Source organism: Peromyscus leucopus, chromosome 1 (assembly GCF_004664715.2).
Source record: "Peromyscus leucopus breed LL Stock chromosome 1, UCI_PerLeu_2.1, whole genome shotgun sequence".
Lineage (NCBI taxonomy): Eukaryota > Metazoa > Chordata > Mammalia > Rodentia > Cricetidae > Peromyscus > Peromyscus leucopus.
Window position 1 is genome coordinate 51,743,770 of NC_051063.1, and position 142,837 is coordinate 51,886,606.

Genomic DNA, 142,837 nt, shown 5'->3' on the forward strand with positions numbered 1-142,837 from the left:
GCGACAGCTCCGCCCCGCCTCCCTCCGCGCTTTCCCTCCACCGTTTCTCCCCGCGCCCTGCTGTCCGCCCAGCCGGCCCACGGCTCCCCTGCAGCATGCCTGGCCCGCCAGGTCGCCCCCGGAATTCCTCTGCGTGGCGTGGGATTTGTGCAGGGGAGCCGGAGCGGCCCTATGGCCAGGTGGCTTAGGATCTGGAGACAGAAGGAGTGGAGAAAGAGAGGTGCTTGGAGGCACAGCTGGTCTCAGTCTGCTCTGCCCCTGTTCCTGAAGAAAAAGACTGGAAGGAACCAGAGAAACATGTAGACCCTCTCCCTGGTGTCGCTTAGTCTTCTGGCCATCTCCATCTTCTGTGCATTTTTTGTATTGTTTGCAAGAAACTTCTCTTTTGTGATCACACACACACACACACACACACACACACACACACACACACACTAACGTACCTGCAGGCATAGTCCAGTCACGGTCACCCACCCTCCAGCAGTGTACCCTGTTCACAGCCACAGAGAAGTCTGTGATCTCTAGCTCCAGGTTTCATACTTGCTCCGAGCCAGAACCTTCCAGGAGGCAATGCTACCTTGGGCCTTCCTCAGCTTTTTCTCTGCTCACCTGGACCCTGATTTGTGGTCCCTGATTTGGACCCTTACTGTCGGCTTCACTGAAGGGGATTTGATGTGGAAGGAACAGCCTAGGAGAAATTGCTGGATCTCCTCTTCAGCTCACTCAAGGAGAAGCCTTTATGGGGTCCCTTCTGAGGATGGGCCAAAGCTCCAGCAACACTTACCCAAACCTACCTCTGCTCTTACTTCTGTCCCACTGCCCCTGTGCTTTGTGTCCTGGCCTGGGACCAGATGTTCCAGGAGTGTGTTTTCCCATCTCTACTGTGTCTCTCCCTCACTGACATTCCTTTGAATCTTTACTGTTGCTTTTTGTGGGTCCGGTAATCCTTCTCATCTTGCCTCCTCCCAGCAGCACAGATCCTCGATGAGTGAACTGTGACGGCTTGTGAATTTGGGTGGGTCTCTCATGCTGAGACAGATAATGCACCAGTGACGTGGGTGAGGGCAGAGGCACCCTTGTTGGAGCTGAGGCAGAAAGATCACATTTTGAGCCAGATTGGGCTATACAGTGAGTTGAAGGCCAACATGGATGACATGATAAGACCCAGTCCCAAGAAAAGGAAAGGAAGCTGAAGAGAGGGCTCACTGGTTAAGAGCACTGGTTGCCTACTGGGTGGTGGTGGTGGTGGTTGCGGCGGTGGCAGCGCACGCCTTTAATCCCAGCACTCCAGAGTCAGAGGCAGGCTGATCTCTGTGAGTTCGAGCCAACCTGGTCTACAGAGAGAGTGCCAGAACAGCCAAGGCTACACAGAGAAACCTGTTTTGAGAAGAAAGAAGGGGAAAAAAAGCAATGATTGTTCTTCCAAAGAGCCTGGGATTGATTTTCAGCACCCACATGGAGGATAACAACCATCTGACCTCCAGTCCCAAGGGAACTGATGCCCTCTTCTGGCTTCCCTGGTCATTAAGCATATATATGGTGCAAAGACACACACGAAGGAAAAGCACCCATATACACACAAAATAATAAGAATAAATTTCTGAAAAGAATGCTAGCTTTGGTAGCACATATGCTAAATTTAGAGTTGTCTTCTAAGTACTCCACTATGATCCTTTACTAAATTACTCTTCTACGGTTTCTTTATTTTATGTGTATGACGGTTTGGCCTTCATGTATGTCCCATCTCCACCATTCTCTTCCATGGCCTTTGGTCTTGAACAGTTTTCCAGGAAGCCCTCAGTCTACCTAGTTTTACTGCTACCTAGCTGGTAGTTTTGAAAAAAAAAAATCCACTCATCCCTCTGGCCTGGAATTCTCCAATTGTGTGTGTGGTAGAATGGAGCTGAAATCGGCGGAAGTCTGAGGATACCCACCACCTCCTCCATTCTGGGCTCTAATCCCTCGTGAGAGAAGGGTGGGAGCATCTTACCCAGCTGACCCAACCCCCACAGAGGGGTTGGGACTCAAAGAGTACTTGGAAATGTTGTGAATTAATTGCCACCAGACCTAGGCCGCTGCTCATCTCTGTAAACAAACATTTTAATATGCTGTAATTAATTACATCTGCCACAGCGACCCTCCTCTCATTCATCCTTCTTCAGCTTTTCTTCTGCGTACCCTAGACCACCTTCTCCTCCCACTGAAAACCTGGCAGGACCCCTCCTGCCCCTCTCCCTGCCTTCTCAACCCCCACCACTGCATGCAGGTGCCGGCATCTGCCACGCCTCTGCCGCTTTTTGTTCCTCTCCTGTCTCTCTAAGGCCCTTCTGTCTTTCTCAAAGTCCTTTGTCTCTGATCCTGTTGGCCTGGATTTTCTTCCTCAACCAAGTTTGATGTTAAGAACACATCCTGTAGGGAGGAGGAAATGAGACCAGAGGATCTACCCAGGTGCCTAAACACACTCTTTAGTGAGCTAGGACCAGGCTAATTTACAAGGATTATCGCGAAACGGGGGAAGGAACCCCGATGCAGCGGCTGTCTTCCTCCCTCTCTTGTCCCCCTCCCTGTCTCCACAGCAGCTCGGTGTGAGAAACACAGTGGGGAGAGAATTGCCCAGGTGAGCCCACCTGCCTATGCCACAATTGCTTTCCCTTCAAACACAGAAGGACCGCGGCAGGATGATGCCCGTTAGGGCAGACAGTTTAGTACCACGCTGGCCGCAAGGCTGCTCGGGATAGAGTGTTATCCTTTTTCTGGGTTCACCTTGACCTGCGACGACTGTGGGCCCGGGGCGGGAAAATGATCGCCCTGAGCAGAGGTGGAAACCTTAGACGAAAACGAGGAGAGTCACAAGCCCAGATCGCCAGGAAGGACTGGAAGAGGGCTGGCCGCCAGAGGGGTTGTTGGCCAGCTAGGCCGCGCTGGGGGAGCTGGGAGCTGGGTGGGCGGGGTAGGGCGGGCGCCACCAGGCGTGGCGCAGGGAACAGAGCAGAATGAAATGCAGATGCAAAACGTGCTCGTAAGAGTTTCCTCTCTCTCCCCATCTGCCAAAGCCGAGATTTTAATCTTTAATCCATGAGCAATCAGCGAGCAGCGGCGAATGGCACATTACAGATGTTTTACTGTCGCGGGCGTTCGCAGCCTCCGTGCTCCGCACAGGCGCGACGCGCGGGCGCCCCTGCCCCTCCCCCTCCCCTCCTTCCTCCCTCCCCAGATCCCACTTAACAATATCCCCCCTCACCTGCACTCTTCAGGCTGGTTAATAAAGGTAGAGCAGGGAAGCAGGGCCTTTTAACCCTTTCCTACAAGAACTGGGACTGTCTGTGGGGCTACGCGGGTGGCACAGGGGCGGGCCGCAGAAGGGACCGGGTACCATTTATGCCTGGCCAGTGTGGATTTTCTAGGTTGAGGGGCATGAAGCCAAGGACACTGATAGCAAAATCTTTCCATTTCCCACACCCTTCCAGAACCCAGCATCCCGGGCCCGCTGGCGGCTCCTGCTATTAGCGCTCCAGATGTTCCGTTGAGCTGAGGCTCTGCTTTCCAGATGTTGGGCACCTCTGTTCTCACGTGTGGGACCACCATCCCTTCTGCATGATGAAGGAGAATGCTGTAACGGTCAGATTTGGGAGTCGCTAGGTAATTCTGACAAAGAGGAGTCTTTGAAGAGCTGCTGGTTAAAAATCTCGCTTGGGAGGGGGGGGGGTCCACTCTCTACAATGGAGCTGTGTGTGTGTGTGTGTGTGTGTGTGTGTGTCTGTCTGTCTGTCTGTCTGTCTTGTCAAGCATAGGTAGGAAGATAGGACCCCCAGGAATGTGACTATGGAGCTGCTATCAAGGCCAAAGGATAAATGATGTACCCCTAGAAATCCCTGGCAGTGATTCTAGTTTGTAGAGACGTACGATTTTTAAGTATTTGTCGCATTTTCTAGTCTGCAGGCCCCACGAGGTCAAGAACTATTTGCACCAATCATCTTCCCAGAGTCTAGCATAGGCCTGGTGCCTAGTAGATACTCAGCAAACACTTTGAAAAGTGAACTCCTGTAGGGCCTGGGTCATGTTTTCTTGGGCATTACAGATGAAGTCAGTTCATGTACCTCAGAACAAAAGCATCCACAGTCAATCTCCCTCCACCAAGACTACAGTGAACGGCATCCTTTCTACCTCGGGCAGCAGCTTGTTTCCCTGCATCTTCGATGGCTCCTTCCCTTTGGACAGGAACCGAGGACAAGGATGGCTCAGACGCTAACAGTTGCTGAGTTTGCAGAGGACCTGGGTTCAATTCTCAGCACCTACACGGTGATGCACAACCACACATAACTCCAGTCTCAAGGAATCCAATGCCCTCTTCTGACCTCCTCGGGCACCAGGCACTCATGTAGTACACATACACATAAAAAATAAAATTAATAAACACAATTTGAAGAAGGAGGAGGGGGAGGGGGAGGTCTCTGATACGACCCTGGAGTTCCACTGGCCAATGTCTTTCCCTAGGCCTCCCTGACCTCAACTCTTGGACACCCTCCCAACCCCACCCCAGAGGTCTTCTTCCCGTTGCTGTGCCCACAGACACCAGAATTTTCTCCTATGGTTCCCACGGGAGGGGTTCAGTTGTACACCATGCTGGCCCAGTCCCCCAGAGTTTCACTTCAAAGGCCACGGTCCCATCTTTTCCCTGGAACTTCCTACCTCCACCCCAAATGTGGGTCTTTTGGGGAGGCATGTGCAGAGAGCAGGGATGAGGAAACGCTGAAAACTAGCCAGAAAAGGGGGGAGGGGGAGGAGTGAGATCTAGGACTAAAAATAAATAGAGAGTGGGAGGGGGCGGGCAGCTAATGGAGGGGGGTGAGACAAGAGGCAGATCTAGACATTTGGGGAAGCGGAGGTTGGCCCAGGCGGAGAGGCCCACACAGATGGACACCCACAGTTAGAGGATGCAGGAGAGCGGGGTGCCGGAGGCTGGGGCCGGGCTCGGGAGCCGGGGACCCGGGGGCGCCCTGGCCGGCCGGCCGAGGTGGCTGCGAGCCCGGGCTGCCCCAGCCGCCGGCCGCCGTCTGTCGCAGGCCTCCCCGGGCCTAGGCCGCGGGGCCCACAGGCGGCCCCGAGAGGCGGCGGCGGTGCGAGGGAAGCCGGGGCGAGAGGCAGCGTAGCCGCGTGTGTGTTTTTATTATTATTATTTCTGATTAAAGAGGAATTCATCTCGTATCTGCCTCCTGCCAGGGGCCGAGGCGCCGCCATTGGGGTTAACGGTGCGGAAGAATACAAAAAAATTTCATTGAGGAGGATTATAAAAGTTACTAGCTGGAACATTAACAGAAGAGTAACTTGTAAAAAATGCAATATTACAATATTCACAAGGACGGCAGAGCGTGGTAAAGCTATAAAATTCAACATTAAAATCTTCCACAGCCTAGATAACCTAGTTAACAAACATGGTATTGGAACTACTTTTCTATGGGGGATGAGGGATACGGTGCCGGGGGCTGATCACACCTCGGCTGAGGGCGGGGTGGGGGCGGGGCGGCCCTGGGCTAGCCCCGCCTCTCTCCTGCCTCGGCCTCCTCCCCCGGAAAATGGGCATGAACAGAACTTCCAGGTGGGCAACGTCTGAGGGAAGAGCCTCCAAACCTCACACGAGTTTGCACAATTGTGAGGTTATTTCTTATGTGAGATAGTGAGTGAAGCGGAGAATTCAGTATGGATTTAGAATCCTTACATAGGATGTACACCTCTCTACAACTGCAGGAAGTGTGCATAAAATGTATTAAGAAAGGATTTGGTGTGCACTTCAGTGAGTGAGTGTGTGTGTGTGTGTGTGTGTGTGTGTGTGTGTGTGTGTGTGCAGTACTGTGTGCTCAGGGTCTCCATACATGATGCATATGGAGTACAAATGCATGGTATATGCACGTAAATAGGGAATTCAGGGCAAGATGTTTTGAGTGTACATTGAGTGTTTATAGCATGTATGCAAGATAAATGAGCCTCTGTGTGTAATATATGGGTGTGTGTACAGTGCGTGTGGATGAGATGTAAGTCTAGATAGTATAGGAGCATAGGTATTTACTGAGTACCTGCTGTATGCATATATGTATGCATATACAGTAAGTACATGTATTTAGTGCAGGCACGATATATTTTTCCTAGAGGCTATATGTTGCATGATTCCATGTATAGATTATGTAGGGTGCATACATCAAAGGGCATTATGTGGTTTTTAATACTATCTTAATAAGTCCAAATACTATCAAAAGTATATTTGCTGTGTATGCATGATAAGCATGCATAGACAGTACTTGAGATACAATACATGAGTGTGAGTGTGCAGGGCATGTGTTTAGAGCATGTGCATCTGAGTGTGATGTGAGTGTAAATGAGCAAAGGGGATGACTGTAGATGTAAGTGCCCAGATCTTTGGTATATATGCCTATATCTACAGTGCATAAATATTTGAGCAGATTACATATTCATGAGAAGTATATGTGCATGTATGAAAAGCACATAGACATGTGAACTGACAGAGTGTGCACTGGCAGACACAGAGCCTCTGTGTGGATCAGGCCTCCAAACATGTGGCGATTAAAAGCACACACTCAGGGGACATATTTTGAACTGTATGTGCTTTTCTGTGTCCTGAGTGTATGTATGACCTTGGGCAAACAGCCTCTTGGGATCACTCTTTGCAGAATGGGGACAGTGTCTGTTTCACGGGGTTGTCATTAGGCTTAGACAAGTTAACACTTGGTATGGTGGAAACAAGAATGGCTGGTGCCCTAAAAATGTTCAAAACATGTAAATAGGTTGCCTTCATGGCAAAAGGAATTTTCAAGATGTGATTAAGAATCTAGAGATTAGCCTGGTCTACAAACTGAGTTCCAGGGCAGCCAGGACTGTTACAGAGAGAAACCTTTTCTTGAAAAACAAAAACAAAAGGAAGAAGAGGCAGAGAAGAAGGAGAAGAAAAAGTAGGAGGAGGAGAAGGGGAAGGAGGAGGAGGGGGAGAAGGAGGAGGAAGAAGAAGAGGAGGAGTGGGGAGAAGGAGAAGCAGCAGCTAGAGCTTGAAGCTGGAGAGGTGGCTCAGCATCAGTTTCTCTTAGAGGACCTAGACTTGGTTCCCAAAACCCACATGATGGTGTGCAACTGCCTATGACTCCAGCTCCAGAGGGTCCAATGCCTCTTTTGGCCTCTTTGAGCACTGGGCACACACATGGTGCACAGACAAACAAACAAGCAAAACACTCATACACATAAAATTTAAACACAATTTAAGTATCTCGAGATGAATCAATTATTCTGGATTACCAGGCATGGTAGAACACGCCTTTAATCCCAGCACTTGGGAGGGGGGGCAGAGGCAGGTGGATCTCTGTGAGTTTGAGGCCAGCCTGGTCTACATATACAGTTCCAGGCCAGCCAGGGATATATAGTGAGACCCTGTCAATAATAATAATAATAATAATAATAAAGTAAGAATTATCATAGATTATATAGATGGGTCTCATGCCGTAAGAAAGATCCTTGAGAGGAAAACACACACGTGTCAAAGGAGAAATATGAACAAAAGCATAGGAAGAAATGATACAGCCATGACTTATGGGATGTAGGTGGCTTCCAGAAGATTCAAACAAGCAAACGAATTCTCTCTCAGAGTCTTGAGAAGTTAAGCCCCACTATCACAGTTTAAAATTCTGAACCCCCAAACGTAAGATAATGTAATCTTTAAGATGCTCACAGTTTGGGCCAGAGAAACAGCTTAACAGTCAAATGCACTTGGATCCAGTGCCATGTTCTGGTTTCCTCGAGCAGGAGGCCCACACATGGCTCACAGACAGACATACAGACAAGACACCCACACAAATAATAAAATAAAATGGGTTTTAAAGGATGGCAGCAATTGGTTATGGCAGCAAGAGGAAGTAAACATGTTCACAATGTGCTTAAAGCAGTGTCATGTGTGTTGTAAGCGCCTTATAAATGTATGTAAAATCATTCTTTGGAGGTAATGCTTGAGGCCCTAGATGTACACGCAGTTGTCAAACTTGCCTTTTTTGTCTAAGGCTGCCCTAGGCCCACTGATCTGGATCCTGCCAGAGCTTTTGTTGGGGCAACAGAAGCATGGATGTGGGAGAAGGGGTATGGAAAGTTCTTTCCAGGCCTGCCTGCTTGTTCTTCTTAGTCATGTGTGGGGTGTTGGGGTTAATGCTAAGTACCTAGAGCAGGAGAAGGTGGAGAATTTGGGGGCATTCTTCTTCATCTGGTCTTTGAGCAGGCTTGGCAGAAGGATGAAGGTATTGTGGGTGAAAATGCAGGGGAACCTGGAGCCTTTGGAGTCACTGGATAGAGACCAGTCTTTGGGCACAGAAAGTGGCATCGGACCTCAAGTCATACTCCAGCTGCCAACGGAATGAGCTCTTGCTTATAAGCCATGGTTCTCCCGTCACATCTCTGCTACTATGATGGATATCTTCCTCCTCCAGTTTGGTCCTTATTTAAGGTTTCTCCTGTAGGTCCTGGATGGCCACAAGGACTTGGAGGCATTGCTAGAGATGATGGAGTAGCTGGTTTGATTTAAACCCAATCATTTCCACTTCCTTCCATGTTAAGGTTGCATAGAAAGTTGATGAGATGGTTTAAGTCATTTAACCAGGTTCCTAACAGTGGACTTTTGGGTTAGTTCTTTTTGTTTTATTTTTTGAGATAAGGTCTCATATAGGTCAGGCTGTACATGTGTGATGTGATATATGAGTCCCTGGGATGTCATCCACAGAAGAGGAGCACTAATTCTCCCTGGGTGTTTGTTTGTTTTTTGTTTTTACAGAATGAAAGAGAATTTGCTCCACATTCTCTTCTCGTCACTAATAACCAAGGTCCTAAAGTCCAACACTCACATTTACTTAGAAGATAGAGACACCTCTCATTGCTCTCAGCCTTGGGGCAGTACAGGCATATAAGAAAGAAAGAAGTAGGGCTGGAGAGGTGGCTCAATGGTTAAGAGAACTGACTGCTTTTCCAGAGGGCCCGGGTTCAATTCCCAGCACCCACATGGCAGTTCACACCTGCCTGTAACTCCAGTTCCAAGGCATCTGACACCCTCACACAGACAGACATGCAGGCAAAACACCAATGCATAAAATAAAATAACTTCCGGAGGACCTGGGTTCAATTCTTAGCACCCACATGGCAGCTCACAACTGTCTGTAACTCCAGTTCCAGGGGATCTGACACCTCCACACCTATGCACATAAAATAACATTAAATAAATTATTAAAAAGGAAAGGAAGGAAGGAAGAAAAAAGAAAGGAAGGAAGGACAGACTCTGGCAAAGGACATGTCTAGCATGGAAGAAGTTGTGGGTTTAGTTTCCAGCACCACAAGACACGTGAACACACACACACACACACACACACACACACAAATAATAAAAAATTTAAAATGTTCAGTGTTCTCTCTGAGTGCATTGAAACAGTTCAGGAGTTAGAAAATGAAATTGAGAAGGCTCTCAATTCAGCCATTTTCTAGCCAGTGTAACTGGATAGCTTAACTAACCTCTTTGCCTCAACTTCCCTAGCTGTAAAACGTGGTAATAATGGCATCTAATCCATAAGGCTGTTTTAAGGACTAACTGTTGCCTGAAAGACTTATGGAAATGCCTGGTGCAGAACATGGTCTCAGCTGATGTTGACATTTGGCATCACCATCTCACACACACACTGGCTGGTAGGCAGGGGTAAATCAAAGCCCAACCACAGAATAGTTTCTGAGCATTGGTACAACTTCAACCCACATGAGCCTCAGTTTCTTCATCAGTATGATAAACTCACAACAACTGCTTCGGAAAAATGTCCCGTGAGGACCAGAACCTAGAAACATGTGGCCCAAAGCCATGGCTGGTCTTCAGCAGGGTTTGCTCAGTCTGCACTGTAAGGAATCATGGAGTTAGTGTGGACGTTAAAGCAGACTTCGGATATGGAGGCACACACTTAAGAGGAGGCTGAGGCAGGAGGATTGTATATTGACCAGGCTGGGCTACATAATGAGATGCTGTCTCAACAGACAAAAGCAAATCTTACAATATGCCAAAGGGCACACAGGGAAAACAAGTGATCCTTCCATCCATGCTACCCTCATGGAGGCAGTCAGTTTCTTCTGCATCAATCCAGGACTGATCTATGCAGGTCCCATGGGGATGCGCATGGATGCATGCTCTTCCTCACACATCCGTGATACTGCACACCTGTTCCATGCTTTCTTTCCTCATTTATCTTGGAGATCTTTCCATGTCTCAACGTGAAGAGACCCTTTTCTCTAGGTTAAGGCTGTATGGTATTCTGTTGGAAAGTGTTAAGTCTGTTAACTCACCCTGACAATAGACATTAGGATTGCTTTTTTTAGAAAATTGAGACAGGGTCTCATATAGCCTAAGCTTGCCTCAACTTCAGTATATGGCTTAGGATGACCTTGAACTCCTGATTCTCTGATTCTACCTCCCAAGTGCTAGGATTCCTGGCATGAACCACATTATTGGGCTTTCAATAACTTCTATGACTTTTTTTTATTATTTATTATATATACAGTGTCTTGATGGCATGTCAGAAGAGGGCACCAGATCCATTACAGATGGTTGTGAGCCACCATGTGGTTGCTGGGAATTGAACTCAGAACCTCTGGAAGAGCAGGCAGTGCTCTTAACCTCTGAGCCATCTCTCCAGCCCAGCTTCTGTTGACTTTCAATGATGTACAAACAAAATGGCCATGGCTATCCTTGCTTATCTGTCCTTTGATCATTGGTCTTTTAGGTTGCTTGTCTTTTATATTTTAAATAGCATCCAGTGCTTTTCATGTAAAAATCAGTCAGTCTGGTTGCTGTTTAAAACTTAAGCAACTTGGGCTGGTGATGTAGCTCAATGGGAGAGCACATGCCTAATTTGCATGAAATCCAGACTCTGAGCCTCTGCACCAAAGTGTCAGATAGATAGATAGATAGATGATAGATAGATAGATAGATAGATAGATAGATAGATAGACAGATAGACAGATAGATAAACCCTCAAACCATATTTTTTTAACCAGACAACTTGTCACCATCAGCTCCATTTTCTACATGGCAATAGCCTCCTTTTCCCCCCAGTGTTGGAAATTGAACCAAGACCTCATGCATTGTAGACAACAGTTCTGCCTCTGAGCTATATCTCAGCCCAGTGCATCCTGGACAGAGGAACCCTGTGCTTTTCAGAGGTCTCCCTAGGCTGCTGGTGGAGGTCCAGTGGTGATGCATGTGTGTAGCACACCCTAAGCTGGGTTCCACGCCCAGCATCACAGAGTATTAAAAGAAGACTTGTCCCCTCTCTGGCTCTCCCATAGGTCCATGTCTGTTGTCTTCTCAACTAACTCTTCCTGCACATTTGAGCCCTGGTAAGATTTATACAACAGATCCTTAAAAACAGTGTTTGGTACCAAAAAAAGTATGCAATATAGATTATGTCTCTTTTGCAAGGAGTTACTCTTCTGTCTACAGTTCTAGAATGTGTCTGTTTTAGGGACTCAGATTTTGACTGAATTATTTTCATGCATGTGTGGGTAGGTTGTATTCTTTCATTAAGTCTGTATATTTTTAACTTTATGTATGCAAATATTTTGCCTGCATATATGCAGATGTACCATATAAGTGCCTGGTGTCTTGGAAGCCAGAAGAGGGTGTCTGATGCCCTAGAACTGGATTCACAGACAGTTGTGAGCTGCTACATGTGTGCTGGGAACCAAACCTGAGTCCTCTGTAAGAGCAGCAAGAGCTTCTCACTGCTGAGCCAGCTCTGCTGTTGGGTTCTTGGAGTATTTAGGAAACTGGAGGTCCAAACAAGGAGAGGAACTTTTCAGATAGGCCCGCAGGTCTCCCAAAGCTCGGGAAGGAGGAGGAAGGAATTCCTTCACCTATATCATGTAAGATTTAACAAAATGAAGATTAACCTGCATATCAAATGTGCCAATTGAATTAATTTTAAAAATCAGCACCCTTGGAACTGGGAGGATAGCTCCATTAGTAAAGTGTTTACCATCCAAACATGAGGACCTGAATTCAGCTCAAAACCCAGGTGGTTTTGTTTGTTTGTTTGTTTGTTTGTTTGTTTTAAAGCTCGACATGATAGCATGTTCTTACAATGCCAGTGATGGGAGGTGGCAACAGGCAGATCCTTATGGCTCACTGGGCAGCCAGCCTAACCTACTTGGTAACTCTAGTCCGGTAAGAGAACCTACCTAAAACACCAAGCCCCTGGAAACAACACCTGAGCTCCTTCTCTGGCCTCCACAGGCACACAACACAAGTGCACACCACCCTCCAAGCACACAAGTGCACACACCACCCTCCAAGCATACAAGTGCACACACCCACCCTCCAAACCACAAGTGCACACCACCCTCCAAAACCACAAGTGCACACCACCCTCCAAGCACACAAGTGCACACCACCCTCCAACACAATGCACACCACCTCACCACAAGTGCACACCACCCTCCCACACCACACCTCCAAGCACACAAGTGCACACCACCCTCCAAAACACAAGTGCACACCACCCTCCAAGCACACAAGTGCACACCACCCTCCAAGCACACAAGTGCACACCACCCTCCAAGCACACAAGTGCACACCACCCTCCAAGCACACAAGTACACCCATACCTACACACTCTTCAGTTCCTCAGTCACACTCCTGCATTTCAGATGTTGTATAGCCACACATAGTGGGCACCGTGTTGAACAGCGCAGTACGGAACATCCTCCTGAGTGTGTCTCAGGAGTTCTCCAGACACACTGCTCTAGACTAGATTCGCCACAAAGGCAGGAACTCCTGTCCACCATGGAGTCGTTTCTCATGCCCTTCCCTGAGCTGGCACAGAGAGGGCACTCAATGATGCTATTGGAATGAACAACTAAGGAATAAACAAACAAATTAATGCATGAACAAGCCAACCGACGACCCACAGGACACGCAACTACAGACTCTCTTCCACAGCAGCATACTGAGGCAGCCCTTGGGAAACTGAGGACACACTAGGTCAAGTGAACAGCAGTACAATGCTGGAGACCAACTGTTCCCAGAGGAGCCAAAGGGCCACTCCCAGGACTCTGGCCTACAAAGGAAGCAGCCCTTCCTGATGGGTGAGTCAGAAGCCTGTGTTTTGAATATTGTTGCTCTCTTGTGTGTGTGTGACCTCTTCCCCTTGGAGTCTGGATAAGCCTTCCTACCTGGAGAAACCTCCTTAACCCTATGGATCAGAGCAGAGCAAGTGGGATCCAAGGGCCGAATGGGCAACTAGCTATAGGGAAACTACTCCCCCACTCACCCAAAGGAGACATGTTTCTGATACTGCTGTATCTGACCTGTGCCCACCTGAGGGGTGTCAGTGTGGAGAAGGAGGAAGGAAATATCTGACCTGTGCCCACCTGAGGGGTGTCAGTGTGGAGGAGGAGGAAGATGGGAGGAAGGATGACAAGAGGGAGAGAGAGAGGTGAGAGCCGGAGGGAAAAGCATTGTAGATCTCCACATTCTGTGTTTGCATCTTCGTGTATTTGTGCGTATTTGGAGGACTGTGTATGCAGCAGAAAGTTGGGCATGCATCGGGCAATATGTGGAGAGCTGTGTCTACATACATATGGAGACTGGGCTATGTGTGTGCCCAGAGTTCTATTTAAGCATTGTGTTTGTGTATGTGACATTATGCAGTGGGAGGCTGTGTGAGAACCTGGAGCTGGGAACGTGCAGTGAGAGAACTGTAGTAGTCTGTGCAGTGGGGTCTGTGGTGTTGTGTTTGCTGTGTACAGTGAACTGTGCCCAGCCATGCCGGCTTTCTACACGCTGGCATGGATGTGGCCCTGCTTCATTTCTTTTCATTCCCGGATGTGGGCCCCAAGTGGTCCCCGCAGTCAGCTAGTGGGAGCCCCACTTTGGAAGATCTCCACAGTCCCTGAGAGAAGTCTAAGCAAGCAATTCTAGAGGGCCCTTCTTGTTTCCTAGTTTTCCTAGGGGCATAGGAGATGAGCTGGGCTCTGACGGAGGAAGACCAGAGAGAAAAGTAAAGGTGTAGACACAGAATGAGAGGAAAAAAGAAAGTGGGGAGGGGAGAGAGAGGGCAGGCTGGCCGGGCAGACCAGTAGGCCACTGGGCCCTGGTCAGCAAGTGGAGGGGGGAGGGAGTGGGGACTGAGAGATCAAAGGCCAAGCTGAGAGATAAGGAGAGAAGAGCTGGGGGAGACTGGGGGAAATGTGGACCCCAGAGCTGGGGGAGCACAGTGGATCAAGGGCCAGCGCGGGGGCGGGGGGGAGGTAGGTGGGAGGGACTCCGGAGGGCCCAGGAGGGACTCGGCGGGGGGTGGGGGTGGGGGACCGGCGGGCGCTCGGGCGCTCCGAGGCGCGCGGCTCCCCGGGGAGACCGCAGACACTCTGCGGAGATGTTACTCCGGAGTTGGAGACGATGATAAATATGATAATTTGTATAAAATCTGAATGGGTCTTGTTTTCAGGGAGAATGCCTCGGATGATGAATGGGCCCGGCTCCCAGATAGATGGCTGATAAAAAGTGTATTGGATTGGCGAGAGCGATTTTAATTCTCATTCGGTACCTGCAGATGCCGCGCCCGCGCCCTGCCTCTCCTCACTCCTGCCCGCACTCACGGTGCGGGGCGGCCGGCGGCCCTGCTGGCCTCGGCGGCTCCAGAGGCTCCCGAAATGACTCTAATTACAGAGTTATTAATTTTAAGAGGAGGGTGAGCGGGGGGTTTATGATTATTAATAGAGCACCGGCGCTCGGCGGGAGGGGCGGCCCGCGGGTGAGCGAGGCTCTGAGTGTGCAGTCCGCTCGAGGCCCGGGGCAGCCGCCAGCCCGGCTGGCTCTGCGACGGCGGCTATCAGGCCCCCTTCTGATGCGGGCTGAAGCCTGCAGAGCCCCCCAGTGATCTCATGCACCTGTCACCCGTGTCTCCGTAGACAACGCCCGAGCAGTAGGTTCCAGGTCTGACCTGCGCAGCTGAGTAGCTGAACCCCGGGGTCCACGCCTGGGAAGTCAGCAAGTCTGCAGCAGAAGGCTCTCCTAGAGGAAGAACCCCTCCTTTCCATTTCCATCCCCAGCTCCCAGCTCCCAGAGGTGGAGGAGGGCTTGTGACCCAGAGCAGGATGCATCCTTGAAAGGCAAATGATCAAGACAATAGCATTGATGAGGTTCCTTATTGAATGCTAGGTACTGGGCAGGGTGCTTTAAGATTTCAGTTTCCCTAATCGGAAAGATGAGGCTTCCCACTTCCCAGACGAAGAAACTAAGACTCAAGAATAACTTGGTCTTAGGAGGGAAGCTGTCTACTTCAGGATCTTTAGGTCTGCTCTCCTCTCCTGCAACACACACTTTTCCTTGGCCGAGAAAGGTGAGGAGGTGGGAGGGAGATGCAAGAGAGACATTTTCAACCTCTAATTTACATCCATCCAGTCAGTCACCTTCATCCCCAGTGTCGGCTCTGAACGATTTGGCATGTTGCCCAACACCCTGTCCATCTTCCGGGAAGATTTTCAAGACTAGACTTGGAGCTGTAAAGGCAGACCCCTGAGAGGAGTACATAAATGGTTTCTGCTCCATGGTGCTTGCTCTGTGGGAACATCTATCTGTTCAACTACAGCGACTGTTTTACGGAACTCCAAGGTCATTTGGAAGAAGGTATTAAGTGTTTGTTTGCCAGGAAACGGTTAAGTTTCAAATTATATACATATTAAAAAAAAAAAAAGAGCCTTCTCCAGAAACATGGGCCCAGGATCCTCCCCCGACAACATATTTACTCCTTTCTTCCCACCTGGTTGAGGGAGCCAGGAGTGTCCCCCACAGACCTGGAGGGCTCCAGAGCTTCCTCAACTCCTGTCTTTTGTCAGGGGGTGGGGACTTCTGGCTTAAAAGGGAGCTGTGATAAAATGCTATGAACGTGGGTGTAGGTGGTGTCCTCTGGCTTCCATAAGGTCAGTTCTGTGGACAGTCACACAACCCATTGTGTGATGTGGACACAAAGGACCCTGTAGAGAGGAGTGGGGTTCTCAGCAGCCCCCCAGCCTCCAGCGGTGGTGGGGGGCTTTGGCCAGCTTCATGAGGCTCTACATGGGGCAACCCAGGTCATGCCTTGGGGTTGGGGACCAAGATCAGCCTAAGGCATAAGTTCTTAACCTGTGGGTGTCAACACTCTTGGGGTCAAATGACCCTTTCACAAAGGTCACCTAGGACCATCTGAAAACACAGATATTTACATTACAATTCATAATAGTAGCAAAATCACAGTTATAAAGTAGCAACACCAACAATTGTATGGTTGTGGGTCACAACAACCTGAGGAACGGTACTAAAGGGTCGCAGCATTAGGAAGGTTGAGAACCACTAGACTCTCAGGAGTCTTGCCTGTAGCTAGCTAGTGTTGAGGACCAGGCCTAATCAGAGGCTAAGCCCAGCTGCCATGAGGTACAAAGGGTACCTTACCTCCCCAGACTGGGCATCTTAGGCAGAAACAGGGCCTGGCTGGGGAACAAAGCCTCCCAGCCCAGAGAATACTCCTTGGAGTGTGTGTCCCAATGACGGCTGCCTGGCCCTGCAGCCTCAGAGGTATCACAGCCTCATCATAGATGGCAGCCTCGAGTTTCCAGATGCAGGTAGGCCCTGGGTGGAGAGTGGGGAGTGGTGTGAAGAAGATCTGGAACAGGAGTGGAAGAAAGCCCCCGTGTTGAGCCAGAAGAAAGACTTCCAAGGCAGTCCTCTTAGATGGGACAGAATCTCTCTTCCCTCTGACTGTCCTTTGGGGACCAGAGATGTCTAGCACAGCATAAGCACAGAACTGTAGGTTACAGAAGCAACCTCTGGCTATGGAACCTGTCTACGCCGCCTGCCCAGTGTGATAGAGGAAAAGTTACTAAGATTCTTTGTGCCTCACTTTCTTCATTTGTAAAATGAAAATAATAGTAGGTGTTGGGTTGAGGAGATGGTTCTGTGGAAAATGCCCTTGCTGCTAAAGCAGAAAGGCTAGAGTTTGTACCCCCAAATCCACATGAAAGCCAGCTGTCATGGACAGCACCTGTGATCCCAGCACTCAGGAGGTAGAGACCTGAGGCAAGCTGGCTAGGTAGCTAGGCTAGTTTAAACTGGTTAGCTCCAGGTTCGCTGAGGGACCCTGCCTCAGTAAAGCAGAGAGTAAATGAGGAAGACGTTCTATGTTAACGTCTGGTCTCTACATGTACATACACACATGCATGCACACCCACCCATCCACCCACACACACGTGCCCACACATGAAAGCATATGTGTGTGTGTGTGTGTGTGTGTGTGTGTGAAATACACACACAGAGAGACAATAATAATAGATGAAGATGAAAGGGGTCACCACATGTAAAGTACTCAGACAGTGTGGCATGCAGTGAGCCCTCGGGCATGTTAGTTGTCTTTGTTGCTTATTATCACTCCCCTTGCCTCCAGGCCTGCCCTCTGAACTGTTTCCTCAGCAGTCCTGTATTAACCATTCTTTGTGTTTCTGACACCCTGTCCCGTGCTCAGCATAAAGAAGTCAGAGGCCTGGTGTGGTGGCATATACCTATAATCCAGCTACTTGCATGCTGGACAGGAGGGTCTCCAGATTGACACCAGACTGAGCAATACATACAGTGAGACCCTATCTAAAGAGAAAGAAGGAAGGGGAGAGAGAGAGAGAGAGAGAGAGAGAGAGAGAGAGAGAGAGAGAGGAGAGAGAGAGAGAGAGAGAGAGAGAGAGAGAGAGAGAGAGAAAGAAAGAAAGAAAGAAAGAAAGAAAGAAAGAAAGAAAGAAAGAAAGAGAGAGAAGTCCGTGTCTGGAGTGAGTTGGAAAAGAAATGAGGTCCGTACCAAGGATACACGGATATTTAACTTCTGTGCTCTGGATTACAAATGTGGATATTAGATGCCTTGTTCAAGGGATTTGACCATATAGTGGGTGTGATTCTTTTTTTTTTTTTTTTTTTTTGATTTTTCGAGACAGGGTTTCTCTGTGTAGTTTTGCGCCTTTCCTGGAACTCACTTGGTAGCCCAGGCTGGCCTCGAACTCACAGAGATCTGCCTGCCTCTGCCTCCCGAGTGCTGGGATTAAAGGCGTGCGCCACCACCGCCCGGCTGGGTGTGATTCTTATCTGAGGAAGAGTTCACCTCAGGACTGCTGCCGCCGCTCTGGATGCTGCTCTCTCTGATGTTGCAGGATTAGTGACAAGCCACACCCTTCGGCAACATGCACTGTCCCGTGAGGGTTGCCTTCTAAAGGAGGGTGTGCAAGTGAGAATGATGGACGATGTTGGGAAGGAGTCAGAGTTGAGATAAAGTACCCGATGGCTGGTGAGATGGCCCATCAGGTCAAGGTGCCCGCTGCCAAGCCTGGTGACCCCAGTTCAATCCCTGAGCCCCCAGAGTGGAAGGGGAGAAGAGACCCCCACAAGTTGTCCTGTGACCTCCACATGCACTCTGTGGCGTGTGCGAGCTCCTCACGTGCACACACTAAATGAAACTTAATACAATATTTTAAATTTCCTCAAGAACTGACCTGGACCTTTACTTAGCATTAACTAAGCATCTTCCACACACACACACACAGAGAGAGAGAGAGAGAGAGAGAGAGAGAGAGAGAGAGAGAGAACAGATGAGCCTCTTGCCTCTACCTCTCCACCTAACATCTGTCTCTCCCTCAGACTGCTTGGCCTTGAGAGTTTGTCTTTTCTGGGAAAGATTGTTGACCTGGTTTCTGCTGCTCTCTCTTACCTCCCAGCCCATTACTCACACCTCCAAAAATGACCTTCCTCCCAAAATCAGACCTGTTCCTCCCTTGTGTAAACCCCCCACTGCCCCCCCGCCAAGGGCCTGCAGGGGAAAATCAAAGTTTAGGGAAAATTCTGTTGCTGGCCGTCTTCTTGCCCTGGCCTCTGCCCTTCCCCTTACATGGCTTCCTAGGTTTGTTTGTTTGTTTGTTAACAGTTCCCCAACTAGGTAGGTTGTTGACCCTCCCCATGCCTTTTCTCTTTATACACTCTAGGCCCAGGGAATAAGCACCCCATCCCTCCATTTAGGGTACATTTAGTTACCCCTCCCATTGGAGATTGAATCTCACAGACCTTGGGCAAACAACGTCTCACTGAGTTATATCCCCAGATTTCCTGGCCCCTTGTTTTTAAATTCTGGACACGGGGTCCCACTAAGTTGCCAAGGCTGGCCTTGAACTTGCTCTGTAATCCAGAGAGGCCTTAACCTTTCCATCTTCCTGCTTCAGCCTCAAGAGCCTGCAGTGACCACTCAGTAGTTAAAAACACTTACTGCTCTTGCAAGGGACCCAGGCTCAGTTTCCACGCGATCACTCACAACTGCCTGTAACTACAGTTCCTACAGCTCTGACTACTCTTCTGACCTCTGTGGGCTCTCCCATGTATGTGGTGCACACACACACACACACACACACACACACACACACACACACACACAATTATAGAGTAGCGGGATCACAGGCCTGCAGCAACAGGCTCAAGTCATCTTGTGAGGCCCTACACCCTTTACCAAGTGTTCCCTGGCACTGAATTGTGTTTCCCTGTATTCCAATCACCTTGACAACCCACACCCACCATCCACCCCAGACAGACAACTTCTCACTACATAGCCCTGGCTCCTCTGAAACTCCATATTTAGACCCGACTGACCTTAGTGAACTAACTCAGAGATCAGCCTGCCTTAGCCTCCCGTGTGCACCAACAAGCCCAGCTGAGAGGCCCCACCTTGACATGTTCAGAGTTTTTATTTGCCAACAGGTAATGTCATCCTTAAAAGGGATGGACAAGTGCGGGGGGGGGGGGGGTAACATCTGTGCCAGCGTGCAGCACCGTGCAGACCCAGGCTTACTAAGAGATAGCCTGCCTCTCGGCATTGTCCCAGCTCGGTGGTGCCTCCCTTCTGTCCTCAACTTTCAGCCCTCAGGTTTCAGCATTAGTTACACACCCGAGTCCCTGCACGTGTAGGAAGTGACTAAGTGGCCCACCGGCTTCCTGGAGGACTGTTTTTGAGGGAAGGTCAGACACAGATCTGTGGAGTGGGCTGGACCCCACCGGCCCAGAGGCTCTAAGGCTGGAAATTTTCTCCAGCATTCGTCATCCAGAGGCTGCCAGGCCAGACTAGATGACTTCCTCTCCTTACTTTGGGTCACACCGACACAGAGGTCCTTAGCAACCTTGTCTTCATTCAGGCGTCCTGGGAGTACCAAAGCTCCGGCTTGCAATGGCGAGGCCAGAAACGGGGAGGGCGCTCCCACGTCTATCCACAGAGACCTCATCGGACAGTTCCTAACATCCTTAGACCTTCCTTTTCCTCTCTCCCTTTTCCCCACTTTTCCTTCTTCTTCTCCCTTCTCTTTGCCACTACTTCCTTCTTTCAAGCTTCTTCATTCCCCCTACCCTGTGGTCTAGGCAGCCAGTGCTGGCCAAGGCACCCCAAAGCGAGGAGTATCTGCGCGGTGCCTTGCAGAAATCCCGGGTTTAGGAAATGCGCCCTCCGCTGGCGCTGGGTCGCGGTTCTCCGCTCAGCTTTTTTTTTTTTTTTTTTTTTTTTCTTTTCCTCACAGCTGTGGCCCGTCTCTCTTTCCTAGGAGCTCCAGATCCATGACAGGGAAATTCTCCCAGGGCCTGCTGAAGAGCGAAGGGTACGAGCTTCGGGGGTGCAAGGGGTCTGAGCTAAAGGTCCTCTGCTCCCACGCGGTCCCTGCCCCACGCAGGCTGGGCCAGAAGTCCCGGGCACCCAATTCAACTCCTAAAAAGAACCCTGTGTTGTTACCTACATAGGTCTCCCTCACTTACCATGGACTCAGAATGTCACTTAACACACACACACACACACACACACACACACACACGCACGCACGCACGCACACACTTCGGTGTGAGTCCAGTTCTGTGTGGGACCCGGCCAGAGCCCCCAGGGCACACACTGAGCTCCCCGCTGTGACCTCCTCTGTCAGTGGCCACGGCTCCAACCCTGACGGCCACCCGGCACACACTGACTGCCACGACCAGCCGCAAAGCATTTGCTCTTTCACTTTTCTTTATTTTCTTCCCTCTTCCTCTCCATCCTCCTAGAGCATCTTCTCTGAGTTCGTTCCTCTCTCCCCCTTCCCTCTCTTTCCCCTTCGCTTTTCTTTCTCTCTTTCTGCCTCTCTTTTATCGCCTCTCTTTATTTTCCCATTCTGCTTCAGCCTCTTCTCTCCTTCTGGGTCCCTCTCTTTCTTTGGACTTCCCTTCCTGGACCCCTGGCTGTCCCTGGACGAAGGTTGCAAGGTCTCCCCGCATTATCTCCCTGGCCCCTCCGCCCTTTTCTCACTTTTTCCTTCTCCCAGGGGCCCCCGTCTGGCGGGCTCGGGTCCGGCTCCCCCGCCGCCACGGTGATTTATTCGCCTCACTCGGCGGAATCAGGTGCTGAACCGAGCCCCGGAACGAGGGAACAGATTTCTCCCAGGAAGGGTTTGTGAACTAAACGATGCTAATTATGGGGTGCGGGACGCGCCGCCGCCGGAGGAGGGGAGAGGCGCAGGGCGGAGCTGGGCCAGCAAGGGGCAAGGCGCGGGCTGCGGGCCTCCCTGGGCGCCTCCCAGGAGCCTCCTTTGCGCCTCCTGCCCGGGCTTCACCCTTCCCTGGGAACTTTCCTGTCTGAGTTAACTATTAACCGTTGGCGAGAGGCAATTTTCTTCGGAATTTCAGCGATTTCCTTTTCGCCGTGGAAGCAGATTAACATGCAAGCGGGGAGGCGATCGGCTCGAGTCTGCCCGCCACGAGGATGCCTCTGTCGCTCCAAACTGTCCCGCCGCCGGACAGCGGAAAACTACAGCCCCGGTCCCCCACGCCTGCTTGAGCAGGGGCCGTGACCCAGCCAATGCCCGCAGAGAAGGTGGAAAAAGCCCAGCGCTTGTGCTGGAGCGAAGGTGGGGGTGGGGGTGGGGGTGGGGGGAGCTTAACCCAGACTTAGCCCGGAACCTCAGCCATCGGCACGTACAATCACACCAGGAACCCAGAAGCCGCACAGCCAGATCCCCGCCCCAAGCCTCGCTTGCTGCTGGCATGTTCGGAAGACACAGGCGAACTCTCAGGCCTGCAGACCCCCGGGACGATAACTCACTTCCCCCTCTCAGTCACTGTCCGCACCCCAGAGTCCACACGGAAGCACACCCTGCTCTGGCTTCTGACCGCTGCAAACTTTGTTAAACTCCTTACTCACCCCCCCTCTCCTGTTTTCTTGCCTGGCCTGCTTGTCCTGAAGCAGAGAAAGAGAAGGTCATTGCCCTCAAACCTAGGAGTTGGGACCCCGTCTGACTGGCACGTTAGCCTCTGGCCTCCCGCCAGGCTGCTGGACGCGGGAGCATCCCGGGCTGAGAGGCGTTGGTGACGGCTGCGGCCAGGCTTACCCAGGCCCCTGCTGCTGTTCCTAGGGCTGCCCTTGTTATCTGACTCGCCCCGGACCCTGGGCACGCTGGCCCCGTGCACAGCAATCCTCTTCCCATCCTTGGTCTTCCTAGCTTATTTTCCCCCAGCCCCAGCCTTGAGTTAGTCTTTCCCTGCCCGCCAGGTTCTCTCAGCCTCTGGCGGTTTGCTTCTGTCTCTCTCTGTCTCTCTCTCCTCTCTCTGGGTATGGATGTCTCTGTCTCTCTTGTTTGTTTCAAGGCACGGACACTGATTGCGCCTTATGAAGTTCTAACTGGTTTTGTGTCAGGAAGATCTTTCTCGCTGCTACCCAGCCTGGCGTGACGGATTAAACATCAACTAGTTAAATAAAAATTAATATCAACTGCCTCCTAACTTCTAATGTCATGTTGTTTATAACTAATGAACTGATTAGGGGATAAACACATCACGGAGACATTCAGCTTTCCTGCCTCAGCTCCATCGAAGCCTATGCCCACTCCAACGCTGCCAGTTGCCAGGCCAGGAAAAGGGGGGTTGGCTGGGGGCAGGGCAGGCTGCCTAGGCTGGGAGCCCCTGGGGCTTATTCCTCTGCCTGCCTTGATCTCTCTCTCTTTTTCTCTTTCCTCCTCTTTCCCTTCTTTTGTACATTTTTCTTCCTGTCTCCACCCCATTTCCTTCTTTTTCTCTTGTTTTCCTTCTCTCCCTCCCTCCTGTCCTTCTTGCTTTCCATTTCTTTGCAGGTCCATCCCTGTTTATTCCCTGTCCCTGATCACTTCGGAGGGTTAGCCTCCCCTCTCCTTATTCTATCTCGACTCAGACTTTCTCCTCCCCTTTCTCCTTTTTCCTCCCTGGACAGCCCAGAGTATGAGATGACCAAAGTTCTTGTAACTGGGCTTTTGCCCTGACTCAAAGCAAGACAGCCTTCCCACAAAAAAACTTAGAAACACACACACACACACACACACACACACACACACACACACACCTATTTAAGGAGAAGAAAAGGTGTTTTCTCCATTTCTCCTCTTCCATCTGAAAGGGAAGCAGGATAACAGAAAAATCCTTCTTAAAATTTGTGCTTTCCCTCTTGTCCCAGAAGCAATTATTCCAAGTTATACTACTAAATTTAATTTCAGGAAGGAAAAAAACCTGCTCTAGTGTCTTTCCTTCGGGCCTTCAGACCCCTTACCAGCCAGCCTCAGGCTGACCTGGGCAACCTCCCCTTTTCCTAAAGACACTTAAACCCAATCACCGTTGTCATGATGACAACCGTAAGGCAGAAAGGTAGGTAATCACAGACCCAGAGCTGGTGATTTTTTTCTCCCTAAGAAGCCACAACATTTAAACTTGGTTTGCCCTGGACCGCAGGGTCTGACAAGACAATAACAACAGAAAAAAGCTTTTAGAACCAATTTAGCACACGTGAAAATGTAATTCTAATGAAGAATCAATAGGCTGGCGGATCATTTTTCCTGCGACTCCTTGGAGATCCTGAAAGAAACTTTCAATCAATGGGACCAACGATGAGCAAAGGGCCCAAGAGACAGTGTGGCATAGGAGTGAGGGCCGGGGGAACAAAGGGAGAGGCTGAAGGGAGCTGAAGGCCAGGGTGCCTTTGACTGACATCATCTCTAGGTGCCTGGAGGAAGGGTAGCAGAGGGAGAAGCTAAGAAACCTCTTCCCTCTCAAGTTCCTTCAGTGATGCCTGTAAGTCCAGGGGGCCCAGCTGCCTCTCCAGGACCCATGTCTGACCCTGGCACTGCCCCAGCCCTGGATCCTGCCTGTAAGCACCAGTGGGTAGTTAGAGCTGAGTGTGTGCCTCCGCTCAAAAGTGAGTGCTTCCCGACCTGTGTGTCTGGGAGATTGGGTCTCAATTCCTGGTTTGAGTGGGAACAGGAATATTTAATGCAGGTGTGTGTGGTCTAACTTCACATTTTCTAAGTCATTTAAGCACACTTTGACTCCTAAGAAACTTGTGGAAAGGGTAGGGATTATTATCACCTTTTCAGATGCTAGGGAACAAAGACACAGAGAGCTTTGCAGGGAAGGTGTGAGTCCACAGGACAAAACCCATGTGTGCCAGTGTACACTTTTAATTCTAGCACTTGGGAGGCAGAGGCAGGGGGAATCTCAATGAGTTCAAGCTCAAGACCACTCTTGTCTACAAGGCCACCCTAGTCAAGTTCAAGGCCACCCTGAGTTCTAGGCCAGCCAGAGCTATGTAGTGAGATCTGTTGCAAACAAAACAAAAAACAAAACAAAGAAACAAACAAAACCTACCACTATCACCACTAACAACCATGTATGTGTGGTGTGGCTCACTTGATACCATGCCTGATCACCTGAGTCTGACCCCCATAGACATGGTGGGAAGAGAGTGAACCATCTCCATATATCTTGCTCTCTGACCTCCCCATGAGATTGTGTGCATATGCACACCATGTTTACACACACACACACACACACACACACACACACACACAAATACATAAGTGCAAAAAGGTGTGTGACCAGGTGACAATGAGAAACTGATTACAAGTTGTCATCTCATGTGCATGATAGTTGTGTGTAATTGTGCCTACCGACCTCCTATCCTAAACCATGGAAATATTTCTCTGTATATAACAGCAAGAAAAAAAAACAGTTTTAGATAAGGTAGTATGTATCCCTGCCTGGCCTGGAACTTGCTTCTCAACCAGGCTGGTCTCAGATTCACAGAAATCTGCCTTCCTCTGCTGCCTGAGAATTGGGATTAAAGGTGTGCACCACTGTAACCAGTGAGCTGGGTTTTTTTTTTGTTTTTTTTTTTTTTTTTTTACTTTTATGCATTTGGGTTGGAAAACCATTGTAAAATGAGAAGAAGGAAGATGAGGAGGAGAAAGAGGAGAAGAAGAGGAGGAGAAGTAGCTAATGAAGTCTAATGTCTGAAACAAGACATGTTGGTAGGCCAGGCCTGGGGCCTACACATCTAACTCAGTGGTAGAGCACCTAGGATAAGTGATTCCTGGGTTCAATCCTCAGTGCTGCTGGAAAAGAAAAGGCCAATGAGGTGATAATTTGTCCAGAAAGTCGTCTTCCTACAGGCTTGCTGTGGCTCCTTGTGCTTCTCTGACTTCCTATTTTTGGTTGGACGATCTCTCCAGGCTGAGCTCAGTAGAAGGGCTGTGGCCTCAGGAGTCAACTTCAAGTCTTTAAGTAAGAAAAGAGGGTATGGAGGACTTGAGTCAAGTTGTTCTTTTTTTTATTGTTTGTTTTGTTTTGTTTGTAGAGATGGTTTCTGTGTGTAGCCCTGGCTGTCCTGGAACTCACTCCATAGACCAGGCTGGCTTTGAACTCAGAGATCTGCCTGCCTCTGCTTCTGGAGTGCTGGGATTAAAGGCATGCGCCACCACCTGGAGTCACAACTCTTGCCTTGATCCTTTCTTTCCAGGCTCTCTCTCTCTCTCTCTCTCTCTCTCTCTCTCTCTCTCTCTCTCTCTCTCTCTCTCTCTCTGTCTGTCTCTCTGTGTGTGTGTGTGTGTGTGTGTGTGTGTGTGACAGCATCATAGACTTCTTGCACACAGGGCTTATCCAGTGTTTTCCTGGACAGCTGCTCAGGGTTAGTTATGAGAACAAGGCTCTAAAGGGGGAGTCCCAGGACAAGCAAGATAAAATGGAACAGATGAGGGAAGGGAGCACAGGGAGGGAACCCCAGTGCTCCTGAGGGGGGCATGTGTGTGCTTCTGAAGGAAGTAAGAGCAGGTGCAAAAAAAGGAAAATGGGCTATGAGAGATTTACAGAATTTGTGGCCAAAGTTGGAGAGATGTAAATTGCAGATTGAGAGGGTAGGATGTAGGACAAGAGAAAGTGGGCCTTTGATCACCGATGAAAGCACAGGTGTGGTTACCAAGGGTGTGAGTCTGAAGGCCCAAGAAACTTGCCGGGTGGGGAGGGGGAGTGGAGGGTGCTCAGAATCCTGCAGAAGATGAGAAGGGCAGAGTGGGCCCTTCCTTCCTCCTCTTGGTCAACACCTCCTCAAGGACACCGGGACATTTTCCTTTTATCCTAAGTTTTTGTTTGTTGAAAAGAAAAAAGAATCCATAGCAGATTTGTAAAGAAATCAGAGAGCAGAACCACAGTGAATGTATCAGGGATGGGGACCTTGGGGAACGATTTGTGGTCTGCAGAAGTTAGGGTGCGTTTGTGGAGACTTTAGAAGCTAAACTGGGAGTCAAAAAGTTCAAGGCAGGCGAAGGAGCCTGACAGGGCGAATACCGGAAGTCTTGGCAAAGGGGAACCGCACGAAGTTGGGGAGAAGGCAAGGGTAGGTGGACGCCTGGCCTTGCAGGCTGTAATCTGAAGGGGGGCATGTGACCGTGAAGATGAGGGGGTGGGGTAAGAGGGTGTGCGGGTGTCTAGACTCAGGGTTCGGTCTCCGGGTGCTTCTGGACAGCGAGGGTGTGGGTATCGGCTCGCCCGCGGGGCTGGGGGCCTCGGTGCGTGTGCGCGCCTGTGCGCGGCCCGGGGAGCCCGCGGCTGCACAGCCGGTGGCTGTACTCTGCGACCCGGTGTGTGAGCGCGGGCGCGATCGGAGCTCACAGCCCGCCCAGGCGGCCGGCAGCCGCGGTTATCTGAGCTGCTCCGTCGCGGGTGGCTGCTCCCGGATCTCCCGGCTGCGGCGGCCAAGGCAGGACCGACTGTGGGGCGGCGGAGGAGCCGGCCAGCCGAGACTCAGGCCAGAGCAGCGGCGAGCAGAGCATGGAACAGTGTGCGGGTCGAGCAGGTAAGACCTAGGACCCGTCGGAGCCGTCCCAGCCGAGGGTGGGAGTGAGGGAGTGGGGTAGGGGTGGGGGTGGGGGCGCTGATCAGTGGAGAAGGAGGGACTGTGTAGCTGAGAGCGGGTTCCACTCTTCTTTCCTTCCGGGGTATGGTCCACAGCTGGGACTGTGAGGGCTGGGGAAAAGAGGTTCTGTGGACGCTCCTCTTTGGGGCGTCTTAAGCCTTCCCTCCTGGTGACCTCTGAATCTTCCATTGAAAACTTTCCACCCAGGAAACGTGAGTTTTACAACTTCACTTTGCAGAACTTGGCTTTTCCTTTCCATTGAGTGCTTAGGACTTGATCGTTCTGATTTCTTCTCTTGGCATAAATATTTGACACAACTTTCCTCAAGTTGGGAACATTGGGGAGGCTTTAGTTTTCCGGTGGTGGGAATATATATGCTGTGTGCACATGCGTGTGGGTTTTGAATACTTGGTTATAAGCAGTAGTGTAGGGAGTCAAACTCCCTCCCCCCCCAATCAAGAGAGGTTCAAGGGGGGGCTAGGGGAAAGATGACAGGCGCCAGGGGGCCTGGATGGGGAGGAGATCTGAAACTGACGGCTGTTAGTGCGGCTCTTCTTTATTCCCTCCCTCCCGCTCTTCTCCAGACCTGCCAACTCAGCTGTGACTGCCCATTAGGCGTCCCGGTGTAGTGTACGGGTGGGAGGCCAAATACCCAAACTGAGACTGGTAGTGAGTGAGAGGGCTGGATCAAGTTTCCAGAGTTTTCCAAATAATTCTGTAGAGGTCAAGGCCTAACTCGGGGCCTTTTTTCTTCACTCCTCACCCTATCCAAATCTCATTTCTCTCCACCCCGCGACCCCAGCTCAAGTTCAGTTCTTTCAACTGATAGTTCAGGAGCCCCCGCCCCAACACTGCTCTTGCTCTAGCTTCTTGGCTCAGTCTTGGACTGTTTCCACTCTTCTCTAGGGCCTCTCTGAGTGTCAGCCGTGGCCTCCTGGGCTTTTAGGGCTCTGGGCAGACCCTCCACACCAGAGGTTTAAGTAGGGAGATCAATAGCAAACAGTTGTAATGATCTAATTAATTATGGCAAAATTAAAAGCGAGTATAAAATCAATCTCTGATGGTGTTGAAGATGGAATTCAATTGAGAACCCATCTGTGCACCCCCTCGACCGTATAAATATGCAGCCCAAGGACAGACCTAATGGCTGAGCCTTCCTGGGAACCTCTCTCTCCCCCTTCCTTCCTTCCCTATGCAGGGTTTCTCCAGCTCACCCTCTCTGGATCTGTTTTGCCTCTTGCCCCTGCCCTTCCTTCCCAGGTCCTTTTTGCCCAGGCTCCAACATTTCCATTCTTTCTCTTAGCAGGTGCCTCTGCCTGCCTTGCAGACCTAAGGTGCCTAGACTGGGTTCCTAGTCCCAGCAAGCAGCCAAATGCAAGCCTCCTGCTCAGCACTTGGGGGGGGGGGAGGGCAGAACATTGAGGCATCCCTGTGACCCTGTCAGGATTCTCATTCCAAGTTACACTGGGAAGAAACCAGGCTCTTCAAACTTACCCTGGGAGCAGCTGGTGGGGTGGGCAGGAGGCTCGGCTCATGGCACAGGAGCCACAGCTCAGGCTTGCTGTCGTGCCTCCTTTCCTGGAGCCAGGCTGGCACTCCAGCCAGGCACAGTTTGTACAGGGTAGGAAGAAGCTGCCAGGCAAGGCAGGAGGCAGGGAATGGTGAAGAGGAAAAATGGTGTTTCTTTCAAGGTACCCCCATGGCCGCCAAGCCCAGCCCAAGTCTTCTACCCCCCTCCTCCCCCAGCTGAATTATTTTTCTCTTTCTTTCTTCCGCTCTTCCCGATCCTCTATCCTCACTCTCTCCATCACAGGCTTGTCTCACCGTTGCACAGCTCCCTCGGTGCCCTGTGCCCCCCTGTGTCCCCCTGTGAGCCCCCTATGAGCTTTTGGATCCCAGTCTGACTGTTCAAAATGACAATGCCATAGGGAAGAGCAGGGGAGCCAGCAAGCAAATGTGCCTCTCAGCAGCAGGGGTGCAGCCGCTGCAGCCGGGTGTACGTGAGATGCGGGTTTTATCTAGATTCTTCAGCCCGATTCGGAGCAGCACCAACACACACCGGAAGGGTAAAGAAAGGATGAAGGAGCAGGAATTGGCAGCTGGGTCATGGGGATCTTGCACCCAAAGTATAAAAATGAGGGGTGTGGGCCCCCTCTGTTTCTCTGTTCGGTCCTAATCCCCAGTCAGCTTTCTGGCTCCCAGTGGATGACCCCCTGCCTCTTCCTTTGGTAGCCCTGAGTGGACTCCCACACTCCCACTGAGTTCCCAGGATTTTTGTTGTTGTTGTTTTCCCTCAGAGATCTCCCTGATCCGGTCACTGGGTCTTCAGAGCCTGGGGGAAGACCCAGACTGACACCTCCCACCCTCTTTTGCCCGGGCCTCCTCACCCCGTTATTAATTGCTGTGTTGACCTGCAAGATTGATTGGCAGTCCTGCTGGAAGAGGCTGGGAGGCCTTGGCCTCGGAGCAGCCTAGGCTGAGGGCTGAGTGAGGAGGGAGAGGCGTTGGAAATAGGTCCTGGGCCCATTTTCTCAGCCCCGCGTGGAACACAGCTGTTTGTCTAAACACCCTTCACCACCGTTCAAAACCCCTTACAGCACTCACACGTTCAGTCAACCACCCCACCAAGAGATCTCTGCCTCTAAGGAGACACACTAGAAATTCTCCGAATTGATTTAGACATCGAAAGGGGTTTTCTCTGTTCGTTAGTCAGTTTCATCAATGTATTCGTTTTCCGTGGGTCTAGAGCTCATTGCGGATCTAGGCGAACTCCTGAGTCTGAGCTCTTTCTACCTGGGATTCACTGTTCGCCGCTTTTTCTTTCTAGGGAGTGACAGAAACTTAAGAGATAATCCTGGTACAGATGAACTTTAGACTCTCAAACCAAATCATCCCCTTCCCAGCTAAAGAAGGGCACCTCAAAAAATTACGTTCAGGCCTTTTGCTTCAGCGAAGTTTGAGGGGATGGATGCTCTGAGGGCTTGTAGAGAGCGGAGGGCGGAGGCTTGCAGCACCAAATGCAGAAATTTAACACCTAGGAGGGACCCCCCTCCCTATCTCTCCCCAGCCCAGTCACCTGCAAGCTCGCACCCTTACAAGGCCCCCGGCAGCTGGCTACAACCCCTGTCCCGACCGGAGGCCACTGGTCGTCGGCCATGATCCCCGGGAGCGTCTTGGCTCTAAGCTTGGCGTGATGGAAGAGAGAGGCGTGTACAAACCTTGCTCTGTCCCCGAGAGACCCCTTTTCTCGGGCCTCTCCCATCTCAGCCAGCCCTCTGGCCCCTGTGTCCTCTCTCCCCTCCTCTCCGGTCCTTTGTTTCCAGCCACCTCGCAGCCCTTCCCCCGCCTGGGCGGCCGTGCCCCCAAAGCCTCCCTTGCCTGGCTGGCCGGTTTCGCTCTGGCTTACCAGCTCCCGGCTCAGACGCGCGCTCCGCCTGCTCCTCACATCCACACAGCTGCTGGGAGAGGAGGAAGGGAGGGCGGCGCGCGGAAGGATCCGAGACAGTAGATTTGGTGACTCCTGGCAACTCCCGGGAAACTCTGCCCGGGTGCTCCCGCCCCTCTCCAACCATTCCTCAACACCGCAGGGCCGAGAGCCCTGGTCCGCACACACTGTCCCTTCCTTTCCCGACGTATGGGCCCTGGCTAGTTAGCTACCCTTAGCTTCCCCGCATCTGGAGTTGCCCTACACTCAGTTGCCTTTCAACTACCTCTTGCTACCTCCTGTCCCCTCCCTCTGCAGTCCCTGTAGTCGCTGTGGCGGTGACGGGTGGCGCTGGGGACATCCCAGATCCGCCAGCACAGTCTCCCTCCACCACAGCCCGGTGAGCCGCGGGCTCCAGCAGGCTGGGAAGAGGGGTTAATCATTACCTCCCCATCAACATTCAGCCACCCTTGGACTCTCTCACCCAGGCTCAGAGGAGGAGGGGGCAGCTGGCCCGACGGAGACCGGCTTTGCCCTACCACTCGGCAGGCCTTCCAGGGGCAGGTCTCTTTTTCGGTGGTCTCAGCACACCTTTGGGGCGCCGCTTTCCACCTCTTCTGCCTCCCCCTGCCTCCTCTCAGACTCTGCCCCCACGTCTCCTCTCTACTCGGTCTTTGGCAAATTGACTGCAGGTTCTGGGACGACCGAGTCTTTGTTTGCAACCGGACAGAACGGGATTTCCTTCCCCAATCTCTGCCAAAGGTTTTGGCGGAGTGGCCCAAAGGGGGCCGCGCCTCGGGTCACAATTAACCCGATTGTTGGGGATGTGGGTGAGAAATTTACTGATCTAGCGGTTACAGTAGACGGGGGGGGGGGCGGGGGGGCGGCTGTTGTTGCAGGAAGTGGGAATGGAGGAGTGGCAAAAGAGAAGAGGAGAAACCTGGATGGGTGTGGTATAGTCAAAAGGGAAGGGGCGGGAGTCTGCAAAGAAGAAACACAGGAAAGAGTGTCAGGGAGGAATCCCAGGAACATTGGTGGGGTATGAGTAGGATGGAAAACACCACCTTCTGCCGGCCTACATGCCCAGATCCCTCCCTTCCCTCTCTGTGGGTGCCAGGTGTTCAGAAAGCTGGACAATTATCCCTTCATCTACTAGAGAAGTGTTTGCTTTTCAAAGTGTCCATTGGGGGACTCCATAGTGGACAAGTGTAGTTGTCCCCATTTTACAGCTGAGAAAACTGGGGTCTAGAGAAGCCTAGGGACTATGCAGGCAGAGGCAGCTTCTCCTTCCCGTAGGCTGTGTGTGTGTGTGTGTGTGTGTGTGTGTGTGTGTGTGTGAATGGTTCTTTTAGCAGCCCTCCTTGGGTGCCTGGGGTGCGGGGGTATCCACGTCTGAGCCAGGATTATCGGGGTCTCCTTGATTCTTTCCCCATCTAGTTTCCCCTCTTTGGTCATAGTTCACCACCCCTACCCCGTGGGTCTGCTGGCCATGTTTTGGCTATTTTTTCACACACACCCTCCAATAGCTCAGTGGCCCACAGGCAGCCACCTGGCTGACCCGTGCCAATATGAGGCCCCTTTGGTGGCCAAGTGGTTTGCATTGTCGCTGCTCCTCAAAGGAGCTGTGAAGGACCCGGGAGGTTGCTAGGTCCTCTTATGTAGGGAAGCAGGGTTAAAGAGAGGAGGGGCCAAGGCGGATAAAGGCTCAGCACGTGCGCGCGGCCTCTACAGGACCAACAGACTAGGCGGGCGGGGCCAGCTGGCAGTCAGGACCCCCGGGATTCTTGTGGGGTGTCCAAATATTGGGAACAAAGGCGGGAAAAGAAGAGCGAGAGCAGGAGGGAGGGAGGGAGCAAGGGAGAGAGCGAGGAAGCAGAAATTAGGGGGTCTTAGATGAAAAAAAAAAGTAGCTTTAGGGAGAATGTGCTGTGGAGTGTGAAATTGCAGCCCATGGTGCTCCATATTGTACCAGAAGCTCTTCCAAAAAAAAAAAAAAAAAAAAAAATCCTCCAATGTGACCAGAAAGCCCGCTAGGCAGGGGGAGGGGCGCGTGGGGGGGCAGCTGGCGGGAGCCGGTCAGGCGGGGCAGGAGAGGGGGCCTCGGAGCGTTCACCCACTGCCAGGGATCTGGACGCCTAGGGTCCGCCCTCCAAGGACTCACTCGGAGGGCAAGTGGGCCGGGTGTGCGACCCAGAGTGTGATTGTAAGAACTTTTTTCTTTTCTTTTTGTTAGTGGATATGGGTGAGTTCCAAACGGCATACTCTAGAAAAGACACTGAGCTACCTAGTAGCTACTCAGCCTTCGCTTTCTCCCTCTTTCGATCCTGCTTTCTTTTGCTTCGGACTAGTTTTTTTTTTCCCTCTTTCTTTCTTTTTTCTTTTCTTTTCTTTTTTTTCTGTCCCTTAATTCTAAACAGCAACCCCTCCCCAACTTTAATGCATTTAATTTGGTCTGCGCTGTGGGGAGCATTTCCTGGGGAGATACGCTTAATTTCGGAATTTCTAATCCCCTCCGTCAGAGCTCAGGCCCTAGCTCCCCTCGCTACTCCCCAGGAGGTAGAAGGAGAAAGACAGGCCCAGGCCACGGGGGAGGGGCACAGCTGGGATGCTCCGCTGCAGCCGGGCCCCACCAGGTCTCCCGGAGCACAGCCACCTTTCAGAACTGCTTGAGACCTGGTCCCCAGTCCCAGGGTCAGAGCCCTGGGAGCAGAAGGGAGGCAGCCACGTCACTCTCTTTTCTATCCCGACAGAAAGTTACTGGGCAGCAAACAAACCAAAAACCCAGCAAAAGAGTCACAAAAAGGGACTGTATTTGGCTTAGGCACAATCTGCCCAGAGACACACTGAAAGCCGAGGTATAAGTCCCATGCGGCTTGGGACACCTTTGCATAAGTATACACAAGAGGGCCTTCTTATTGCGACCACCGCCTCCCGCACACTCAACACTCAAGCGGAGCAGGCCCGCTCCAGCAGAGAACCAGCTCGACCCTAGCTGGTCGGAAAGGGAGGAGGTGGGAGTGGGCCGCCAGGCGCCAAGCGAGCATGGCAGAGATGGGAGCGGAGAAGGCAAAGGAGCTGAGATCCACAAGGAAGATTTATTGGGCAGATCAGTTGCACAGAGGCGGCTAATGAAGCAAATCCCGAGATGGGTATCACAGCAACTCCCCAAAAGTTTATTTGCCTTTAAATTTCCGCAGGGAGGCGGGCGCCTTGTTTGAAGTGTAAATGCCCCTAGGTTGGGGTGGGGGTGGACGGGCTGCTTTGAAAACACTAGAGAGAAAAGGTTCATTTAGAGGCAGACGAGGGAAAAGCAACCAACCCTGACAGGTCGGAGCCCTGGTTGTGTTTGGGGTTGGGTTGTTTTCTTTCTTTCTCTTTCCTCCCTTTCCTCTTCTTTCTTCTTTTCTTTTCCTACTCTTTCCCCTTCTGTTAGAGCCCATAGAAAAAGAAAAAGGACAGGAAAGGGGAGTCGGAGGGAGAGGCCAGCAAGGGGGGGGGGGCATCTGCAGTTCAGCCCTTCGTGCTGAAGTCCAAAGAGAAGGCTGTGCGGAGGCTGACGGAGTTTCCAAAGCAGCAGGGTGGGTTGCCTTTTGATGATCTAGATCCAGAAACTGCCTGGGAAGCCGTGGGAGAGTGATGTCCCTCCCAGGAGCAGAGGAGGAAGGTGTGCTAAGGCTTCCGAGGCTACCTGGAAATTAGACAGTTAGTAGCCCTCAATCCTAAGAGGGTGTATACAAAGGGTACTGAAGGGTACATGTGTGATGCCACTTCAAACACACTTTACAAATCGTTAGTTCTCTTTACAAAATGCACAGATCAACCCCACCCCTTGCATGTGAAAACGCTCACTGTCCATCTTCATACTTCATAGTATATGAAACAGAGGAATACACTGAGTTCTAGAAAAGCGTAACTTTCTGTGTTGATCAAGGGGTTCACAGTTCAGACTTACCAAGACGTAACTTATGTATGCCCAACATATGGAGACCCAGGCAAGGGCTCCTTCATGGGTTTCTCTCTATAGGAACCTTTGAATGCTCCCCACCTCCAATTCTGAGGTTGCCAAGGTTATGCCAGTTACTACCACCTGAGAGGTCCTGGCTCCCCTGGCCTGGGAGCTGGCTTACTCTGTTTTCTCTTTTTAGTTCCCTACACGAAGTTAGTGCGGGTTCCTGGGGTTGTGAGGCCAAAGCAAACCCGCGAGCGCCATCTGCAGGCCTTGGGAGGAAGGCATTGGCTTTCCAGGCAGGACCCCTGAGCCTACAGCCTCCTGCCCAAGGGAACCCTAGTCCTCAGCCACAGGGAAGTGTCCGGGAGAGGGGAGGCAGATGGATAGGTGTTTTGTCTTATTTTGTTTTGTTATTATTATTATTATTTTGCTTTTTACTTTCCAGCAGTTACTCTGCAATTGGATTAATCGGATCAGGAATTTCCGGGAGACAGGGCAAAGGCCCAGGTCTCAGCGGACCCTTCTCCCCAAGCAATGGGAAGCTCAGAATCCTGTGCAGCTGAGCCTGGCCTGAAACCCACTCAGAGTAAGGGCATCCTGGATTCTAGAACCAGGGTTCTAGATGCCCAGTAGGAGTCAGTCTGAGTCGGGCTGAGTCTGGTGGGTGCTTCCCCCCAATCCCAACTACTGCTGCGGCTTTTGGGCCATAGGGACAGGGGCACGAATCCACTCACTGTCCTTCCTCTGGGCTTCAGGAGCTGCAGACAATGCCGAGAGTCTCGGGTCCGCCAGGCAAAAAAAGCAGTGTTTGGCAGCTCGAGCTTCCCGGAGCCGCCCTTTCTCAGACCCAGGGAAGCCTGGGAGGAGGGAGCGAAGCGGGGAGAGAGAGAGTTAAAACATCAGCTGAAGTGCCAAGATGATTTATGAGACGAGGGAAAATATTTCATAAAGATCTCCCGGATATTCTGTACTTAACCAGTTAGGAGACAAAGGGCTTCTCTTGCCTAGTGCGTGCGAGAGGACCCAGGCGAACAAGGGAGCGAGCGCGGGTCAGGCTGCAGAGACTGGGCCAGCGGCTCGGATAGAAGCCGGGCCAGGCCGGCGTGCTGCGCCGGCTGCGCTCGCTCCGGATCCGCAGAGCTAGCGGCGGGCGGCGCTCAGCCGCGTTCACAGCCTCCTCTTCTCCCCAGCCGGGGAGAGAGAGAGCGTCTTGGTCCCGCCTTGGGCTTCTGCATCCTTTGCAGCCGACAAGCCGCTGCGCACTGTCTCCCGGCCCAATCCCCTCCCTAGCTACCCGAGGGTCCAGGAGCCAAGTTCCCTGGCTCTCCTGCCGTCCGTTGGGTCCCACCAAGGCAGGTGGGTCCTAGCCAGAGGCCTCCGGTTTGATTCTAAACCAAGCATTCTGGACTGCCCAGACTCCGGAGAGGGGGTGCGCGCCACCGTGTGTGGGACGGGAGGGGACAAACTGCTGGGCACTTTGCCCCGGAATGAGAATCAGGCGTGCGTGGATGGGAAGGTACCACAGGAGGGAAATGCGAAAGGGAAGGACCAGAGGTAGAGGGATGGAGGAAGGAAGACACAGGGAGGAGCGGAAGGGAACTCAGCGCTGAGGACAGCCGAGTTAGGACTAAGGATGCGGACCCGCGGGCGGTGGGATCTGCGGGCATTGGCCGGTGGATGGCAGGGCTGGGCGAGTTAGGACGGAGAGCCTGGCTTCGGGGCGCGGCGCGCTCCAAGGCCCTCTGTAGTTGCCTGAATATTCATTAGGCTGGCCGCTCTTTATCCTTATCTAACGTTTATCTTCTCGGCGAGTTTCGTTTCTCAGTGTAGTTTTAATCCCGGGCTCCTAGTCCTCCTCCCCCTGGCCCGCTCCTCACCCTCCCTCTTCCTTCGCCCGCTGCTCCCTCCCGTTTCCCCCTCCCCGGCCCTCCCCTCGCCGGCACCGGAGTGACAGGCGCGGGGCCCTCCTTGCCGAAGCTCGGGGCTCCGGCGCTGGCGAATCACAGAGTGGTGGAATCTATTGCCTTTGTCTGACAAGTCATCCATCTCCCGGCGCGGGGAGGAGGAGGGGGTCTGGAGGGGGCTTTGCAGCTTTTAGAGAGACACACACCGGGAGCCCAGGCTCCAGTCTCCGGCCGAGTCTTCTTGCAGCCGCAACCCACCTGGGGCCAGCACAGCGCTGCGGGCGCCGCTCGGCTCCTAGGCTGCCTCCCTCCCTCCCTGGCCCTCCGGCCGCCGCGGCGTGCGCCTGCCTTTTCCGGGGGCGGGGGCCGGCTCGCGCGCTCCCCTCCCGCGGGCGCCCGCTGGACATCCCGGGGATTGCTACTTCTCTGCCAACTTCGCCAACTCGCCGGCACTTGGCGCGGCCCGGCTCCCCTCCCGGCGCCCTCGGGCCGCCCCTGCCCTGAGCCCTCTCCGTTCAGAGCCTCTCGGGCCACCGGGTTCCAGGGGCGCTGAGTGAGCCGTCGTCCCCACCCGGCCTCTGCTCTGGCCGCAGCTGGCTCGCGAGCCATGCGCCCCCTGTGCCCCTTGGCCCAGCCCGTCGCCCGGGGGCTGCTTTACTGACTGCCCAGCCGCGTGCCCCGACGGTGGCAAGTTGCAGCCGCTGCGGTTGCAAACCCCGGCGGGCCCGGAGGAGTCCCGGCGGGGAGCGCGGCGCGGCGCCCCCCGCCCTCGCGTGCCCCGCAGCAGCCGGGCGCCCGCTCACCCTCCCTCCCCCACCGTCCCTTCCTTTTCTCCTCAAGTCCTGAAGTTGAGTTTGAGAGGCGACACGGCGGCGGCGGCCGCGCTGCTCCCGCTCCTGTGCCTCCCCATGGATATGCACTGCAAAGCAGACCCCTTCTCCGCGATGCACCGTGAGTACCGGCGCCCGGCTCCTGTCTCGGTTCCAAACCCATCTAGTCCCAGCGCGGCCCGGCCCCCTGCGCTCAGGTCTCATCCTAGAGGCCACACTGGCTTTTCCCCAGGCCCTTCCTTTTGCCTTCTGCCTGTTTCTCTAACCTAGTGTTTCTCGTGCCTTCAGTCACTCTCTTTTCTGCTTTTTACCACCCCGTGCTCATCGTTCTGTCGGCCTTTCTACCTCCCCTAGTGCTTCACCTGCTTCCTCTTTCCACCTGCTCCTCCTTACCTCGCGGGATCCATAGCCCTGGGCCCAGGTTCCAGCCTCCCACTACTCCCTAGCCTTTGCCCTGACTGGACTGGAGGATTAATTGTCAGTTTTCGGGCTCTCTCTCTCTCTCTCTCTCTCTCTCTCTCTCTCTCTCTCTCTCTCTCTCTCTCTCTCTCTCTCTCTCTCTCCTCCCTCCTCTCGTGTCTACCTTTCTCAAACTTAGAGCTGTGGCTGATCAGGAGGAGGCTCCTAGCTTGTGCAGCCTCGCTGTCAGGACGGCTGTGGAGAAGCTCCTGGGGGTGTGACCCCCTTCTGAGCCTCAGTTCCCAGCCTCTCTGGTTCCTTTCAGCCTAGTGGGGCTTGTTTGAAATATTTCCATGCTCTCTCTTTCACCCTCTCCTCTCCGCCCGCCCTCCCTTCCCTTCCAGCTAGGAACCCGAGATTGGCAGGAGAAGGTAGCCACTTTTCTTGGCTTTGCCCAGAGAGGTGATCTTTCTAAAAACAATAAGAGGTTTTGAGAAGAAGTCAAAGTCAGGAAGAATAGTAGTAGAGCCTTCCAATCCAGCTCCTGGATGCTCTGCGTTCTGGAGACTTCCTTGCCTGCCTCCAGTCTCTGTTGAGGACCATGCAGCCAGCGCCCTGGCCAGGGGGTCAGCAAGAATGGAAAAATGAGAGGGAAAGAACAAAAGAAAGACAACTGCTAAAGCTGAGGAGAAAGGGAAGAGAAATCAAAACGAGGGGAAATCAAGGAAAGAAAATTGAAAGGATGTTATTGGAGGGGAGGAGAAGAAACAGGAAAACAGGAAACGAGGAGAATGTCTTAATGAATTTTGAATTTATCTAATTCATGCTACGTCTTTAACTTGGAAAACTATTTGTCAGGTATCTTCCTTTACTTAAAAAGATAAATAATATTCTAAGTAGAAAACCCTCCCCATCTATAGATTAATAATTAAGGATAATTTGTAACTTTCCACAAGGTAACTTTTTAGACCTAGCCTCCATCTGTGCTTTAAATGTGATCCAATAAGACAGTCGTGTTTTGTTTATTTGTTTCCTAAGCACACATTCAACTTCACGGGACAATTAAAAAGAAAAAAAAAAAAAACTCCTGGAATAAAATACAGTTCCCGAAATGATTTCTAGGTAAAGGAAACCCAAGCCAGGGACTTGGGGCTGCAGCGGGTGTCTCCGGCGGCCGGGAAGCCTAGCTCTTTTTCGGAGGGAATGAAACCGAGTCTACACGCCGGTTCACCAAGGCGGCCGGCCTGTCTCAGCCCGGCTGCCACTGCCTAGCTCAATTTTTTTGAGAATTGCTTCCGGGACGCGCCAGTCAGGGCCAGTCTCAGGGAACCACTTGGAAACCAAAAAGATAGCAAAGGCAGCCGAAGGTAGCCGCAGGAAGGGAGAGGGGCACTGCGCAGGCCGGCAAGGCCGCCGAGTGGCGGGCGAGCAGCTACAGCCCGGGTCGGCGCCCTCGGCAGTAGCACATTCCGGGCCTGATTCAGCGCGGATCCTCCGCAGACCATCGGCCCTGAACTCCAGCCGTGCCGGTTTGCAATCCCCTTCCCGTATATTGGGGCAGAGGGGCCGGGCCCGGAGCCCGGTGAGGCTGAATTATTCATCTTTAATCTGCCCGCAGCTGCCGCCTTTTCATACCGGTAACGCGAGTTCTCCCGGGGCCTAAATTATTGATGGTCAGGGTTTGTAGGGAGGGGAGGGGAGAAGAGTGGTACCAAGGATGGGGAGAATATGGGGATGGGGATGTAAGTTAAGAGGTTCCGGCCTCCCGGAACCACTCGATTAGAGGCCTCTGGCCAGGGTGTTCTCCACGCTCGTGTTGATTTCCCCAGAATGAGATGGTTGCAGATGAAGGGGGCGCGAGATGTGCCCGCTTTCTCCGAAACTCGCTTGAGGCCGTGGGGCAGTGGCTGCAGGTTGCCGACCTTGTCTGGCCAGACACTGCCGCTAGAAGTCTCTGCGTTAGCGTGCTGAGTAACTGCAGCTGTAGGTTAATCGCACTAGGTGCAGGATTTCCACGCTGCTTTAGGCCGCGGAAAATGGGGCAGCCTGCAGCGGCCTCGAGCCCGGCACCCGGTGGCTTTCTTGGCTTCCAGGTTGCGAGCTCCCGCCTAGTTGGACTGGAAACCAAGGGCCCTGCTCTGACCGGTGGAACATCCGTCCTTACGGTTGGATTTCCTAGGCTGCTGCCGAGGTCTGAGCGGGGTCAGAGGGTCCCGAACTGGCTTAGACTGCAACACCGAGTGCCTCTGAGCCCTAAGCCGGCAGGTGCGGTCCCTACCATGCCACCTGGGTTGGGGGAGACTCCGGGGGTCCCCAGCCGGCTGCAGCGTGGTAGGCAAGCGAACCCCAGCAGCCTGCGTTCTTCAGCGGCTGCCCGGAAGAGCGAGACTCTTAGCCGCCTCGCGGTCTCTGAGCGCAACGGATTCCGAATCACTACCCCTTCTGCCGTTCCTTCTCCACCTAGATTTCTTTCTACCTTAGCCACTAGGGATGCAGAGGGGAAATATGGTTCAAAATACCCGAAGACAGAAAACAGAAAAGAAAGAAAGAACTTCCGATTAAAAACAAAACGGAAAAACAGGGAAAGAGGAAACCATACAATTACAATTAAAAATAGACACAAGGGGAGAGGTAGGCAGCGAAGGTGAAAAGGGGGTGCGTTTGACTTAGTCCCTCTCTACACTGAGGACTTCGCTGAGTCAAGAGGACCCCGACCCTCCAAAATCATCTAGCTCCAAGCCCTGGTGATACGCAAGCCGCACCTAGCCTGCGGCGCAGGCGGGTTCCTAGCCCGCAGCAGTACTGTCCCTGGCCCGGTGCGTCCTCTCCCTAGCTCCCTGCTTTCATCCCTACTGATATCATTCCCCATTGTCGTTTATTTCCCCTCTCCATTTTTCGCCTCTCCTCTCTCCCCTGGCTCCTCTGCTCTTCCTGCACTTTCTCCTTGGCAGCGCACTAGTCTGAGGGGGGCGGGTTCTTCCCCAGTCCAGCTTCTCAGTTCCTACAGCTAGCCTGGGGTTCTGATGTCTAATCCTCCTCTACCCTGCACGCCCACCTAGCCGCCTTTCTCCCCGAGTCCCCCGCCCCGGGATATGCCCCTTAGCCCTGCCTGCTCCCTTCGCACGTGCCGGGCCTCGGACCCTGACTAATGGCCGGTCCCTGCTGTGTGTGGGGTGTTGTGTTTTTTTCTTGTCTCTCCCCAGCAGGGCACGGGGGTGTGAACCAGCTCGGGGGGGTGTTTGTGAACGGCCGGCCCCTACCCGACGTGGTGCGGCAGCGCATCGTGGAGCTGGCCCACCAGGGTGTGAGGCCCTGTGACATCTCCCGGCAGCTGCGGGTCAGCCATGGCTGTGTCAGCAAAATCCTGGGCAGGTGAGGGCTGGGTGCTGCCTCCCTTCCCAGCTGAGGCTTTAGTTAAAAGTTGAGATGCCGGGCAGGAAAGGAAGGTCCGGACTTGAAGGGATTTAAAAGACTGGCTGCCCCTTTTTGGAGGCGGGCATTCAAGTGATGGCTAGGCCTTGGAGTGAGGATGGAGCAGAGTCTACCCAGCGTAACCCAGCTCCGGGGCCCTTCGAGGAAGGCAGCTACATTCTGAAAAGGAGGGATTTCCCGCCCCCCCCCAGCTAATCAATGTGAATGGGGTTGGAAGAAAGGGGTCCCAAGATGAGAAAATGCAGCATTAGGAAGGCTAAACGAGGGTTCAGGTCCCAAAGGGACTCTGTGCTTCAGGTGGAATCAGCTCTCCCAGCATGGGTCCTTCTCTGCTTCCCAAATGGAAGGCCAGACTTCCCCTCCCGGGGTCCCCGCTCTCGCCACTCTCCACGCCTAGCTACTATGCTAGTCACCACCTTCTGGAGTCTGCTCAGCTACACGGGGCCTTTTTCCCTTCACGCTGATGCCTAGGGAGGGAGAGCGGCTTAGCGGCTCTGGAGCTTGCAGCCCCCCTGCCCTTGCCACCACCGGCTTCTTGCTGACCCCGACGGCCTTCCTGGCCCAGGTACTACGAGACTGGCAGCATCAAGCCTGGAGTGATTGGTGGCTCCAAGCCCAAGGTGGCAACGCCCAAAGTGGTGGACAAGATTGCTGAATACAAGCGACAGAACCCGACTATGTTCGCCTGGGAGATCCGGGACCGGCTGCTAGCGGAGGGCATCTGCGACAATGATACGGTTCCCAGCGTCTCATCCATCAACAGGTGAGCAAAGCCCCCCTGGGCCTGGAGGGCAGGACTCCAGTTCCCTGTTCCTGCCTGTTGGGCCGTCTCCCAGGGCCCATCCTTGCTCTGACCAGCCTCTACCCTTCCTTCCAGCTCCCAGCCTGAAGTCTTTGGGCAAGGAAAATGGACCTGAGAGGCAGAAATAGACAGACAGACAGACAGGGCTCTTTCCAATTCAGAGCTGGGTTTTCCCTGCCAGGCTTCTCCCGCCGGTGTCCTGAAAATGAATCCAAGTGTTTGTGGTAATTAAGACTCCAAGATTACCCGCCTCGGGATCTAGAGACAATCACAGCCCATAGCAAAGCTTTTAAAATGACCACTGTCTATTCACCGCTTCCAAACAGACTTTTCTTTCTAAAGTCATGTACCCTTCCCCAGGGGCAGCCAGAACCCTGACTCCTTTACCCCTTCAGGCAGCTCCCACAAAGCTTGCCTCCCAGGAGCCCAGGTCTTGCTAGCCAGCTCCACACAAATTTCCGGCCGAGAAACACTGGCATCCAGGCCTGCAGAGCAGATGCCAGCCACCAGCCAGGACTTGGCAGAGAGTAGAGGAGCTGGACAAGGACTGGGATGCCAGGCAGGGAGTAAGAGCTGGGTCCCTGTGGCTGACTCTTGGGAGATGCCCCCACCACCAAGCATGCCTATCTTGAGGCTGAAACCTTTTCCATAATGATGGGTTCAGACACTAGGACCATGCAGGCTCTAGTCAGTTCAACTTGCAGGATACTCAGGTCTCTTAAGCCCCAGGTCGCTCTGGAGTGCTATCTGGGAGACCACAGGTTATGCTTTATGCATATGTACCCCAGCCAGTGTGTGCCAAGGTATCAATCTGGGGTGACTTCAGAACACTCAGGCAGTACTAAATCCCAGGATCCCAAGCTGGCTGTGGAGCTGCAGAACTGTTACAGTCCAGCCATTGTATGTAGAGATTCAGGACTGCCAAAGTCACACTCCAGCCAGAAGCAGGTCCCCCCATTCTCAGGCACCCCCACACGAGAAGATAGCTAAGAGTTTCATACTCTGTTATGCTTTGAAATTCTTCACAGGCCCATTATCAGAACAACTAATAATTCAGATGGTGTTTCTTTCTGCAACTAGCATCACCTATCTTTTTTTAATATTTTGCAAATGATATGGAATTATCCCAAATCATCCTGAAAACAGCAGGTAAAATTAGCTGGTAGAATGTACCTTGGCTAAAGAAGATTCCCTCCGCCACACTCATGTTGTAACGTACTGCAAGGCGACCCCAGAAATTATCCCAGTGTGTGCCATCTGTATTAAAATGGTGATTCAGTTATGAACAGGGTAACATAATACTGATCGGCTAATTATACACCCTCCGAAACTCTCCAGCTCCCTGGGCCTGGCTCAGCTAGGTACTGGAAATGTGTGGCTGTTTGACATTTAGACACTTTCCAAAAGAGCTGGAGAAAAACACAGGGTGTTTTGAGAAAGCAATAAGAGCTTTGCATTTAAAAGTCAGAGGCTGGGGAAGCTTGGGTATTGAGGCAGGTGTGACAAGGGACAATGCTTTTTTTTTCTTCCTCTTTTTTTCCCTGAGCCACTCAGAGACTTTGCCTCTAGACCTGGTGGTGGTCTTGCGGTGGGTTAGAACTGAGGTCTTGGCAGGACAGAAGCAGAGCCAAGAGTAGCTGAGATGAGGAGTGATGTCACTGGGCTGGGGAGCGGTGCCCTGGGGACCGTTTTGGAGATACACCTATTGTCTGTGATGGGAATTGCAAGCTTTGGGAGAGACATATATTGTTACAGTGATTTGCTTCATTTGGGTCTGGCGTGGTGGCAGCCTCACCTAGCAGCCTCCCTGTCCGCTCCCCCTCCAACACATATCCATGGATGGTTGGGCTATTTTTAAAGCTGGTTTGGGCACAAGTTTGAAAACGTTTCATCCTGAAAAGAAGTCCTAGAGTACAGAGACAAGTGACCCGGACATCAAACTCCAGAGGTCTGAAGGTGCACCTACCAAATTGGAAGGAAGTAAACTAGCTGGCTGCCCGTGAGAGGCGCTTTAGGTAAAGAATGGCCTGAGCCTGACCACTCTGACAGTCACAGAGGCTGTTGGCCACAGGGTCCTGTTACCTAAGGTACACACAGGCTTCCTTTGGGTGTGGAGAAAGAGGCATTTCTGGGTAGGCGTTGCTGAAGGTGAATGGAGCGTGAGCACAGGAGCTGGGAAGCCAACAGCAGAGCCCTGGCTCCGCAGTTAGGCTTCAAGGCTTCATTTGTCAACAGGATCTATCAGGCTGTTTTTAATTTTGCTTTGGGAGGAATCCTCCCATGGTTGATACTTTGGAAAAATTGGTTGGGGCTTCCCAGTGTATCAGTGGGACACATTTGGGCACCCCAATCATCAATATCATTCCTGTGGGTACTCCGCCCTGAAGGGGAAGGTTCTTCTGGAGCAGTGTTTCTTGCAAATGCTTGATAAAGGTGTGGCATTCCTGCAGGTGCCGGTTGTATCAGGAACTTGGGCCTTTCTGTTCCAAGGATTCTCACTCACTTGTAGGAAGCAGCTGGAGATTTCCCTGTGTGTAGAGAGTGGTATGCACTCAAGTGGGGAGTGGCTGAGTGCAGAGCTTGGGGGATGGTAAGGTGTCCACCTGTGCTGCTGTTGTTGTTGATGTATACATATACATACACACATGTATGTATGTACACACATACCTGTCCCAAGTAAGGGTGCTCAGGAGCCAACATTGGCAAGAAAGGGAGTCTACACCTGCTCACCCACCTGAGCCAAAGGTTTTTGTCTTCTCCTCCCCAAACAGATGCTGTTGCTGCACTTGAACTATGCAGTTATGGCCATAAACTAAATTGCTTCTCATGCTTTAAAAATGGTTTTGGCATTCTCTGATCCCGTCACAATAAAGCCCTGGCTGTCCAACCTGGGTTCTCCCCTGGCAGATCCTCGTAGAAATACCTCTCTGGGCCAAAGGTGTGGTAGGGAACCATCCACACCTAGAGACCCTTGGCTAAAATCTTAGCTCTGACCAGGTCTTGGGATTAATTGAATCATTGTAAATATTGGGCTTCTTATGGCTGAGTGCGGAGTTGCCAGCTCTTCAGCTTGTGTGGCAGCACTGTTGGGGACCGTGTTTGTAAATGGGTAACTTTAGATTGAAACCTGGCCTGGGAAATGACCTGTGGCAGGGTAGAGATAGAAGATGCACGTACCGAAAGAGGAGGAAAGTTGCCTCGTCAGGTTGAGTTATTGATGAAGCACGAAGGATTTTCCTGATGATACATCTGAGTCTTTAGGTTGGCCTGTTGCCCTGGGTAGAGACCACTTCTCTGAGAGAACAGCAGGAACTCCAGGTGGAGTCTAGGGCTACTGAAGACTCTCTGGGTGTGACCTTGAGGCTAGTCAACACTTTTTGGGGTTAAGGACTCTGTACCCTTAGATCCTTGCAGTGGACCCTTGGGGCTCACCCATCACCACCCCTTTATTCTTTCTCAGCCTGTTTGGCTCGGAGGGAGCACATTCCTCCAGTAGCAGCACTGACTTGGAAGGCCGTGGCCTCAGGGCTGTGTGAAGCACTGCCAGCCGGTGTCACCCTGGTGTCCCCTGCACTGCCATTCTCAGGCTTGTCACTGGTCTGGGGTGGGCAATGGTCTCCCACTTGTTTTCCCAAGTAAGCTGCTAGTCACCGATCACAGCCATGGGAATTCTGGAGACACATGGTAGAGCATGCAACATGTCTGCTTCTGCCTCTGAGACCCAGATCTGGATCCCCGAGACTTGACTCTTGGACCAGGCTTGGCATGGATGCTAGGGCAGAGGGGTGGCAGTGCTCGCCACGTCTCTCAGATCTTCCCGGCTGCTTGTTTGTCACCACTGTTGGTGACAGAGAGTCAGTGTGAGTCAGTGAGCTAAGACAAAGGTTTCACCCCAAAGAGGGATGAGAAAAACAAGGGGCTCTAGGCCTCTCAGAGAGGGGCTGCAAGTAGCATCTTCCCGTGGTTTCTGTTTCAAAGCCATGCTCGCCCATCCTTCCTAGAGAGAGTCTCTGCTGTTCTGGTCACCCATACTTAGAGAGGCATGTGAGACAGGCATGGCTGTTGATCTGTTTCTTGTGTTTTTAATGTTTCGTGTTTCATCTTTATCTTTAGTGTGTGTGTGTGTGTGTGTGTGTGTGTGTGTGTGTGTGTGTGTGTGTTGCACACCTACCACAGTACTCAGGTGGAGGTCAGAGGACAACTTGCAGGAGCTGGCACCCTCCTTCTATCACTCTGGGATTGAATTTAGAAGATTGTGATCCCCGGTGGTTGGCTCATGGGTTTCTAGGAGTTGGTTGCCTTGAGTTCCTACCTCAGCTGGCAACTTTTGAGAAGTAAGGATGAGGGGTTATCTTAAAAACTCCAGGTTGGGTTTAGAAGGTAATGTAAAGAGGAAAAGAGAGGGTGAACCCCAAAATAAACAAATAAAGTCCCAACTGTTCTGAGAACTCAATAAAACAATCACATCAAATATGAAGAGGCATAAATCTTGTGTCTGCACAGGTAACCCTACTGGATTGCTTTTATTATCGCTCAGGCTGACTCCATTTATTACCATCCACAGCCCGAGCAAAGGAGACTGCGTGGAGGGTGGTCTCTGGTGCAATCCTATACCCTGGGAGGCAACAATCAGCCCATACAGCCAGGGATTTCGATGGGAGCCAGGAAGGGCCCATCTGTCTGCATGAAACCAATCAATAACTCTGTAACCAGAGCCCTTGTCACAGGGAAATGGACAACACAACAGTTCAATAGAGGGGCCACGAGGGGAACTAGCCAAGTGGTGATGGTGCCAGGCAGGAACAGCTCCTTGAGAAGGGAAGCAGGGGTCCTGGAGAAGGAGAGGCTGGGAAGGCAGGGCTACGCATGCCTACTGGCACAGGCGAGGCTTGCTGTGTCGTCAGCCTCAGGAGGGAGAGGCAACATTGGATGTTGGGGTGGTGGGCACATGTGCTCTAGAGGGCAGCTGGGGAGTGGGTGTGTGGTACTCAGAGGGTGGCTTGATTGTTAACATGATGGGATAGACTTGAGGACTAGAACATCACAGCTTTAGCGAGAAAAGCAGTAGCAACCAGCAGAGATGAATCATTCTCCCCAAAGCCTGCACTCTGGAGAGGGGGTTCCCATGAGCCCATAGGGGATGGAGGCCCTGCTTTTCAGTCTTCTCGGCAGGACTGATGAAGGAACACTTTAACCCAGGGGCCCATTGTCCACTCCCAGCTTCCTACAGCAGCAGACCTGGCCACTTGACAGGGCCTTGGTACTCAGGGCTTCCCTGAGCCCCTCCTTGGTGCTATCTGGGCCTGCATTGCAGTTCTCCCATTAGGAGGAGAATGTACACATTGAGAGGAAGCCACTTTCCATGTCCTTAAAAGACTCCAGTAGACGGCACCCAAGTGGCCTGCCAATTTTCTAGATTACTGTTGTGTCTTTTCATACCTCCTTCCCCATCAGACTAGATGTCCAGAACTCAGGTTCACAAGGTGGAGGCATCTATGGTCAATGAAGCGCCCCGAGAAGGCAGAAGGGTTCCTGAGACCTGAAGACTGGTGCCTCTCAACCAGTACCCAAGTAAGGGAAACATCAGGTGGAGAGAAGTTGTCTCCTAGAATTATCTGCCGCCACTGGGCAGAGACGGTTTCCTCTTGTCGGTCACATTTTGGGGTTCGATGCTCTTGAGGTGCAGGTAGAATGTATACACCATGGTATATAGGAGTAAAGGCTATTACCTTCTGTGTGGGAGACTGTGCATGCTTGTGTGTCTACCTGTATCTACCCTTAGGTCCAGCTCTCTGAGGTCAAGAGAACAAAGAAAACAGTCCCTGGTATGTGACCTGTTGTTACAGTACAAGGCTGGGCACCTTGTCCTCGGCTCAGATGGCTAATCACAAGTCAGTCATTTGGGTTATTGCCTGGAGTGGTAACAGCCATGGAGTTGGGCTGAACGTGGTTCCACTTCACAGTTTAGACAACCTGGGGTCAAGTTTTCCATCATGTTTTGTTTATCTTACAATATTCCCTCAGTCCAGTTAACCCCAATGCAAGAGTCTTTGCCGCTGTGGCGACACCTCTGTGATGGAGACTTTTGTGATCACATGTTCATCCTTACTTTGACATGAGCCCAAGCCCTGTTGGCAGGACTGGTCAGGGACCAGTCACATCAGTAGCCAAGACTGTGTATGCTCTTTCAGGTCCCCCAAACTATGATCCATACCAGGCATGGAGGTGCATACCTTTGATCACAGCAGAGGCAGGCAGATCTCCATGAGTTCAAGGCCAGCCTGGTCTATAGAATGAGACCCTGTCTCAAACAAGCAAGTAAAAACAAACACCCCCCCACCCCCACACACACATTGTGGTTCAGGGAACCACAGGCCAGCATACCCAGTGTGAAGCATGGCAGGGTCCTGAATAGTTGGCTTAGTAGTTAAGGGCACTGGTTGCTCTTCCAGAGGTCCTGAGTTCAATTCCCAGCACCCACATGGCAGCTCACAACTGTCTGTAATTCCAGTTCCAGAGGATCTGATACCTTCACACCAATGCACATAAAATAAGTTTAAATAAATTATTTTTTTTAAAAAAACAGTAGTATACAGTTATGAACATAGCTTTCTCTCTGTAGGGCCCAGGCCCAGACTCCAGATCCTTCCCAGGTACTAGGGAACAAGGATGATTCAAGATGAGAAATTAAATACATGGTAGAACTGGAGAAGACAGGGCTCAGTATCAAAGGCAGTGATTGGGAACTTCTTAGACGACTGGGCAAGGGAGCTGCAGCCTATGAGAAGAGAGAAAAATGGCCTGACCTGAAGGAGAAAGAGTAGGCCCCCCTGTACCCAAAATACTGCCCGGTAGGAAGCAAGGCATGTGGAAGGGGGGCAGATGGGAACGCTCACTTAGCCCAGTTCCACTCACAGCTTATTCGAGCCATGGAAACATCAGGACCTTTTCTTGTGTTTCTTGAGTGACAAGGGGATGGGAAGATGTTTTGTGTGACAATGTGGTGAGGTGTTTTATGTTGAGAGAGACAGAGAAAAAAGGATTAAGAGTGCCATGGTCATCTCTTCCAGAGAACTTGGCTTTGGATGTAAGGGTAAGGAAACAAGAGCCCCAAAGTCCAAGCTGGTGTGTGCCCAGAGCAATGATGGTAATGTGTGTAGCCACAGGGGTCACAAGCAGTGTTTTCAGGGCCCTGGCAGAAAAGGTACATGGATGGCTACAGGAGCTGGAGAACATGGGCCAAACCCTTGAAACAGAGAAAGCTTTTACATTTATTATTGTTTGTGTGTGGATGATGAGGTCTGAAGACAACTTTTGAGAGTTGATTCTATCCTTTTTATTCTACCTTTCTTGCACCCCGTTTTGGTGCAGTGTGTGTGTGTGTGTGTGTGTGTGTGTGTGTGTGTGTGTGTGTGTGTGTGTAGGCTAAAGGTTAACATCGGGAAAGATCCTCCATAGCTTCCCATCTTATTCATTGAGGAAAGGCCTCTCAATTAAACCCAGAGCTTGCTGATATGACTGGTCTTGCTAGTCATCTTGCTCCAAGGATCCTATCTCTGTCTTCTGAGGTTGGAATTGCAGGTGGGCCACTGGTCCTACTCAGCATTTATGTCAGTTCTGGGAATCTCAGTTCTCTGCTCCTCACACTTGCACAGCAGACTCTTTACCCACTGAGGCATCTCCCCAGCCGCTCCTCCCACCTTGTCAGTTCTAGCGATTGAAGTCGGATTTTCAGGCTTCCATGGCAAGTGCCTTTACCCAGTGGGCCACCTTGCAGGACCCCAAAAGATGAATTTTACCAGCTTTGTGCTAGACAAACAAAGCACACGTTGGGTCCGACTCTGTCTTGGCCAGCAGTCAGCAGCCTCTGGTCCGTGTAACTCCATACACTGATGTCTGCTTTAGGATAGAGCAGTCACCTCGGAGCAGTGTGAGGGGACCAACATTTCCCTTGCACGTTCGTACACAAGCTTCTGGGGATGTCATGGGAGATGGTAGGACTCCTTCTAGCTGGAGGAGGAGTTGGGGAGTCATGGGTGATGGGGGGGGCAGCAGATGTGAGGCAGACACAAGCATGATGGAGGAGAAGAGAAGCTAGAGGATGAAGAGGTTGGGGGAGCCCCCTTGGTCTGGATGGTATTGGGGACTGGAGCGCAGAGAATGGAGCCACAGTTGAGAAAGGGACAGGATGCCACAATCCAAATAAGGGACATTGGTCCTCCGAAGCATTTTAGATACGGTTAGAGAAAGTCAGTGCCCAGGGTAGCTGGCAGTTGAGACTGGTGGCATTCTGAGAAGCCTAGAACTGACAAAGGAGAAAAAGAGACACCAGCTGGGGAGAAGCTTCCCACATGAGGGTGCGACAGAGGAGGTGATATTGCAGGCCAGTCCTCAAGGTCAGAGTTTCACTGTCCTTTCTAAGAGAGAGCTACGGGAACGTGAACATGGCTGTGACCACCTGCCCTCAGCACACTGCATATCCCTGGCAGTGAGCGTGGCTGTCATCGACAGGCCCAAGAAAAGCACGAGAGAGGCCAGAAAGAAGGCGGGGTGGTCCCTGCTCTCTGGGGCTCCACAGTAGGGTCCCCTCTGCCCTGCTACCCGGAGATTAGGGCCACACCGCTCCAGACTTCCTGCTATGCTTGTCTTCCTTCAGGCCTGTCTGACCATGGTGAGCTCCCTCTGCAGTGGCCTGAGAGCAGAGAAAGCTGGGGGAACGTGCCAGGCTTTTCCTGGCAGGCTCCACAGCAGGGCAGCTGGCTGGAAAGGGAGCAGTATTCACCTTGCAGGCACAGCGGAGAAATACCAGGAAGGATGTAGTGACCTGGGAGAGAGAGCAGGGCAGAAAGGGACAACAAAGGGACCCCAGAGTTCAAACAGATGACATCTAGCTAGTACCGGGGGGGGGGGGGGGGGGGGTGCCAGTATTCAACAACTAGGATTCTGGTGCTCCATTCTTGGCACATGGACCTTTTGAGTGCGCTATATCCTGAGGAGCTTGCCTGGCCTGGGGCTGTGGCGTTCAGCTAAGCCTGGCTTTCCCAGCCTGGGAGGCTGGCCTAGCATCGCTGGGAGCTCTCAGAAGTCAGTCTTGGTGGTTTCTTTATTCAGACAGCTCCTGGCTGGCTGAACTGTTTGGCTCCAGAGCGAGAATCCCTGCCATGGCTTGGATAGTCTGCTCATTCAGGATGTTGCTGAGTGCTATCCAGAGAGGGAGGGCTCAAGGGGACAATAGATGTCCTAGTGAGTCAATAGGTAAGGATCAGGTCAGGTCTACAAAGGGTTCTGACATGATCTGTGAGCACACCTGTATCTGGGAGTGTGGGCCCAGGGGATATCAGGGCACACTTGCTCTGTTGGAAGTGAGTGTGTCACCTGTGGGTGGCCATAGCACTGCTTGTCTTTACCTGTGACCTCAGAGGCAGCCTGGGTATGGATGAGACCAAAGGTCAGGATGGTTATCTGCAACCATCTGTGGAGTGCACCCCCCCCCAGTCCTTCCCCTTCTCCCCCTGGGTTAGATGGATGGGTAGGAGAGAGACCAATCTCAGTTGACTCTAATTGAAGAGTGAAGAGACATTGATAAGATAAGCGAGGCCACCTTTCCTCCAGGGACCAACGGAGGTGTCCTGTTCCCCACTCTCCTCTGCTTTTCTAAGAAGGGCAGGCAGACGTCCACTTGCTGGGACTGTCTGGCTTCTGGGAAAGCCGGAGGAAAGGAGGTTCCTTACACCATGGTCCTGGGAGGGGAAGCCTGGCGAACTCCCAGGTAAGGGAAGGAGCTCAGGAGAGAGAGGTGAGGGCCAGATGCCTTGACACAGATCGGGCCCTGCCTCAAGCCTGATGCGGGGCCCCAGGATGAGGCTGAAGCAGGCAGCTGTGAGGCTTTCTGCAAGCCTTCTGGGTTGGGGCTTGGCCTCCTGCAGAGGACACAGCTCTGGCTCTGGTCCAGCTCCTTCTGGAAACTCTCCTCCCTACCACCCTGCCTACCATGTAACATCTGCCCCTTCCTCTACTCCCATTTCCTCAACTCCTGACCTGAGGGAGACACTCTGGAAGGTCATGCAGACTTCTTAAGAGATGACCTCTCAGGGTAGGTACAAAAAAGTTGAGAGAGATTCATTTCATGGCTAGTGGCTGCTCAGAAAAGGCGATTCCGGCATTCGAATGTGATAAATGTTAACTGAGCATTAATCGCATTAAAGAGGGCCCTATAAACTTTTCATTTCTAATTAAATTCGTCCAGTGATGCTGCCCAAGCGAGTACTCTGAGCCTTTGTTTATGTGGAAAATTAAAATGCAAATACAATGGGATTTATTTTCAGGAGTGGAGTGATGGTCTGGCCCCTCTGACTACTGGTCTCCAGGCCTGTCAGGCTGGGTAACTATTCTGCAGGTACGGTCTACTGTGCAGCAAATTTTTGCTGTGAAGGAAAGGGCCAGAGTTCAAGGTCAAATACAGTAAGCCATGAGGAGAAGTTATAGAAGGAATTAAAGAGGAGAAAAGACAATAGGCAAGCCAGTAATGTAGGAAAGCATTTTCTTGGTTTTCTAACCTTCTTCCTTCTAGAAGAATAGGAGCCCCCCTCCCCCGAAAAAAAAACAAAACAAAACCAACAACAACAACCAAACAAACTTGCTGGTGAATAATGTCATCATAAGCCTTCCTTGCAACTGAGGTAAAAAGAGGCGTGGGAGGGAGGATTTAGAGGAAATAAACCCACCAGGTGTATACGTGACTGCTCCTAGAAGAACTCAATGACGTCAACAGGGAGGGCCTACAGTCTGGCTTTATCTCCAGCACTGGGAGGGCAGCTGCTGCCCACATCATGGGTGTGCTGGGCCCTTCCTGCCAAGGCCAAGTGGCATTGACATAGGGTAGTGGAGCATAGAGGCACACGTCGTGAAGGACATTGTGCACACACGCACGCATGCACGCACACAGAAGGAGAGCTGCTTGCTCATAAGAATAAACAAATGGCCCTCACGATGAGTCTTTTAGTGCCACGATCCCTTTGATAGAAGCAGTAACCCTTAATACTATTGAATGGAGTGATATGAAGTTCCCGCTTACTAAAACATAAATTAAGTTGAGAGGAGAGAAAAGCCTAGGTAAGAAAAATCATTTGGGTATATCAGTTAGAGACACTGAAAAATAGCTGTGGTGCTCTATGTGTAAGGAAGTTGTAAATAGCATTAAAACGCAAGAGGGGAAGGAAATAGAGGTAGGAGAGATGAGAAGAGGCAGAGTGTTAAATCACAAATAGGGGCTCGTGTACAAAGTCACAAACCAGATTTATACCAAGCTCTGCAAAATCTACAGCCTGGCCTGACAGTAAGTGGGGATCCCGTGTGCCTGAGTGCACAGGCCCAAGGCATCCTGACCGTGCAGGGAGGTGGGCTGGCCTGGCAGTGGGTAGGCTGCTCACTGTGCTGGATTCTGGGATTGATCCATCGGCTCCCTGCGCAGGGATCTGCTTGGGATGGTTCTGCAGACCGTCAAGGATATGGCCGCATGAGAGTCTTTAGAGGTCTTTAAGCACATGAGTCTCTGGTGAGCTGGAGCCACGTTCTAATGGTTCTCCAAGGTAGCAGCCCACTCCTGGAACACCGCCTGCCTGACTGATTTTGCAAACAAGTGCTACCCTGTCCTCTTTAGTCTGTTCTATTCTGGGTTATTCTTTTCCTCTGTAGTGTTCGCTTGTGTCTCGGGGATGCACGAGCACTTGCTGACAAGCAGGTTAACGACCACAGCAACGCCCAAACATCTGGATGGAAATCAAAAACTTTAGTCAATCATCTATATTAGTTGTCCATAGGATGCCAAAGACCTGGTGATTTAGCACGTCCACCTGGCAGATTAGATTTCTCGGGTTTCGTTCAGGCACAGACCCAGTACCTCAGGAAACACTTATTTCAGAGAAAAGTGTTCTAGGGAACAAAGGGCAGCTAGAAAGCATCTTGGATACACTTGGGTCTGATTTCTGATTTAAAGGGAGCCTGGGCCAGGCACAGTGGTGGCAGCAGCTAGTGTCTGGACAAGCACAGCCATTGGACACACTGGAAGAGGCTTCATCCAAATAACCTTCGGCCGTCCATTAGGCCTGGCTTCCACTAGGGAAACTGCCATCCGAAGGTCCTTAATAGACAAGATCATTCATTCATTCATCATTTCATTCACCCATTCAGAAATGTCTCACTAAGCGCCTCCTATGTGCCAGACAAGTCACATAAAGCTCCATGGCACAATGCAAGAGGCACATTCCAGGGAGAAATGGCCATATTTTGATTCTGGATAATCTCATGTCCTTTCTGTTCCTCAGTTTCCCTTGTCATATAGGGTAGGGATAATCACTTAAGTCTTTATAGGCTCTCATGAGGGTTAAATGAGCCCCCCCAATAAATCTACTTAGAATTGCAACTAGCCAATATTAAGGGATCAATAAATGTTACTGTTCTTATTGCAATAGTAATAATCAAGTATGCATTTCTAGTTTTAGACTGTGTCAATATGTGTGTCTTCTGGTCTGTATGTGTAGGAACACTGAAGTATTTTAAATAAGAGGGTCTGAAGGATCAAGTGTCTTGGCTCACATCTGTAATCCTAGCACTCAGGCTGGGGCAGTAGGATCCTGAATTTAGGGTCAGCTTAGGGCTATATGGAGAAACTGTATCTAAAAAAACAAACAGGAAAAGAAAGAAAGCTTCTTAAAGACCCAAAAGGATAGTCCATGAGCAGGATTGAATATCGTGAGTGCCAGTGAGAATCATGGCATCCTGTGAGTCCTGCTGAATTCAGGAAAGGAGTTGACTCTGTTTTCTGGGAGGTGGAGAACCTCTGTGCCTCGGGTCTCTGACCACTGAACAGAGTTAGTTAAGTAATTGCCCCTGAAAGCCCCTCCTGTATACATGCGTGAGTGTGTGCATGCCTGTGTGCATGCTCTGGCATACAGGTCTGTGCTGTTCCGGGACGAGCCGGCTGTTGGTTGAGGAGTTGAAGGTTGGCATTTTCCAGGCTCCATGGCATTTTCCCGAGTTGTGCTTCTTTGCATTTGTAATTTTTTTAAAGAGATAAATGAAACAGTGGTGATGGGGGGAATCTTCATGTGATAGTTGTAAAGGGTTGTCCTGGTGCTTAAATGCCAAAATGGGGAGAGGAGGCGGAGAAAGAAAGAAAAACGGAGCAAAGACAAAGGATGAAAAAGAGGAGCAAGCAAACAGTTGACAGACTCGAGGCAGATCTGTCAAGTGTGGGCCTTTGCGTCTGGATGTTCCCAGGAGGATAGGGGTCCAGTAGCCACTGCTGCTACTACCGCTGCCGAGGGAAGGGTATTTGAAGAAAAGATTTTGAGGAAGCAAAATTACTCTGGGCTTAGTCTATTTGGTGCAGTGGTCCAAAGTAACTGCATAATAATAGATTTTTCTAATTATTCTGTGCCCAGCAAAAACAAGGTGAAAACCAAAGTCGTCCTGACTCAGGAGGACATGTCTCTCGTCTCTATGGGAAATCCCATGGAAGGAGGCTAAGGCCTGATCTTGTGCTTCCCCACTTTGGCTCAGTGACCGCCTTCAGTCCAGTGAACCCCCAAAGAGCCACACTCAAGGGCCTGCCCATTGCTTATCAGATGTCCTAAGATTACTTTTATTTTGATTATGTGTGGGTATGTGCATGTGAGTGCATGTGCCCTGGTGGCCGGAGCTGTTGGGTTCCCTATAGCTGGAGTGACAGGCACTTTGAGCTGCCAGACAGGGTGCTGAGAACTGAAGTCAGATCTTCTGCAGGAATTAAAATGCTTTGCCGTCTCTCCAGCCTCTTTCTAGATATGCAACCGTCCAGTTGGCTGTTAAAGGTCCTGATTTTTTAAATGATAAAGGTAACTCGGTGCTAGGGATTGAGCCTAGGGCTTTGTGTACACTTGGCAGTTGCTGTAATACTGAATTATATTTCTAGCCCTAGGAAAAATTTAAAATCAGCTAAGTTGGAATCGTGGGGCTGAATCACCCTCAGTTTTTCAGTTAAGTGTGAACCTACATGAGGGCTATCGTCTTCCTTTCTCATCACTAGTACAGAGCTAGCTCTTGCCGTCGTCAAGTGGCAACCCCTGCTCTGTCCAAACAACCTGGGAAGAGAGCTCAACAGAAGAGTTGTTCTGTTCAATTGCAGTTTTTAAAAAAAATTTATTTTTATTTTTTTATGTGCATTGGTGTTTTGTCTTCATGTATGCCTGTATAAGGATGTCAGACCCTTTAGAACTGGAGTCACAGACAGTTGAGAGCTGCCATGTGGGTGCTGGGAATTGAACTCAGGACCTCTAGAAGAGCAGTCAGTGCTCTTAACCACTGAGCCATCCCTCCAGGCCTCTCAACTGCAGTTTTTATATTTCTTTTCTTAAAACATATAATGCACCCCTTAATTGACCTTATGATTTTATGTGCATTAGCATACTTGCATACATGTTTGTATTTGGCCAGTCTCATGTTAAATTTACCCAGTAATTTTTAAAATCACGGCCAACATCATCATCATCATCACCATCATCACACTCATAGCTAACCAGTCCCCCTGCTACAGTAAAGCAGTTTCAGTAAGTTACATGTATTAGTTGATTTAGGCCTGATGAACAGCCCCACAGGCCTTTACAGCGGCATTTAGAGTTGTGGTAACTGGAGTACAGAAAAGTCAAATAACTTGCTCAAGGTCACAGACTAAGTTGCAGACCCAGGATTCGAACCCATGTAGTCGTGGTGCTGGAACCCATGTGCTTATCTGCTGCACCACAGTCCTTGTCTACTTTTGATCAAAGAAAACGCAGGCCTGACTAATCTCCCCTCAGTCTCATGCCCTGCTGCAATTTCATATATTTACTTACAAGCTTAGAACATGCACCCTGTGCCTTAGTGGAAAGTCACGCCTGTAATTCTTCCATGACACTCGTCTGCTATTGGGCCACATCATCTGAGAGTGGTGGGGAGAAGATGCTTCAGGGGAGTGCCACAGTGTGGGAAGGAACAGGGCCTCTGGGGGACAGAGGTCATGGTGTTGTTCCCACCGGGACTGGGAGCTTTACTTCCATCCACCTCCCCGAACCCCAGCCAGGATCTAGACTCTGTACAGGGATAATGCTTGGCCTCGAGGCTTCCCTCTCCAGATTAGGCAGGTGGAGCGGTGTGTGTGTGTGTGTGTGTGTGTGTGTGTGTGTGTGTGTGTGTGTGTGACACCCAGATCTGAACCAGTGTGGTTAAGTCAGAACTCTTCTGGCCAAGAATAGAAATGTAAACTTTATCATCAGGTGGATATTTGTCCTGCATCTCTGGAATTTTCCCTCTGGAAAGAAGCAGTACAAATGACCAGGCCAGAGTAAGGGAAAAAAAAAAAAAAAAAAAAAAAAAAAAAAGCCAAAAGATTGGCCCTCTCCCTCACAACTATAAGAAGGCCATTAAAGCAATTACCGAATCACACAACCACCACCCAGATCCAGCATCATTACTCAGCCCACATCACCAAGGAGACACCCATTAACCTAATCTCTGAGACATACATTATGAATAAAGAGATGCAGATATGATCAATGCATGCGATCATCTAAAGCAGAAACACACGCTGCCACCAAACAATAGTCAAATTCCTCCAACTCAGTGTTACAGGAAGTGCAGTCACCTCGATACAATACCACAAACCAAAACAAACCCGAGGCCAGTTGCCGGGATGTGTCCACACGATGCCACACAGGCTAAGTGGTAACCCAATTCAAACTCTCCATCCCACAGGCCACCCATACACAAAGACTGAAACTAGGTGGCTCTTGGGGCAATGATAGACATTGGTAAGACATGCAAAGATAGTGTCAGCATTGAAACCCCCAGCCCTATGCACACCCTCCTGAATATAGTCACAGCCACAGGGTCCCTCAGCACAGTGCAGCTGCCAGGACCCAGCACTGCCCCTGTCCAGCAGGTGGATGTATCTAAACCATCACCTCTGATAAGGCCTCCAGGCTCTGGCTGCTACTAAAAGAGTCAACTGTCCCCAGAGCCTGCTTCCCAAGACAGGACAAATCAGCTCCATCCTGGCTGGGGTTTAATAAGACTTCGCTGTTACGGAAAATGACAGCGCTCCAGGGATGGAGGGGAGAAGTGGGGTTGGGGGGGGGGCTCTCCAGGCTGGGTGCAGGAATTCCCCTCTGACTCCTGCCTCTGTGGCCGTTTGGAGCTGAAGCCGTCTCTTGCTGGGTGTTCACTGAGTATCGATTGAGTCTGCAAGCAATTTTAATATTTCTTCAGGGACTTTCCGGCACCAGCACAAGTCATTAATTCACCCTCCCAAATTGCTTATTCAATAGCAGGAACATGGCTCCTGAATAAAGTCCCAGAATTTATGTGACTTGCACGAGTCAGGAGGTCAAACAACTGTTATGGAGTGAAGTTAAAAATCCAAATAAAATATTGACACTTTTTTGGGGAGGGGACGAGGGGGAGGCCAAGGTATTTAAAATAGGTTTTTGTTGCAATGCCCCCAGGATAAAGAATGGAAGGAGACTGAAGACAAGTTGGAGTTTATAAAATCAATGGAATTTATTGCACATCTACTTGGCATTTAATAATTCTCTCATTTCCACATCCCCCACCCCCACCCCATTCTGGCCACAGACAGGGAGATACACAGGTATACAAATGCACATTTATGCACATCGATACTGCCGCACGAACCAATATAAAAACAGGATTGTGATGTGGGAGTCTCAAACACTCAGAAAAGGGAACATTGATGGGTTTCGCTGTGGCTTAACATGTTTAACAGAAACAGGCATAATTTGGCAGATATTCATGAAGTAGCTTTTGATAAGTATATTCACTGTTATAAATCTCAGATCAATGCATTAGAACAGATACGAATATAAAGATGTGCTCATCACAGAAATAGTTTCTAAAGTGTAGGGAAGCTGAGAAACATCTATATGCAGGATCATCATGGGATTGTGTACATGACTTGCAAATTATGGTTTGTTTGTAACACAGACATGATGCTTACCAAATAATCTATGGCACATGCATGGGAGAGGAAAGCATGTTTTGAATAACATGCAACCTCTGCCAGCTGTCTACAGATGGTTGCTCAGTTGTCCAAATCGTGTATGTGAAAAGACTAAGGAAACTGTTCATGCTCAAATAGCTAATAGACACAAAGGGTTATTAATATAGAAATTCCCAGAGGAGATTATATTACCTAGCTCTCAGATATTGAAGTCACAGACCTGGATCCAAAGCAATGTGATATTAAAAATGTGACCTTGGGTGAGTTGCTTAGCCATGCTGTTGACTCTAAGGTAGACTGGAGAACACACTATTTGATAGAGCTGTGGTTAGGATTTGAATGAGAAAAATGCATTGTGTACAATGTCTATTCTACAGCGAATACAAAATAAATGATCAGGGCCAGCAAGGTGGTTCAGTGGGTGAAGGTACCTGCTGCCCCGGCTGATGACCCACGTTCAATCCCCACACCCTTTACACAGTCAAAGGCAGAGACTGGTGTAAAGAGATAACGTGCTCTGGCAACTGATCCTCTCTGACTTCCACACTAGCACTCCGCACACAATAAAACACACGTAAGGCCTTTAAAACAAATACAACTATGACTTTCACTATTATTCTATGCAGCTCTTCTAGTGAGGTCTAGCTTTAGATGGATAGATCTTACCATTTGTTCTTGATAAGACTAAGTTTGTCTACCAAGTGGTTAGTGGAGCAGGTTAATATTAAGTTATTAATACTATTGGAAGAGCAGAATCCTAAGGGACACTGTGTGCTAACATATGTTTTATTTGCACCAGCCATTGTGCTAAGTGTTTTATATGGACTTTAAAATTTAATCCCTGCAAAGAGATGCCCACGTTGAAATTCTGATCTTACAGAAATGCTGTGTAAATTTAGGCAAGTGTGCTAATATTTCTGAGCCTCAGTTTCCACATTAAAGAACGAGGATAATAATCTTCATAGGTGCTTAGAAGACTTGAATTTTATTATTATTTTTTTTTTCTTTTTTAGGCAAGGTCTCTCTGTATAGCCCTGACTATCCTAGAACTCACTATGTAGACTAGGCTGGCTTCAAACTCACAGAGATTTGCCTGCCTCTACCTCCTGAGTGCAGGGATTAAATTTTAAAGTCCATATAAAACACTTAGCACAATGGCTGGTGCATATAGAACATATATTAGCACACAGTGTCCCTTAGGATTCTTCTCTTCCAATAGTATTAATAACTTAATATTAAGTTCTTTTATTATAGCTGGCCTTGTTTGTTGCTAGAAGGTGAGAAAAATAATTATGACATTTGCCCTTGTTGAACTGAGTCCATGGGAGGGTTCAGTATGAACTGGCTAAGCAAAGAAGGGTTTCAGCTCTATGGGGGAACAGAAAGAGATGGCCCGGCCCAGAAAGCTTTGGAGGCAGGAGGTGGGTGGGGGCAGGAGGCTGGTGGGAAGATTCTGAAAGCTAGCTAGGCTGAGAAGCCCTGACTTGGCCGCATCTGAAACAGGAAGCAAGGGCAGCGTTTAGCTCCATCCTATTCTTCCAGGACAGAGACTGATGGATTGTTCTTTGAATCCCTGAGTGGCTGAGGTGACAAGGGCTAGAGGCAGCAGGGCCAGGCCGTTACTAGAGAGCCCAATATCCCTGCAGGCTTCCCTTTGCTTACAGACGGGTGTCGGTACACGTGTGGAGGGGTAGGCAGGATGGACAGGCTCAAAGAGGAAGACCCACCACTGTGGTGAGCCTATAAGCAGGACCAATTTACCATTACATTAGGCAGTCCCCAGGCCACCAGACTCTCCCAGGCGGGACCTTGGGGTGAACAGCTGGTAGACCCCAGCTTTAGCGGGAAGCTGTGACAGACAAGGGCAGGGTCGGTGACAAGAAAGGGGAGTCTGGTCACGCTCTAGCTTGGCATGCACTATAGACTGATTTCCAAACGGTTAGTTAAACACATTGCCCCTTAATTTTTAAACCTATGAATATCTTGACGTTAAATCAACCCATATGCTTACCACTTATCATATAAACTATCACCATTGCCCCCTTGGGCCAGCCCCATGGCCCATCTAGTCCATTGTGTCTGGCCTGGGATCGCAGGGATACACTGTGAAGGGACTGTCTCCCTCAATGCCATTCCTAGAAGGCTAAGTTGCAGAAAACTGCATAGTCCAGAAAACCACTGGGAGTCGATCATCCTGGGACTCACAAGAACGACTTTGAAATGTTTTTATTTTTGACCTAGAGTTTAGTCTCTACAGAGGAGTTTTGGTGACTGTTGGTTGAAGTCAGGATTACCAGATGGAGAGATATGTAGCCTGAAGTATGAGTAAGGGGCCATCTTCATGTGCCAAGAGCATCTCCTGATTCCCCACCCCACCCCCACCCCACCCCACCCCCCATCCCCAACCAGCAGGTACTTCCCTCACACTCTGGCTTGAGCTCATCTTCTCAGATTGTAGAATTCAGAAATTCTAATTTAGGAAGACCAAGGAGAGACTGAGTGATTTACATTTTAGTAAATGCCCCAAGGGATTATGATGCAGGTAGTTCCAGGGCAGTCATTTGAGGACACACTTTTGTGAGCTTTCTGGTAGGGTTCTCATTCTTGGAGCTTAATTATAACTTCCAGCTGAGCATCCCTACAACCCAAGCACTCAGGAGGCAGAGGTAGGAAGATTAAGAGTACAAGGCAAGCCAGGCCGTGGTGGTGCATGCCTTTAATCTCAGCTCTTGGGAGCTATATATATATTGAGTTTAAGATGTGAGCCTGGGCTACATGAGCACCACCCCCTCTTTCTCTGTCTGTCTGTTCGTCTGTCTGTCTCTCTGTCTCTCTCTCTCTCTCTCTCTCTCTCTCTCTCTCTCATATATATATATATATATATATATATATATATATATATATATATATATCACATCATCTGGGAAGATCTCTCATAACCTAGAACCTGTGTGTTCTAGCTGTGTCCTGCTCTAGCCAGAATGGAAAGGCCAGTTCTCAGCTGTAAAGAATAGCCTGATTCGCCTCACTGGCATTCTCATTGTTCAAGCTAAAACCCACAGAGCCTGTGAGCAAGCCTGGGCGACACCTCTAAACCATACAAACTGCAGAGGCAGAGCCTACAAAGGGAGAATGTGCATGGAGTGCTTCAGAGTGGTCACTGGGGATGCCAGGGACAGAATTTCTGGGGGTCCTTGTGTGAGGAGAAAGTAAGTCTCAGCCTCCAATCGGAAAGGGCTACTTAGTTCCGTGGGGTTCTCTGGAGCAGGCACCACATCAGGAGATGTAACAGCTTCCTGGGTGATCTATGACATCTCACTTGCTAGGAAACATCTCCAGCTGGCTTGCCTCAGGGCCAAGCCCGGGATATATGCCTGACACAGGCAGCTCTGAGAAACCTGAGAGGAAGCAGTTACCTGCATTTGTTGGATGAAATATCCTTTGCTGAAGCAAATATAGTTGTTTGTTTGTTTTTAAGAATGAGCCAGCTCATGATAGCCATGCAGCTTGAAGTCACTGGCAGAGGCTGGCCCCACCCTCTTACTGGTTCTCAGCTTAGTAGGCAGCCAGTTTATCTAGTCGGAAACATTGTAACCTGCCTTACAAATCCCATACTAGGAATTAAGTATGTTTTGTAGACTCTGGAGTGGAACAGTCTAAGGCTCTTTGGCTAAACCAATGGTATGACCAGGCTTGAGGGGCAGCCTGCTGTTCCTTAAGGAAACAGTTCCAAAGTTGGCAGGGCAGTCTGCTTCAAGCTAGTGAGCGGGATTTCATGAGGACTTTCTTGGCGATCCCGTGTCTACATGTTCTTAGCAGCCGGCCCCAACACATGTTATTGCTCCCACATCCTGGTGAGGAAACGGTGAGTTTCAGGAGTCTGCTAGCCTCCATGTCTAAGAGTAGACAGACTGCTGGGTCCAGGATCCAGGAGCTTGGGAGTCTGCGCTTTTGCAAGTTTCTCTCTGGAAGCAGTACAGTTGAGCAGTTGAGGAGGTGGGCCCTGGGATCAGTCTGTTTGAATTCAAATCTCTGACTTGCCATTTATAAAATAGATAGATGGCCTATGACCATCTGCAAAAGCGGTTCCTGGGAGAATGGAGCAGATGAAATGTTTGAGGTGCTTAGGACATGGCATCTCACACAGGAAAGATTCAGGGCACAGTGCTTTTTAATCACAAAAGTCTCATCTGGGAGGCATCGCTCTTAGCAGCCCACCTAGACCTTACTCCTCCCAAGGTGAGCTGTCTGAGGTCATCTCAATGCTAATAGGACTGCTTCTTGTTTCCACCTGAGGGGAAGTTTTTGCACATCATTTATTATCATATAATATAATGCAATATACTATTATACATAACATAATATGATGGGTAGGCTAACCTGGAAACCCTGAGGCAGACCGTGGATGGATGGATAGATGAATAGATACATTTGTACTATGTATACATACATTATATCATTCTATTGATTTGTAAAAAGTTCCCGCTCTGCCTGGCTGTAATGAGATTTTTGAACTTTGCGTGGCGATCAATGAGAGGAATATTATTGGCCTGGAGAATTGATATACCTGCTCTCAGTGGCTTGTTCTGCTCCCAGGCCAAGCCGGCCCCCCAGGTGTACGATTCCAGCAGACACTTAACCTTTTTTACAGTGTCATCAGGCTAAAAGGAATCTAATAGTGACACAGGACTTGTGCTCAGCACTCTGCCACTATTGCTTTCCTGTCACAAATAATTTATAGCCTTCTATTTCCATCCCTGAGCCCTGCACCCCACCCCACCTCCCGCTTTCCCCCAGCTCCCGGGAATCAATAAACTCACACAGCCATCGTGGGACTTCAGGGTACAAGGAGATGGACAGATGGACAAAGAGAGAGAAAGGGGGGCAGAGACAGATGAAGAGACGGAGAGGGTCAGAGAGGAAACAGTGGGAGAAGGAAGGAGAGACAGAGAAGGGTTAAGTAGGAGTCCGAGTTCCCAGCGGAAGACGGAGCTATCTCCTCACCAATTTAACAGGCTTGCTAGGAGACTCAAGCAGACCTTCATCCGTCTCACAGAGCACCTGAGACTGTTTTGATCTTCAAGGTGGGAGGAAGTGGAGGTTTCCTGGGAGTCTAACCAAAGAGGAAGTGACCTCACCATCTGCTCATCATCCTGTGCTCTGAAGCCCTGCCACCACCTGAGCCCTCTGTGGGTCCATCCCAGTGCACTCAGGTGGAACTCAGGCCAGGCCCCAGTCTGCCTTCTGGGGAGTCTGACTGCATCCTTTCTGGGGTCAGCCTGTGACTCCTGCTGCTGTCCATCCCGTCTTCTCCGTTTCTTCCCAGGGAGTACCGGCATTGATCCAGTTGGGGGCATACTGAGAAGGGGGGCCTCCTGCCTGCACCTGGCCCTGCCCCTAAATTGAAAGCAGTTAGGCATAGGGGTCACCCATAGGGATAATAACACAAGTGAACATTATTATTACAGCTAGCATTTATTGAGCCGGCCATCATACTAATCACTTTACATGAATTATCCTACTTAATCCTCACCATAGCCCTGGGAAGTCCGTAGTAGCAGCTACCTCATTTTACAGATAAAGGAGTAAGAAAAGTCCAAGGGCTTCCTAGGAAGGATGAAACAGAGCTGAGATTCTGACTCGGGTAGACTGAGCCTGAAGCCCATATCCCAAATCCCTCACTAGCCCAGGGGTGGTGGTGCACACCTGGACTATGACCGCTCAGCACCTGGGAGACGGAAGCACCAGCTTCGAGGTATTTCTGAGTTATATGGTAAGCCCTGTTTCAAAACAACAAACAAACAAAATCAGAACAAGTCAGGGGTGAAAGAACTGACTCGATGCCTAAGAGCATTGGCTGCTTCTGTAAAGAACCAGGTTTGCTTCCTAGCACTCACATAGTGGCTCACAACTCCAGTTCCAGGGGATCCAAGGCCCTCTTCTGTCCCCCATGGGTGCCAGGCATGTGCATAGTTCTTATACACACATACAGGCAAATACTTCTACACATAAAATAAAAATAAATACATCTTAAAAAAAAAGAAAAGAAAAGAAAACCAAAACCAAAACCCAAATTCCTTTAGCTCTACATGCATCCTTGGGAGACATTAAAATCCCAGCAGTCCCTGTATTGGGAGCAAGATAAAGCACCGAGCAGGGTGAGCTCTCGCTGAAATGGAGGAGGAAAGTGCACTCTGTGTGGGAAAGCCTGCTTGGTTGGGAACGGGGAGCAGTACCCTGTCTTTCACGTTGAGCACAGAATGTAGGAGGAATATAAATAACCATAGGGTCTTCACAACCCTGGTTCTTAAATTCCCGATGATCAGCTCTGGGACCTGGCAGGTGCCCACTCCCTGGGGTCATGGATGGACACCAAGAGCTTTAGTAACTCATAGCAGGCGCCCTGCCCAACTTCTCTCCCATGCACCCCCAAGCTGCTGTCAGGGCATAGCGATTTTCCATCAGCTGCTGCCTCAGCTAAATCTGTATCAGTGCCTCGGGGGTCAGAGGCTCTGGTAATAAAGACAGGAGCTCCACCAGCCAGTCCAGTTATCTGTGGGCCCCAGCCCCAGCCCTGGGACGCCTTAAACCAAAGCCTGTCAGCCTATAAGCAGAGCCACTGCAGGTTCGCCAGACCCTGCATGCTTGTATAGTAACAGCTGCTTGGTAGAAGTCTTACCTTCTAGACTTTCTTGCAGGTGGGGGTCATATGGCTCTCAGTGATCAGCCTCAAAACCTCTCCTCCACCTTCTGCTGAGAGTGCAAAGCTGTCAGACGCTCCTTTGTGACATTCTTGTTGTGTCTGTCTAACTCTGCCCTGGTCCCTCGCTCCAGCCTCCCACTATTCTGCCCTGCTCTGCATCATCTTCAGTCTCCTTGGCAACCTCAGTCTCTTCTCCTTCTCTGGTGCGCCTCTTTCCTGCCCTGAATGACCCTTCCTACACTCTAGTTACTGGTCCATCCTGTGACTTCCACACCACAGTCATCTTTTCAAAACTCCCCTCTCCTCCATACACCTCTTGCCAGGATCCTGTTCGAGCTGTCTGGCTCAGTCACTAATGGCCACCCTTGGCACTGTAGATTAAATCCTTAGCATGGCTTCCTCCATCTACTGAGATCAGGCTACCCTGCTCTACATTGGTGCTTCCGGTGGCCACCACTGCAGCCTCCCATACTGTTCCACGCTTCTTTACCTATGAACTCCTTTCCTCTGGGCCAGCCATGCCTGGACTTGCCCACCTCACACCTCCAGAGCCAACATCACACTTTCTTCCCATGCCATTCACTTTCCTGCATCCCTGCTCTCCACGGTGACACACGCCACACAGCTTCCACGACACGGGAGTGTTTTAGAGCCATGCTTGACTCCAGATAGTCGCCATACCCTGGCCGCTCTCCCTTGCTTCTTTCCCTTCGCACTCTTGAAGATTCTCCCCTCTTTCTTTCTTGAGAGCAGCTTGTTACTACCTCATGCCGACATATTAGCTTCCTGAGATCAACCACTTTGCCCACGTCCCTCTAGAGTGAGCACTGTGCATGGCTTCAGACCTCTAAGGCTTGATCCTCACACGAGGAGGGAATGATGACAAAGTAGCAGAAGACGCAGATTTTAGAGACTGAATTCAGACTCCGCTCTAACTGGCAGTACGGTCCCAAAGAAACCTTCTTCGCTAAACTTTGTCAGCTTCGGTTGTCTATCTGCAAGAGGAAGCCAATAGCATTTATTTCTGAAGTTGTGAGAATGAAGAGAAGTACATATGGAGCCTTATAGATTATATATAAGATTGGCGTACAACTTTTTTTTTTTTTTTTTTTGGTTTTTCAAGACAGGGTTTCTCTGTGTAACAGTCCTGGCTGTCCTGGAACTCGCTCTGTAGCCCAGGCTGGCCTCAAACTCACTGAAATCCTCCTGCCTCTGTCTCCCAATTCCTGAGATTAAAGGCGTGCGCCACCCCCGCCTGGCTTGATGTACAACATTTTAATGAGTGGAAAATGGCTGCTTCCATCATCGGGTGCAAGCTTCCGGCCCACTTCTTCTCCCTCCCGTCCACACCTCTACCACTTCTGGCTGGGGGTGTAGGCGTCACCCCAGCCTGTGTCCCTCCTAGGCTTTCCCACTAAACTTCCCGCCCTCCTCCAGCACCTGGGTATGACGTTGCCTCCCCCCATGCTCCTGTTCCTCTTAGAATCATAATATTTTTTTCCCCTGGGGAAAGAGATCTTGGCGATGCTGTGGCCCCGAGAGCCCTTTACTGTTCACTTGGACAAACTGAGGTACAAAGACACTTAAGTGATAAATATGAGGCTACTCGGCTTTCTAATGACAGAGCCAGAACCAGCACTGGCTCTGAGGCACAGCCCCGTACACTTTCTGCTGTTTAATATGCCCCCCCACCCCCGCATTCAGCTCAGCTCTGCTGTAGGTCTGTGCCAGGCTCCACCTCTCCCTGCCTTCAAGGGGTGGCTCTTCCTCTGGCACTGGCTGCCTCATTGCCTTGGGCTACCTGGCATCCTTTAAATATAAATCTGCCCTCCCAACTTTCCAGCCCTGGGAGACAGGGTCCCAGCTATGTGCCTACAAGCAATCAGTAAAAGCTAAAGCTGAGCTGATCCCAGCACTCAAGAGGCACAGGCAGAGGCAGGGGGATATCTGTGAGTGAGTTGGAGGCCAGCCTGATCTACAGAGCAAGTTCCAGGACAGCCAGAGAAACCCTGTCTCAAAAAAAAAAAAGCTGAAGTTGAATGATTCACGGCTTGCAACTTACTGGGATGGTAGAAGTGAACTTGGCTTTCCATAGAGTAGAGAGGAGCAACACTCAGTTGGACAGGGTGGAGGGTGAGGGTGGAGGGAGAAAGAAGTCCCTGGGCTTAGTCTCTTGCATGATGGAGCTCTGTGTTTTTCTGGGTTCCTGCAAGATAGGCTTCTCCCTCCTGAGAGGGCATGATTTGTTCCTTTATTTCCCGGGGGTGCACAAGGATGGCACTAGCTCTTCAACCAGTCTGGTAAAGAAGGTCTGAGTCAAGGAAGACCGTAGAAAAGAGGGAGGTCCTAAGTCAGCCAGAGGAGGAGCCGGTTGTGTGGGACCTGATGCCGGCTAAGGGACAAGGTGCTATGGTGGGGTCGCCTGTGGCCCAGCCATGCCTTTCGACCTTCTCTCCTGGCTTCAGTATATGAGGAAGCTTCTTCCCTAACTTTGGTCCTAGTTGGAAACCCAGGCGTTCCTGGTCCCAGGCGCTACGTAATTGTGGCTGGGGAAGGAAGGTGGGCCACTAGCCCCCCAGAAATGGAAAAGATGCTGTGGTCCACTTGATGGAGCCTTGATTCTTGCTGTCCAAACTCTAGCTGCAGTTCAGCTGGAGTTCAAGGCAGGACAGAATGCAGACCACCTCTGCCCAGGGCTGCTGCTAAGCAAACTAATTGCAGAGCAGCCAGGAAAGAAACCTCCTGCCTTGCAGCAGTGGGGGAGGGCAGGAAGGCCGGGCAGGTGGGTGAGGCTTCAGCAGGGCCCCTCTGCCGGGCAGGGTGAGCCCGGACGGGGCCTGTGATGTGTAATGCTGTTGTGCTTTGCAGGATCATTCGGACCAAAGTCCAGCAGCCTTTCCACCCGACACCGGATGGCGCAGGGACAGGAGTGACTGCCCCTGGCCACACCATCGGTAAGAGGGCTCAGGAAAGAGGGAAATCAACTTGGAAAACACAGCCCAGCCCTGGGAACTGTCCACCCCAGGGAGATCCATGGTCCCATGGTCCCCAATCACTCCTTTCCCTCCTAGGGCCTCCCTGGTGACATTAGATCAGTGCCTCCTACATGGCCTCCCTAGTCTGTGTCTTCCTCTCCTTTCTCCCCACCCTGCCCCCAGCCATCCCTCAGCCATTCTCCTTTGGACATTCCTTCCTCTCCATCATCGTTTATATCATCTGATTCACTCTCCCCAAATGTCCTTCCTTAAGTCCTACACTGTTTCAAATCTACTCTTTTACTTCATCTTTTGTTGTTGTTGTTGTTGTTGTTTTGTTTTGTTTTTTCGAGACAAGGTTTCTCTGTGTAGCTTTGTGCCTCTCCTGGAACTCACTTGGTAGCCCAGGCTGGCCTCGAACTCACAGAGATCCACCTGGCTCTGCCTCCTGAGTGCTGGGATTAAAGGTGTGCGCCACCACCGCCCGGCTTACTTCATCTTTTTAATAACATCTTTTTGTGTGTGTGGGGGGGGGTGGACTGGAGAGATGGCTTAGCAGTTAAGAGCGTGTATTGATCTTACAGAGGGCCTAAGTTTGATTCCCAGCACCCATGTCAGGCAAGACTCATAGCCACCTGTAACTCCGGTTCCAGAGGATCGTATACCATTCTGACCTCCTTAGGCACGCATGTGCACATTCATGCACAGATACACAGAAATCTAAAAAAGTAAATCTTGCCGGGCAGTGGTGGTGCACGAATCCCAGCACTGGGGAGGCAGAGGCAGGCAGATCTCTGAGTTCAAGTCCAGCCTGGTCTACAGAGTGAGTTCCAGGACAGCCAGGGCTACCCAGAGAAACCCTGTCTTGAAAAACAAACAAACCAAAACAATAAGTGAATTTTGCCGGGCAGTGGTAGCGCACGCCTTTAATCCCAGCACTCGGGAGGCAGAGCCAGGCAGATCTCTGTGAGTTTGAGGCCAGCCTGGGTTACAAAGTGAGTTTCAGGAAAGGTGCAAAGCTACACAGAGAAACCCTGTCTCAAACAACAACAACAACAAAAAAAACAAAAGTAAATCTTTCTTTAAAAAATTGTGGGGGAGGCCAGGTGCAGTGGCCCACACCTTTAATCCCAGCACTCGGGGAGGTAGAGCCAGGTGGATCTCTTTGAGTTCAAGGCCAGCCTAGTCTAAGAGCAAGATCCAGGACAGGCACCAAAACTACACAGAGAAACCTTGTCTCGAAAAAAAAAAAAAAAAAATTCTGGGGGAGGAAGGGATAGAACCCATAACCTTATGCATGGTAGGCAAACACTTTTCCATGGAGTTATATCCCCAACTTTAAAAAAAAATTTCAGTTATCTTTCTCTCTTCTCCCCACCTCTTCCTTCCTCCCCAGGCCTCTTCCCTCCCCTCATGTGTCTGGCTATGGATCTGTCCCTCTGTCTCTCTCCATCCTTCCTTCTGGCCTCTTTTCTTCTGGCCTGTTTGCTCTTATCTCTTCTGCTGCTCTCTGCCTCTCTGGCCCTTTTAACTCTTCGCAGGCTCTCAGGGATACAACCCAGGCCTGTCAGGACAACTGCTGCAGCTTTCCAGGTCCCCACCCCCACCCCCACCTCCCTGTGCACAGGCACACTGACTTCTCCTTGGTTTTCTTCTCTCCTGACCAGCAGGAGATGGAAGTGGCTGGACCAGCTCTGCTGGGGCTGTCAGGAGCCCTCGTTCACCAGGCCTGGGTCACTGTGCTGGAGGGAGGGGTGTGCTGAGCTATACCTGAGCTGATCATGGCACAGTGAATGTGTTCACTTGTCTGTCCCCAAGAGGGAAGTAGGAACTTCTCCATCGATTTCAAGACCAGAAGCATATGGGAGAGAGAGTTGCTTCTGGGGAACACCAGGACCAGCTTCGTGACTCCCCAAGTGTCAGAGACAGATCTGAGGAAACCTCAGACTCTAAATCAGGGCTGGCAAAGACTCCACCCAGGAGACTGAGAAACAGTGAGCTGGGGTGTGTTTGGAAGGATTTGCTCAGCCTTGGCATTAGGTGAATGCTAGAAGCGTGGCTCCAGAGGGCACCCTTGGAACTATGCCATAGAGAAGGTCACTGGAGCAATTCCTAGACAGCTCATCTTGGCAGTTTTGGGGCCTATAGTACACCCATCTGAGGGGAGGGGCTTGAGGGACCAGTAAATGCCATAGGTGGCTGAGGAGGCCTGGGTTGACTGGTCACCACTCACCTGAAGCTGGGCAGAAGTGCTAACAGCCTGCATTGTCTGTCTGTGGGAGTGATTCCTCCCTCAAGCCTCAGCAGAAGGAAGGGGGTATGAGATCCTCTCTGTCCCAGCCTGGGGCTTCAGTCACAACTGCTGTCCTGATGGTGTCTCCTCCTTCTTCCCCTCCAGTTCCCAGCACGGCCTCCCCTCCTGTTTCCAGCGCCTCTAATGACCCAGTGGGATCGTACTCCATCAATGGGATCCTGGGGATTCCTCGCTCCAACGGTGAGAAGAGGAAACGTGATGAAGGTAGGCCGGAGGGAAGAGCTTTGGCCCCCCTTTGCATGCTTTGTCCTTGGACTCAGGGCTCCGGTTTCTGCTGGCCTCGCAGCTGCTGTGCCGTGAGATCAGTTTTAGCAGCGAAGCCTTGGTACCCCCACTGCCCTGCTGGTTCCTGAAGTGAGGGAGGGAGGCTGCTGTGGGGCCACCAGCTTCACCATCTGCTCGGCCCCGATGGTCTCACCTTCTGCTGGGACTCACCCCAGCTGTCCCCATGGGAAGCCAGGAGGAGTGGCATCCACTGTTTACCTTGAGAAGGTTGTAGAGGTTGGGGAGATAGCTGGTATCTGACCTGGGGATGGAAGGCCAGCCTACTCTGACCTCACTTGATCCCAGTTAGAGGTAGCAGGTGATACAGGCATGGAGGACCCTTGGGTCCCTTCTCTGTAGCACATGGACACTGCTCCCGTTGAAACCACTTGAGAAGGTGGACATACGGCTTCGCCATACTCTTGATCATGAGAATGGACACCGTCTGACTCCCTCGTCTCTTCCTGAACCCTCGAGGTACAGCCAGTACCTCAGATAGCACAGACCCAGTTAAGAGGAATGGGGAATTAAGAGGAGGACAGAGGATGAAAGAAAATCATGGGAGAGATTGATAACATAAGCATGGGACAAGGTGCTTCTCAGGTACTGCGGCACTGGTGGTACATTGGTGGCCAGCTAGTTTTCTTCTGGAGTGTGAGGCCTGGGCACCCAGATGGACACAGATACCAATATCTCAGGCCAGCTTCCTGCTCCAACTCTCTCATGGTCCCAGCTAGGGAAGTGGTAACGTCTGGTCTTTGCAGGATATATAGGATTCTATAGATACTCTCCGTAAAACAGAACCCGCAGATATGAACATCAAGGAGAAAGTGACCATATGTTCCATCAGCTCAAGGAAGTCTCAATGTATGCTACTGTCCCTGCATCTGAACCAGGCGTCGCCTCCTTCTCCCTTCAGAAAATGTCGTGTTTGGACGGACAGTAGGCTCAGTGGTCATCCCAAGCAGAGACAAGCTCTTCTTGAGGGGGTAAAGAACAGAGACAGGGACAGAGATGACATTCCTCACGCTGCAGTCTGGATTCTCCAGACCCAGGCGGGGCTGGGGAGGGTGAAGAGACAGCAGAAGAGTCCTGGCCTCCAGCAGAAGGGACACAGTGCAGGAGAGACCTGGGCCTGGCAAGACAGTGATGACCTGGTGCTGGCCTCCTTCCAGAAGCCCTAATGGCCTCGTTTCACAGGGAAACAGCTTGTCTGGCTCGATTTCTCTTTCTTCCAAAATATCCAAATCCATTTGGCTGCCACGGCCTTTGCCACTCACTAAATTTCATTGTGGTTGTTTTGGCGGCAGCCCCTGATGGGCAGGGGGAGGTTACGGGAGAGGCCCTAAGCCCCGGTTCTCCCTGGGGCCTCTGACATGCAGGCCTTAGCCAAGCTCTCTGGCACCCTGAGTGCCTTGGTCGAGTCTGCCTCCAACCCTAAGGGTTTCTCTTTAGCCACCTGCCTTGTTTAGAGCGTGAGATGTCCAGGGGGACCGGAAGGTCATGGGAACCCTTCTGTGCTCTCCCTCATTGGTCTGAGGTGGGGGGTTTGTGTGCCTTCTGCTGCCTGGGCCTTCATGGGTGGTGAAGGGAGGCGGGGCTACCCAGGCTGGGCCAGCCAGCCAGGTCAGGAACAGAATGCTCTCCCCTCCTCCTGCTCACATCCATTGTTTCCAGTCAGTTCAATTCAGCGACACCCCCTCTGCCTGTCAGCTATGAGAACAGCTTGGTACAGAAGGTCCCGGAGCCAAACAAGATGTGATTCTTGTCCTTAGGAAGCTTATACTCTAGCGCATACATTAAACACTGCGACCAGAGAGTAGAAAGGCCATCAGATATGGTGTGGTGGAGATCTGGCCAGGCCTTTATATGGGAAAGGAAGTAGGGAGGAAGCTCACTGCCAGGAAGGGCTGCTCTTTGAGGAAGGCCCTAGGGCATGGCTGAGGAGGTCTGTCTCACGCATCAAGCCAGTGAACAGCAATGGCTGGGTGGCTTTGGCCAGGATGAGTTGAGTGGGCAAAGGGGGATCTCTGAGAAGTAAGCCCAAGTGGACAGAGTCACAGGAAGAGACCAAGACTTGAGCTATGTAAGAGGACAGGCTTTTCTCGGAAAGCAGAGGTAGCCCAAATGTATCTGGGCAGGAAGACACAGGAGCAGGGTTGGTCTGGGGCCTCCAGCAGCGGGGCAGTGCAGGAAACAGCTGTAATCTTCAAGTGAGGGATAGTGAGAGCCTCACAGGCTGGTCTGTTAGGCCTAACCAGGTTACAAGAAACATCGGGGACCCTGTCATTTTTTTGTGGGGGTTTTCTTGCTCGCTCTCTCTCTCTCTCTCTCTCTCTCTCTCTCTCTCTCTCTCTCTCTCTCTCTCTCTTAAACCGAGGCCAGATGGAGCTGTCCTTTCCCTGGAAGCTGGGCCTGGGAGGGACGCCAGCTTTCCCCAACCACCATCTCAGTCTTGATCCATGGGACCCAGGTGGGAAGGGAGAGGAGAGAGAGGAGAATGCAAAGGGAGATCTGGAGGACTCCTCCCCTCCCCCACTCCAGAGGCCTCCAAGCAGCAGGGCCCAGTTTGCATTAGGGAGCAGCTCAGATGATTAAGAATGGGGAGATAATTATGTGTCAAGATGATGTAGCCCAACTCTGCAGTCAGGCCAAGGTAGCAAGCAGCTGGCAGGCCAGTCCATTGTCGTTGTCGCAGGAGGAGCCTGGGGCATAGGCTGTACAAACACCCAGGTGTGCCCTTCAGCTCTTGGGCCAGGACTTTGGGTGAAAAGGAAACTGATCTGAGGGAGCGCAGAGTGTTGGGATGTGTGTCCAGGGACTAGACCCCAGGGGGACCAGAGGACCAGGCCATTTTCCTCTGGGAGAGTCCTAAAGGTATCAACTGTATTGACCCTCCTTTGACCTCAGATGTAGTGACATCTCCCTAGATTGTCTTGAGGCAAGCTGGATGTCCCTCTGCCCTCCAGGAAGCCACTCTGGCTTCCGCCTCACAATGCGGCCCATTCTTTAGCTCTAACCATTGGGCAATGAGGTGGTGGGCATTAGCAAGGGTGACGACCACAGTGTGTGCTGGCATTAATGAAGGCCTTCTCGGCGGTGGTTACTGGTGTCGCACTGGCAATAACCAGAATGTTGCTGGCATTGGCCCTTGGAATGTGGACAGCATCATGGGGATATTCATTAAGGGGTAATCAGGTTTGACTCAGGGTTGGGATGGGAAGCTGATCTAGACTCCTTCCCAAGCCCTGGCCTGTGGGGAATATGCAAAAACTCAGACTTGCTTTGGAGAAATGTGGCACTCAAGAAGCTCGGACTCTCCTCCCAGGGATCCAGGACCCCAGGCAGAAAGACCAGGGGGAGATAAGGAAAACATGCACAAAGCGCCTGGGACCCAGGCTGTGTATCAATCCAAGGAGGAGAAATCCTCATCAATGCCCTGCTGAAACCTTCACTTCCACCCAACAGCCATGGGCAGCTGTATTAAGAAACATAATTCCCTGAATGTTACACACCTTGGCTCTTGTGGTTGGAAAACAGAGTTGTAATAGCCTCTTTATCTGCAGACCGAGGAACTAAAGCCAGGCTGGGGGTGTACAGGCTAAGCGGTGGAGCGCTTGCCTGGTAGGCATAAGTAACGTTCTAGGTTCGATCCCCAACCTGGAAAGAAAACAAAACCAACCACAGAAAACTGTGTCTTTTGTACCCCACCCCACCCCACCCCTGCTCTTTTCAGCCACAGCCCAGTGCCCTGCTGTCCACTGGCAGTGGGGTAAAGCACAGAGAAGTTTTACAACGTGTCCCAAAATCCAAATGAAGTCATAGGGTCTGCTGATCTGTGGGAGGGAGGCGCGTTGGTACCAGCCTTGGGTGGGTGGGCTTGCAGGGGGCCATGATTTTGTATTCCATTAATTAGGTATACAATGAGTTGTGCAATGGGGTGGTGCCATGCTGGTGAGGTTGTGCATTTGCAGGCCGGACAGGTTGCATGGCTGCAAATGGCCGAGTCCCGTCACTGCGTGGACAGCTCCCTGCCGCTTTGGCTACTGCTGGTGCTGGAAGAAGCAGATTGTCTCCTCACTGACCCCCTAAAAGTCCCCAAGAGCAGTGCTCAGGCTATGCTTGGAACCCCTAAGGGGACTGAGCTAGGGACATGACCAGCACCTGGTTAGAGGCCCTAGATTGAGGCAAGAGAAGGTTTCAAAACTCCTCATCAGGAAGGAGGAAGCGTGATTAAGGCCTGCCAGGCCGAAGCCTCCACACAGCCCTGCCTTAACTGTGAACCCTGGACTGGAATCCTAGATCTCCTCAGCTGTGTGACCTTGGGGACGTCATTTCTCTACCCCAGCTCCTCTGTCAAGTGTGGTAGTAACAACCCTTACTTCATTTGTTTGTTTGTTTTTCGAGACAAGGTTTCTCTGTGTAGCTGGCTGTCCTGGAACTCACTCTGTAGACCAGGCTGGCCTCAAACTCAGAGATCCTCCTGCCTCTGCCTCCTGAGTTCAGGGATTAAAGGCCTACATCATCACCACCCTGCTCAACCCTTACTTCTTATGGAGAGGTTTCTAAAACATTAGGTGTCTAGAGCAGTGGTTCTCAACCTTTTGGCCATGACCCCTTTGGGGGCCAAATGGCCCTTTCATGGGGTCACCTAGACCATCAGAAAACATAGATTTTTGTTTGTTTGGTTTTGGTTTTGGTTTTGGTTTTCGAGACAGGGTTTCTCTGTATAGCTTTGCACCTTTTCTGGATCTCACTCTGTAGACCAGGCTGGCCTCGAACTCACAGAGATCCGCCTGCCTCTGCCTCCCGAGTGCTGGGATTAAAGGCGTGTGCCACCACAACCCGGCAGATTTTTTTTTAAATAACTTTATTTTATATGCATTGGTGTGAAGGTGTCAGATCCCTTGGGACTGGAGCTATAGACAATTGTAAGTTGCTATGTGGGTGCTGGGAATTGAACCTGGGTCCTCTGGAAGAACAGCCAGTGTTCTTAACCACTGAGCCATCAATCCAGCCCCTAGATTTTTTTTTTTAACATTACAATTCCTAACTAGCAGAATTACAGTTATGAAGTAATGACAAAAATAATTTTATGCTTGGGGGTCACCACAGCATAAGGAACTTGTATTGCAGGCTCACAGCCTTGGGAAGGTTGAGAACCACTACTCTAAAGTGTTAAGCCAGCTCCACCCTGGAAGATGGATCACTGTGTACCTAGGCAAAAAAATAGTCTAGTTGGCAGGTGCCAACTTTATGAGGACGAAATGAAGCTGTGAGGACAGAAAGAAGTCTATTTGGGCCTAGACTCCCTAACCCCAGCGGGGCTCTTTGTAACTCTGGGACAAGCTAATCAGGAAAGGATGAGGTAGCTGGCCTCACCTGCATGGTTGAGACCCCTGTGTCTACTTCTACCTGTCCACTTGTTACTCTGTGGTTACCTAATGAGCCACTCGTCATTTTCAGCGTCCACCATAGTTTTCTACGCATGTCAATATAAAAGTGCCTTTCTTTATCTAAGATGGGACTGTTACTCTCTCTGTTCTTCTGTGTGCATTTCTATTCCTACATGCAAGGTTGTTTATTTACCTTGGAGGCTAGATGCTTGTTTTCTAAACCACATATAATATTTCTATGGTTTATGTAAGTGTATTGTGTGTGTGATGTCACTCTGAGACCTTTAAGAGTGAGGAGGTGTGGAATGTCACATGTTGAGAAGACATGCAGTGTTTTAGATAATGCACCTGTTTGGAGAGAGTATTATAAGGCCATGTACATGCTGACACCAGCAGCCAGGAGAATCCTAAGCCAGACCTAGGCATGTTGAGTGCTCAACACTGTGGATGTTGGATGGGCCTGCACATAGTTTAGCCCCAAGAACCCATTAGTATCAACTTACATCTGTTAACAAATCAGTGGGCTGTCCTAAGCCCACCCCTGAGAGTGGCTGGGCCCTAAGACGAGGGAGACTGAGGCAAAGAACTAGTCCTTCCCACTCAGGCTGTGTGTAATTTGCAGCTCAGAACTTTTGTATCTCTTTGAAGAGGAGCCTGGTCTCCCAGCTTGGGGATCTGGCCCCCAATCAACCTGCCTGTCCTTCGGGATCTCTCAGTGTCTGTCTGTCTGTCTCTTATTTACTCTAGTCGAGGTATACACTGATCCTGCCCACATTAGAGGAGGTGGAGGTTTGCATCTGGTCTGGACTTTAAGAGGTATGAGGGCCAGAGGGAACATGGTGTGGGGGTTAAGGGGAATAGCTCGGGGGGCGTGGCTAGAGAAATGGGTCCTAAGGGCAGACAGCCAACTGGAGGCCGAGGCACAGGCGTTCACTGGGGGCCTTAGAAAGCTAACAGTCTCTGGGCCTGGATCCCTTCTTCCACCATGGGCCACCACAGAGGTTTGGGGTTGAAGCCTGGTGGCCCAGAGGGTCAGCCGCTCTGTGGATGGGGGCAGTTTTTCCAGCCCTTGGAAAAACAAAGAGTAGATCGGGTAGTAAAACAAAAGCAAAGGAGACCTGGAAGCACCTGACAGCCCTAATTCATCACGGCCCAAGTTTTTTCCTGTGTTCCCATTATATTTGTTTGTAAAAGTGGAAATCAATTTTGAAGGTAATTTTCTGGAAAGAATGGAAGGGAGGTGGGAGGGCCGGATAAGGCAGAGATGGTAAAAGGAAAAATTTAGGCCAGGCACAGCCCAGGGGCAGCTCTTGGCAAGGTGAAAGAAAATTGCATATTCAATCTCCATCCATGAATCTCCCTCACTGCTGCCCGCCTCCTGCTTGAAAACAATGAGGGCTTTTTCCCAGCGCTGGGCAGGGCCTCGGTATCAGCCTCACTTTAACTTCAGGGTCATTAATTCCCTGATTATTGAAGGAGAAGAGAGGGCTGCAGCCTTCCAAAGGCACCCCCCCTGTGATCAGCCCCTGGCTGGGGTGGGTGGGGGCAGCAGGGTGAGGTGAGGCACTTCAGAAGGGGGTGGGCAGAGAGGAAATGGGGGAGCCACCTGGACTGGGGGGCAGGAAGCTGGGAGGAGGGTGGCAGAGGCAGTCATTACCGTCTACCTCTGTTGTGTTGTTATTGCAAATTAAAAGTAGCATGTTCCACTCCACAGCTATCTTTGGGGAGGGAGGGGCACTGAGGGAGGTGGGGGATCTTATCATTGCTTCTTCAGCAGACCAGCGGTGGTGTCACCGTGTGAGGTGACATTTGAATTTACAATTCCGCTGAGAAAAGCCATTAATTCACAAATTAACATTTCTCCCTCTCCCTCTCTCTTTAACACTCTCTCCCTCTCTCACATGGATGTGCAAGCAATTGAAAAGACAAAGGAAATAGCCTTAAGGAAGAGACTTTACTGCTAGTCTGTCTGTGCTGAGATTGCTCCCCCTGCTTCCAGAGAGATAAACCAATTACCTGAGCAGCTCGGCTCCTGGCCGCCCGTGATCGCCTCCTTTTGTAGACTGCCTCCATGGCTGCCTTACACTCGTGTATCTCATTAATGGAAACCAGGCGTGCCCTGGTCACCAAGCTCTTCCCAGCTGTCCTTTGGAGGAGCCGTGGGAAGAGAACCAGTGTCAGACAAGACAGGCAAGGGAGATCCTGGGGAAGAGGAGAGGCTCTCCTGGCCTTGGATCTCTGGGTATGGCTTGCTATGGCGGCAGCTTAGGGGTGGGTATCGCAGGTGGGCAAGGCTGGATGGGTAGACTTTCTGTGACCTGAGAGGAGTGTGGGCTGGATTTAGAGGTAGAGATTGTAGATGGAGTCTGACTTTCTCAACGGCCTTTGGTCTTGGAGCTTGTCCCATGGGAAGGACACAAAGAAGTTTTGCTGACTACATGCTGTTTCAGTGGGACAGGATACAGCCTGAAGGAACTGGGAGAAGCGTTGAGGGGAGTCAGAAGACACCGTAAGGTTGCACATGTTGGGCCAACAGAATGATATTGCACTGATTCTTTAACTTAAGTCAAGCCCCTGGGTACAGTTGTGCCCACCTAATCCTTACACACACACACACACACACACACACACACACACACACACACACACACAGAGTCTGGGAAAGAGTACAGTGAGAGTGAGCTGGAGACAGTGGGGGGATGCTATCTGATTCATATCTTGAGAATACTGTAGTCCTCTCTTACCCATAAGGACGTATCTCCAAGACCCCTGGTGGACACGTGAAATCATGAAGAGTCCTATATGCCCAATTCTATCTACACAGGCTTTGTTTCTCCCAACGCATACATACGAAAGTTTACTGTATAGATTAGACACAGTAAAAGATAAACAGCAACAATAATTAAAACAGAGCAATTCTAGACTGGTACTGCGAAAGTTAGTCTGATAACCGAGACAGCCACTAAGTGACCAATGGGTACAGTATGAGTACAGTGAGCTCAAGGCTGATTCGTACACAGGGTGGGCAGGGTGGGACTGAGCAGACAGCTCAGCATTTCATCATGTTACCCAGAAAGACACACAACTGAAAACCCATGAATTGTTGTTTCTGGAATTTTCCACTTAATATCATCTATCTATCATCTATCTATCTATCTATTTATTTTATGTGCATTGGTGTTTTGCCATGGGTGTTGGGTCCCCTGGAACTGGAGTTACAGACAGTTGTGAGCTGCCATGTGAGTGCTGGGAATTGAACCTGGGTTCTTTGGGAGAGCAACCAGTGCCCTTAACCGCTGAGTCATCTCTCCGGTCCCATCCACTTAATAAATGGAAGGTAACTGAAGCCAGGAAAAACAAAAGCTGGAATTAGGAAGAGCTAGGGCTCCTGTGGGTCACACTGGAGTTTTATGGCTTCGTGTGTGCTGGGTACCACCTAGCACCTAGCATGTGTCACAGACTGCCTCAGTGCGACAGGTCCCTTGGCCCGAGTATGGGAGCCCCCTGACTGGACAAGTGCTGGGGTTCGACTGTGTTAAACAACACTCAATTTACGTTCCAAATTACGTCTCCAGCAAAGACTCCAAACTGGCTACTATCCAGTTCAAAAAAGAGTTCAGTTCAAAGGTCGCCAGGACTCCAGAGAGAGCCCCACTATGAACGTTCATTCGTGGTTCTGGTTCTGCCTTCCTGGTAACCGAGGAAATGAGACTGGCTGTACCGGCGGCAGGTTTTTTCTCTATCTCGGTTAGATCACATATTTTAGCCGAACTCTCTGGATACCATTGGCCGTGAGCCTGTGACTCCTCAGAAGCAAATGCAGGTTGTGTCGATGTTTTGTGTAAGCCTTTGCCGTGGGCTCTGTGCAGAGGGAACTCGTGTTTTTCTGTGGGGAGGTACCGGGTTTAACCATGGCTGTGTGGGATGAACAGGTGCAGATTTGTAGTCTTACACTCGAGTTGTCATGTTTCCTTTTTTCCAGCTAGTTCGTGCTTTTGTGGCTCAAGAGTGAGTTGCTTAAAATATTCTGAGGTTTCCCACAACTGCACGATTGTCTATACATTGACAGAAAGAACGGAGGGTGGCTTCCCCAGGAGAGCAGGTGCTGACTTGCTGCAGAGGGGATTGTTTGTATCTCTCTGCTCCTGAACACTGAGTGGAGGTCACACATTCTCTGCAAAGGCAAGCATGTCTTCCACATCTTTCCTGTAGTCACCCTCACATGAGAACCCATCATATCCGTGTATGTCTTCCATTCCTCATCTTCCCCCGGCAACCGCCCTCCAACCCCGTGGGTGGGTTTGGCTCCTCCCACCCCACTCCCAGCAAGGGCATGAAGCAAGAAATCCACTGCTTCAGCTCTTCTCCTCCCCACCCCCACCCAAGCACAAGCTCTGGACATCCAAGGGAAGAGCCAGGCTCAGGGCTTTCCCTGGGTCCTGCTGCTTGTGGGCTCCCCTTCCTGGGTGCCCTCATCTTCTGCAGACCAGTGGGCAATGGGGAAAGACAGACCGCTGGCATGACACCCCTCAGAATGGATATGAAGAAAATGAAAGGGTTGAGAGGTCCAGGATGCCTGCAGCCTCCTAGACTGTTGAGACCAGGCAGCGACCCTTCCCCATCCTGCCTTCCTCAGAGCCAAGGTGGCCTTGGGGCTGTCTGGGACCTCATTTTCTGGCCCACAGTGGTGGAAAAGCCAGACAGTCTGGGAGAGGGTGGGGCCTGGCGCAGGCTGGGAGTCAGTCATGAGCCTCAGAGCCTAGTTGTAGCAGAGCCAGTAATTCAAACCATCCTGACCCTTCAATGAACTCAAACCTGCTGACCTTGACAGCATCACACAAGAGGCCTCACAAACCTGCTGCAGGCCAGCCTTCTCTCGCTCCCTTCCAGCAGCCCTGTGGCCTGGCTTCCAGGTGGCTCCTCATTTGGCCATCCTTATGAAATGTCAGCATCCCTCCCTCCCCGAGGCAGGCCAGCTTCAAAGCACCCTTTGTGCTCATCTCCACTGGAGACAGGGCGTGGGCATCCCTTGGAGCCTGTGGAGGACCCCCAGCTGTGGCCTTCTCCTGTGAATGGAGGAGCAGAACTGGTCCCCCTTCCCTTTCAACCTCCCAGGATTAGGTATAGCACATGTACCTGCGCAGTGTGTGTGTGTGTGTGTGTGTGTGTGTGTGTGTGTGTGTGTGTGTGTGTGTACACCCATGCATACATATGTCAGGGTGCATACAGAGGCAGAGAAGGTGATGGAGACAGAGGGGATGGGGGAGGAAAGAGAAGCCAGAGGAAAACAGCCCTAGGAACCTGCATTAAGGTAAATGCCGTTTATGAAGTTTATGCTTTCCTCCTCAGGAGAGCTGGATTCCATCCAACAGCTTCTCCAAGCTTGCCAACTGGTTCCAGAAGAAAAAAGTGTGGGCAGGAGAATGAGAAAGCCAGTGACAGAGGGAGAAATGCATGGACATTGTTCAAATGCTCAGGTGGGCGCACACGCACACACGCACACACATACACACACATGCACACACGCACACACTATAGGCTGAGAAAGTCTGAGAAGCCAGGACAGAGGATGCAGACAGTATGGTGCTTGGGAGGAGAAGCTCCAGGAACCCCTCTTTCCCCATCTCTCCATGCCCACCTGCCATCTCTATCCCCCCGGGCAGTGTGGCCAGCCCAGACCCTTGGCAGTATGGGCACTGGGCGGCATGACTGTATGGTAAACAGAACCAAAGACATTGCGGACCACCTGGAGCAGCCAGTCTGTGGAAGCCAGCAAGGGACAGTGTGGTCTTGGGCAGTGGGAATGAAGACTGGCCATGGCAGGGACCAGAAAGTGGCACCACCAGGTCTCCTTGAAACTTACCTCTTCTTCTGACGCTGGGCGATGTCCACGTGGGCTCCCTGTAGCTACTAAAGACAGCTGCTGCAGCAGTCTCTTAGGGAGAGATTATTGGAGACCTTTGCCTGTTCCCGAGAATTCTAAGGAAGTAAGTGACTGACAAGGTGAGGCCACGAGAGATCTCCGAGGGACTTACAACCAAGTTAGAGTATTGGCCCTTCCAGACCTTTCTGCCCACAGCATGGGGCTTGTGTGTGCTGATGCACACTAGGAATACGTGAGTGAGCCAGAACCCATAACTTTGTTTATTATTTTTATAACAGGTTTTGTTTTTATTAGCAAATGTTAGCTATAGATAATAATGTGTTTCATTATGACATCTCATACATGCATATTTTTATTATATTCACCCCCATAATGTTTTCTTATCCCCCTCCTTTCCTTAATCCCCTCTTCCCGACCAGTCCCTCTCCTCTTCCATTGTCCTGGTGGGTTTGGTTTTTTTTTTTTGTTTTTTTTTGTTTTCTTCCTTTTCTCTTCCTTCCTTCCTTCCTTCCTTCCTTCCTTCCTTCCTTCCTTCCTTCCTTCCTTCCTTTCTTTCTTTCTTTCTTTCTTTCTTTCTTTCTTTCTTTCTGTCTTGCGTGTATGTGTGTGTGTGTATATGTGTGTGTGTGTGTGTGTGTGTCCTACTGAGCTTAACCAGGACCCGTAACTTTGGAGAAAAGGGACTGTGGGGGGGGAGAATGCGGCTGAAAGGGAAGGGTGCCTTGACTCTGACCTGCCAGTGAGATGTCAGCTTACCGCCCCCTCCCCATGTCTGTATTCAAGTTCTGCCAGGATCCTGGATGGAGGAGAACTGGCAGGTAGAGTCCACAGAGGCACAGAAGGGAGAGAAGAGGGGAGGTAGGGGAGAGGCGGAGGGGGGCAGGAATTGCTGAGCGTGGAGGATACCAAAGCATCCAGGAAACGCCAGGCCCAGAGTGAGGCAGAAACTGTCCGGGGACGGCCTTGGCCCTCGCTGTCCCCTGCTCTCTCCTCTGCCCTCCCCACTCAGCCCTCCCCTCTTCCCTCCACACATCTTTATTGGTTCTGGTAATAGCCTTGATTTGCATGTCAGGCAAAGCCTTGCTACACACACAAAAAGAACACGCCAGCCATGGCGGTGTGGCGGTGTCAGCTCTCGCTGTTGTTCGACAGTGTAAAATTAAATTAATAAAGCCCCCAACACAGGAAAACATAACAGGAAATTAATGGCCTTTGCTGTCGCTCTGATGCAGCCATTTGCAACCCTGCTTTCCGCACCAAGGACTTCATAAATGCAAGCAGTTTCTCTAAACAAGCATACTTAGGGCGGCCTGGGATGTAATTTTTCGCCTTGCTTGTGTCCTTAGAGCTAACAAAGCCCCTTCCCTCTTAGCTTCAGACAGGTTTCGGACTGGTTCTGGCCCAACTGGAGCCCACTGAGGGTTATACCAGGCAGAAGGCCCCAGTCCCTTCTGGAGGGGGTGAAAGGTGAGCCAGGGTCCAAACAGGAGCCCCTCCCTCCAAAACCCCCCTCCCCACGGGCTCTGAGGGTAGGCCAACAGAAGCTGGCCCCGAGGGCTGCTTCCTGGGGGGGGGGCAGGGCTGCCTGCTCTCTATTCATCTCCTGTGCCTTCCTCTTGCCTCTGGCCTTCATCTTCCTCTCCCACATCTCTAGTCACAGAGCATCTCCAACTTCTTCATACAGGTGTCACATGTGGGGACCGGCCCTGCCTCAGCAGTGGGTAACCTGTGGGCTTTTCTGGGGCGAAGAGGAAGCCAGCTTACTCAAATTGGGCAAAGTAGCCATGCTAGCACAATTTTCTGGGGTTCTAGGCTTCCTCTATCCCATCTCTTTTTCTAGGTTGCCTATTAACCATGAGGGCCTTAAATGGTCAGGCTCACTATCCCTCTGTTCGCAGACAGATTTCAAAGCTGAGAGTCTGTGAGCCGCTGTGGTAAGCAGGTAGGGTACTGAATGCACAGGTTTCTTCTTTGAGCTTTGTGCCAGTGTGGGCCCTGATGTCCACTGTGCTGGGCTGAAGGTAGACTGGGAAGGCAGGGCTGTACAGGGCACAGAGGCGGCTGCTCGTTAAGAGTTGGACCTCCTGGCTATGTATTCAGGAGGGGTGCAGGGGGATGACCAAAAGAGCAAGCAGGCAGTGGAGCTTGCCTTGGGACTGGCTAGCTCCAAGGACACCTCCCATGTGGATGGAGGCCAAGGGCTGGGAGAGCGGTGACAGGGGAGGATCCCCGAGTCTTGAGGGTCCTTGGCCTTGCCTACCTTTCACCACAGAGCCGTCCTTCCCTCAGCTCTGCTTGCCGGGCCACAGCCTGTGCGTGGACGTGGCACATGGCTGAAGAGTGTCTGCTGCCTACAGCTATGGCTTTCTCCGCTTTGAGGGGAGGGCATAGGACAGGAGCCCACCCCACACCTTACTTGCTCTCGGATGTTTGAGTATTTCCGTTATCTCTCACAATCTTAGTTCCTGGTAAAATATTTAGAGATCATGGCATTTACCAGGACAGTAGTGGATGGTGATAAAGGACCTTCATTCGCTAGCTCCTTCGTTCTCTCTCCCTTCCTGTTTCCCTCAGTCATTTACCCTATTTACCAAGCTCATGACTAGGTTCCTACCCTTGAGGAAGTCCCCTCGCCATCCTGGTCACCTGTCTCTGGATTCGTGAACACTGAGTCCCAGAGACAGTCCAGCCAAGGCCAGGTACCGCAGAACCACTGCCCTCTCCTGCCGGGAGACTCCACACCCGCAGCGTCGCCTAAGATTACATTCGATTTTTTAGCAGCCGTGTCCAACTCAAGCTCATATTAAGCTCATGGTCAACTAAAACCTCAAGATCTTTTTCACATCAATTGCTCTCCAGCCAGGCCCACCCATTCCGTACTTGCGTAATTGATTTTTTTTTTTTTTAACCTAAACGTAGGGCATTCCATTTATCCCTGTTGCATTTTCATCTTGTTGGTTCAGGCTCTTAACCCTACCTGATTAAAGTCATAAGGATGCCTTCTATGTCGTTATCCGAGAAGTCTTAGGATTTTTTTCCTCCTCTTGCTCCTCCCCTTTCTCCTCCTCCTCTCCCTCCTCTTTCTCCTCCTCCTTCTTTTTGTTGTTATTCTCGTTTCAAATGAAGAAAATCATGTGGCAAGAAAGCGAAGACCTCCTCCCAGTCGTGATAGACACGTGCTTTAGATTCCATTGGACTCAACAGTCATCAACTATTTCACTTTCCTCTACCCTGTCCTTCCGCTCGGAAAGGGGAGGGGGTGTCTTTGTCAAGTGTTAACATTTAATATATCCACGTTACTGTCTTAATAAATCAGCTAAGGGGGGAAATGCCAGTTTAAGCAAATTGAGCACCTGCTAAGTAAAGATGGGTGAATGGCTTACAAAGGTAAATGGAGCAGCTCCTGACTTCAAGACGCTTATCATCTAGTTGAGAGGCAGATGTGCATATGCAGATGTGCACACCATCACACAAGCAGAATGTGATTGATGCTGTGATCATGGCAGAAAAGCTATGAAGAATGTTTTAAAAGATAAAACAAAACAGAGTTATAGCTTCCAGCCAAGGCAATTGGGCACACACCATCATGGTGGTGGCAGGGGTTGGGGGAGGGGAGCGTTTAATCTAAGCATCAATATCAAGTTAATGTGCCACAACTTATTCTCAGTGAGTGCATTCAGGTCCTGGTCTGTCACCTTTTATTTTCTGGCCCCTGCAAATCGGTGGTAAAATCATTTCTTTCAGAAAAATATCCAAAGCCTGAGACTGAAGGTATTGCAGTGTCGTTTGCAAAATCTTCTTGAAACCAGTCATCTGGACTCAAGGACTCAGCAATAGCAGTTTTAGGATCCTTGGTTCCTCTGAGTCCTGAGGTGTAACAGCGACCTGAGAAAGTTAGGGCTGCTGCCTGGGCCCTCCCCAGCCCTCTGCGCTCCCACTGGGGGTTGTTTCCTCTTCCTAGGGAGACAAAGACAAACCAGGAGTTCACCCTTCCTGTCCCCTCCTTCCCTCCCCCCTCCCCTCTCCTCCCTGTCCTCCCCTCCCCATCCTCTCCTCTCCTGACTATCTCTTCTTCCCAAGGTTTGAGCCAAGTCCCCTCCACGGGGACCCTCCTCTGCAGGGCAGGGCCCTTTGCACCGTCTCAGGCCCTCTGGGTCTTTGTTTTCCTGCAGGCATGTGTTACTCTCATCTCCCTCCTTGGCTGTGGTCCCTCCTTCCATCTGTTTTGTGCCTTTTTGGGGGTGGAGTGCTGTGTCTGATTCTAAGTGCAATACATGTTTATTGTAAAATATTTGGACAGGACAATAAGTGTCTAAAAAAAACCCAATAATCTATAACCCATATTGAGTGATAACCAGTGTTGAAACCAGGCACCTAATTTTGGAGCCTCCTTCTTCTATGCACATGTAACTTTAGCTATGTGATTCTTAATTAAAGTTGGAGTGCTGCTGTGCACACAGCTTTGTGTCTTGCTAGTTTTACTTAACATTATATAGTAGCATTTTCACATGTCATTACATATTCCTTGAAAACATGATTTTTTTAATGGCTGCATAATCTTCCACTGTTCGATGTACATGTCCTTTTAAAGTCTAGGCTCATCACATTTTAAAGCTTAGCCGTGTGCGGCAACGGTGATTTCCGTAAATGCCCTTCTGGTTCTGCCCTCCCTTCTCCCAGTCCCTTTACTTCATCAGGTTGCTCATTTAAGCTTAAGGAGGCAGAATTTCATCTTTCAGAGCGTCTGTCTTCCGTGGAATTCTGTCTTCTTTTAGAATCTCTTGACATGGAGTTTCATGTGTATTCTTTCCTCCTGTGGCCCCCAGTGCCCCCCTCCTCTGCCAGCTTTAGACAGGGTCACTTTCTCCCCAGATCTCCATCATTGCCTTTAATTCATTTTTCTTTCTTGGCCAGAGTCAAGGGATAGGACAGGTGACCATTTCTGTGACACAGAAACACTACCCAACTTCTCCGAGTCTGCGTTTTGTTTTGTTCTGATTTTAAATCTCTAAGATGGCATCGGACTAAATCATCCTCAGGTCACACTTTGCAGCTGGAAAGTGTGATGTCGAATCCACAGTGTCACCCGCAATTACTGCCTCTTTTTTTTCCTTCTGAAAGGTAAAGTGGGGGCAGGTCGGGGAGGCAAGTTCAGGGCTCACCATCTTTGTTTTTGGAATTCAACGAATCAGCCCATATTTGAGATCGCACATATCAGGCTCTATGCTAGGTTTATAAAGATGAGAAAATGTGGAGTCTCTGCCTCCAGAGACAGTTTAGTAAAGAGACCAAGCATAGCAATGTAACTGTGCCGCATACAGAGTTTACTTTTGGCTCTGACACTTAGTGGCTATGGCAAGTAGTTTGGAGCAGTCTTATGGGCTATGATAAGTAGTTTGGAGCAGCCACCTGTCTTTGAAATGCCTCAGTTTCCCCAGGTTATGAGCTCAGCTTCCAGAGGCACATCTCTGTGGTCTGGCTCTGCCTTCCCTGTCATTCCTCAGCTACCTCTCTGTGACCTTAGGAAAGTCCTTTAATTTCCAAACTTCTATTTCCTTACCTATGACATGGGTATAATAATAGAAGCTCCCTGATGGAGTTTTTCTTATGAAAATTGAATGTGTTACTCCAGTAAAAATTCTGACATGAGCACGGATTGTACACTTAGAACATGCTATTGTTCTAAGAGTTAATCCACGTGTTCTGTTAAGCATAGTGTTTGGTATCAACCAGAATCTGGGTCCATGTTATCATTATTTCTACAGCAGGGATTTGGGTAGATAGCGTTGGAACACTGCGAGAGGGAAACCTAGTGTTGCTGTAGGATGACCCCCAGTCTTCTTGTCTGTATCTAAGGAAACTCAGCGTAGAAAAGCTCACAGGACTTGTCCAAGGTCACATGGAAAGTGAGCAAGAAAAGCTAAGATTCAGTCCTGGGGAATGTTACATCTATTCCAGGGCTGGATCTTGGCTTAAGGATGTTACATCTATTCCAGCCTTGTTTTAAGATCCCTAGCATAGTGTCCCCAGAAGTAAGTAGGTATGGGTAGGCACAGCAAGCCTGGGGCCAGGATTACTATCCACCACCCCAGTCTCTCACCCTATGGTGCTCAGAAGCTGGGTGTAGCCAAAGGTAGCACGTGGGGTTTGCCAGGCTGGTGGGCTGGGCAGACCTAACATTGCCCAGAGACAAAACTTTGGGCCAGATTCCACGGGCTTCCTTTCTGTTATTTTGTGGGTTTTGTTTGTTTGTTTGTTTTGTTTTTGTTTTTGAGACTAGGTCTTATTACATAGCTCTGGTTGTCCTAGATCTCACTCTGTAGACCAGGCTGAGTTCAAACTCACAGAGATCCACCTGCATCTGCCTTCCAAGTACTGGGATTAAAGGTGGACACCACAACACTCGGCTTTCCAAGGGCCTTTTCATGACCGCCAAGCTTATTTCGGGGTTCATGGCCAGACCAAACTCCAAGTTGTCCCTCTTAAGGTGGGAAGCAGTGGGGTGCCACATCCTCTCCGCTGTCCAGGCTCCTGCAGCACAGCAGCATCTCCTCTGTCCCCCCTCTCCTTTCCTCCCTCCTTCTCCCTTGTTCCAGGCTTCCCCATCTTCTCTTCCCATCTCTCTCATGTCCATCTCCCCATTTTCTTCCCATCTGGACTCCTTCCCCGATACCCTTTGTCTTCTTCCCTCTCCTTCCGCCTCCTCCCTTCCTTCCTTGCTCTTCTCCCAGTACCACAGGTACCCTAGTTCTGGGGAGCAACCTCATTCTCTGTTCCACTATCAGATGGGGGCCTCAAATGGCAGCCCAGACCTGTCTGGGTCCTGGGTCCTGCTGTGCCACTGCTGTGGGGGGTGGGGCTGGGGCTGCACAGACGGGCTGCCCTGAATGACAAGAGGGGATATTGATCGCATTCTGAACTCAGCCCAGCAGATAGAAGGTAATTAATGACTCCATTTGCCTCAGTACCGGGGAGAACAATTGAGTTTGAAACTACAACCACTGGCAGCCGGGGAGACTGGGGGGCAGGCTGGGGTGAGCCCTTCTGAGGGGGAAGGATGTGGAGGAGATGAGGTAGAGGAATAAATTTAATGCTCCTGCCCCAACCGGTGCTGTTTTCCTCCTTTACCAGTTCCTTACACTCTTTCCCTCCTATACCACCAGCTCTCGAGGTCATGTTGAACTTTTCCAGAGCTGTTTTCTTGTTTGTAAGAGTGAACGGTTGGGATCTCTTTCTCGGGTGCTCTGTGAGGGCTAGAGGCAGAGTGCAGCAAGTGCCTTGAGTCTGTCCAAGAGGACAGGAAGTGGGCAGGAAATGATGGCTGTGATGGCAATGGCCAGAAGACAAAGCAAACGACTTACTAGGAAGAAACAGACATTTCTGACTTCAGATCCGGGCTTTGCTACTTATCAGCTATGTGATGTCGGACAAAGCAACTTGATCTCTGAGATTTATTTCTTTATCTGAAAAACAATGATGATGGTGATGATAATGATGATGATGATGGTGACGACGATAACAAGAACCAGTAAAGTTGAACAGATTTAGTAAATATAGGTGAACTCATACTGTTGGTTGGCCCATGACCAGTGCACCTTTGTGTTTGAACTTAGAAAACTAAAGCTCAATGCTAGAATGCTTGCCTAGCATATTCAAGGCCCTGAGTTTGGTTACCACCTTTAGAAGAAAAAATTTAATACTAAAGCTATATAGTTTATTTCTGTGTTACAAAGTTTCTTGGAGGTTGGAGAGATAGCTCACTGGTTAAGAACATGGACTGTTCTTATAGAGGACCAGAGTTCAAGTCCCAGCACCCAACTGAGCATCTCACAACTGCCTGTAACAAACTCTAGCTTCAGGGAGATCCAGTGCCTCTGATCTCTATAGGCACCTGCATTTGCATTTACATACTCTCACACAGGAAGAAAAACGGTGCCTACATAGTGTTAAGAATGAAAATAATCAGCCGGGCGGTGGTGGCACACGCCTTTAATCCCAGCACTTGGGAGGCAGAGGCAGGGGGATCTCTGTGAGTTCAAGGCCAGCCTGGTCTATAGAGTGAGTTCCAGGACAGCCAGGACTGATACACAGAGAATCCCTGTCTCAAAAACCCAATATATACATTTATATATATGAATAATTTTAAAAGCTCAAATCAATCCTGTTTGCTGGATTTAGTGCTGCCCAGCTCACCTCACCCTGAGGGTGTGGACTTTAAGGAGCCCTGGTGCCGTCTGACAAAGAAACAGCTAATCCTGTCCTGCTCCCATAGCCACCTCTGTCTGGGTGAGTGCGTGGCCCCCTCTGTCTCCTTTCCTTTGCGTTGCCCACCTTTGGAATTCAGGTGAAGGTGAACACAAGGAGGAAAGGATATATTTCTCCGTTGTCTCCAGCTCGAGTCACAGTGTTCAGTGACTTCCCGCTCACCAAGTTGCTGAGACCTCACTGGGTATTCCCATTTGTGACTGGCCACATTGAGGGTTCTATCCTGGACCCCAGGATAAGGTAGGCTCTGCTCCAGAGCAACCCAGGAACAGATGAGGTGACAGTATTGATGGGATAAGGCTGTCAGGAGGTGGTCAGATGGAGGGGTAAGACATTTCCCTTCTTTCTTTTCTTTTTGGGCACAGTGTGTGTGTATGTGTGTGTGTGTGTGTGTTGGAAATTGAACCCAGAGCCTTGAGTACATGGTCCATCACTAAGCTCTCCTGCTAGTCCTGAGACATTTTATTTATTTATTTGTTTGTTTGTTTGTTTGTTTGTTTGTTTTTCGAGACAGGGTTTCTCTGTGTAGCTTTGCGCCTTTTCCTGGAACTCACTTGGTAGTCCAGGCTGGCCTCGAACTCACAGAGATCCGCCTGGCTCTGCCTCCCGAGTGCTGGGATTAAAGGCGAGCACCACCGGCTAGTCCTGAGACATTTTAAAATAAAGATTCTAGAAGTGATACATGCCTTTGCACAAAGCCCAGACAATGTAGGAAAGCGTAGACAGAAAGATGGTGAAATGGCCTATGATCAGGAAGGAGCCACTGTGACCATGTTGGGGTCAGTATTTCCAGGGCAGATGACCTTTGCATTCATGGTTGTCCTTTACACGGAGGCTTCCTGCTCTGGGGCTGAGTGGGTAATGCAGTCTAACAGTGGGTAATTCAGCCTACAGCTTAACCTTTGCTGAGGAACTTCCTTGTGCTGGGGTCCCTGGTGGATACGCTCTAGATCTGGCCACTTACCCTTACCTAATCTGTACTTCAGTGACTTTGAACCTTAGTCTTCTCGGAAGTTAGAAGAGGATTAATTTCCAGCATTGTTGGAGGATTGTTTGGAAGCCCAAATAACCCAAGATCTGTGGAGACTTTGTGTTAGGTGTTCAATAAATAAGGAGTCAAAGAAGATGATATGGGCTTAATTAATTCATCTCTAGCCTGTCTGTGCTCCCTGAAGGACTTACAGTAAGCCCATCCTCCGTGGGAATAATCACACTATAGTGGAAAGAGCCCCTAGAATTACCACAGGCCCGAAAGCCCTACCACCCAGCTATGGGACCTGGGAGAACTGGCCTCTTACCTCCCACTCACCCAACTAGTCTCTACAACCATAACATAATAAACGCAGTACCCTAATCACCTGAGCAGTCTGTGCTCAGCCAGCACACACCGCAGGGGTTAGCCTCACTGCAGGGAAAAGTCCAGCAAAGAACCAGGGATGTGCCCTGAATAGGGCCGAGTGACCCTAGACCCCTGGGCTCAGTACCTAGGCTTCAGAGTAAAGTAATCTAGGAGACAAGCTCTCATATGGGACCTGGACTCAAATCCTGACTGTCATTTACTATGGGCACAGTCTTTAGCAAGCTACATAATGTCCTCTGTCTTGGTTTCCTTGTACATAAAGTAAGTGCCACAGTGTTTATTTCACAACAATGCTGGAAGGATTAAAGGAGGTCTGAAGTACAGAAGCATTGCTTTTAGTTTTTAGTTCCTTTGAGACAGGGTCTCCCTAGCTAGCCCCTGCTGGCTTGGGACTCACAATGTCCCTGCTGTAACTTCCTGAATCCTAAGAGTCCAGGCAGGCACTGCTGTGTATAGTTTTATAATTCTTTTCATTATTTTGTTTGTTTGTGTGTTTGTTTGCTTTATGGCACTGGAGATTGGATCCAGGGCCTCGAATGTGCTGTGTAAATGTTCCCCCTGAGCCACATGCCCAGTCCAAGGGGCCCCCGATCCTTGTGCAGTAGTGGAGTGTCTGGCAGGGGCCGGGGGAAGCTGGATTGACTTCTCCATCAGTGGTGACTAATCAGGCCAGCACATGGTCCTCTCATAACACGGAGGGAGGCTTAAGAAGCCTACAGCAATATTTTCCAACCTCTCTCTAAAAGCCTAGCCCGAAAGCTGAAAAGAATATTCTAAGTAGGGATTGTTCCAGAAAGTCCAGAACATACAGACACCATACTCCAGCCTTCTTGGCACAGGGAGTTCAAATGTTGACTCACGTAGACTCTGAGCCCTGTCCTAGAGTGGCTTCTGCCACCTGTTCTGGGGGCAGCCCTTTTATTCCAAGGCTAAATTCTTCCTGACCCAGGAACAGTGTTTTCTGTTAGTGTGAGGTACGGTGGGTAGGTGGTACTGCTCAGGAACGGTGTTTTCGTTAGCTCGAGGTACCGTGGGTAGGTGGTACTGCTCAGGAACGGTCTTTTCTGTTAGTTCGAGGCACCATGGATAGGTGGTACTGCTCAGGAACGGTGTTTTCATTAACTCGAGGCACCGTGGGTAGGTGGTACTGCTCAGGAACGGTGTTTTCCGTTAGCTCGAGGCACCGTGGGTACGTGGTACTGCTCAGGAGCAGTGTTTTCGTTAGCTCGAGGCACCGTGGGTAGGTGGATGGTATTGCTGAGGCAGCAAGGACTTCCAGGGGATGGGAGCTGACACGGCCAGAGGTTAACAGGCAGGGGGCTGACCTGACAAATGACAGAGCGCTGGTGCTGGACCAATCAGCTGAGAACGGCCAGTCTAGAAAATTTCTGCCAGGGGTCTCATTCTGAATACCACGAGGGAGAGTCTCATTCACTCACTCACTCACTCACTCACTCACTCACTCACTCACTCACTCATTCATTCATTCCCATAATGAGTACCTGATAAGTGTCATGCCTAGGAGAGAGTTACAGAAATGCATGGTCCCTGCCCACAGGAACCCAGAACCTAGCTTCTTGGGCGGGGAATTGTCCTTGCAATCGATGCTAACTACACTCACGTGCTCCTTCCCTCTCACGCGAAGGCCAGGACTCAATTCTGACTCTGCCAGTAGTTGCACAGCTTTGCCAGATAGCCCTTCAAGCTCTGACCGGTCCTCGCAATGGCCTCTTCCCAGACTGCCTGAGTGCTCTCTCCATCGCCTCTGGGGGTCACTCCAGTGACGAACACTGCCAACCGCTTTATTTTACTCCACTTTCCCACACGTTCCTTTGACGCTTTCTCTCTCTTTCTACTCTCCCTTTCCTCCTCTTCCTAGTCTCCCATCACCCCCTCCAGACTGCTCCCCAAAGCTGGACACTCAGCTGTGACACCAGGTTCCATCCTCTGCCAGGCGTCTTGTCCAGCACTCCCAGTTTCTGGTGTAGAAGGTCTCTTCCGTTTCCCTCCCCCTCTTCCTGCCCTTGTCCTGCTCCTCTGCTTTCTCCTTGCAGAAGCATCTCCTCCTGGCACCTTCCTGGCCCACGGTCCCTCCCACTTCCTTTCCCTGCTCGGTCTGCCCTCTCTCTGCCTTGGCTCCTCCCCACTTCCTTCATTCCCAAAGGAAGGGCACCGTCCCTTTCATAGAGCATGCCAGGGACAGCCCAGGCCTGTGGCTGAGTTGGAGGGAGATGTCTCCCTGTCTCCCCACCAGCAGTTACACTCACTGTCTTCTCCCCGCCCTGTAGCGCTCTCTCTCTCTCTCTCTCTCTCTCTCTCTCTCTCTCTCTCTCTCTCACACACACACACACACACACACACACACACACACACACACACACACACATACACACACACATACCACCACCACCACCATGATTTCCCCTACCATACTTCACTGCTCATCAAAACCCCACCTTTCCAGATGCAGATGCTTCCTCATGGCCTTTCTTCCCACTTGGAGACCGCGCCCCCCCCCCAGACTCCCCCAGCCTAAGGTCAGAGTTTGAGCTCTGTCCTCCTGTGCCAGCCGCTCACACTTTCATTCTGCCAATCCCCTACTTTCCCCCTCTCCTTCCTCTGCCCCCACCTCCCGTGCCTCCTCTTCCAGGAGCTGGCTTCCTCTTTCCTTCCCCTCCAGCCCCCCACCCCTGCTTCCCGTCGTCGCTGCTTCTGTAACCTGTCTCACCACCGGGGCCAGTGTGTACAAAAAAATAAATAAATAAAAAGGTCAGGGAGTGGAGGGAGCAGCAATAACCCCTAAAACAGTACTATCAGTGGAACATGATTGATCAATTGAATTCCATAGCGGCTGAAAAATGTGGGATTAAGTAGTGTATTATACGCACAATGAGTTGAGGCATGATGTTCATTTCAAGTTCATTTCGCCGGCCTCTGCCACCAGATCAGGCAATCAATAGGGGCAGCAGATATCATATATCACCTCTCTGCGGGCTGGGGAGAGAGCACCATAATCTCTCGCAAATTTAGAGTGACAGATTTGTCAAGATCTGAAGGGCCCCTGAATAAATGAAGGCAAAGAGACTCCTCCAGCCAGTGACCTGAGGACAAAGCTTTAGTTCAGCTCCTACACACACACACACACACACACACACACACACACACACACACACACCTCGGTCACAGGGTGAGGCAAGCCACACACAGGCATGCACACAAATCCACAGAGAGGCATGAAATGGATCTTGCCACATGTGTGTGCTCACACTCACACACGTATTTGAATGCATGCTCACAGACGAATGTACCTTCTACTCCCAGGGCGCTTTCTGTAGAAGCAATAAATACAACGTCCCATGACGCTGCTCTCACTCGGCCCCAGCAGCAGGGCTTCCCCCGGAAGGCAGGAGGGCTACAAGCAGAGACAGTTGGGCACCGTGGGCATGCACAGTGGCAGGCCGTGGAGGTGTGCATCCTGGAAAGAGGCATGCTCTCGGGAGAAAGGGGACATGGGCCCACATTCCTTGTGTGATGTGTTCTTTCAAAAAAGATTCGTGCTGTCCTTCAAACTCACCGAGACCCTTATTCACGCAGATGTTTACCTGCACATGTATATGCACAGAGAACACTCACACAAAGGGGAAAAAAGCATACTGTATTCCAGTCCCCCTACAGGGTCACACATGGTTCCAGAACCATTCAGAAAAAAATACAACTACCAGGTCTTACATCCACAGGAACCTAGGAATGCCACCAAGGCTGCCTCTGCCCACCTCAGGCTCATCTTAGTGTCTCTCTCTGAGTGTCTTTCCTCTCTCTTTCTCTTGTTCTCTTCCCTTCTCTCTCTCTCTATATATATATATATTTTCTCTTTTTACCTCTCCCTCGCTGTCCCCCCACACACATACACTTTCTTTGCTCCTGAACAGTATGGTGGGAGGATGGGAGGTCCTTTTGGAAAACAGTGCCTTTTGCTCCATCTGGGAGGCCAGTATGGGAGGACGGCTGTAGATTGAGGTTAATCAATATGTAATACTTTCTATGGTCTCCCAAATGATACTGTACGATGTTACTGTATATAATGCAATATTGATTATATCATATCATATAATCACCTATAAACTGATATATATAACAGTCCCAGAGGAACACCCTAGGCCCTAAAGCACAGGCTGACCCAGGCCCAAGGCTTCCCAGCTTGTCACGGGCTGAGGAAAGCTAAGGAATGGCGGGCTGGGGCTGGAAGGCCAGGAGAGTCGCTAGGTGGGGGATCAAAGTGGCTGTTGGACGGGCTCTTTGTCCTCAGCATGCTCTAAAAGCTCCAAGTGACCAAACACTGGAAGCAGGGACAGACAGGGCAATAAGCAGCCGAGGTGGAACCTCACTTGGAGTCGGGACTGCCTTGTGGCCAGAAGCAGACTCTAGTGGTCACCTCCCAGCCCTTTTCCATAGAGCAAGCAAGTCTTGACTCCTGTGGAAACCTGACGGAATAGCCAGCCAGGTGTCCAGGGAGCGGCTCTTACTGAGGCCTGAGCCAGAGCCCCCCCCCCCCAGGAGAATGGTGGCCAGGTCACAACAGTTTGCTGCTCTCTGGAGTCAACTCGGGGTCCCCAAATGGCACATGACTCCTCTCAGCCAGTGTCCCCGAGCTTTGCTTCCAGGGCCCCTCCTCCTCGGGAGTAGTTCATTACTTTACCCAGCCTGATTTGTTGATTTTCAGCCCCTAGAATCCGTGGAACTGAAATTTATCTGAACCCAGTTCAATTCTCCACAGTAATGCCTGTCTGAGAACCCAGCCTCTCCCCCAGACGACGCAGGCTGGGGGATGGGTGGAGGTGCTGGGAAAAGAAAGCCTTGGAGACAGCTTCATGGGACCCCCTGGCCCCACCTCTTGCCCACCCAGCTATGACCTCCCTTCTTTCAGGGCTCTGGCTTCCTCAGCCAGGTCTCTGTGGAGGTGCTGCCCTCCTAGGCCTCTAGGCCCAGGCCTCCAGCCTCCTCTAGCTTATGGACCGGAAGGAAGAGACCTTAGCAGGGTCCCAGGGGCCCAGGGTCCAGAGCCAAGCACACAGCCCTTCACCCACTGCATCCTTCCTTGCTTCTGCTGGCCTGGTGCTCATGCCTGAAGTGTTTATGTGTTCCCCAGATGTGTCCGAGGGCTCGGTCCCTAACGGAGACTCCCAGAGTGGTGTGGACAGTTTGCGGAAGCACCTGCGAGCAGACACCTTCACCCAGCAGCAGTTGGAAGCTTTGGATCGGGTCTTCGAGCGTCCTTCCTATCCTGATGTCTTCCAGGCATCAGAGCACATCAAATCAGAACAGGTGAGAGGGGAGCTTCCTGTCTACCCGGAGCAGAGAGGAACTGGGCAGAGCAAGGTCCCTCTCACACCAACCACCCAGCCCCGCACGTGGTCATACGGCTACCATGTGTGCAGTAAACACGACAGCACAGACCTATGTTAAGGCAGAGTGAAGAAAAATAAAGTCAGTATGTAGTCACGGGAAACGACAAGATCTGGTGAGAGGATAAATATTATCTCTATTCAGTTTCCAATGCCTCATGAAGGGCAATGTGCCGTCCCTCAGTTTTCCCACCCTAGCTCTGCATTCTGGGATCCTGGTACGAGAAAGACAGAAATGTCCTCTTGCTGTGACCCTTGCCCTGCCCCCACGAGGTCCTACAGAAGGTCTGTGAAGATCCTCTTGTCCCGTGTCGGAGGGGAACCCACCTGTGCCTTCTCCCTGATCCGCTGGGAACCCAGGCAGGCTGATAGCTGTCCCACAATGCTTATAGACACAGACAAGCACAGAGCACACGACATAGGCTGGCACACAGGTGCCATCAGCAAAACACACCACCCAGAAACAGATCCCCAGAGACCTCACATTTCAGGGCTAGCAGGATGGCTCAGAGGGTAATGGCACTCACCACCCCACGCTACAAGCCTGCCAGCCTGCATTTGGTCCCCAGACCCCACATAAAGCGGGGAGGGAAGAACTGACTCCACACAGCTGTCCTCTGACTTCCACATGTGCGCCATGGCATGACCTACTCCCCACACAGTAAGTTTTTCAATTTTAAAAATTAAAAATAGACTTCCCATTTCCCACTATAATTTAGCTGCTCTTCCCACCCCACACAGTACTCACTATGTACCCAGGAGTCCTGCAAAGCCCATAAATGCACACGCTTCCCAGGTCACCCTCTAGCTCAACAACCCTCTAGCACATGTCTCCACCCACACACTAGTATAGCCCCTACACACACACACAACCAGCCTACATATATGGCCTAGGTCAGGCCTTCAACCGCAGCCCAGCCTGCTGTGCATACACTTACACTTGTGTGCTCACACACATGCACACACTCGTACACTGGCACAGCCTCTCAGGCTCCACACAGCACAGTTGCACTCTAAGACTCCAAAAGCTCCTAGTCTCTCTACTTTCTCCCCGCCCGCCCGCCCGTCCTTTTATCCCATAAGCTGTTTGTCTTCATAAAACAAAAATCAAAAGTCTTTTTAAGGTGCCCTGAGCCATAAACCAACAAAGGAGGAGCTGGCCGAGGCGGGCGGCTCAGTGCGCCCTCCCCAAGTCCCCGGCTGTATTACAATGAATAACCTTTATTTACTTTCATTAGACTATTAAACACCAGCACAGTCATTTTTCCCCCTGAAACTCGGAGCAGGGCCCATAAAGCAAATCCGAAGCCTAATTGAGTTCATTTTAATTTCTCTCCGATCACAGCGAATTACTCTGGTGATAAATCAGGGGGCAGCTTCACCCCCAGTAGAAGGCCTAATTTGCAGCTAATTACAAAACTGATTTCTACAGGAAGATCAATACGAGAAGGAATTGGAAATGACGAGGCAATCCCGTCCAGCCAGGGAGGGGAGGGGGTCCTCTGGGGGGGCCAGGAAGCGGAAGGGGAAAAAAAAACGGACCCGAAAGAGCAGAAAATCAGTTTTAATTTAACGTAATATTAATCAGAGCAACTTTTCCTGCCTTGTGCGGGCTCCTGGTCTGCCCAGCTCCGGGGTCTGGCTTGGTAGTGGTTGCAATAAAAAGGCAATTACCCAAGTGTTTCGGGCAGGACACCCTTTCAGACTCAATGGCTGCCCCCTCCCACCCTTCTGTTAGCCATGTGGACTCTCCCCCTCCCCAATTTCATACCCCAGTGCACAGGCAGAGAGCAAGGGGCCCATGGGGCTGTCTTTGTTTGTTTTTTAAAAAGGGGCGCCCATACCCCATCAGGCAACCGAGCAGTGCCAGGCCGGAGGCCGCTAGGCACTTCCCCCAACAGCTACCTCAGCCATGTGTCAGGGAGGGTCCACCTCTGCTCCCCAAGGCTCCTCCTGCTCAGAGGAACCTGAGCACCCCACACTTCTCAGTGAGGGGATCCCTACTGTGACACTTCCTCCTGGGGCTTCTTAGGCCAGAGGTGAGGAAGCAGTTCCAGGGGTGTTGGGAAGTCCACCCCCAGTGTGTAGACTATACCTCCACTCACCGCGGCAGGTCCACGCCCTCTCTCACCAAACTCTCCGGCCCCACCCAGCCATCCCTTTCCGCCCCATCTGGGCGGGCTCCGGGGTCCTCCTCTCCATCTGCCTGCTGCATCTTTCCATGTGGACGCATCAATAGAGAGCTGTCACTTTTCTCTCTTCTCCCAGGGGAATGAGTACTCACTCCCGGCCCTGACCCCTGGGCTTGATGAAGTCAAGTCAGGTCTATCTGCATCCACCAACCCTGAGCTGGGCAGCAATGTGTCAGGCACACAGACGTACCCCGTCGTGACCGGTAAGGGGGCTTCCGGGAGGGTGGGGCGCTGCTTTCAGTGGGGTGCCTCGGTCTGCGCCATCTGGGGCCCGGTGTGACAAGTGGGCCCCCTGCCATGGTATCTGCAGAGTGAGGGAGGCGAAGAGAGAGAGAGAGCCTTCGTGAACAGATGTGTGTAGACGTAGGCATGAAACACTGTGGTCAGGGTTCTGGGCTTCAGCCTGGAAAAGGGGGACCCAGAGGCCCGCTGCCTGCTCTCTCTCCCCAAGTTGTCTGGACTTCCCAGGCTTTGGACATATGCAGAAGAATGTCAGGGCAAACAGGCCGGCCGAGGAAAGTGGCTCAGAGGTCCCAGCCTGTAGCCTTCACGCGTCTCTGTTCCCAAGGGTGCTGAGGGGCTTGCTTTCCTCTCTCCAGGCAGCTTGAGGAGCTGCGGCCTGGGACCTGAGGCTGTAGCAGCAGCCCTGCAGAGCGGAACACAGTTGTTGCAGCCTTTCTCCTACTTCCTGGAGAAAGCCACTGAGAGGAAAGTTGGGGTCCAAGGCCAGGGGAGGTCAAATACAGGGCAGAGGTGCCCTGGCCCAGCCTTCCAGGGATGAGGGCTGCAGAGGCACTGGGGTGGCCATGCAGGGGAGGGCTAGTAGATGATGCCTCAGATGCCAGCTTCAGAAGGTCCCTGGTGCCATGGCAGGGTTTCCGGGCCAGGAGAGTGCTCCAGTAAGAGAGACACACATTGAGGTGTTATTAAAATTCACCTAATTATTCTGGAGGCACTAAAGCCAATGTGCCGTTTGTACCTTGGGAGACGGGATGATTGAGAAGGGTCTCGGTGGGGATTGGGAGACGCTGAGGCGTTACCTGCGAGTGAGCTGAATCTGCCTGGGGACAGGACAGTAGGCTGCAGGCAGCCAGCATCACATCCAGTGGCACAAACAGGGAGCGGGCATAGGACCTGCCATAGGCCAGGGCTCTGTGGTGACCGGTTGTGTTGGTGACTTGGTGACTTGCTGTGGATAGGAACACAGCTCAGGCTGAGGTGGGCTCAAAGCCCCTCCTCCAGGGGGCTCCAGAGAGCCCTACCTCTCCCATGCTCTCCTGAAGCTATATGGCCAGCAAAAACAGAGTTGTAGTCTTCGGGGAGGCCTCCAAAGCAAGTGCTCCTGGGCTGCCTAGGCTTCGGGGAGTGATGTCCTGAGCTGCGCCAGCTGACTCAGGACACAGCTTAGATCAGTGATCCTCAACCTTCCCAATGCCTTCCTAATGCTTGTGACCCTTTACTACCTACAGTTCCTTATGCTGTGCTGACGCCCAACCATAAAAGTATTTTGTTGCTACTTCATAACTGTAATTTTATTATTGTTATGAATCATGTAAATATCTGATATGCAGGACATCTGATATGTGACCCCCCTGGGGGTCACGACCCACAGGTTGAGAACATCTGGCTTAGCTCACAGGGCCTGGACATGAGTTCTCTGATGCTGCACAGAGTTGCTCTGTGATCTTCTGACCCAAGTCAAGCCAACTTTCCGACGTAGTGGTTAGTCCTCAAAAGTGCTGAAAGAGCGTAAAGGACTTTTTTCTCCCTAGTCAGTGCCGCCATCCAGAAGGCAGGAACTTCCTGGGGATGGACACGTGGCTCTTCCGGGCAGGACTCCTGCTGCAGGAGACACTGGGGGGCTAATGTAGAAAAAGGCCTCCACCTTGAGGAGCCCCCACCAGCCTCCCCCCCTATGGCCCTGGAACGGTCCCAGCTCAGCCTGGGAACATCTTCAGCTGATCCATCTGGATCCAAGTGTGAGAAAAGTTCATTTCAGACTCAGCTTGACATTCCCAGGTGGCAAGTTAGCACTAACATCTCAATCTGTATGCGACATTTCAATCAAGCGAGGAGTAACAAAAGCAGAACCATTAACATTCGGAGCTGTTCACCAGTGGTAATGACGGGGAAACTCGCTCAGAAACTGGAAATTACCAAAAAAGAGAGAAGTGTGGAGAGGGGTGGGGGAGGGGAGGGGTGGGTGGGGGCAGGGAATGATTTTTGCACACTTAGACCCAGACCCACTGTTTGGATTAATAGTGCCATTACTCGAGAAAGGGCTGCAGATTATGCTCATTCTTAAAATGTTTTTGCTGGCAATTAAACGGCTGCAGCTATTGATCTTTGTTGATTTTATGTCCTCCTAATTTGCATAATCTATTAAAGATGAATGATTCATGATGTGTTTATTATGGGGACAAACAGAATTTGCTGGAGGTACTGTCAAGGTGAGAAACAGGTATCGCCCAGAGACTCCATGGGCCATCTTGGGGACAGGTTTAACACGCCGGGCCAGGACTTGGTAGGTAGCAATGAGCAGTGTGGCAAGGACAGGCAGAACCAACGGACTTGGAGTGAGTTCTAGGGAGATGTTGACCTCTGTGAGAACTGGGCTCCGAGCATGCTCGGGAGGTGAGGGAGACGCGGTCTATTTGCAGAAATTCCTCTCAAAAATCCTCCACCCCATAGAGTCTCACTATGTAGCCCAGGCTGGCCTCTAACTCACAACAGTCCAACTACCTGGGTTGGTTCGATTAAAAAGAATAAGCCACTGTGTCCGGCTCACAAACATTCTTTAAAAGCTTGTTTCATTTGAGAATAGTAAGGGCTTTGGTGGAGGAAAAGGGAGCCTGGTAGTAGGTAGGTGATCGTGGCCTCGTGGGTGCTGAATCAGGGAGCTGCAAGGTCAGGCTATGCTAATAGCCTTGGATGTGCCAAGGGATTCCACAAGTCCCCAGGTGCCCAGCTCACTCTTCTCCCTGAGAAGAGGCAAACCCTAAGAAGTGGTCTTAAGGAAGCTGCCTGGGAAGGCCTTGGCCCAACCTGAGAAGCCAGACCTTATTTATATTCCTGCCACCGCCTGGCACTGGAGGCTGATTTCAAACTTCACCAGCCACTTGATACAGCTGTTCCACAAGGTCAGGACTGAGAGGAGACAGGAGCCTGGACTATTGTGTGGAGGGGAGAGTGAGAGCCAGTGGTCCAGGACACAGCTAATCACATCACAGGCAAGGGTGGCTGCCACAGGCTAGGACTCAGCCCGATAGCCTCCCCACCCAGCTTCCAGCCGGGAACCAAGGCAAGACACCGAGGGTGGAGGGTGGCGTTTGCAAGTTCTGCCGAGATTTTAATTTCGCTGCATCACAACTCAGCAAGCTGCCAAGTCAAGCTGGTTATTTAAATTTATCACCCACTCTCCCCTCTGCCGCGGGGCTGCCCGAGCTCGGCGGCATCTCTGCTCCAGCCCACTGCTTTAGGCTGCCGGTCTGGAACAGAGCCGAGTCTCAACTAAGTGATAAGGAAAATGGGGCCCACTAGATGGGAGAACGGGCTGGGGCACTCTGGCCCAGGCTTCCTTAGGTGGTTGCTTGGAGCGTCTTCAAAGGACCCCACAGGGGAATAGCCTTTAACCTTTAAGTATTCCACCGTCCCTCTGATCTGGGACTCCACAGAGAGGCCGCTGCTACAGTCACGTGCTCTATCTATCATTTGCTTCCTAAGTTTCCCATCACCAGTAGCCACAAGGGCCCCTCTTCCCCACGGCTTCCTCTCTGGCCCTGGCCCAGGCTGCAGCAGTAGGGGAGTCTGTGGAGACCCTGAAAGTGATGTTAATCTGAGAGGAGAAGATGAAAACAAGTTCTAGGATCCTCACAGTCACTAGGCTGCTTTGGAGCATTCCAGAGTGCCTTGACTTGGGCAAAACTCTGTTCTACAGCAGAGCCAGTTTCCTTCCTGGGTCTATGTGGGCTGAGACGAGGCTGAAGGGAGTTGGTGCCGCACAGTCCCAGAGCAGCTGCACAGGGCGGGCTTCGCTGGCCTCTAGCGGGCATCACTCCCAAACCCTGGGCACACCTTGGGCAGGTAGATGCAGCTCCCACCCTCAGGGCAGCAAAGGTATGAGAGGCACGATACTCGGAACAAGGCAGGACTAAGCTCAGCAAAACAGAGCTGGATAAAATATAACAGCAGAGGAGTTAATACACAGCCACACCTCGCTCCGGAGCCAGAAACAGAGGCAAGTCAGAGTCAAAGCAGGACACGAGACACTGTGGCTTTCATAGAGAGGTAAACCCTGGCGCAGGGATGTTGAGGTATAAGGCACCAGACAGAAGGTGTGATCTTGGACCCAAGAGAAATAGAGACAGGACAAGGACAACACTGTCCAGGAGCTGGAGAGCTATAGGCTCTTTCTTCCTCATGAGCCAGGGAAAGAAAGAGAGGCACGTGTCATGAGAAATGGGGACATGAAAGCCCATACATAGACCTAAGTCCAAGTTCATGCCATAAGTAGTTGCAGGAACCCCAAGCCAAGAACTTACACAGAATTTTGTAGGGGACAATAGTTCAGTGCCAGCAGGAACTGTGTGAGACCTTCCCTGTAGAGACAGCCCATGATCTAAGATGCAAAGGACTCCCACTGAGAAAAAACAAACAAACGTTAAAGCCTACCATAGAAGATGATGAGCTCACCATAAAAATATTTCTACACTTCATGTGACTATGAAGCATCATCATAGGGAAAGTGAGCAGAAGTGACGCAGAGGACAGTTAACATCCCCAAGAGGTAGCCGTCATGGACTACCCCAAAGTGAAGATCGATGAAGGAAAAGATTGAAGAGAAAGACTAGCTTTTTCTTTAGCCTTTAGTCTTTTCTTTAGTCTTCTCGGCAGAGAGTCTTGCTCTTCTTTTGGATAATACTGACTATGAGAGGTTTTAGACCCCCGGACAGCGTCCTCCTTCCCTCCGTATGTTGCAAGGGAAGGTTAGACTGTGCTGTCTTCCCAGCCCTGGTGGAGAGGAGGTAGTTTTATTCAAGATCTCGGGGAAACTTTCCTGGCTGCCTGGAGACTACAGCTTTGAAGGAAGCCGTCACTCTGGTCCAGGAAGGATCTGTGCATGCTACCCAAGAGAGGAGTGCCCAAGACAGCAGAGGAGGTAGAAACTGTTGACTTTGAACAGAAGTGAGGAGGTTAGAGACCCCAGGTTTGGAGCTAAAGAACAGAGTTGACCCCAGTCCTAGGGGCCAGAGGAGACAATGCTGGCACAAGCTCAGATGCAGGGTGCCAATGCAGCAGCTTGCACATGGTGCCTGAATCTCCAAGGGATAGCAAAGTGGCCCTTTGGCAGACAGAGGTATGGACCCTGGGAAACCTCCTCCTCTACTCCAAGTGTCCACCTCCAGGGACCTCCCCTTTCCTGTAGTTAACAACCTCTTTCCAATGCAAGCACATTTCCCCCATAAAATAAACACATAGCCCTTGGCCAGCCCCTCAGGTAGGAGAAGGCAATAAAAGCTCAGAAATGCTGCTGAAGGAGGCTGGGAGTCTTCTGCTCTTGTCTGTCGCCTCAAAGGCCCTGATTAGCTGGAGGAATTTAGGGCACAGACACTAGAGGTTCCCTCCAACCTTGAAAGAAGAGGGTGAGGGCAACTCCAGACATGTGGAGATTCGGAGAGCCCATTCCTGTGGCCACCAAGCCAACCCAGAGGGCTTCTCCTCTACACCTCTACTTAGGCTGAGAAGGCCGAGCGAGGCAAAGGGGTGAGGCCTCCTCTAGCTATCTCTGAGGCCTCTAGCTACATCCCCAAGGACCTCAAGCCCCAGACCTCACTGTGATTTAATTATGGAGGCATTTCCATAGCAATGAGACATTGACAGATATGCAGGGGCCCTGGGCCTGCACCTCAGGGAGGCACTGCCTGGGACTCTTCTTTTCTCTTTCACGCAGTCTACCTCATTTGGAGGGGAGAGATGTTAAGAGGAAGAGACTTTAATCCACTCCGAGGCTGACAGGCAGGCCAGTTTAGTGGGAATCCAAGCTAACTGTTGTAACGTACACCCATGTCTTTTCCTACCAGCCATCCCAGGAATGCTGGGTTAGCCTCCCCAGAAGGGGCCTGGGCAGAAGCACACAGCCTGACAGTGAGGCCACACAGGGAATCTTGAGCAAGATGACAAGGGTTTGGGCATCTTGGCAAACTTCTTCCGTGGCCTTCTAAGCTAAGCCAGAATTTGGTCCACATCATCGGAGTTTCTACCACTTCTTCCCTTTATCTCTTCTATCCATGAAACACACCCAAGATGCTGGGCATGTCAAACAGACCACGCTTTTCCTCATCATATGCTCCCTCTAACTCAGCGATAAGAGAGACAGGCCTGTCGGAATGAAATCAAAACATTTTCACAAAAATCTGTGGTCTTTAAGTGTGTACAGTACCTAACTCAGGCTGACGAGGGCAGCACCCTGTTCTCACAGTGAGGGAGGTGGAAAGAACTTCTCAGCTACCAGATGTTGTTTGAAGACGCTTAGGGTGGCCTAAAGAGGGGTGGGTCCCCCAACACTTAGCTTGTTTACTCTGCTCTTGGGCACTTCCTAAGAAGAGGCTGCCTAAGGAGAGGGCTGCTAATACAGTCTTTCCTGAATGCCCAGGAATTCTGAATGGTGGTGCTCTAAGGAATGTCATAGGTATGGCTCAGAAATGTCTTAGCGGCCTTAAAGCCACCAAGGCAAGACTTGAAACCTGTTTCTCGGAGAACCAGATACCCACAAGGTGACAGGAAGACCCTCCTTAGCTGTCGCCCCAGGACAAATAAGCCAATGCTTCTTTAACCCCGAGCTTTGTGAGGTAGCCCTGAGGCTATTGTCACTTCAGTGAGGCTTTGCTGCCTTCAGTTTGGAATCCTCTGCTCTCCTCCGGGGGTGGGGGGGGGGGGTGGCGGGGGTAGGGGGTGGGGGTGGCGGCTGGACTGCCTGGCAGGGAGGAGGAAATCCAGTGGTCGCTCCAAGAACAGGCTAATGCCTGGCAGCTTAAGTGCCGGTTTTCTTTGGGATTAGAGTTTCACTTACACAGAGCGCCTGAAAAACGCTGTGCTTTCAGAAGGATTAGGGTTGACAACTCAGTGCTCTCAGAGAACAAAATAAAGCCAGAGAGGAACTGGGAGACCGGTCGGCGTATCAGGAGACTGTGCAAACAGGCTTAACCTCTGCCCACCCAGCATGAGGGTCTCTCATGCACTGAGCCCATGGGTGAGGCCCTTGCCCATTCCCCTGGGTACCAGTCCCTGCTCAGCTCTGCTCTTCATTTGCTCATGGAGTCAGAGAAGGCATCTCAGGGAAGCAAACCGTGAGGAGCCTGGAGATCTTCTCTTCCCAAACTGCAGTTTCTACCTCTGTAAACGAGCCGAGTTTCTTTCCTGCCCTTTGAAAGTGCGAGTCTTCTTAGCTTTTCTCAGGTCGAGCCAGAAGTTCCAGCCACGCCAGCTGAGTTAGAGGAAACCCCCTACACACACACACACACACACACACACACACACACACACACACACGCGCACACACACACACACACACCGTGCTGCACTGCACAGCCCTATGAGGGCTTTGTGGGAGGGGAGAAGGTGGAAATAGCCTGGCTAGTTGTGTCCAGGTGTTTGGCGGTCAAGGGGCAGACCTCACTGAGCCAGTGCAGATCTAGCATCTCGGCCTAGGGCACCCCGGGGACCGAAGGTCCAGCTGTCAGTGGGCACGCCGCTCAGCTAGAAGAACAGCCCCCCTGAGCTGTGAGCACAGCCCCCTCTGCTGGAACCCGGAGCAGGCAGGCGAGCTTAGGGCCAACAACAGTGTCTGTCCTAGGTGGGGTCCTTCCACAGGCTCCTCTGTTCTAGAAGGCAAACCTTGTGAAAGTCTGGGAATCTTAGAAATGAAAACCAAGATGAAATACATAGAACGCTGTTTCACGCTCTCTTGAAAGCATCGCTTACAGGGATCACTGTTTTAATATATTACATATAACATGGAAATGCAAGGATACGATATATTTAGGCAGCAATGGAAACATCGGTGACTATATTCTTGCATGTGTTATGTTGGTGTGAGACGTAAACACAGAGCGCCAGCCTTGAGGAAATCTAACGCCTCCCTTTTGCCACCTGAGGAGAGGCAGACAAACGTGGGGGTGGGACAGTAAAACAAGAGTTACGCTTTCTGGCCTCAGGGTCCTCCACGGTGTCAAACGGATATCAGAAATGCTCCTCTGCAGAGGAAGATGCCCAGGAAAAGCATCTCTAAACGGTTTGGGTGCAACCTCTGCTGTGTAAATCTGGGTCGAATGAGCCTCATTGCCAAAGCCTCACCAGCAGCAGTTCCTGGGCAGCTTCTTCTTCTTAGTGTTCCCTTGGTCTTCTGAATGCTGACATCGGCCTGGACTTGAGATACGCCTGATGCTTCACATTGTGCTGTTTCTGAAGTGGTTTCATTCATGCTATTCAAGTAGTTGCAAACAAATCAGAGGTTCCATTGTTTGTTTGTTTGTTTGTTTGTTTATATGTGTAGTTTATTCATTTTGGAGTTATGAATACTTTTGAGAGTACAATTTTCAAAATGTACCTTCTACTCAGAAAGAAGTGTAATAACACTGAGGTATAGCTTTATATGGATCCCTTAAAACACATCTGTGATACCCTATGGAATCAATGAACCCCGACCTAAAACCTGCCACTGCACAAAATGAGGCAAGCTGAAACACACAAGAAACAAATAGTCTTGAGCTGGGCAGGCAGATCGCTCTGAGTTCAAGGCCAGCCTGGTCTATAGAGCTAGTTCCAGGACAGCCAGGGATATACAGGGAAACCCTGTCTCGAGAAAGCCAAACCAAACAAACAATCCAAGATGTCCTCTTACAGGACAGATTCATTTAGCATGAGCCCAGGCTACTCTGTCTTTAGGTCTGTCATATTTGGGAATATCATCCCAGTATCAATCCCTTGGTCTATCACTTCTGTAGTCCAGGTTCTTCTGTCGATTAGCTGTGAAATCCTGGCCATAATCCCTAGTTCCTCCATGTTTCAGTTTCTCATCTGAAAACCAGGGATTGAAAATAGGTCAACTGGTAGAGTTGGTAAGAGAACTCAAGGAGGGGAAAACACATGTAAGATATTGAAGGCGATGACTGATTAGCACATGGTAGCTGTTCAGTGCATGCTAGAAAGACCAGGCGCAAATGATTGCTGACCCAGCACCCAACAAAGCAGCACGCATGATCTGATGACGTAAAGTTCCTCACTTCTTCATGAAGCCTGAAACTTTGCTTCTGTCCGTCCTTGGGAGAGAGGCTGCACTTAGAATTCTCCAGAACAGTTGCTTTGCTCTGGCCCATTTGCTAAGGAATGCCTGACGAAAGTGCACTCACTGTCTGATTCAGAGCGACTGCTGCAAAAATTGGCTTTGGAGTCTTCAGGGACTCCTGTGGTTGAACTGAGAAGACATCCTCATCAAGTACAGTGCTTCTAACACTTCTGGGGACTTTAAGATTCTCCACTACTACTGCTTCTCAGAGGGGCTCTTTTGTGTTAGAAAACTCTCGAGGGAGATGAAGACTCCACCCCCATGGAGTTTTACTACAGACCTCCCATACACTTGTTCATTCCTTGTGTGTGTCCCCCCCCCCTTCATCTTAATGGTAATGTGGTGGTATGAGGTTTTGCTTGTTGGAAAACTTCTTTTCCTTTTCTTCGGCTCTTGGGGGGGGCACACGTATCTGGGTCCATGTTGTCATTAAAGGCAGTGTGGCATGGACGTGGCTTCCAATGTTGGTGCTATCATTTACTAAGCGAGTAATCCCAGGAGAGTCACTATGCCTCTGTGTCTCCACCTTTTTACCTTTCCGACCAGGACATGGTCATCCAGGAGACTCACCTCTGAGGGCTTTGTCACACAGAAACCAAGCAGGCAGCATGAGAGGCCCGCTCTCTCGTAGTGACGTTGGCTTTTTATCCGCTTCGATTCCTGGTGCTGTTTTTATGTTGCTGGCTTTGTCAGTGGGCAAGCAAATGCTTTACTGCTTCCTGTCTGCCTCGGGACGACGGCACATAGTTTATAACTGATGCACTCTGCCGGGTAGGCTTTTCTCTGGTTTCTGTGCTTCGGCCTGTTTGTGTAAAGGAGACGGCTGTGCCATCTTACAGCCTCAGAGTCGTCCCCACCGCTGTCTGGCCATCTCTCCCTAACACTGCAGCAGCCAGCGCTCTGTCAGGTCTTCCATATCCCATTGATATTCCCTCCCCAAAGGAGGCTTGCTCCAAGAATGCTGCTGGGCAAATGGTATGATGGTTTTAGTAATTTGAAAGCTTCCTGCCTGCACTGTGTGTTTTCCATTATTGACAATGGTGTTCCAGGAGAATATATAGCTCTAGCAAGACTTTGGTCAATGTTTCCCGCTCTTCAGGTGTCATCTGTGTACTAATGAAGTCATTGAGCGTGCTTTGCATGCAGTGGCTGGCAGCTTGTTGACTCAGAGGTCCTGAGCAGGCGCCTCTCCATGGTGACACCGCTACAGAACAGAGCAGAGGAGTATGACAAACACTACAAAACTTGAGTGATTTTTTCCTCCCCGAGGGCCTCTGCTCCCACCTTCTTCAAATTTCAAATTGCTACCTACAGATATAGATGTTTTTGTTTTGTTTTGTTTTTGTTTTTGTTTTTTCAAGACAGGGTTTCTCTGTGTAGCTTTGCGTCTTTCCTAGAACTCACTCTGTAGCCCAGGCTGGCCTCGAACTCACAGAGATCTGCCTGGCTCTGCCTCCCGAGTGCTGGGATTAAAGGTGTGTGCCACCACTGCCCGGCCATAGATTCTTTTAAGAAGTACAATTTGGAAATGTGCCTTCCAATCAATCGTTCAGAGAGCGGTTCTCAGTAGGCAAAGTCTTCTACCTGCTGGAAGTTGAACATGCCATTTTGCAGGCCAGACAGCTGTGGGAATAAATTTTGCGAGAGGATTGCCTCCAAGTTGTCTGGCGAGAGTTCTGAACAGCCACCCCATCTTTGTCTTGTCTGTTTCTGTTTGTTGTTGTTTTATGTGAATACCTTCCACAATGGGGAATTTGTATTAACTAGTTGTTAAGAATGATGGCAGTGAAGGTCAAATTCAATTTTCCTGTTTTAACAAAGGGTCATGATGCCCAGCATGAAAAAAAAAAAATAGAGGGGATAAGAAGGGAGGGGCAGAGAAGGAGGGAGGCACACTCTGCTTCCTGGCTGCTTTGTGGATATTGAGATCACAGGGCCTGGAGGAATCAAGTTCTGTATCTCTGTAGCTTCAAAACCTCTGCATCTCCCATAATCCTTCTTTTTCCTAGGTCTTCTTTGACAAATAAATGCCATATTCTTCCTCTCCTCTCTCTCTAGGAACTGATAGGTATTTTCTCTCACTGTGCACCTCCTCTCCACTGAGAAATGGTCAGGAGATGTGTACTTTTTTAAATTTGCAATAGAAGTCCATACAGGAGCCAGGCATTGGTGGTGCACACCTTTAATCCCAGCAGATTAAATCGGAGGCAGAGGCAGGTAGACCTCTGAGTTCAAGGCCAGGCTGGTTTACAGAGCTAGTTCCAGGATACTCAAGGCTACACAAAGAAATCCTGTCTTGGAAAAAAAAAAAAAGTCAATACAAGAAAAGCTACAATGAAGCAAACACAATCAAGTCGTGGTGGCACACATCTGTAATCACAGCACTCAGGAGTCTGAGGCAGGAGGATCACAAGTTTGAGGCAAGACTGAGCTAGGTGTAAGACTGTCTCAAAACAAAACAAAATAAGACAAACAAAAAGCAGATGCAGATTCTTCTACTGCCTGGGATTCAGAACTGACCTTTTCTTTGCTAGTTCTTTGTCTAGTGAATTTCAGGAAGTGTAAGGCATTAGCTATACTCAATAGGTATAGAAGGAAATCATTCTGTTGCATGGTAAATCTGAGTCACCAGAGATGAATCTGTCATTGAAAATCTTTGTAAAAATTCCACTGCTGCCTCAATTTATTTTTCAAATGTTTAAACTTTTATTTATTATTATGTATATGGGTGTTTTGCCACCATGTATGTCTGGGTACCACATGCCTGGTACCCCAAGAGGCAAGAAGTAGGCATCAGTCCTCTGGGACTGGAGTTACAGACAGCTGTGATTTGTCACGTGGAGGCTTGGAGTTGAACCTGGGTCCTTCCAGAGAGTAGCCAGTGCTTTAACCACGGGCTGCCTCTCCAGCCCCATTCCCACTGACGTTCCACGGAGGATTCCATCCTAGCTTTGCTTCTCTGTAGTAGATCAACACACGTGGAACGATAAGAAAACCATTGCATCCACCAGGGACCGGCTGTGCATGCAATGGAGGGATTGAGAATTGATCAGTAAGGACTCAGTGAGAGTACTGTGTTCTCAACTGTGCAGGGTAGATCAGAACGCAGGTCCCGCCCTTGGGTGAGTTATGGTCTGTTTGGCATGAAACAACACAACTGGCAATGCGTTTTGCAATAATATGATGACATAGTCAATCATGGCACACAGATGTCATGGAAACTTGAGAGAAACTTCCTTGATGAGTAGAAGGATGGAAATGTTGAGGCTTGAGCTGGAAGAAAACTATGAGTAAGAAGGAAGCAAAGGTCACATCTTTTACATCACAAGATGAAAACAAACTCAACCAGAAGTGAGAGTCAGAGCTGAGAAAGCCAAGTGGGGTGAGCACCTGGGAGACTTGGGGTCTGGAAAGTTTCCATCCAAACTGTAGCCTACAGGGAACCAACGGCAGTGTTTATAAGGGCGTGGTACCATGAAAGCAATGTTCAGGAGGGCTAGCAGCCATATTTAGATTGGTAAGAGGGGAGAATGCGGAGGCAGGAATACAAGCAAAGAAAAACCACTGGAGGAGCCAAAGGCAGGAACTTGGGGGTTAAATTACAAGTATAATAGAAATGCCTAAAGAGAATGGATTGCGTATCAGAAGGGGTGGAGAAAGAAGGCTGGGTCTAGAACTCTGAAGCTCTAGGTAAGTCTTCAAAAGGGCTGGGAGACTGATGGAGGAGAAGGTGGATCTGTCTTTATCCTATTGAGTTTGAGGTGGCCGTGGGACAGCTAATGAGGATGTTCAGCAGGCAGTCAGGAATGGAAAAGCCTGAGCAGTAGCTCTGTGTCCTTAGAGAAGGACGACCCTCTTAGATGTGTCAAGGTGGGGATGAGAAAGCACACATGTCTGGGGAATGAAGTAGCTGGCCTCACCAAGTGGACAGCAGTGAAGGAAGAAAGATGCTACAGAACAGCCATGGAAAGTCAGTCCCACAGGCCTAACCATGACTAGGACCCAACTAAGGAAAAGAAAGTGAACTAGGGGAGGTGTCCATAGTGCTATGACTTCCTCCAGCCACACCTTGCCTCCTCAGGGTTGGACAGAGCATGAGGAGCAGAATGCCACTGTCTGGTGAGGAAGGGCAGGGGAATCCACAGCAGATGCCTGGGCCCCAGGCCATCTCCACCCAGCTCCATCTCTGTTGGGAATCACAGAGACACAGACTAAAGCAGGCAGACATGTATGCACAGATATGCAATGAGCAACATAAAACAGAGGTACACACACACACACACACACACACACACACACACACACACACACGAGGCTGATGGTGGACACATATTTAGGCATTTGGACCCATATTTAGCCACTCGGGGACCCGAAGGCTCAGATGCACATCTGCACATCTTCCTCGTGGAGAATGTCCTGTCCCTAGCATCCGGGTGTGAGCTGAGGCAGGCCCCTCTCTTCCAGGCCTCACTCCTCCCCTTTGTGTTTTTCCAGGTCGTGATATGGCGAGCACCACTCTACCTGGTTACCCCCCTCATGTGCCCCCCACTGGCCAGGGAAGCTACCCTACCTCCACCCTGGCAGGAATGGTGCCTGGTAGGTGACAATGTTGTAGATGGCTGATCCAGGTGGGGGTAACTAAATTGTGGGTGCACTGCTAAACAGTCTGTAGTCTGAGGCTGGGAGTGGGGGGAGATCCCACAGGCCCTTGTCCTTCCGCCCTCCTTCTCCTGAGAAGCCACAGCTGGCCCTTTGGAAGCTTGCAGAAGTGCCCGCTTGTGTGCACAGCTGTAGGGTCTGGCCCCTCCTCAGCACCCATCCGTCCAAACCTATGTCCCAGTGCCGCAGCCCACCCCAGCTAGCTGACACTGCTTGGAAGAGCCTGCCCTTGTTTCCATGGAAACTTGGAACCAAAGACCATTTTCAGGGGCATGGCAGTCATTCAGACAAAGCCACACTGGTCCACACCAAGCTTGGGGGTTGCGAGGAGCACTGTAAAGAACCAACCCCAATCCAGAGACAGAAGGAGGAGTGGAGGACAGGAGGGAAGCAGGGACGCCTTAGCTTCAGAAAGAAACAAGCTAGAACACCTCAACACTTCTTCAGAGGACACAGGCCCTCCGTGCTCCTTTGGGACTCTAGTGCACCTTTTTGCTGAGAGGCATTGGACTTGGGTTTGGAATTAAGGAGACTGAGGCTGTATGTAAAGCCTGGCAGCTCCTAGCTCCACCCTCCACCCCAAGTGGGAGTGGCTTAAAGTCAAAGAGAGTAGAAGTTCTTATCTCCCCAAACCTCTGTCTTAAAATGACCAAGACTTTCCCGGCCTTCAACCCTCTGCCTCTAGAGTCTTTGGTTTGCCCTGTTCCTGAAGTGCAGCCCTCACGGGTAGGGGGAGAAGGAGAGGGTAGGAAAGGTGATTGGCTTCCTCCATCAAGAAACAGCCCTGAGTAAGCCGAGGTGGGACTGAGAAAACCACACTGCCACAGGGGAGCAGAGATCAGGGCCAGAAGGGAGCTGGAGGTGTGAGACGGACAGGGAGTCCTGGTCAGGCTTTGGGGAAGGCAAGTAGAAGCGTTGGCAGGGGCAAGGCGAGGCCTTGGAGGTAGATCAGTGAGCAGGTGGAGGCTGGAGGAGGTCTTAGGGAGGTGGGGGCGAGGAAAGAGTGGGGAGGTGGGGGGTGGGGAGTCTGCAGGGAGGTGGGGATGAGGGGAGCCGCAGAGAGCTCATGGTGGCAAGGGGGGAGTCGTTAAACAGAATCTAGTGCTGATGAGGAAATTACACTTGTTTCATTAGCGATGGGGAAGGGAGATAGCTCAGTTCCTCTTGGTCACAGTTGAGCTCAGAAGCTCATTATCCTGCTGCACGCATGCTTTCCCTCCTCGTCAATAAACAGGCTTTCCAGTGGCTGCGTCCCCCACCCCCACCCAGCTCCTTCTTGGAGTGGGGCCCCTTCTCCTCTACTTAACCCGCGGTTAGGGATCACTGTAAACAGTCTGGGGTCATCACACAGGAGAAAGGGCGAGGGGGAAACCCATAGGCCTGGCCTTTCTCCTCCTGGAGGGAGGGAGGCAGCTCCCAACCCCCAGTGCCCTCCACTACTCACTGCCCCTGGGCCTGCGGTCAGTCCACTGGATTCCTCCAAGTCTCCTTCCTCAGTTGCATGGCCCTCCCATTGGACCTCAGGAGGGAAAAAAGGGGAGGGGCTACTTCCCCGGAGAGCGCCATCCTCACCACCACCTGCCTAGTCTTGGCACAGCGCTGAGATGCCGCTCTTAAGACTTTCTGGGACAAAGTGTCTCAAGGGCCTTCCTTCACCACCCTCGCCGTCTGGCGTCCTGTGGAGTTCCTAAAGCAAGTGTCCACTATAAAAGCTCTCGGGCCCCCAAGTCACTTAAGTGGGCACAGCCAGACCGGTCCAAACCCTTCCGGGGTAGCCAGAAATGCTTCACAGGGAGCCCAGACACAAACGTGCCCACAGATCCCTCCATGCCTAGGTGTGCAGAGATATGGGTACTTCTTTGCCTTTGGTGGCTGTCCCCACGCGGAGAGCGTGGATTGCTCATCTCTGACCTGCCCCCCCCCCCGCGGGCCCTTGCTCTGCTTGGAACACCTGAGACTGGGACTAGTGGGGAGGGCAGAAGATGCCAGCTGGGCACATTGAGTACGTCTAATTCCAGTTCCCCGCCCTCCCACAGGGAGCGAGTTCTCAGGCAACCCATACAGCCATCCCCAGTACACCGCCTACAACGAGGCTTGGAGATTCAGCAACCCCGCCTTACTAAGTGAGTACGCCACCTGGCTGGCCCGCAGCTCAGCGGCTCGCCTGCCCGCCCCCTGCCAGCTTGGGCGCGCAGGCTGCTTTGGGACATGGATCCCACTCTGAACCACCCCACCTCTGGGTACCGGGATGGGCCAGGGAGACAGACTCATTACAGCAGTGCTGGGGCCTGGGGGACCCTCGACGGCGCCTGCGCCTCCTGCCTCTTCCATCCCCCATCTCTCTCGGTCACTGGAAGGCTCTTGGCCGCGGTGGCCTACGGACCCCTTGGCTTGTTTGCCGCCAAGGGTCACCTGTCCTGTCCCTCTCCCGCCCTGTGAATGCAGCACTCCTGGGCATCTGGCCTCAGGGCTCAGCCACAGTCCTCCAGTCCTGATCCTGCCGGACCCGGGGAGGGCTTTTCTTTGCTTTTCTTTCCTTTTTTTGTTCTCCTGTTTGTCCTCTCACCCAGCCCATTCTTCTCCTGTGTTAACTTCCAGGTTCCCCTTATTATTATAGTGCCGCCCCCCGGGGCTCCGCCCCTGCCGCTGCTGCCGCTGCCTATGACCGCCACTAGTTACCGCGGGGACCACATCAAGCTTCAGGCAGACAGCTTCGGCCTCCACATCGTCCCAGTCTGACCGCCCACCCCAGAGGGAGGGAGGACCGAAGCGACGCGCTGCCACTCGGCCACCGTCCCTGTCCCACCCCCCTCCACCTCGAGACACCCTACACTCCCCCTGCCCCCCGCAGCCCTTCGCGTCATCCCGTCGATGGCCTGACCGGGCCGGTGGAGCCGTGCGTGGGACCCTCAGGCCCGGGCCCGCCGCCAGCCCCGCCCGCCGCCCCTCCCCGTCTGCCTGGACCACCGCGCCGCCCGGAAGCCTGCCCGCCTCGGGCCCGCGCGCCCGACACCTTCCTGTGACACACAATCAGCGTGGCCCACCCCGGGGGCAGCCTGCTTCCGACGCCCTCCCCGGGCACCGGGAGGCTTCGCTGGAGAAGCTGAGCAGGGGAAACTAAGGAAAGGACTTTGTGCCGAAGGAGGAGCCGCGGGCGGAACCCCGGGGGAAACCCCTGCCCCACCCCCCTGTGCCTGCCAGGCGGACCCCGCCCTCCGTCTGCGTCCTGCCGCGGACAGTGGCACCGGGACGCGAGAATCGGATCGGACTCGAGGGACAGCGTTTGGGACGTCGGAGTTTTCCAAGGCTGGTACCCAAGGCGAGCAGACGCCAACTGAGCTCGTCCACCCGGACTGCCTAGTTCCCCAGGGCCTGGGATCTCCTCCTACAGTGACTCCACTCTCGGCCCCCGCCTGGCCCCTACCTCAGCGCCTCGTCCATCTGCTGGCCCCTCACTTCCCCCTTCTGCGCGTCCTCAGCCCACGACGCCTTGTGTCTGGTCCCAAGCACGCAGCCCCATCGGGGCCACCGCGGGAACAGTTTCCTCCGACTGCTGCGGCGAGCACTCGTCTTTCCCAACAGTAACTTGCTGCCTCCCCACCCCATCCCCCGACATCCCCCCCCCCAAACTCCCAACCTACGGGCCGGCGCTAGGAGCCAGGAGGGAACTGACGACCCAGAGATGGAAACCGGAGGCTGCCCGCCCCCTCCCCAACCCCCCCCCCGACCCTCAGCCTTCCCTTGGGCAGGGGCTGAACATAGCCGCAAAAAAAAAGGTCTACACTTATTTAATATTATGGTCTTTGCAAAAATGAACAAAACGAAACCCCAAAAGGCTGCTTTGTAGAAAGACGGTGTGTGTGGTGTGGAGGCGAACCTCTCTCTGTACATATCCCCTCCCTCTCCGCCCCGCCCGCCCCGGGTACCGTAGAGTCCCTGTCCCCTGTCCCCCGCCCGCCCTGCCTGTAGATACACCCTGCTGTCCGCGCTGTGTGCGTCGCCGCTCGCTGGGGGGGAGGGGGGGACACAGCTACATGCCCACTAAAGCACAGCACGTCCTGGGGGAGGGGGGCATTTTTTACGTTACAAAAAAAAATTATGAAAGAAATCTCTATGCAAAATGACGAACATGGTCCCGTGGACGCCTCTCGCCTCTGTTTTGTTGGCTGGTTCTCTGTAATTCCGTGGTTTTCCGCTCTCACCTCCCTGCATCTCTCCCTGGTCATCTCCCCTTTCTCTGCTATTCTCCCCTTCTGTGTCTCTTTCTCTGCCTCACTCGTCTCTGTCTGGTCCGGCCCTCCTGCCCCAGGCCTCCAAGGCTACATCAAAAGTGGCAGAGGCAGCCTCCGGGCTAGCCCCCGGTGGCCTTGCCAACGCGCCCGGGCCAGGCCGCCCTGCCCTGCCCCGCCCCGCCCCGTAGTTGCTCTCCCGGTAGCCGCGACGCTTCCTGCATGTCTTCTCAAGCGTGGATCGTGACGACTCGAAATAACAGAAACAAAGTCAATAAAAGTGAAAAATAAATAAATAAGTAAATAAATAAAAATCCTTGAGCAAATCCAAAAAGGCTTGGAGTCCTAGCCCAGATCTCTGTTCCCTTCGAGCCTTTTTATTTGAAAAGGAAAGCGAGAAAAGAGAATAATAATAGTTCAAGGGGAATGCCAGCACCTGGTCCGGGTCCAGTGGCTGGAGCCGGCTGGCGAGGGTGCCTAGGTCCCAGCTCCGAGGCCAGGCGCGATCCCGGTCTTGTGTGGGGCTGGCTGCGCTCGAGGAGCGCGGGATCCAGGACCTGGCCTAGCCTTCGAAAGGTCTTCCACTGTTCTGGTCTCCTCCGCCACTTTCAACGTGTCGGTTCGTTTTGATTCTTTTTTTTTTTTTCTTCTTTCCTTCTTTCCTTTCTTTTTTTTGTGCACATGATAAATAATAATAATAAATAATAATAATAATAAAATTTTGTATGTCACTCCCCATGGCTCCAGGTTTGTCTCTCCCTGCCTCTGGGATAGGCCTGTCTTCACTCTGGTGGACCCTCAATAATTCTGTCAAGGATCCAACTTCACTCCCAATGCGACCTCTTCTAAATTCTTGGCCAAGACACCCCTGGACTGCAGCTGAACTCAGATGATGGCCTGGAGAAGTTTGTCCCTCAGTACCCCACCCCCACGCCCACACTCACCCAGGCGGTGGACCAAGGAGTTTTGGCCTCCTGGAACCTTAGAGTAACTTTGACACCACCCTTCTCTCCCGAGTCAGCCTTGTCTTACTGCTGGTGTCCTGCGACCCCACCTGGGGAGGGCGGGGGACGCAGGTTCCCAAAATGAGCAATGTCTGGGGCTCTCTCTCCATGGGTGGGGGTAGCCTGTGGTCCTATCTTCTCTCTGCTCCTCCAGGGGGTTCAGCTGCTCATTGGCACACCTGCAATTTGATACTGTGTCCCCTAAGAGACCAGCGACCTCAAACCCTGGCCCCAAGTTTCTCCTTTCAGCATTTATTTCTAGACCCTAAGAGCTGGCTCGCCGGACCTTCGGACCTTCGTGGGCTACTTGGGTGTTGCAGAGTCCCACCTGAGACCTGTCAAGTGCCTGAAACTAGTAGCTCAGGTTTAGGGTCCGGGTGCAGGTTTAGGGTGTGGGTGTACTGAGAGAGGAAAGGTTTGGGTGTCCTGGGCAAAGGTCAATGTGAGTGGGTGGGTGGGTCGGTCCCTTCCTGCATATAAATGAATTTGTGTTCTTCTGTGAGAAGATCTAGCAGCAAAGAAGGAAGGTAATGTTGGTCTTTTCAAACACATTTGAGCTCAGGTGAGAAGAAAGGATCTATGTGTCTGTCCTTGTGTCTGTCTGTTCCTGCTTAGAGAAGGGATATCTTGATTGTCCACAGCTGTCCTGCTGTGTCAGAAAAAACTTGGAAATATCCCCTGTCCATCTCTTCAGCAGCCTGTCAGCTTTCCTTCCCGCCAACAGACATGTGGCACCGGCTTTCATCTGTCCTCCACCCGGAGAGATTTCCTTCTCAACTCTAGAAGTGTCCATAGCTAAGCGTCCTTCTCAGGCTGCCCACTTGAAAGGCTTGACTCTTCCAGGATTGGTTGGAGAGCTGCAAGCTGGGTCTGGGAGCAGACTGAAGAGGGACCTTCCCCGCTTGGCTGGGGCAGTGCCTTCCAGAGAGCTCCTCCCCGCCAAAACGTCAGAGACCTTTCCCTAGAGCGGTTTACCCAGGCTTATTCATGTCACACCACCAGGGGGATACACAGACCCCCAACATATCAGCGAACCTCTTCCCTCTCCCTTCTCACTACCCATTCTCCTTCCCAGGAACTAGCAGTCCTACCTCACCCGGCCTGGTGCATCCCCTCTTGGCCTCCAGCCTCCAGAAAGAACTCTTCAATCTCTTTGGCAATGCTAATGCATCTGTAAAAGAATTCTGGAAGTTCACTCTAATCTAAGCATTTCATTATGAATGAAATAGGAAAACATAGAAACAGAAGTTCTAATAGTTTTTTTTTTTTTTTTTTTTTTAATCTTAAGTAGATTATTTTGTGTCTTAGAAGATGTGCCTATTCAGAGCTTCCAAACACCCAGGAAGAACTCCTGGTTATTATCTGATGCTCAACAAGTGTTCCTGGAAGCCGACAGGACACTGGGTTAGACCAAAGTTCAGCGGCTTTATCAGAATGTTGCCCCTAGCCAGATGTAGCAGGCACCTGGCTTTGCATGCCTGCTTTTGCCTCCAGGGTTCTTACCTACCTACCCATCATCAACTGGAAAAGCCAGGGACATTTTGGTGGATACTCTCAGAATCGCTTATCTTCTTGTTTACTTCTGGTCTTCCTCCCACCGAAATAGACAGCAGGGGCCGCACTGTTTACAGTGGCTGTTGCCGGGTGGAAATCTCTCACTGTGTCCTTCCTAGAGTGTTGGTGTCATCATGGAATCAGCCTGAAGCCGCCAAACATGCTCTGGAATCCCTGCCAGCTCCCTAGTCTAACTGCGGCTCTTTCACCCACCCAGACACCAAGAGGATCTGGTCTCCCAGCTTCAGTTTGCCTTCCCCACATTCTGTCTGCTAGCCCTGCCCCACCTCGTTGGCACAGAGTCCCAAGTGACGTAGCCAAATATAACAGTTTAATAGACAGGAAAAAAAGTGCCCGGGTTGGGCAAACAGTTGGGGGCAAAGACATGAAAGTATACTAGAGTAGCTAGAGTATTGGGTGCTTGGGGTGGAACAAGGAGAGAAAATATCAGATGAAGCTTAAAAGTAGTGAGTAGCCAGGACACTGGTGAGAATGTCCATCTAAGGAAAGCTGAGTCACCCACAGTCACATCCTGCCCGTGTATGCAGCATGTCGGATTGAGTCCACTCTGAGCCAATGTTTCTTCCTTTCTCACAAAGCAGAGGTAAGCAGAATGGAGAAAATGAGGTTGTTCCTTGGGAGAGGCAAAGCCCATGAATACCCTGAGGGGATTCCCTAATTTTTATTGGGTCAATAAAGTTAGCTCCATTCTACCAGGTGCTCAAGGCTGGAGCTCAGCTCTTCCCGGACGCCTACCTTTTTCATGGACTCCCATGTCCATCTGATCCATCAGCAAAATCTTTCCCCTAGATAACTTCATGACGGGCCCTCTCACTGCCTTGTGCTCTTTACCCCAGTGTTACCTGTCAAAGAGGCTTTCCAACCACCTTAAATAAAGCAGCACACAGGTGCTGGTGATGTAGAGCACTTGCCTAACACACAGAAGACCGAGGGTTTAATCTGCAGTACTGAAATAAATAAACAAACTATATACAACACCACACCATTCACTTCCCTGCATTTATATATTGTTTTGGCAGTACCTGGAGGGTTAGATTTTTGTTTGTTTGTTTTTGAGACAGGATCTCACTATGTAGACCCAGTTGGCCTTAAATTCTCTATGTAGACTAGGTTGATCTGAAACTCACAGAGATCCACCTGCCTCTACCTCCTGAGTGCTGAGATTAAAGGTGTGCGCCACCCCCACCCCCCCAGCAGGTTCCATTATATTTGTCTATCTCCAATCATCCGTCCATAGAGCATGAACAGGCGTAAGGGCAGCTTTGTGTCTGTTGTATGGCAGCTGTATATTAGGATGTCAAGGATGGTGTTTGGCACACAATAGCTGTTCAACAAACATGACAGATAAACATGAATGAGGTGATGCGAAAGAAAATCGAGTAAACAGGAGGCTTGGGGCAGGGGCAGGGCTAGGAACAAAGGCGAGAGATGGAAGAGAATGACCACAGAGGGGAGCTGGGTTGCTAAAAGGTCCCAGGAGACCGTGGCTGCTCCTTCCACAGCCAGTGGTCTGAGACTTACAAGCACCACACTTCTCAAATAACTGCTCCACACAACTCAAAGCACCAATCACAGTTCCTGTGAGGGTCACTGGGGGTGCCCCCCTCCTCCCACAGAAGACTAACCATGTACCATCCGGTGTAGTTCTTACGGCACTGATAGAGTACCACATCAGCTCCTGACCACACGTGGAGCCTGTGACCCAATCCCCTAATGAAGACCCTGTGTCTCTGGCTACAGGGCATAGACCTCAATTAGAAACAGTAGTTTTCTCCCTTAATCCCAGCACTCTAGAGGCAGAGGCAGGCAGATCTCTGAGTTTGAGGCCAGCCTGGTCTACAGAAAGAGTTCCAGAATAGCCAGGGCTATGTAGAAAGACCTTGTCTCAAAGAAAGAGAGAGAGAGAGAGAGAGAGAGAGAGAGAGAGAGAGAGAGAGAGAAGAAGAAGAAGGAGGGAGGGAGGGAGGGAGGAGGAAGGAAGGAAGGAAGGAAGGAAGGAAGGAAGGAAGGAAGGAGAGTACTTTTTCTCTCAGCATCTCACCAGGACTGTTTCTGGCTCCTGGAGAAGCAAGGGTCTCCACCTGGACTGTGGGGGGCAATGATGAAGCCCAGGAGCCGTAAGAACCCCTCTAATGTGTTACTGCGCACGGAGTGCCTGCCTGGAAGCGAGGCCCACTCAATCAAGCAGAGACTAGCAGAGTTGAGCAGAGAGCGCCAGAGAGCCCTGGCAGTGTTAATTAAGCCTCTGGATCCAGACAGATCTAAAATAAGGCCTATTTCAGAGTTTCCAGGGTCAGAAGCCAATACTGCTTCCATTTGAGGGCTTAAACAAATATGTTCTGAGTGGTCGCTTACAACCAGGAAGCTCTGACCATGAAGTTCTGAGAACATGAAACCTGTTAAGGGTTTTAGATTATTTTCTTTTCTATAGGTGAAAGAGAATAGCTTCATGTGTCTGCTATTTGGAAGAACTCTCTGCCAATGACATGGACTGGGACATAAGGAGAGACCGTGGGTGGAGAAAAATGTGGTGAAGTCAGAAGAAATGGGGACTAGCAGCTGGACGATTAGGTGGGCTCTGAAAGGAAGCAATATGGAGATATGACAAGGCTATACAGACTTTTACTTACTTATCTTTATCATGATGTGTGAGTGCTTGCATGTATATATGTACACTACATGCCAGCAGAGGCACTGGATCTCCTGGAGCTGGAGTTACCAGCAGCTATGAGCTGCCCGATGTGTATGTGCTGGGAACCAAACCCAGATCCTCTGCAAGAAAAGCAAGTGCTCTTGACCACTGAGCTCTTAGCCATCTCTCCAGACCCTGACAAGGCCACATTTCTGACTATAAATAAATAAATAAATGAATAAATAAATGAATGAATAAATAAATAAATAAATAAATAGAGGACACATTGTATGAAGAGAGAGAAGGCAAGAAATTTTCATGTTTGCATATAAATGAAAGTCCAATATCTTTCTAATGTGAGCAGTCGTCTCTGAAAAGGGAGCAGTGTGGGTGAGAACTAAGCAAGAGTGAGATTGGAGTGCGTTTTTTGAAAGCCTAGTTTTGACTTTATTAAAAACAAATAAACTTAAGTCAAGAGACAACCAGATCCTTGACACACAGAAGCAGAATTGTCTCGTGAAGAAATCAAATGTAGCTCTTTTGATTCTGCAGTGACTTGAAGGCTAACGGGTTTGTTGCAAGGAGACACCTGGTGACCTCTGAGCTGTGCTCTAAGAAGGTGTAGGGCGAGGAGCCCGAGGAAGTAGGGAACAGAATGTGGGGGGTTCTTTAGAAAAGTTGGAAGGGAGAGCAGGAGGGGCCAGGTGGTGTGGTCAGTGAGCTCAGGAGAGGGTCTCTTTTTGGGCTAAGGACTAGGTGGACAGATCTGCAGTAGTCGGTGTGAGGGGCGTGTGGGAAGAAGCCTGGAGGAAGGAGGTGAGGCAGTGGGGGGCCTGGAGAATTCCGCTGTCAGAGGAAAGAGGGCACCTTTCCTCAGAGGAGAAAGGAGAAGAGAGACTTGAGACAGGATCTGTCAGGAGATACAGTGTTGTCCCTGAGATGAGGACGAGACTGGATCTAGCCTTGAGGAGGCCAGAGAATTATGGAGATTCTCTTCCAGAGACTCAGAAGGAAGTCTGCAAGGGAGGAAGAACCATGTCTCTGGTGGCAAATCTATGGCTCACGGTGGCATCATCCTTCACACACAGCATCTAGGCTCCCAAGATTTCATCCCCTTCCTGTGTTCACCACCACATCCCCATCCTTTATGTGACCTCTCTAATTAACTGTGTCCTAGCTTCACCTTGGACCTATTCTCACTGATCACTGGGACTGTCCATCGCCAAGGGCCTGGATGGACATGGCCTCTGCTCCCATGTGTAGGAGATGAATTTCACCCAGAAATTCCCATCTATACGTGTTGACTTAGAGGCAGAGCAAAAAATTGGTCTAAGTGCAGAGGTTCAGCCAGTCAAGGGCAGAAGAGAGCCAGAAGTCATCCTACAAGGTCATTATGTGACTGTCAACAAGTTCCTCCCTCCCTGTATGCCTCTGTTTCCTCATAGAAGCTGGTGGCTTCTGGGGCTTTTTCCCACTTTACTATTCCAGTCTTTGGTGATTGTGTACTGTACATGTTCTGGCAATTTCTGTGGCCGGGAGAAGTTCTAGAAAGTTCTGGTGGCTGCAGGCAGATGGGGAAGGCAAAGTGGTGTGTTTTAAGCCACAGAAGGAGACTGGATTGCTCATTTCCATCCTCCAGCTGCTTTTCCCCATCTCTCTTCCCGGTGTCTGCCTAGAGGTCTCTGGGTTGAAGAACATAAGCATTAAGGCAAATGAAAGTGGCCTGAGGGGACCTTTGAGGGTGCAAGGTGGGGGCTACAGGGAGGGAGACAAAGGAAGCAGCTATTTGGGGCCAACTACATTTCCACCCTCTCCACATTGCCTGCCCAGACCATCCCAATACCCTAATTAGTCAGTCCCTCAGGCCCCTGTTAGCCAGGCCGGCTGAGCGCCCAACTCTCTGGGGACCAGCCCGCTTACCTAATCAGCCCTTCGCTCCTTAAGAGCATGAGAATGTCTCTGTCTCTCTCTGTCTCTCTGTGTGTCTCTGTCTCTCTGTGTGTCTCTGTCTCTCTGTCTGTCTGTCTCTCTCTCTCTCTCTCTCTCTCTCTCTCTCTCTCTCTCTCTCTCTGTCTCTGTCTCTCTCTCTCTCTCTCAAATTCCAGCATCCCATTCCAGACATTAGGGCTAGTGCAGGATGGATGCTACTGAGTTCTCCCAATGAAAGCACCTGAATTTTGAGTGATGGAAGAGTTGAAGAGAATCCAGACAAAGTTTGAGGGCTCCTTTCCAATTCTGAGTTTTCTTTCAAGCTTGTGGAACCAAGATGTGTAGCAAAGGATGGAGCCATGGTCGGGGTGCTCTACAGAACCCCAAGCTTTTAGACTGGTGCCTCTCAGGCCCTTATGTATAGCCAATATTCACCCCAACCTGGAACCTCCTCCCCCATCTCAGGCCCCTTCCCAGCCTATCTCCCCCCTACCCCCCCCACACACACACCCGCACTGTCAGCCCAAACACATGATAAATTGCCCTGTCAACAGAATTCATTCAGGGACCAATTAATTCCACAGAAATGAACCAGGAGCCATCAGTTGCTGAAAAACTCGGAGTGCAAGGAGCAGAGGGAGGGGGTCCAGGCAGGGGGTGGGCGGCAGGGGAGGGGATGGGGAGGCCGGGGAAGTTAGTCTGACAGAAATTGGTCATTTAATGCTTAAGTGCACGCTAGACAGCCCTGTCATCGCCCGAGGCCCCCGCACGGGATTAATTATCAGGGGGGAGAGGGCAGCCTGGCCTAGCCCAGCCGTCTGTCACCAATGAAGGCTGGAGTCACCCAGGCCTTGGGCCACCCTGGGTCCACTTCTAAGCCTCCAGGTCTCCCGACTCTCCCACTTCCAGGCCCCTCCCATCTAGTTCATGGCCCAACCACATTTAGTCATGGCCTTACCACCAGCTGGCCTAACCAGAAAGACTTTCTCAACCACTTAACTGAGTTAGGTACCATAACTCCTTACCCTCCTGTATCATTATCCTCACCCATCTTAGGGGACATTTGTAAGCCAAAGCACAACTGTCCATTCATTGATCCTAATCTGAGAGAATGGTACCTCCATCCATTCAACTGCACAAGTCGGCATTCTGCCTGTCATCTTGACTTCTTCCTCTAACTCATCCAATCAGAAGCCAAGCCTTAGGGGTTCAAAGCCCCGGGAATCTAACAAATCTATTTCACTTGCTTCCAGCTCTCTTCTTCCACTCAAGACGGAGCCATCGCGGCCTCTGCCTCACTCCAGCCTTACGCTTTTGTTCAGAGCTATTGCAACCATCAAAACACAAGTAATGTTCTGTTATGCCTCTCTATCACACACACACACACACACACACACACACACACACACACATACATACACACACACACACACATACATACATACATACACACACACACACATACATACACACACACACACACACACACACACACACACACACACACACACACACACATACACACACACATTGGTAGACTTCCATGAGCCTGCAAGAGGTCTTAGTCAAACTCTTAAACAACGTACAAACCATATGCTCTAGTCTCTTCTGTTGGCCAGACACACCTCCAGCATGCTGCCCTCTGTTCTCTGTCTCCAGGCCCACTGACCTTCCTTGCTGGCATTTGGAAACCTTGTTCTCTTAGCACGACTTACTCCTTCCACCCTTGGACTCCCAGCACTCAGGTAACTAAATCCTAGCTGTTTTTCCAAACTCGGATTTATGTCCTGTAGGCAAGAACCCTCTTCTGACCCTTGAGGTACTTTTATGGTTCTTCAAACTTCCATGAATCGTTCGCTCACAGATCACACTAGTAATTGTACATTTGTTCTTTCTTTTCACATGTAGGCATGTATGTCTATGTGAGTGTATGCCTTGAATGTGTAGGTGCCCACAGAGGCCAGAGGAGAGCGTCAGGTCCCCTGGCTCTGGAGTTACAGGTGACTGTGAATGCTGGGACAGAACTGGGGTCTTCTGGGAAAGCAGCAAGCTCTCCCACGGAGCCATCTCTCCAGCCCCTTGTTTAATCTTCCCACCACTGTTAAGTTCCATGAGAATGGGGTCCATGATTTATTCTTAGAATCTAGCACTTAATAGATACTAGAAAACACTTGTCAGATGAATAAATGTCTGGCCCTGCATTGGCTCAGGCCCTAGCCTGACTTAAGAGCCTGGTTCCTCAGAATCGGGAGTCTACTGGTAGCTCAGGACAGTCCAGGGGGCTAGAGAGGTGAGACTCTATAATTTCAAAGACTGTTTAAGCAACTTGTGATCCCATAATACTGATCCCAACAGCTGTGGAGCCAGGGCGGGCGGAGGGGTGGGGGTCCTGAAAGCTAGAGGTTGGGCTTAGGGTGGGGGGAGGTCCTGAAAGCTAAAGGTTACAGTTTTAGAGCAAATGGCCAGGTAGACTTGGGGGTAGACTTCCTAAGAGAGCAAAGATAGGGTCTGGGCAAAGCGGGCTTGGCTCAGAGCCTGTGCTGGCTGGAATCATGTGCTGGTAGGGGACACAGCTGAAACGTCCCCAAACTGATGACATGGTCATTAGAATCTGAGCTGACAGGACCTGAATACTAACTGGGTGACGAAAAGGAGATGTAATTTAAAAAGGGTGATGAATGCCAGATTGAGTTTGGCCTTTTCCCTGCCTAGTTCTTAGGGTGATCAAATGCAAAGTGTTACTTGAAAAATTAATTCTGTACTAGACAGGGTGGTCGAAGGGGAAGCAGAGGCGGGAGGCCATCGGAGGCTGGTGCGTTGAGTGCCGTGATTGAAATCTGCAATGACCCCCATAGGCTGTCTTCTTAGTGCTTGTTCCTGAGTTGATGGCACCATTTCTGGAGGCTGTGGAAACTTTGGGAGTGGGGCTTTTGAGTGGTGGCTCTTTAGTCCCTTGTTCTAGTCTGGCTCTTGGCTTCCTGATCTACTATGATGTGAACAGTACTCAGCACATTTCTACCACCATGAACCATGGTGATCTGCCAGAACTTCTACCCAGGATCAACTAAACCTCTCTGAAGCCATGAGGTACAGCAAAGCTCTTGTCTCCTAAGTTGTTCTTATGAAGTATTGTGGTCACAGTGATTAAAAAAAATGATCAATACAGTGAGCAAGGGGAGAGAGATGGAAGAGAGAGTCACTGGAGTAGCAGATCTAGACTTGGCTACCAATTAGATATGAAGATGAGGAAATGAGACAGAGTAAAAATGACTGCCTCCGAGGCTGCATTCTGTGAAACTGAATGCTGGTAGGGCCATCTGCAGAGGTAAGAAGAGGGGCTGACTTGGAACTCTAACAGTGAGCGTGATTTTGCATATTGATTACTCATGCCAGAGTTGGCTGTGCCTGGGTGTGATGTCCCATAAACAGAGTTACAGTAAAGTAGCTCAGGAAATTGGGAGATAGATGCTCCTGCCTCAATCTTCTACCCTCTAAATTTGTATTTCAGTGTGAATAGTGCCTATAATTCTTCAGCTGAATAATAGTAAAATACCAAACCACAATAATCTCATAATTTTACAATACAGCAAAAATGTGTCACCATAAGGTAAAAGTGATAGTGCAGAGCTGTAATGATATATTGCAGAAACAAGATAATCACATGACAATTTACTAATATTAACCAGAAAATGATGGGCCAATGCACTACCAGTTATCAATACTTGGCTGTAATAAAGTAACCATGTAATCGTGACACTGTAGTGCTGACATACCTGTTCGGAGAATCCAGCAACAGAGTGACAATCTGACAGTGAAGATATACTGATGTAGTGATGACATGATGGAAGATATAGTAGTAATGTCGCGTGATGATAAAGTCTCAAAGGCAGTGAAAGGAAGAAGTTGGATATGTTAGACTAAGGTGCCAGAACCCTGAGACTTGAATAAAAAAGCATTGGTTATTTTAGAAAGATGTTTTCTCAGGATGCAACAGAGGCCTAAAAGTAGTTGTGGGAAGGATTCTGCATCCTAGGACCAAAGAGCTGAGCCAAGAAGAAAAGTTGAGGAGGCAGGACATGGTGGTATCTTTGAAAGACAGGACCCAGCACTGTGAGCTAGCTGGGACGCAGGAGGCTAGCCTTAGGTCAGAAGGGCCATCCCTGCTGACCAGCATCTGAATATCCTTGACTCACTCAGCCTTTGGGAGATAAAAGGAAGGGAAAATCAGATTCAGTACTCATAAGATCCTTGGAATCATCAAATTGACAAGAATAAGAAAGAAGCCCCAGCTCCAATCATGACACAACCGGAAGCTCGCATTTACCTGACCTACTCTTCTCGACTCGGCCATGATGAATGACTGTGGTGGTATTGTGTTCCCCAAAATATTGTGTACCCTAATAAACTTATCTGGGGTCAGAGAACAGAACAGCCACTAGATACAGAGGCCAGAAAATGGTGGCACACACGCCTTTAATCCTAGCCTTCTGGAGGCAGGCATCCATCTGGATCTCTGTGAGTTTAAAGCCACACTGGAAACAGCCAGGCATGGTGACTCACGCCTTTAATCCCGGGAAGTGATGGCAGAGAGCAGAAAGGTATATAAGGTGTGAGGACCAGGAACTAGAGCCTGGTTAAGCTTTCAGGCTTTCCAGCAGAGTTCAGCTGAGATTCATTTGGATGAGGACTTGGAGGCTTCCAGTCTGAGGAAACAGGATCAGCTGAGGAAATGGTGAGGTGACGTGGCTGTGGCTTGTTCTGCTTCTCTGATCTTCCAGCATTCACCCCAATACCTGTTTCTGGGTTTGATTTAATTAATAAGACCTTTAAAGATTTGTGCTACAAATGACCCTCTGAGGAAAGTTTCATTATCTCCGTTTTACATGTGAGGATAAAGACCCCCAGAGAGAGAGAGAGATGAACCTATTTGTTCAAATCACATACCAGGAAAGAAAGGGGTAGCACATCTATGCCTTTGACATTGTTTGCTTTAAGAAGTGTGCGATAGGCCAACATGAGAAAAATAAGGAGGCAGGTTGAGTCACAAGATAAATATGTAACATATTCTTATATAAAAATGTTATTAAAAAGCAAATATTAAGGTAGATAAATTGTACATAATAGAAACCATTTATCTAAAAAAGGAGAAATATGAGTATACTTATTTGCTCACACTTTACAAATTGAAAAGATAAAAATATTTTTAAAATCATTATTAGAGAAGGGAAGAAACAAAGTAGAGAGAATGGAGGAGAAGAGAGAGATCACCAAGTATAGCTTATTTTATAGATTTGAATTTAAAAGAATGGAAATACTTTACATAATGGCACAATAAAAAATCAAGCAAATAAATAAATAAACTCTGAAGCAAAATGAAATAAATGAACCTAACTGTCTATTGAGTTGGTGTCATCATCACATAGAGAGAAACTATTTCAAGTAATTTAAAATCCAATAATTGACTTCACATACATCCCTGGTGGGGTATATACTAATAAAGCAAATACGTAATGATATTGATGTTCTTGGAGGCTTTGGGTGTGGGACAAAGAAACAAACAAAAACAGATGGTGAGTGAGGATTAATAAAGTCCTCCACGGTCTGGAATTTGATTTGGAAGGATCAGTGGTAACTCTCAACGCATTTTAATTATTACAGTGTCCATCTCCACCATAAAGAACAAGGAGTTCAACAACTCAACAGAACAAGCGTCTCCAGTTCCTAGATGGTGGTCTTGAAATGCCGCTTTGACTTGAAGAAACCAGAACTCTTTAGGAGAAATAGAAGATTCCAGGTTTAAAACAAAATATGGGCAAGATGGTTCTGGAAGTCTTGTCAGAAAGCAAAAAGGGAGTGCTAGGGTCATGTCAAAAAGACTTATGCACCCATTAGAGGCTCTCGTTGGCCAAAGATGGGACAGGTGAGCATCACTGAGAACGTTAACTGCAATTATTGAAACGCAGCTGTGATATTTAAATCTAAGTACATAAGTATACTTTAAAAAAAAATTCTGAGTCCAGGTGGCAATGGCACACGCCTTTAATCCCAGCACTCGGGAGGCAGAGCTAGGTGGATCTCTGTGAGTTCGAGGCCAGCCTGGTCTACAGAGCAAGATCCAGGATCCAGGACAGGCACCAAAACTACACAGAGAAACCCTGTCTCAAAAAACAAAAAAACAAAACAAAACAAAAAAAAAAAAAAAAAAAAGGAAGGAAGGAAGAAAGAAAGAGAAAGAGAGAGAGAAAAAAAGAAAAGAAAAAATCTGCTCATCTTCTTTGGGGGATGGTAGAGAAGCAACTCCTCACTTGGAAAGCTGATAGGGAAAGAAGGGACCAGGCATCTTGACTGTCCTTATAAGAACGTTGTCTGGGGTAAATAGCAGAGAAGTTGCTTTTTACAAAGGTTTTTTTCAACTAGCAGATGAAAACTAAGTGCACAGAATTAGAACATCATCACTTTGTACTTCCCAATGAAATAATGGAGCTAACAGCCATCACTCATGGCTATTAATTTTGGGAAAAGAAAAACAATAGAACATCAGATTCCTTATGCTGGAAACATAAGAAAAAAATAATCCCTCTAAAAAATCAGGCCTTCTTTACTCTAATCAAGCCTAGATGCAGCCACCATTTTGCAGAAAATGCTGTGGACAGAGGAACTGCAAGGATACAACTTGAAAACTCCAGGTGCTGGCAGGACACATAACCTAGCTTCTCCAATTAATAGAAAAGAGGCAAATGGATAGATTAAAATACAGCTAAGAGGTATAGTGATTAATCACATTACGTTTGTATTCTGTAAGTAGTGGGGGTGTTGTTATGAGGAAATGAATATATAAGCACTGCTTTACTTGGACACTGAATTAGGTGTGCTAGTGCAGCAACGTTACTAAAAATCTTTTTGTCTTAGAGATAAAAACTGAAATATTTACAGATTAAGAGATACAGTATCTGCATTTTGTTATAAAATAATGATGGAATAGAACTGATTGCATGAATATATGGAATAAAATTGGTCACAGTAGCCAGATGTGATGGAGCATGCCCATGATCCAAGCACTTGAGAGGTGGAGGTAGAAAGATCAGGAGTGGTGGTTGTGGCACATGCCTTTAATCTCAGCACTTAGAAGGCAGAGGCAGGCGGATCTCTGTGAGTTCGAGGCCAGCCTGGTCTACAAAGCTAGTTCTAGGACAGCCAGAGCTGTTACACACAGAAACCCTGTCTCAAAAAAACAAAACAAAACAAAACAAAAAACCCTCAGGAGTTCAACGTCATATGTGGCTACATAGTTAGTTCAGGGCTAGCCTGGGCTGCACAAGACCTATCTCAAAAGCCAAAAGGGGAAAAATAATCTAACTGGTTATAACGTGATAATTATTGGAGCTGGGGTCATAGTACCATTATCTCACTTTTATACATACTTAAAGTTTTCAATAACAATGGTTTAAACTAAGGCTATGCTGAAATGAACTGTTTAAATTTGGGGTAGCAAGGCTGGGTATGTAGCTCAGTGATAGAGCCCTTACCTAGGATGCCTAAGGTCTTAGGCTCAAAAAGAAAAAGAGGAAGAGAGAGAGGGAGAGAACTGAATAAATAGTTTTGGAAGTTGTTTGCTCTGCACTTCCTGTTTACTCAGGTAATAGTATATCCTTCTCAGGTCTCTGATGGAGTTGAAGACTAGATAGTTGTAGTTATAGTATTCCTTCTTACCAAATTCAGAAAAGAAACTCACAAAAGAGGTATAAAGTGTATAAGGTTGAGAGACATAAAAGGGTAATTTTGGGTTGATAAGGCAAGTTAGAACAGAAAGTGAACTAGGTACAAAACTTTGGACTCACTAAGACAGGATAGATAATGGAGTATTTTCTCTGAATTCGCCAAATGCAAATAGACTGGACATTGTTAATGTAATTCTTACCTGTATATATTTGTATATAGTTACTGTACTTATTGTATATAGTTTTACTATGTTAGTTAAAACCTTACCTTTTATTTAGACAAAAAGGGGGAAATAGTGTATGATAGTTTCACTGCATTCTGACAATAGTTTTCTTTGAGTCCGAGGGCAGAACTAGCCACTAGCTGACCAAAATTAACCATAGAGGCCTTGGACTGAGGATAGATAGGAGACAGGAAGTAGTAAGACAGGGCTGAGAGAAGATCTCAAGCTTTTTGGATTGAGGAATGGAAGAGAGAGGTCACTGATGACTTCTCCATTGTTTCTCTGATCATTCAGGTTCTTACCCCGATATCTGACTCCTGATCTTTTGTTGATGAAGAATAATTAAAAAATTTGGAGTAAATAACTCTCCAACATTGACTTTCAGAAAGTTGGCAGCTGCATCAGCTGATCAAGCCTCAGAGCTGGAGATGCTCAAGAAAGTGGCCAGCCCAAGAAAAAAGATCTCTAGATACTGACTATGATGCCTCCTGCACATTTGGGTCTTTGTCTGATCACTCTTCAATTGTATACACTAATCACTAGGTCCCATAGATAAACAAAAATGTCAAAGTAATCTTTGCATGCCTTACTTTTGTATGCTGATAGTCAGAAAATGATACTAATGATTTAAAATAAATTTCTAGCATAAGTGATAAACTCCAAAATTAAATGCTCCAAGAAAAAAGAGTTTGGCCAGGTGGTGATGATGGCACTTGCCTTTAATCCCAGCGCTCAAGAGGCAGAGGCAGGTGGATCTCTGTGAGTTCAAGGCCAGCCTGGTCTACAGAGTGAGTTCCAGGACAGCAGGGGCTACACAGAGAAACCCTGTCTTGAAAAAAAAGAGAGAGAGAGAGAGAAAGAAGAAAAACAGGGAAAAAAAAGAAAGAGTTTGAAAGAATAAAACAATTCAGGAAAGAAGAGAAGATTTTTTAAAAGTATGTTATGTACCATCAGAGAAGTAAAAGAAACTCACATCCACGAAGCAAATTCATGGCATATTTTTAATTTTTGGTAGATGTAATATTTTTTCAGAGAGGCTCTGGAGAGATGGCTCAATGGCCAGGGGCACTAGCTGCTCTTTCAAAGGACCTGAGTTGAAGTCCCAGAAACCATACAGTGGCTCACAACCCTCTGTAATTCCAGTTGTGAGGGAATTCTAGGCTCTCTTCTGACCTCCAAGGGCACCAGGCATACATATGGTATACATATACTGTGGTGATATTTTATTTGTGCTCTAACAAATAAGGCTTGCCTGGGGATCAGAGGACAAAGCCAGCCACTATTTTAAACGTAGAAGTCAAGCAATGGTAGCACACGCCTTTAATCCTAGCATTCGGGAGGCAGAGATTCATCAGATCTCTGTGAGTTCAAGGCCACACTGGGAACAAAGCCAGACAGTCGTGGTGGCAGCGGCGGCGGCGCGGCACATGCCTTTAATCCCAGCACTAGTTAACCATAGAGGTCTGGAGGTCTGTATAGACTGACAGGAAGTGATAGAGCTGGGTGGAAAGAGGAAGTGATGTAGCTGCACTGAGAGAGGAAGTGAGATGGCAGGGACAGAAAGGTATATAAGGCAGGAGTACACAGGAAGTAGCTCTCTTGGGCTAAGGATTTCCTAGTGGTAAGAACTTGTGGCTGGCTTGTCCTATTCCTCTGATCTTTCAGCTTTCACCCCAATATCTGGATCCAGGTTTTTTACTAATTAGATGTTTAGCAATTTGTGTTACAATACACATATATAGACAAAATACCCATGTATATAAAATGAATAAGTAGGGCTGGAGAGATGGCTCAGAGGTTAAGAGCACTGACTGTTCTTCCAGATGTCCTGAGTTCAATTCCCAGCAACCACATGGTTGCTCACAACCATCCGTAATCAGATCTGGTGCCCTCTTCTGGCCTGCAGTCATACATGCTGTATACATAATAAATAAATAAATCTTTAAAAAAATAAAATAAAATGAATAAATAAATACTTTAAGAAGATATATTCAGGAGATAATGGTAATTTTTAAAATTCCATGAAATCAGGGGTTGGGGATTTAGCTCAGTGGTAGAGTGCTTGCCTAGCAAGTGCAAGGCCCTGGGTTCGGTCCTCAGCTCCGAATTAAAATAAATAAATAAATAAATGAATAAATAAATAAATAAATAAAATTCCATGAAATTAATATATGCACATTGTATATGTGATCTACATTGAAAGTAAAAAAAAAATGTTCAATAGAAATTTTTCAAGATAGAATTTAAGAAACTGCCGGGTGGTGGGTGGTGGGTGGTGGGTGGTGGGTGGTGGGGGGGGGGGGGTGGTGGGTGGTGGGTGGTGGGTGGTGGTGGTGGTGGTGGTGGTGGTGGTGGTGCACACCTTTAATCTCAGCACTTGAAAGACAGAGCCAGGTGGATCTCTGTGAGTTCGAGGCCAGCCTGGTCTACAGAGTGAGATCCAGGACAGGCTCCAAAGCTACACAGAGAAACCCTGTTTCAAAAACAAACAAACAAACAAACAAAAAAGAAAGAAAGAAAGAAAAGAATTTCAGAAATCATGAGAAAGGGTGACAGCTACAGAGATAGGAAAACTATTTAACTGGCTGTGGAGATAGTGAAATTGGTCAAGTCTTTACCTCACAAGCACTAGAATGTGAATTTGACCTCGGGACCCATGTAAAAAGAAGCTAAGCATTGTGGGGCAGACGTATGATCCCGGACCTGGGAAAGCAGGGCTTTGCAAGCTGTGCAGCCTAACCTACTTGTGAGTTAGACCAGTGAGTCCCTGTCTCAAAAATAATAGAGGACATTGCCCGAGGAACAACGCATGAAGTTGTCCTCTGTCTCCACACACACATACATATATGCTCCCTACATTAGCACACACACACATTAATCTAGAGCATAAATATAGAAAGTCTGAACATTTAACAAGAACAATGTCAGTAAAAGCACGAAAGCAAAGAGAAGTATGAAAATAAAATAAATAATTCCAAAAGTTCCTCAGAAGTGAATTTATTTCTAAATTGAAAGGGCCTAAGAAATGCAAGTACAGTAGATTTACAAATTCTCACACTAAAGTACATTAGAGTGAAACTATAGAACATCAAAGAAGAAATAGAAGCTTCTAGAATAAGAGAAAAAATAGTAAGCTGGGCGTGGTTGGCACACGCCTTTAATCCCAGTACCTGGGAGGCAGAGGCAGGTGGATCTTTGAATATAAGGCCAGCCTGGTCTACAGAGGCCAGCCAGGACTACACAAAGAAACCCTGTCTCAGAAGGGGGTGTGGAGAGGATCCAATATGACCATTCAGAATAAGAATAGCCTAAGACTTTTCAGTACCAACAATGGAAACTATAATAATGTAACAATGCCTTCAATGTTCCTAGGAAGTTTCCTTGGCCTTTTTGCAAATATCAAGAGAAATTTTCTTGCCGGGCGGTGGTGGCGCATGCCTTTAATCCCAGCACTCGGGAGGCAGAGCCAGGCGGATCTCTGTGAGTCTGAGGCCAGCCTGGGCTACCAAGTGAGTCCCAGGAAAGGCGCAAAGCTACACAGAGAAACCCTGTCTCGAAAAACAAAAACAAAACAAAAAAAAAAGAGAGAGAAATTTTCTTGGGAAAAGTGATTTCAAATTTAAAATTCTATACCCAGCCAAAATATCAATCAACAGTGGAACTGAAATAATGTCACTAACATACATCCAAAGTCTCCCCAAACTTAGCTCTCATGAATATGATCTTGAAAAATTGCTAGAGAATGTCCACCCTTAACAATGAATGGGTTTTCAGGCCCAATGGTGCTCATCTGTAACCTCAGTACTCAAGAGGCTGAAGCAGGCAAATACAAAGTTCAAGGCAGTCTAAGCTACACAGAGAAACTTAGTTGCAAAAGAAAAAAAAAGAGCAAGAAGAATTAACCAGAAAGGAGACTATTTGAGACCGAGCAAGCAAGAGAGAGATGAGCAAAATCCTCAAAATGGTGGAAAAGGAAATTTCACTATGACAACTGAGCAGCATGATCATGGTGTTATTTGTACCAAATAGGAACCAGAACAAGCTCACCACATACAGGTGTTAGGGTGTTCCACATCCTAAAGTGTCTGATTGAGACCATAGGAGAGAGCCCAGATCCCCTTCACTCTGCTTGCCATGCCAACGTCTTTGCATCAACTATAGGAAAAGGGATTTCTTGCTAATTTTTCCTCAGAGTTAAATTTTTGAATTTGTCATTTTAGGAAGCTCCTCTTTAACTTGTATCCACCTTTAATCCCAACACTCAGGAGGTAGAGGCAGGTGGATCTCTCTGAGTTCGAGGCCAGATTGATCTACAAAGCGAGTTCCAGGACAGCCAGGGCTATTATACAGAGAAACCCTATCTCAAAAAAGCCTACAAAAATGAAGATAAAAATAAAATAAATTCATCTGTCCGTGACAAGTACTTTTTTCTAACTCATTCACAGTGGCCATTTGTGCAAGTGACAGCCGTTAATGAAAGCATTCAGGTCCCAGAAGTATACCACAGGGAGAGCTGACAGTTCAAGGCCAGCCCAGACCATGCAGCAAGTTCTACACCAGCCTGGGCAATATAGCAAGACCTTGCCTCAAAACAAACAAGCCAAACCAAACAAACCGAGGAAGCATCTCACTACTAAAAATAAACATATAGTATCAGAGATCACAATATATATTTTGCAAAAGCAAAGGGAATTTCATTTCTGTTAGAGATGAATTAGGACTAAGTGGCTAGAAAATTTAACAACAGCAAAAACATAAGGCAATTATCAACCCTAGGGAAAAACAAACATTATATGAGAAATTAAATGTGACAAGGCAGACGTGGTGGCCCAAGCCTGTAAGCCTAGCGTTGGGAGGCTGAGGTAGGAGGACCCCAGGTTTGAGGAGTGCCTGGGCCACAGTGAGTCCAAAGATAAAAATTAAAAATAGGAAGGAATGGGGAAGCTAAGGAAAAAGGGAAGGAAGAATTAAATGCGATAAAATAACATTGGTCAACTATTGAAAATAGGTTTAATTTATAGAAAGAAAAAATACTGAGGTACTAGGAGACTACACAAACATAAAATGAATATAGATGGTGATGTAAGGCACTCTCGCCCTAATCCTCTGTAATCAGTGAACAGATTATATCTAAAAATAAAGCATTAAAATGTCCAAATCAGCATAGTGAATGAAAATAAGGAATGACATATCAAAAGATTTATCTAGACGATCTAAGATAAGGAGCTAACAGAAGACAGCTGCATATCCTCTTCAGTTCATTTTTGAGCTATATAAATATACCATTTTGATGAAAACTTCAGACACACAAAAATGGGGAGGAATAACACAAAAAACTTCCATACTCCAATAGCTCAAATTTTAGCAACTACCAAGATTTTACCATGTTCTTCTCTTACTTTAAATTTTAAAGTGTTCAAAATGAGGGCTGTAGAGATGACTTAGCAGTTAAGAGCACTGGCTGCTCTTGCAGAGGACCTGGGTTTGATTCTCAGCACTGACAAGGTGGCTCACAACAGTTTGAAACTGCAGTTCCAGGGGATCCAATGGCCACTTCTGGCCTCCATGGGCACCTCAGTCTTGTGGCACACAGACATACACATACTTGTGCTGAGCCATTTTGCTAACTTTTTAACTTTTTATGTCTGTTTATCATATGACACACATAAGTGCATATGCCACAGAATGCATATAGAGGTCCAAGGACAACTTCCAGGAATCATGTCTCTCCCTGCACCATGTGGGTTCTGGGACTCGAAGTCAGCTTAGCAGCTTGGCAGTAAGTACACTGAGCCATCTCACTGGCCCCATGCCCCGCTGTATTTTTTTTCTTTCATGTTCTGTTTTGTTATGATTTATGTGTTTTTATTTTATGTGCATTGGTGTTTTGCCTGCATGTATGTCTGTGTGAGGATGTCAGATCCCCTGGAACTGAAGTTACAGACAGGTGTGAGCTGCCATATGGGTGCTGGGAATTGAACCCAGGTTCTCTGGAAGAGCAGTCAGTGCTCTTAAGCACTGAGCCATCTCTCCAGGCCCATGCCCAGCTTTTTTTAAAAAAAAAACATGGATTCTAGGAATCTAACTCTGGTTCTTCGGTTCACAAGGCTGAGCCATCTCCCCAATCCTTTATATGTTTTTATAATTATTTATGTATGATGTTATTTATTTTTTATTATTTATGATTAATGTTAGGAATTAAACCCAGAACCTTGTGCTTTTTAAAAGTATTTTTATTTATCCTTGACAATTTGATATACTTATATAATATATTTTTAATCATATTCACCCCCCCATTATTCTCTCTTGCTCCTCTCCCACTCCAGCTGACCCCTCCTGTTCCCAGCTAGCCCATTTCCGCTCTCATGGTCTTGTGTGTGTGTGTGTGTGTGTGTGTGTGTGTGTGTGTGTGTGTGTGTGTGTGTGTGACCCAGTGAGTTTAATGAGGAATTTTTTCAGGAGCATAGGTGATAGATAGGTTGTCTACAGGAACATGGACAACTTAGCAGTGTCTACAGCCACTGAAGAAAAAGTCTCTCTCTCCCTCAGCAACTATTAATTGACCATAGATCCTCAAGGAGGGGCAGGGCTTCATGAGGTCCTCCCCATTCCACGATGAAATCTTGACAGGTGCGGTCTTTTGCAGGTCTTCTCCAGATGATCACAGCTACTGAAAGTTCAAGACCTCAGTGTCATGTACAGAAGGTATAGCGCTCAGCTCCTCCAATCCTCCAACTCTTACATCCTTCCCATCCTCTCTCCGGCCATCTTCCTGATGGCCATGGGGAGTCAGCCTTTTAAATAATAACTTAAAAAGTAATCATATGGGGGCTGGAGAGGTGGCTCAGCAGTTAAGAGCACTGGCTGCTCTTTCAGAGGTCATGAGTTCAATTCCCAGCAACCACATGGTGCTCTTCCAGAGGACCTGGGTTTGATTCCCATATTGCTACCCACAACTGTTACTCCAGTCTCAGGCTATTAGAACGCTCTTCTGGCCTCCCAGGGTACCAGCTATACACAGATGTATATACAGATGTATATACAGACAAAACACTTATACACATAAAACAAAAAAAATTTTTTTTTTTTTTGTTTTGCAAGACAATTTCTCTGTGTAGCCCTGGCCATCCCAGAACTCACTCTGTAGACCAGGCTGCCTTGAACTTAGAGATCCTCCAGCTTCTGCCTCCCTGGTACTGAGATTAAGGCATGTGATGCCCTGCCTGGCTAAAAAGTAATAAATTTTAAAAAGGAGGATTTTTTTTTAGCTCTGAACATAGCAAAATATGGGGTCCAGCGGGACCACTAGCATTTGCTATTTCAGGACTCCCGCTCTACCAAGGCAGTCTGGGAGTCAACATGCCCCAGGCAGTGCCGCACAACTGACTCTCGATGAACACATTTGGAATAAACTCAGTCTTTTCCCTATGACCCATCCCTAAACCCCGGGTTCAGCTCTACACAGGCACCTCTGCTCTCCATCTGCCTGCATGGCTCCACATCCACCCTCCCTGCATGTCGTTTGTTCAGGTAGAATCATTGCTCCAGCTCGTCGAGATCATTTCAAACCTAAGTCCTGTCATCCAGTCTATCAGATCCTGCTGCTCTTGGTGTCATCTGAAAGCGCGATGAACTGGACACCTACATCTTCATCTGAGTCTCTGTGGGAGAAACATCGCAGCCAGAGCTGAGTCCCTGGCTCAAAGAGTTCCTACAGCAAAACATAAAACACAAGGTCATCCCTCTTTGGGTTAGGTAAATTCCTCTAGACAGGGCTATCACGAAGTCCACACTTCTCACATACAGGACAACATGACCAACTGCCTTGTTGAAAGCAAAACAGACACAAAAGAGGAAGACCCAAAACCTTCACCCACTATTGACTCATTCATCCATTCTCCTCATCAACAGAATCTGATATTTCTTCCTTTGGTGTTTATTAATGGAGGATGCATTATGGCTTCTGCCAGTCATCACTCTCCTTGTCAAGCATATCTGAGGGTAATTTGAACTTCTGATCTTTTGCCTCCACCTCTGACATGCTGGGATGACAGCTGTGTGCCCCTATACCTAGTTTAAGGGGTAAACAGGACTCCCTGCATGCCAGGCACGCACTCTACCTACCTACTGAGACTTCAGCTCAAGCCCCACACCTGTTCCTGACACCCTACCAAATCTATTGGAAGGGTAGTTTGGGATTCTTCCTGCACACCACTGTGTTTAGAATATCAAGTTGAGATTAGAGGATGCACATATTGTGCCTACTTTCCCATAAACAATAATCATTTCTAGAATTCTTCCAGGAATCAACATCTTGACAATCTTTAATTTCCAGATCCTAGGCTCATGTTGTGGGATGTCTTTCTGTATGCTGTTAATATGTGTTGCTCTGTGTGGTTAATATATAAGCTGCTTTGGTCTATGGCAAGGCATTTTAGAGGCAAGTGGGAAATCCAAGGAGAGAAACAGGAAAGAGAAAGGCAGAGTCTGAAGAGAAGAGAGCCGCCACCAAAGGAACAACAAGATGCCAGCAGACCAGTAAAGCCACAGAACATGTGGCAAAACATTGATTAATAGAAATGGATTAATTTAAGATGATAGAGCTAGCTAGCAAGAAACTTAAGCCATACATAGGCCATACAGTTTGTAATTAATATTAAGCCTCTGAATGATTATTTTATGAGCAGCTGAGGGACCGCTGGGCCAGGAGAGACCAGAGAAACTTCTGACTATAGGCTCATATATTAGAATTTGCATCTCCAAAGGCTGGTTGAAGATTTGGACCCCAGACAGTGGTGCTCTTGGGAGGTGGTGGGAATTTGAGTAGTGGAGTCTAATTGGTAGAAGCATGTCATAGGAGGCAAACCTTTGGAGGGTATTTTGGGACATTGGCTCCTTCCTCTACTCTCCTCTGCTTCCTGGCTGCCATGAGATGAAGCATGTTCTCCCTTAGCTTCTTAAGTGCTCCCCACCATGACATTTCACCTCAGAATAGCCCAGAAACAAGTGACCATGAACTGTGAGCTAAAACTTTGCTCCGGTTCATTTGATTTTTCCCAGGTACTTCATCACAGCAATGAAAAGCTAGCACAGTCTTTGCTGGATGAAAAAAGTTTCACAGGATCCTCCCACTGTGTGATGAGTACTCCACAGGATCCTCCCACTGTGTGATGAGTACTCCACAGGATCCTCCCATTGTGTGATGACTCCATAGGATCCTCCCATTGTGTGATGAGTATTCCACAAGATCCTCCCATTGTGTGATGAGTACTCCACAGGATCCTCCCATTGTGTGATGAGTATTCCACAAGATCCTCCCATTGTGTGATGAGTACTCCACAGGATCCTCCCATTGTGTGATGACTCCACAGGATCCTCCCATTGTGTGATGACTCCACAGGATCCTCCCATTGTGTGATGACTCCACAGGATCTTCCCATCCTCCATGAGTCCCCAAAGGTCGCTGTCAGCAGAGTCTCAGTGTCATATGTCTGGACTTATTAATTATGGTTTTCCCCTATTACATCTGATTTAAAATCACTCACCTTAACACTATGGAAACATAAAGAAAAATTAGAGGACTCTGTTTTGGTTAATCCTACATCATAACCTTCTCCCCTAAAGGTCCCGGGCATTAAATGAATATTTATTATGTTTAGTCAGATTAGTAACATATAAATACATTCTCATCAAAATGAAAATGTTAGAGATGACACTAA

General features: G+C 50.0%; 1 protein-coding gene across 4 annotated transcripts; it reads left to right on the forward strand.

Moving 5' to 3' along the window:
- Positions 1–36,544: 36,544 nt before the first annotated feature.
- Pax2 (paired box 2) lies at positions 36,545–118,771 on the forward strand. 4 transcript variants are annotated; one of them, XM_037207248.1, is made up of 11 exons: positions 37,395–37,506; positions 40,991–41,156; positions 41,782–41,979; positions 68,622–68,707; positions 71,127–71,246; positions 77,450–77,518; positions 97,358–97,533; positions 99,882–100,008; positions 113,643–113,744; positions 115,844–115,930; positions 116,406–118,712. In XM_037207248.1, exons 1-11 carry the CDS (start codon positions 37,464–37,466, stop codon positions 116,480–116,482), a joined length of 1,251 nt encoding a protein of 416 aa, XP_037063143.1. In that variant the 5' UTR covers positions 37,395–37,463; the 3' UTR covers positions 116,483–118,712. The 4 variants fall into 4 exon arrangements, with proteins under 4 accessions (XP_037063137.1, XP_028747002.2, XP_037063143.1 ...); XM_037207250.1 differs by having other exon boundaries at positions 116,425–118,712; XM_037207242.1 differs by lacking the exon at positions 77,450–77,518 and having other exon boundaries at positions 36,545–37,506; positions 116,425–118,771.
- The last annotated feature ends 24,066 nt before the right edge of the window (positions 118,772–142,837 follow it).

What these genes read in the sequence shown, in the direction of transcription:
- Pax2 (XM_037207250.1), top strand. Translation starts at nt 37,464, where the DNA reads ATGGATATGCACTGCAAAGCAGACCCCTTCTCCGCGATGCACC. An exon ending in TGCCCCTGGCCACACCATCG is followed by an intron (nt 68,708 to 71,126) that starts GTAAGAGGGCTC and finishes CTTCCCCTCCAG; the next exon opens with TTCCCAGCACGGCCTCCCCT. An exon ending in TCTGGTCTGGACTTTAAGAG is followed by an intron (nt 77,519 to 97,357) that starts GTATGAGGGCCA and finishes TGTGTTCCCCAG; the next exon opens with ATGTGTCCGAGGGCTCGGTC.